General features: G+C 50.6%; 4 protein-coding genes and 1 long non-coding RNA gene across 6 annotated transcripts; 3 read left to right on the top strand and 2 right to left on the bottom strand.

Moving 5' to 3' along the window:
• The first annotated feature begins 21,450 nt into the window (after positions 1 to 21,450).
• Positions 21,451 to 27,250, top strand: CCN5 (cellular communication network factor 5). Its single transcript, XM_054845901.1, has 5 exons — positions 21,451 to 21,602; positions 23,931 to 24,147; positions 24,762 to 25,013; positions 25,214 to 25,407; positions 25,916 to 27,250. The coding sequence occupies exons 1-5, from the start codon at positions 21,543 to 21,545 to the stop codon at positions 25,937 to 25,939; spliced, it is 747 nt and encodes a 248-aa protein (XP_054701876.1). The 5' UTR covers positions 21,451 to 21,542; the 3' UTR covers positions 25,940 to 27,250.
• Positions 27,116 to 28,847, bottom strand: LOC129214373 (uncharacterized). Its single transcript, XR_008579682.1, has 3 exons — positions 28,739 to 28,847; positions 27,587 to 27,803; positions 27,116 to 27,245 (listed from the first exon to the last, which is right to left on the bottom strand). It is a non-coding gene; the product is annotated as an uncharacterized LOC129214373 (long non-coding RNA).
• A 2,376-nt stretch (positions 28,848 to 31,223) lies between these two features.
• Positions 31,224 to 33,702, top strand: LOC129214370 (P2Y purinoceptor 1-like). The gene has a single exon (XM_054845900.1). It carries the CDS (start codon positions 31,327 to 31,329, stop codon positions 32,380 to 32,382), a length of 1,056 nt encoding a protein of 351 aa, XP_054701875.1. The 5' UTR covers positions 31,224 to 31,326; the 3' UTR covers positions 32,383 to 33,702.
• Positions 33,703 to 45,689: 11,987 nt separating this feature from the next.
• Positions 45,690 to 51,675, top strand: KCNK15 (potassium two pore domain channel subfamily K member 15). Its single transcript, XM_054845449.1, has 2 exons — positions 45,690 to 46,042; positions 49,363 to 51,675. Exons 1-2 carry the CDS (start codon positions 45,760 to 45,762, stop codon positions 50,274 to 50,276), a joined length of 1,197 nt encoding a protein of 398 aa, XP_054701424.1. The 5' UTR covers positions 45,690 to 45,759; the 3' UTR covers positions 50,277 to 51,675.
• Positions 51,676 to 54,403: 2,728 nt separating this feature from the next.
• RIMS4 (regulating synaptic membrane exocytosis 4) lies at positions 54,404 to 115,371 on the bottom strand. 2 transcript variants are annotated; one of them, XM_054845891.1, is made up of 6 exons: positions 115,061 to 115,371; positions 78,315 to 78,456; positions 65,674 to 65,786; positions 64,957 to 65,058; positions 64,560 to 64,699; positions 54,404 to 62,628 (listed from the first exon to the last, which is right to left on the bottom strand). In XM_054845891.1, the coding sequence occupies exons 1-6, from the start codon at positions 115,155 to 115,157 to the stop codon at positions 62,410 to 62,412; spliced, it is 813 nt and encodes a 270-aa protein (XP_054701866.1). In that variant the 5' UTR covers positions 115,158 to 115,371; the 3' UTR covers positions 54,404 to 62,409. The 2 variants fall into 2 exon arrangements, with proteins under 2 accessions (XP_054701866.1, XP_054701867.1); XM_054845892.1 differs by lacking the exon at positions 115,061 to 115,371 and adding an exon at positions 112,616 to 112,720.
• Positions 115,372 to 129,040: the final 13,669 nt, after the last annotated feature.

The following is a 129,040-nucleotide window of genomic DNA, read 5'->3' as shown; positions in this document are numbered from 1 at the left end:
TGAGATGAGGTCTAAGCTGCCCGGAAGGCGCTGAGCAGGCAGGTGATGTTTCCAAAATCACTGCACAGCCAAGGACCACAGTTTTGTTTTGCATGACTGGAGTTCACCTGCCCAGGTGAGGCCACCCCCAGACCACAGGCCGGGTCTGTGGGGAGCCTTGGAGGTGAAAACCATTGTATCAATATAAAATACTATTACTACTTGTTCTGGCATGTAAACAGAGAAAGCACTTGAGGCTGTAGGCGTGAACACTAACCACAAATGGTTGGAAAATAACGTTTCCTCTTCTCTTTCCCCAGCTGTGTTTACACCAGAGGCATACTGTTTGTGGAAGCTGGCAGCAGGGGATTAGCTACTCCAGAGCCCTGCCCGCAGGGATGGGGAAGGCTGGGCGCTCCTCCAGCCCTGCACTGTCACAGCCACGCTGCCACCCCAGCAAGGTGACATGAAACAGCCCAGGGGAACGAACAGCACTGAAGGTGGAGGCTGCAACCTGCTGCTAGGCACTGCTTAGTAAATGCAGAACACGCCGCACACTCGTTGCTCCACAGAAAAATGTCACTGGCGTCCCTTGTCACTCGTCCCCAGCTTTGCCATGAGAGCAGTGATGGAATTTCTGCCCCAAAGCCAAGTAGGCATTGAGAAAACAGCAGTTTCTCAGCTCAAACCCCAAGGTCATTTGGGTATGTGCACTGCAGCGGTGCCCGTGGGAAAAGCACAGGGCTTGGCTGGGGAGGAAAGTTCATCAACATGTTCTCTTTTATTAAGTACCACCTTTCAGAGATGCCCTGACTGCATCCATACTGTAGAGATGAAAGCACATTAGCCACAGTTAACTGGCAAAAATATTCTTTACAAAATAGTTACTGGCAGGGGAAAGTAACTGTTAGCTGCCAAGCACGATGCCAGCACTGCTCAGGGCTTTCAGGAGCTGGTGGGACAGAGCGGCACTAAACCAGGCTCATGGGAAACTAGTGGGAATAAGCAGCAGGTATTTTATGCACTAAAACTTGTTCTTTCTGGAGCCACCAAAAGGTGACACTTTCCAGGCTCCCAAAACTTTGCAAGCACTGAATTTGGGTAAAACTGCCCTGGGTGTGCACAGAGGGTCTGGGCAAAAATAAAATGCTTGAGCGTGCAAATTAGCAACTGGGTGTGAAACTATCCCTGGGCAAAGTGAGCTCTGGCTCACGTGGACCATTTCACCTGCACATCACAGGGCTTTTTAGCAGCCACCTGAAAAACATTTATTGTGCCTGGTCAATGTCCCACAGCATCACGTTTGAGGTCTGACTTATGCTTCAAAGCATCTGTAGCATAAATGGTCCCAGTGCAAATACACGATCTTTTGTCAGCACAGCCCTGCTTGATGTGTCACCTACACTGGAAGGACAGAGGTCAGTTACAGCCTTCATTTGAGATTAAAGGAAAGCACAAGGTAAAAAATAGCACATGGGCAATTTTCTGCTGGGAGAAGAGTTGTTAGCAAAGGTCAGAAAGAGGCAAATGAAGCTGAACTGGTCCCATTGAATGGGAATGGTGCACTAAGGGGTTTTTGACGGGTTTTTTCTGCTTAGCAAATACACGTGTGCTGCACACTCAGCTCTTTCCAGGAGTGTCAACACAGAACCACATAGCACATTCATTGCGCTCAACTGTGTTGCAGAGCCTTAGAAATAAGGCTTGGGCTGATTTTAATCGACCTGACCCTGATCCACTTTATCCATCTTTACCACTGGCCTAATTGGGTGGTTGCAACGACTGCTGTACTGTTGACATTAAATGAATGTTTTCCTACAGAGAACACCACATCTTTCTGCAGCCAGAAGGCTCAAGAACAGGAGTCTGTTATTTAATGGTTGATGGTGATTTCCCACCTGGGAAGCCAAGGGGGCACAGACAGGGACCTCTGTTCCACCTAAACCTTGCCTAGGTATTTGTGTAGCCCAATGTTTCAGACCTCATTTGCTTTCCCTTCCATTTTGGTCGTACCTTTGAGTCACTTGTAAAGACAGCCCTGTGCTGGGTTCTGCTTTGAGGAACGGTGCCTTTGAAGTGGAGAAGAGACCAAGCCCCTCTCTGTCCCTTCAGTGTGACAGATGCTCCCCAGAGTCTCACTGTTAGAATAGAAAGCAAACAACAACTCAGGGGGGAAACACAGTTTTGGAGGTCCCCAGTGTGATTTTGCTCACTCAGTTCACATCTCTGCCCTGAACTGGGAGTCTCTCCTGACCCCTGCCAGCAGGAGAAGGGGCAGTCCCAGGCATGCAGGCAGGAGGGTGCACAACCAGGAGCACCAGCTCTGCTGCTTCCCCACGGCTGCTGGGGGAATCTGTGATCAGTGCACGCACAAACAGGACTGAGGGATGCAAGAGGCACCCCAGGCTGCATTGCCATGCGTGGAAGCCAGCACAAGCTAGCAGGGATGGTAAGAGGGACAGGGACACATCTCATGCTTGAGGTGGTCTGGCCAAGGCACTGCATGAGGATGCTCTGGTGCCATCCCTGGAAGAAGTGACTGCTCATCTGCACAGCCTGCCCATGGCTCCGGTCTCTGCTGTTGATTGCTTATCTTTTGTATTTTTAGGAAAATCCCAGGCAGCAAAGTAGAGGTAAAACAGATCTTGGAAGATATTCCTATGCTTATTTCCCAGGGGTTGTATTAAAACCTACTCCCTTTCTCTTGCCCCCACAGGTTAAGACCAGCTGTGTGTCAGGGCTGCTGACATCTGCAAACAACTTTCCAGAAATACTACAAAGCATGTTTATGATGGGCTTACGCTTTCAAGAAAAAAGCATTTCTGTTTGGTTTGGGGGTTTTTTTGCATGGTTTGGGTTTTTTTCCCACCAGACACCAAAGAGTGTCACACTACAGCCCATTGTAAGTGGCTAAGAGAGGAAAAAGTGTTTAGATTAATTCTACCAGTTAGGGATTATAAATGCTGTTGTCCTGTATAACCGTGACATACTGCTATACTGGTCATTTTTGCAAGAGTGGACTCCCAGCCCCAAAATCCATTGCTTCTGCAAAATTCTTGTTTTTGAGACAAAGCCCTAACTTATCTCAGCATTTCCCATTTAACTTCTGCAGCTTCCCCACAGCACAGGGAAAACCTCTGCCCCGGGGCGAGCCATCATCAGTCCCCATGCTGGAGTCACTGCTGGGAACTCAGCTGCGACCTGCTTGGTTCCTGCTGGGGATCACAGGATCTTGCGGTCAATGGGAAAGGCAAAAACACAGCTGAGGAACCACCCTGCTCCCCGAAGGGACTTCATTTCCCCTCTGCTCTCAAAGGAGCTGGAAGCGGATCCAGCACTGGCTTCTGAAAGCAGAAGTAGGTCCTGCATCACACCACGGACCCAGGCAGACCTTCCCCCAGCTCTCTGTCAGCACGGAGTGGGTGACAGACTTTTTCCTAAGCATATTCATGCAACCGAGAGCATTAGGGCAACCACAGGGTGCCACCGAGCAGCTCCTTGGAGGGCTGACGGCTACCTGGGTATGGCCGAGAGCTGCCACTGGGCAGATCTGGCTGGGGGCTCCTGCCTGGCGCTGCTCCCAGGGATACCCCCACCCTTGCACTGCCAAATGCAATGCCAGCCTGAGAACAGAAAGACCTATTAACCTCCACAGTGGAGCACCTTCCCCCCCCAAGACACACCCTAGGGTACAGATGAGGGTACCCTGTAAACAGGTTGCATTTTCCCATTTCAGGGCATTTCTGAGCAGCACAGAAACGCACACCCGGCTGATGACAACATGCTCAGCACAGGTGCCCGGGCACATCCCAGGATGCAGCCGCCGGCAGAGCCACGTGGGTCACCGCAAGCCTGCCGCGCTAATCCCCTAACCGGATTAGGAGCGTAACACGGAGGGTCAATTTGCACCGAGCAACAGGCCACGCTAATGTATTCAACCTATTCTGAACATCTCCTGGATCCGAAGGGATGCCTGAATTGAGCTACGAGGAAATTGGGCTGCTCCAGGGTCCACAGGACACAGGTACAGCACGGCTTTAAAGGTGATATAGCAGCAAGGAGGCAGAGAAACACAGTGCCACTGCTTCGGGTTGTGAAAAAGAGCAGTGGTCTGGATCTGGCAGCATTGCAGACCTGGAAATGCCTCTGAGGCCCACCCTGGAAGCTGCAGGTTGTCCAAGGACAAAGGCAGCCCCGCTCTCACCCAGCCCTTCAGATCACAGGGTGCAGATGGACCCGGTTCCCGTGGGTGAGAGGATCACACCATCCCAGCAGCGCAGGGCAGCTTCGCCTCGGCAGGAACACCACCCTTCCCTCTGCCCCACCCGCTTTGTCAACCTGTTTCACAGTGTTAAAATCAAATACGCGAGTTCAAGACCAAGGGTGATATCACCACAAATAGAAGCAGGGTTTACTTTGCCGTGCCACAGAGGTGAGGTGCAGACAGTTTGTCTCCTCCTGGGCCCTTGGGCTCTGGCTGCCCTTTGATTTCTCCTGTGGGTGAAGGGAAGGAGCTGACTCTATCCTGTGGAAAGATGTGGCCCCGTCCCTCTTGTGCCAGTGCTGTCACGAGAAGGAGCTGAGAAAAGGCTGAACCAGCCGCAGCACCTAAGACAGAAACCTCACTGGGATGTGACCTCTTCTCAGGTTAAGGCCAGCATCATTATCAGCCATGGTCCAACTGAGGAGGTGAGGACATAAGGGGATGGGTGGGTACAAGGTTTCCCTGGCCAAGCATGCTGGAAGAAACCCACCACCTTCACGACAATGGATGATGCCTTGGGGGCTGGAGGAAGGCTTTGCTGCCAGGGAATTACTGAATCTGATGCTACTTGCAAGACTGGAGCCACCTTCCCACCAGTACCTGACTGGGATGATGAGAGGTCCCCCCTCCTGCCCTGCTGCCTGGGTCAGTGCCCAGAGACCTCCACCACATGGGACAGGAGACCCTCCGGGTGCCCGCGTCCCAGGGGAGCCCCACCCAGGCACACACCAGTCTTTCCCTGCCCTGGCCCCAATTTTCACAAAGGAAACTCAGACAAGAGCAGGATGTAAGCCAGGCGTGCTCCAGCAGGTCCCAGTGGGTCCCACACCATGCTGGGGCAGGTCCCAGTGCAGCTCCGTCCAACTCCCAGCAGTAAGGAGGTGGGTTCATTGCTGGGGCACGTTCCTCTTATGTTGCTCCTTAAACAAACATATTCCCTACTGAAGGCAGTGGGTATAACAGGGCTGGGACGCAGCACTGCAGCTCTGCCACCCTGAGCAAAGCTTTTCAGGAGTGCTCAGAGGAGCCAAGGGGTGAGGCAGGGCAACGCCATCGTCACCATTTTGCAGGAAGAACCATACTGTGAGGACAGAGAGGACTAGGCCCTTCTCACTCTGCTGAGGGTGCTGCCCTCCTTGTAGACACCATGCACCAACAGAGACCACGATTCGCACCCAGATTCAGCCCAGCCTGGCACAACATGCCTCTCCAGAGGGGTTTTAGCACCATCTCAAAAGGCACAGCTCACCTGCAGATCAAAACCTCTGCAGGAGCAGCAGTGTGGCATCCAGGCTGAGGATGGAACGTGATCCCAATGTCTCATTCAGACCTACCTGACCTCTCCTGCAGAGCTGGACTAGCCCTTCTGGGCTTGGCTCAGAGCATCCTGCGCCAGCGGTGCAGCCTGTCGCGCTGGGACCTGCTAGGGAGGAGCAGAGGGAAGTGTGCTGAGCCCCATCCGGAATGGCTGCCCCACGCACCCCTTCCTGCAGCAGTTCTCTGGAGGAAACTCCACATGGAGCAGGCTGCCCTGCTCTAGCGAGGAGGTCATTGAGCAGAGCAATGCAGATCCAGCTCCCAAGGCTAAGCGTAAGCCCAGCTGTGGCCGGTTAACACATGTCTCTATTCAAATCCACTTTTTGAACGAGGACCAGGAGACACATGGGCTGACACCTCTGATTTTATCTCCACAAGGCAGGGCCCAGGGAGCCAAGGCTTGTGCAGTTTTACACGTATGCAAAGCTCTGCTGCCCCAAACCCACGGTGCTTCCCCAGCTCTTCCTCCTGTTATCCAGGGCTACGTTGGGAGCACATTTCCATCCTCACAGGCCACTCCAGCCGTGAAGGAGCTAGATCAGGTTTCACACCCAATCCCATGGCCAAGTACTGCCTAAAAGTTGCAGTCACAGCATCGGGGCAGAGTAACAAGGATCCCAAATGAAACCCCTGGTCAGGGTGGTGTACACACACCTGGCAGGGGTGACCAGCAGGAACAAGCTTCTCCAGCCCCAGAGGAGACTCTGCGTGCTCGGGGTTTAGCTGCACGTGTTGCACTGGGGGGCTGAGCCGCCCTCCAGCCCCCAGCATAAGCCAGGTAATTAGATTACAAGCGCTGGGCCAAACACTGCCACCCGGGCCACTAAAGGACAGGGGGGAACCGAGGACAGGATTTCTCAGAAGGGCTGCGATGCTGCAGGTCAGCACCACACACCCCCACCTTCACTGCAATGGGAAGAAAAAAAAAAAGAGAGAATGCTTTTGCCAAACCAGACCTTCTCAGAGATACTTTGGTTGGGATATTGAGCAGCAGAAAACAGCAGCGCAATATTGCCCCCCTCAGACTCTTTCTATGATATTTCTCATGAGCAGGATGCTGTCACAGCAGGAAAACCCAGTCTCCCCCTCCCACAGCACAGCTCAGGGTGGGCAGGGTCCACAGGGATTTGGGAGCTCACAGCCCCAGCTGAACCCAATGCCACATCTCCCCACTCCACAAGGTGCTTCTGGAGCCTGGTGTTTTGGTTTTGTTTTTTTTCCCCCCAGGGATCCACAGGATCAGCTTTGTTCTTCTTCAGGGGTTTTAACTGAGCTTTCAGTCCTTCACTACACAGTCATTTGAGGTGGGACTGGGGGAAGAGAGATGGGAGCAGGGCTGGTCAGCTGCTGCAGGGATGCAGGAGCCACTGCACAGGACAGGTCCTGCCTGCAGGGTCCCTCAGCACCAGGGGACAGAGGGCATCCCCTCCATCTGAAACCCCACCACATCAGGGATACAGCACTGGTTTATTCCACCAGTACAGGCTCTGATCAAGCCATCCTGCTCAGGCTGTAGCACAGCAGTGCCAGGGCTGAGGGGGTCCCTGATCTCAGCAGCACCTGTGGGCCAGGGCTAAGGAGTCCAGTATTGTTCCATACCTGCATCTCCACCCCAGTCCAGGCCAGACATTTGGATCTGTACCCAAACCCAGGTGTTGGGCCAGCAAGGAGAGCAGCACAGACCCAGAGGTGGCAGGCAGGTCCAACCAAGAGCTCAGATCATAAGGCAATGTCACAGTGATGAGGCAGGCCCCAGGTCAGGCCAGGAAGTCAGTCTACCCATCAGGGCTAGAAGCAGGTCCAGGAGCATCAGGCAGATCCATAGTGATGGGGCAGGGCTGACACCAAGCCAGAAAGACAGGCAGCAGATTGAGGACAGGACCAAGGGCCCCATAGCCAGGCACTGCTGTAGCCAAGGTAGAGCCCAGCACTCCCCCAGCACAGCTCAGAAAGACCCTAAGCCCCTGGGCTGATCTTAAATAGACCTCCTGAGCCCACAGGTGTGGGGTTAGGTGAGGCTGGTCAGGGCCATTACAGCCCATTAGTGTTCTCAGGGCTCTGACATTGCAGTGTCACGTTCTGCAAAGCAAAGCCGGGGGATTGCCTCCGCTCTTCTGCCACCCTCGCCCAGGGCACAGCGAGACCCCTTAAGCCTGGCAGATGGCAGGGTTTGTTCCTGGCACTGGTCCATCCCTGCTACTGCTCCACCCTGCCTGGATGTGGTTTGGGGTGATACAGGAGCTATTTTCATGTCCAGAGAGCAGTAACTTAAATTGTCCTCCCTGGTCCTGGGTTAAGGTTGCCATCCCAGGATGCCCAGATCACCCATCTTGCAGTGCCAGCTAGGGTCTGGCTGATCCCAAACTGAGGGTCACAGCACTCACGCGTGGGGTCCTGGTCCCAGGAGATGTTCACTCCTGAAGCTGGGTTTGCAGACTACCAGCACAAATACCAATGCTAGGGGCTATTGCATTGGGTGCTATGAAAAGGAGAAATAGCAGGAAGGGAGAGAGAGGCAGGTGAAGGGGAGAAGACACAGAGGGAGAAGGGGAACAGCCTGGTGCTCCCACCCATCTCCGCAGTGCTGGCTCCCAGCAGAGATGGTGCTGCCAGGGCATACAGGGGGCTGCCTGGCTGCTGCCCTGGTGAAAGGTGGCCACAAGCCCCAGGACGGACTGGGCACAGCCTCCTGCTCAAGCAAAAAATGTTTGAAGAGAAACCGATCCTCACTATGTTGAGCTGGAAATTTCTGGAGACATTTTAATTTATCTAATCCAGGGCCCTGACCCAATTAATATTCTATAGGATCTCCTGGAGCTCTTGTTTTGTTCTGTTCTTGGCTTCAAGGGCTGCAGAAGAAATTGAAAACAGATTATTGGGAAGAAAACAGCTTCAATTTTTAGACAGCTGTCTCTAGTGAAGTTGGCTTCGTTTCCAATCATTCCCCAGACGTGATGCAAGTCTGGCTATAAAAAGTTTTTCCCCAGTGGCAGCAGAAAGGCTTTGCTTAAAAGCAAAAGGTAAATATCCAGGAACGGTGCTGAGCAAGGGAAGAACAGGCTCAGCCTTGCTTTTACCTCCAGCACCCGCGGGCACGATGTTATGATAAACCCGTGCGGGACCCAGCGAAGGGGCACGGGGAGGCACGCCGGGGGGGCAGGACGGGGGTGCCGGGGGGCAGTGCGGGGGTGCCGGGGGGGGCAGGAGGGGAGCCCAGGGCAGGGATGCTGAAGGGAGATGCGGGGCCAGGCGTGCAGCCCCTCACCTGCGCCCGCGGAGCCCGAGCAGAGCGGCCACGAGAGGGAGGCAGAGCCCGTGGGCTGCCGCGGGGCTGCGGGGCCGGGGAGTGCTGCTGCGGGGCCGAGGGGGGGCTGCGGGGCCGGGGAGTGCGCTGCGGGGCCGAGGGGGGGCTGCGGGGCCGGGGAATGCTGCTGCGGGGCCGAGGGGGGGCTGCGGGGCCGGGGAGTGCGCTGCGGGGCCGAGGGGGGGCTGCGGGGCCGGGGAATGCTGCTGCGGGGCCGAGGGGGGGCTGCGGGGTCGGGGGGGGGGGTGTCTGCGGGGCCGGGGGGGGCTGCGGGACCGGGGAATGCTGCTGCGGGGCCGGGGAGTGCTGCTGCGGGGCCGAGGGGGGGCTGCTGCGGGGCCGGGGGGGGCTGCGGGGTCAGAGGGCTTCAGGGCTGCGGCACCGTCACCGCCTGCTTCACCCCCCACTTGGCGGCTCCAGCCCCCCGGAGCCGGGGCGATGCGGGGCCATGGGCCCGGGTTCTGCAGGGGAGCACATGCACCGCAGGAAGGCCAGCCGCCTGCAGTGGTCCCTGAGCGACATCGCTGCCCTCCGCCCCAGGGACCTTCGGCTGTCTGCTAGGCCTGGCTGGGGAAAAGAGGATGAGCTTCTGAATACACAAGTTACGGCTGAAGTGCTTTCGAAGGGCTATTTTCTCCTCTGGTGTCAGCCCAGATGCCAAGGCCGTGTCCCATTCCCTGTTCACACCAAAGATCGGTTGTGGATGATCTTGCAGGTCAGAAGCAGGACTGGGAGAAGGGGACATGCGTTCCTCCCTGCGGCTCAGCCCCCATCTGTAAATCAGGGCCAGTCACCCCGCTCTGCCTTACAGAGGGATCCGCAGACACAACGCATTAAGTAGGGAAGGAGCTCGCAGCGATAGCTGTCAGTCCCCACGGCCGTATGTCCATCCTCTCTGGATGGTTCTCACCCAGCCGTGGTTAATGCCACAACAGGTTGCAGAGCAGCACCAAGAGGGGTCAGGATCCTGTTCCCACTGCGGGTGTGGGGTCCAAATGGGCCCCAAAAGCACAGAGAGCCCCTGATGAAACCCCATCAGCAGGGGTGTCCTGTTAGCAGCTGGGCATGATCCGCCAGCCCAGGACATGGTCATGCTCTGCAAATCAATGGCCCCTTTGGCTACCGCTGACGCACCACTGCTGAAAGATCCGAACATTCGCTGACAGCAAAGAGACCAGGCTCTGGCGGGACCAAACACGCCTGGCAGGGAAGAGGCAGCCGAAAAGCTGCAGAAGCGGTGTGCTGGCTACCAGGGGCCAGGGCTGTGCTGGGGCCAGGAAAGCAGCTAGAGGGGGGAAGGAAACACGGGGAAGCTTCTTGTGGAGGTGTTTAAAATCATGTCATAACAGGTTCAAGGGTGAACTTTCCAGTGACACGCAGGGAATTGGCTCTGTGATACAAAAGTGACCCAGACAGTCACTCATGATAGTCCAGTGGCATTTTAAACGCCTTATTTCCAGCTAACTGAAGACTTTTGAAAGAACAACCTGAGGTCAACCCAGTAAGTTGTCACCCTATGGAAAACCACTCTTTGCAAGGATCAGTCAGCCTTTTGCGGGGGGAAGCTGCACAGAGGATGGCACCAGCAGCACAGCAGAGACGGTCCCCCAGCACTGCCAGCGTGCTCTGCCAGGCCAACACCAGCAACGCTCCCAGCCAGTGCTTGTCTGCCTCGTGGCTTTCCAAGACAGACCAAGAGCCCAGGGCTGCCCGCCCGCCCCATTCACCGACTCGAGAAAGGGACGGGGAGGGCAGAGGAATGCAAACCAGGGGCTGGAGGACTCATTCATCCTCCCCGCTCCAGGCTTCGGCGCCTTCCAGGGAGTCTTACTACAATGCAGCATTTTGTGTGCTGCAATCCATCCGTACACACACTTGCCTCTCATCCTCTGCCAGGACTTAATCTCCTGAGGCACCTAGAGCTGAGTCTGTAATAAATCAGGCAGCAGCCTCCATCCAAGACACGCACACCCCGGTTTGCTCTGCTGAAAAATGAGCGCCTAGCTTTTCATCTGAACACCTGCAGCAGGCAGGCAGCCGCGCTGACCCAAGGTGCGGTATCACCTCCTGAATGAAAGGCACATTGCTGTTCAGACACTGTTTCCCTGGCTGGTTTGCTGCGCTCCGGTGTTTTCCTCCCAGGGCAGGGAGCTGGCTCCCACATCCTGATCCCTCGAGCTCTGGGTGCCCCGGTCCAGCTCAGTGCTATCAAAGTGAGTTCGAATCCATCAGCCTCTCAATCCAGTGATGCAGGTGTTGAACGTGGCCATTGCTCTCTAACGAGTTGGTGAGAGACTGGCAGCAAAATCCTCCCGATACACTGATGGAGGCTGCAGAGAGCTCTGGGAATGGGCACATGCAGGGCACAGTGGAGGGATGTGCTGCTGCCCAGACAGGCATCTAGAGAGATATTTCCAGCAGGAGAAGTGGGCACGGGGGGGTTAGGATTTTGCCCGGGACTCCTGTGGTAGCACACCGTCAGATCCAGCCCCGGGCAAGAGCACAGCTCTGCCAGCCACAGGAGGAAGAGCAGCAGTGGTGCTTGGAGCCGACTCGCTGCACTGAGATGCTTGGGAAAGTTGGGAGAGTGACCAGAGCCAGGACGTGGGGTGCAGGAGGGTGGCCACGCTCCCAGAGACACCCAGCGAGAGTGGCCAGGTCCCCAGCAGCTGGGTCAGTGCACGGTCCCACCGCAGCACGGAGTCTGTGGTGACAGCTGCCCGAGGTGGGGAGCTCACAGGCCCAAGCTCCCTGCGCTGCACAGGGGGGCATGGCCCCACTTGGGGAAGCTGGAGCCGAGGCCAAACCCATGTGGCTTTGCTTTGCATGCTGCTGAGATCTTTTTTGTTGGGTTTATTTTCACGCAGATCCCCAGAACGCAGAGGCAGGCAGGAAAGCGAGAGCTGAAAGCAAACAGGAAAAAGGCAGGTTCCCTCCACTTCTATTTTTAACACCGCAAACAGCACTAGTGTCATTATATTTAGAAAAAAAGAAATTCAGAGCATTTCCTGCCTCCCCTTTCAATACCTTCAGCTATTTCCTTGCAGATGTTTCCAGGGGCCAGGGCTCAGAGGCAGGAGGAGAGTCTGGACTCTCACCCTGCAGACCAGCCCAGGGAGGGGAAGGTCCTGGGAAAGGAAAGCCAGCTAGAAGCAGGTGCCTGTGGCCCTTTGTGGGGACAGGGAGGACAACCAGGCTGTGGAGGATGTGGCCAGGTTGAAGGAGAAGCTATGTGCCACTGCAGAGCCTTCAAGCTGCCTCGCTGTGAGCTGTAGCACCTTTGGTGACATCCAAGGTGGCACAAGGGTGAGCGCAATGCAGGGGAAGGCACAGCAGCACTGGCACGGCACAGGTTTAGGGGAGAGAGGCTGCGGCAGCCGAGGCTGGAGGCACAGTTCTGCCCCGCTGCGGGGACCCTGGGCTGAGCAGAGCGTCCCTGGGCCAAGCTCCTGGACACGGGGGCTGGTCTGCACCGCCGGTCTCCTCTCATGCCCAGCACCACCTCTGCGATGGGGGTCACACGTGGGACTGCTGAACAGCAGCAGCAGCAGCAAAGTGAGATCTCAAAGCCAGGGTTGCACATAGCGGGTGGCTGATGTCCCCCGTAGCCACCACCTCTGCACTTGTCGCTTCTCTGCTTGTGTGTACCAGGATGGCTCGGCTTCGCCTGTGCAGCTCACAGGATCTTCCCTTTCACTTTGACAGCTCTCGGCTCGTTGCCTTGCACTGAAGGACTGCGGTTTGCTAAGTGTTTGTGTTTAATTCTCATGCAGGTGATGCAGAGCATGTTTTCTGGATGGCAGGCCAGCAGAGTGGCTTTGCCTGCACAGGCGACAGACCACATCTCAGCAGGACCGGGGGATGTAAAGAAAACTGGGGTTTGAATGCGGTCAGCTTCTGGTGGTGGAGAGTGCAGCCAGCTGCTGGGGAATTGGTTCTCCTAACCCCAACCATGCCGTGCTAGATGTGGTTTCCAGAAAAATTGTAGCACAGGGAGACCAGGATTTCTCCATATGGCCTGGGGAGCTCCCTGTCCCAGGAAGGACATGGAGATAATGTTGGAAATGCGGGACAGACAGCATGCATGGCAGCCAAAAGCATCTCAAACACCCCTCCATCCCGGGCCATTAGCGAGGGCTGAAGAGCAGCCTGGCTGCCCCACATGCACACAGATCTCCACGCTCTAAGTTGCTGCCTTGGCAGCCCTCTCCTGGGGCTCTGGCTGACTCCAAACCAGAGGGGGAAACCTGGCCGGGAGCAGCTCCAGGGACAAGCTGAACCACAGTCAGGCTGCCATCTCCAGCCCTGGGCAACTGGCTGCAGACAGTCCCATCGACCAAACACCCCCTTTCTATATTTCCCTCCCCAAAGCCCTGCAGCTGGTGAAAACCTGACCCCAAAGGGTCTTTATTTGAGGACTACAGGATGGATGCCTTGCAATTCCCAGTAAAGCCCAGCCTGTCCCACTTCCCAGCGTGGCCAAGGGCAGGAGGCAGTCCCACTGCAGCTCCACCACGAGCTGCTGGGCGGTTGTCCAGGGTGGAGGCGATGGCCATGGGTGGAAGCCTTGCTCTGGTGACCCCCGGCAGGAACTTCTGTTATTCTTTGCTTGGGGCTGCAGGGATCTGGGCTGCTGTCAAGGCACACATAGTTTTCACAACACCGCCCTGCCCGCCTCACCAAGACACCTCTGCAGATGGTCCCGGAGGTCTCCGGCCAGCTTGGCAATGCTCTGTGATGCTCAGCAGGCTCCTCTTGCCCTGGGCTGTCCGAGCTCTCAAAGGGAGCTCACCAGCAGCCTCCTTGGAGGAGCCATTCCCAGTGGTGCAGTCAGAGCTGGGGAGGTGCCGATCTTGTGCTAGAAACAGAACTCGCCCAGTTAAGCAATCAGAAATGGCAATCTGTGGTGAAGGGGACCAGCCCAGAACAAGCAGATGCTAATGCAGAACCTGACCATCACAGTGAGTCATGAGTTATGGATGGGCTTTTTTTTAAAAAAAAAATCTAAAAAGCTTCATTTAGAAAAGGGAACACTTCCAGAACAGTCTCCCTTCTCATGGCTGGGAGGGCCATGGGTGTCGGGACCCCATGCAGGCAGGGCTTGCAGGGCTGAAAGCCAACAGAGTCTCACTAAATAAGATTTGGGGAGTTTTCCTGCAACTGCTAATCAAGCGTATCGTGGGAGCAAGGGGGTGGCTGCAGTGCAGCAGCAGGTGGTGGCTGTAACTTGCAGCCTCACCCAGCCAGGTGAAGATGGAGGTGTCACCACAGAAGATGGAGACATCACCTTGTTTGATGGGCAGCGGCAGCTCGGAGCCTGCAGAGCAGCTCAAGCGTGAAGGTGAAGCACTCACCACTCCATCTCCTCCTGCCACCGCGGTGCTGAGACATGGGTAGCTCCCAGCCCAGGGGCTCTGTTCATCTTCTTTTCCTATTTCTCTTTTCCATCGTGGTGTCTGGGGACACTCTCCTGAGATTGGTGGGAGACTTTCATGGTGGGGTTTTTCAGTCCCCTTGGGGAACAGCAGGACAAAAATGAGACTGTCACAGCCCTTCTCCTTCCCCTTCCTCACCACACCACACCAGGGAATACACCCATTTGCAGGAGACCCCCATGCAGGACACCGTCCCCCAGCCTCTGCTTGCTTTCCCAGGAAGAAATGCCTGCCATCTCCAGATGGCCGCAGGCACCACCTTCCAGGGGACTCGCTGCAGGGGATCTCCCAGCCTGCGCTTCCTCCTCCAGATGTGCTTTTGTGGGTGCAGCTCCCCAAGACACAGCTATGCCCTTGAGGAGGAAGCATCTCTCGCGTGCAGATCGACACCACACTTGACACAGCTCGGGCTCAGCCAGCATGAGGTCTGAGGACACCGTCCCCTCCAGCTCTGTCCCTGTGGTCCTGCAGGTCTCCAGCCCCCCCAGTGCCCATGCTGAGCCCCTGCCCAGGCTGCGCTGGGTGCCAGCCCACCGAAACCTCCCCACACCACGGGGGCCAGCATGAGCCAGCCTGGCTGTAAAGGGCCAGTCTTGGTTCTTGCTTTGTGGTGAGAGCACAAAAGAAGCCCAGCCAAGCAGGCTGGTTGCTTTTAGACTCGGGAGGCAGCCACCCCCCTGTTCCTTCGTGGGGGATTCTCATTTAGGGGACACCGGTTTGCAATTAGCAAGTTGCCGCTCTCCCATCTCCCACGGCAGCAGGTCACCCTGCCCCGTGGGCAGCCTGACAGCCGGGCGAGAGCGTGCCCAGCCAAACACCTTTTACAAATCATTCTGCATAGTTCACATTCTCGGCCGGTTTATGAGCATTTCAGCTCCTCATATTGATCAGGGCTGGAGCCGAAGTAATTACGTTCATCAGAAATAATTTCCCCTGATTTTGAGTCATATTTGAGCTGGTGCCCACCTCCTCCGCTCGCCCCTCGACACAGGCAGCTCTCTTTGCTCACTGGTACATACTTTCCAGGCGACATCGTTGCTTTCATAACCATCTCTCTGAGACTGAGAGGTTTGTTTTTCTCAACTGGATCCCACACACACACACTAAAGGTTTCAGTCGTGTCTTTATTGACTTGGCTGGGGATGTGGACAAGAGGAGTGGTTAATGTGAAGTGCATGCTTGGGAGATGTCTCCAGATGTCTCTGGCATCAGGAGGGGGCGTAGGGTAGGGCTGAGGGCCTAGGACCCCTCTGCACATGGAGGCATCACTGGCCTCAGCCTTTCTAGTCTTGCTCAGGAGATGGAGAGCAAGCCCAGTCCTTGCTTTACTCCCTGAGGTAGAGGTAGGAAGCAGGACTCACCCCCAAAGCCTTTGGTGGGAGCCCTGTGCAATAACTGCAGGTCTCCTTGCCAACTGGTTTTAGGTGGTGACCAGTCATTTGGGTTTTTCTAAGTGCTGGGTGTGAACGAAGCACTGGTGCAAGACAGTTGTACTGGCAGCTCTTCGGTCCTCCCCAGACCAGCTCACCGTGCTGAGCCCTGCTCATGTCTAACCTGAAAGCCCCTTCCCTGCATGGGGGGAATCAGCAAGGATGCTAAGAAGTGCCTGTTGCACAAGGTCTTTGGGAAGGTCCCAGCAACGCCCAGGAATTTGCAAGGAAGCTTTGCAGAGCATCCACTGGAGATATGCCAGCCAAGGAGGGTTATCTTTGCCCCAGGTCACTGTCCCCTCTCCAGCACCGTCCTGTCCCAATGCCATCACCCTCTCTTCCCTGCACACAGTCCCATCATCCTGAATCCACCATCACCCTGAGCTGCTTCAGCTCGCAGTGCTCCTGCTGATGGTGAGCCAAGGCCAGCCCTGGGGATGTGAAGGGCTGTGACATTTGGGAACAGACACAACCCATGTCACCCAAGCCTCTCCCAGCACCACCCACTCCCCAGGCGCAGCACTAGCTGCTGCGTGGGTGCAGCGCTTGCATCCTCAAAGGTCTTCCCAGAGTCAAGGCAATAGGGCTGGAAGGAAACACAGACATCACCTAAGCTCTCCTGCTCTAAAGCAGAGCTGGCTGCAATTGAAAGGTGAGTTTGGTGAGACCTAAAAGCATCACGGGCTGTACCGTAGTGCATGCCTCCACTTGCAGCCTATTTGATGCTGCAAGGGACATGGTGCTGCTTGAGAACACATAGCACACTTGAGCAAGACAAGAACTGAAGGAAAAACGCAGTCTATTTTAGCCCAAAACCACAAGACAAACAGAGATAGTCAAAAAGAATGAGCAATTTGATCAGGAAACATGAGTTAGCCGTGCAGCTCCATGGAAAATACCAAAGGCCTGTCAGTAACCACACAAGGTTAGGATCTGGGGTTTATATCTTGTCTGAAAGACAAAACTTCTAGTGAGTTTTTTTAAAAGAAGTTTATGTTTGATGATGTTTGATCCCAAAAATAAAGTCTCAGAGGATCACAATGTTTGATACGTGATGATTTCTGACACTTTTCCAAATAATAATGGAAAGACTCATCTGGCTGAAGTTTCCAGGCTTTGTTTTACAAAAGTCTTATTCTTGGGGTTATCTGAATGTTTAACTTAGGGGGACAATTATGAATTGCTCTCGTCTGGACTGCAGGAAAAAAAAAAAAAAAATCACACAGAATTACTGCCCAGGGTTTGATATGTCTATTAAGAAAAAGCATTGTCCTTTCACAACAGCTGATACGAGGCTGGGCTGTACTAATGAGAAGCCCCTCAATCTGAATGATGAGATCTCACTATAGGTTTGGCTAAACAAGGTTGTGATAGTCCGTTTGCTCCCCGTATAATTTGGCAATGTCAGACTTTGAACCAGCACCGAGTCCCATTTATCAGTGCTTCTTTCTAATGAAACCTACTTAAAACCTCCTGGAAAATGGTGAAGGATCAAGCGTCCCCACCACCTCCCCATCCGAAAGACCCTTTCTCCTTGGGAGAGGGCAATGCCCGGCTGTTGCTCGCTCCCTCACTGGCCTCGCCGCAGCGGCTGGGAACTTGGAGGGGTCAGTTGGTCCCAGATGAAGCCGAGATTTTCTGATGTAGTTGCCTGACCATCAGAAACTGGACGGCAGCCCTGAATTCTTTTCTCACAAGTCACTTGGACAGGCCCCAGATGGTAAATACTTTCAGTCTCTCCTAGCCCGGGTCTGGGGTGGAAGCAGTGACCTCAAGGTAAAAGATTGCCTGGCCCGTCCCTCATCCCTCGGGGTGGCCGGTCCTCCCAGCCCGGCTCTGCTCTCCAGCTAAGGTGCGAGAACCAGAGGGAATAAAAATGGCCAGACAGGGATGGAAATGGCCATCACCACCTCTCTCGGCTCTTGCTGTTTGAAACTGGAGCCGGATTCATTCTGGGTAGGAAACAACTTTCCCACCCTGCCAAAAACGAAGGTATTTCAGTTTTCCAAAGCCGGGGTGTTTCCAGAAGTCTCATGAAAAACAGCCAGCAGCCACCCCAAAGTGTCCAACAGCTGAGGGAGACCTGAAGCGTCTCCTTTTCATCTCAAGGCTCTTGACTCTTCCAAGCTGGGTGTCTGTCCAGCTTTCCCACCAGTGCTGTCCACCCTCCACGGACAGCCCTGCTCCCCTGCAGCAGGGATTTGAGCCAGGAGTGCCCAGCAGCAAAGGGAACGTCCTCCCCACCAAGGTATGGAGCTGGGCTCACCCTAGACCTGTGATTTCACCGCTGATATGAAGAGGAACAGACCCAGCGAGGACCCAGGACAGCCCAGGTGCTCCCCAGCAGAGATGGATGTCCAGACCCTGGTCTGACTTCAGCCAGCTCTAGGGAGAGTGTTCAACACATGGCGTAAAGAAGGGGAGAGTCTCAAGCAAAGGAAAGGGATGGAGGGAGAATATGGTCTATATCCATGACAGATGGATGCAATTTCAGCTGAGCAGGGTGTACGAATGAGAGCTTTGCAGTGTTATTCACGATGGCACGTTAAATGGCACAGACATGAAAAAAAAAAAAACAACCCAGCTGTCTAAAATGTAAATTCACTGGGTCAGTTCCTTCATTTCTATAGAAACAGCAGAGCTTGCCAGCGGCTAACTCAAAGGAGATGTATTCAGAGCCCTGTATCAACTATTTTCTTGCACAACTGACCACAAAAAAAAAAAAAAATTACAACGCAAAAAAACCCCTGACAATAATACCATGGAAACTGTGGAGCACAACATATGGACTTAATTACTAGCTATGAAATCACACGTATGGTACAGAACACATATGGGGTACGTGCTCCAGAGGGGAAGGGTTTTAACTATTTATAAAATCAACTGCTAATGTGCTGCTCTCATGCAGCTTTGCAAATCAAAACCTGAGCAAGGGCTGTATTGCTTTGCCAGGCTCTGCCTGCAGCCCGGCCCCCCGCACAGCGACCTGGGTGGGCACGTGGGACCCGGAGAGCCAGGAGAAGGGAAGCTCAAGCCCAGGTCACCCACAGAAAAGCCTCCTTGGGAAGGCGGAGTCACGGTGGACTTTGTGGGTGCCTCTCCAGCCGGCTCCTCCTGGCATCCCCAAAACCCAGCCAGGTACCACCGGGGATTGCCGATGCCGATGCCATCTGCAGTATGGGCAGCTGGCCAGGCACGGGATGGTGGGTTTGGCCCCTGTTCGGCTGCTTGGCTCGGTGCTGCGGCTCTCTGTCGCTGCTTCCTGGTGATGTCATACCATCACAGTGATGCCACCTTACTGCAGCAACATCACAGTGACGTCAGGTGGGGGTGAGGGGAAGCAATATCCCCTCTTGTCTCAAGCTGAGGTAGAGGGTAAAGAAGGGGTCCCCAGCCCAAAAAGCCGAACCTGTACCTGGGGAGGGGGGTGGGTAACGGCCAGTGGGCTCCCCTGGGCAGCCCTGAGCCCCAGCCCCGCCTGGGGGGTGCCCCGCTGCCCCCCAAGACCTCACACTCGAGGCCGTTGGCTGTTCCCAGAGCTGCTCACTGAGGGCGATGAGAGGTTTTTATTTCCCTTACCAGCACTGTCACCTGATTTCCAACTGGGAAATGAAGTCATGCCCATTAATCAGGACTCCCTAATAAACACAAGCCTGGAATAATTAATTGAACTCCCATCCCCCTGCGGCAAGGCTGGATCGGCGCTTTGGCTGCTCTCGAGCCGTTGCTGATGGAGGCACCACAGCTGCCTCCGGGACGGCTGGCTGAGCTGCGGCATCTGAAACGTGGTGGCTGGCAGGAGGGCGTCAGCTCCGGGGAGCGGAGGAGGAAACGGCAGCACGAGACGTGCCTCGCGCGCATCAAACCTTCTGGCTTGTGAGCAGTTGTCCGTAGGGCCAGAACCCGCCTGCTAGCGAGGACGGAGCAATCCTCACCCCCCCCTGCGATGGGCAGGGGTGCCAGTGCAGATCCCTGCACCTCTGGGCACGGCTTGGGTGATGCAGGGAGCTGGGGCTCCAACACAAGAAGCGGAGACTCCAGCGCCGGAATAAGTGACAGCAGCCTTTGGAAGGCGGCCTGGTATTTGCACAAGCTGCCATGACCTCGTTAACAGACTGATTGCAGCTAACGAAGCAAAACCAAAGTGGAGAATTGGGGTGGTAACGGGAGAGCTCTGACCGTGCGCTCCTCCCCGCCGGGCTCTGCCCTCTCTGCTCCCTGCCCTGGCTTCCAGGCTGTGGCAAGTGGCAGAGCTGAGGTCAGGATTGCTGCTCAGGTGACTGGGGACCTCTTCTGAAAAGCAAAAGGAAGGGAAAAAAGGGTGGATGGAGCAATGGGGTATCACTCCTAATTACAGAATTTCAGTGCTCTGCTTATACGGCACCCAGCCCCTCCTGTGTGTTTGCTGACGTATATCACAACATATATAATCATAGAATCATCGGATACATAGCAGCAGTTCTCATCGTGCCTGTGAGATATGGAGAGTCTGTGCGCAGCCGCCAGGATCCGTCCCTTGGGCCAGGGCAGGAGCAGCGCTCCCGGCCCCAGCTCATGTCCTGCAGGCTGTGGGGTGCAGGAGAGGAGCCGGGGAGAGCTGCAGGGCACCCCAAATCCTTACATGAGCTCAGGCCTTTCCTTTGATCTCTGCACTCAGAAATTCCCCTTCTTGCATTTTGTGCTAAGATTGGGGGGGTGGGAACGTGGAGAAGGGTCTCAGTTTCCTGAAAGTCTTGAGATGTTTAGTTTTTTCTTTCCTAAGAGCCAGCCTCGCAATGCCAGACACAGCGGCCGAGAGGAAAGCTTGCGCAGGGCAGACTGAGAAGTGTAAAGCATTGGGAGGCAACTGCTGAGCACTCGCTTCTCTTCCTCAAACTTGGATTTTAAATTCTCATGATTGCTTAAGATGGTCATAATTTTTTGGGAGCTGAACTCGGGTTTACAAGGCTTGAAATCAGCAGGGCCAGACCGCAGCCTTCTCTGCATCACGTACCCATGGCAATGCAACACGATGTGCATCCGGCCCCCTGCCCCAGCAGCCCCCCTGGGCAGCCGCAGCCCCACGCAGGACGGGGATGCTGTGGCCGCACCACCACCACCACAGCACTTCCCTTTCCAGCTCTTGCTGTGCCAGAGGAACGGAGAGGGAAGCTCACCTCTACTGACTGCAAGTCACACCCTGACCCCAGCGATGGAGGGACAGGATCCTGCCCTCGACTTCAGGGCTCTGTACAGCGCGGGCAACTCCCCGCTCTCCCGCAGCCTGCCGTGCACCGCGCTCAGCACAAAATATAGGGGTGGGTCCCCCATTCCTGCTTGGTCCTGGCAGTGTCCCAGGGTGGCAGCAGGAACAGCACCACCAAACCTTTAAAAACCCAGGAGGAAGACACCGGATCTGTCGGGGCAGACCCTGATCAGCAGGAAGAAGCATGGACCTTCCCTCCCGGTCACGGCTAGCAGCAAGGAGCCGGTTCAACGCACCAGCCTGGCTCCCCAGCACCTCTGCTGTGCTCCCCGGGGGGAGAGCGTCCCATCTCCTCACTCGCTGTCTCGGTGGACAGCACGTTCTCACCTTGAGGGGAGTGGAAATGGCAGCTGGAATGTGGGCTGGAAAAAGAAAGAATGAAAAAAAAAGAAAATCTTGAGGCTTGTCCAAAACTACTCATGTTTATATTGGAGCCTGTGAGTGACATCAGAGCAGGGAGAGTATAAACACCAGCAGGACCTACTCGGGGCTTTAAAACCTGCGAACACGCCGCTGACTCCAAAGTGCCTGGGGGGTGATGTGCTGAAGTGGCGGAGGGGAGAGCAGCATGAGGCTCCAGCTGGAGAAGCAGCTCCTCTTCCTCTCCCTCCTCTGCATCCTCTCCAAGGTAAGGGAGACGGGGCCCTGGGGCGGCTTTAGCCTTACTTGGGGAAGCACCCGGTTCTCGCAAAGCGAGACAGATGCAGGGAGGAACAGGGTGTTACGAGCATGGTGGCTAACGCCGGCTGGCACGCAGGCTGTATTTATGCAGTGCCACGGGGGCAGAGCTACACTTGGGAGAAACATTCGCAGTTAAGCAGCAGGGTCTTAACATCCGTGGGCCAAAGGCGTTGGTTGTGCGAGTCCACGGAGCATGCAGGAATGACAGCAATGCGCTCTGTTTGCTCGCCCTGTCCCCGCAGCTCTCCCGGGGCTGTGGTATGCATCCCTGCGAGCGAGCAGCAGCTCGGCGGTAGCGGCTCCTGCAGACTCCTTGGTCCCTGCCCAGGCTCCCGAGGCAGGGGGCCAAGCACCAGCCTCGGCATTACTCAGCTCTCCCCCCCTCCCCGGCATGCTCATGCAAAGCCAATGCCTCCGACAGGATCTGGGTTGTAGTGATTTTCTTTTTTTTTTTTTTTTTTTTTCTCTTGGACTCTGTGTGAAAATAGCTGCCTGTGCAGACAACAGGAAAGTTGAAAAGTTTGGGGTATCATCTCAGCTCCAAGTTCTTCTAACTGCTGCTTGAATCCCAAGGCACACCTTCTGCAAGCAGAGGGGGCATCTGCAAGGGGCAGCACGGCAGCGTCATGCCTATTTGACTCCTTTCCCAGACACTTAAGATCTCTGACAGGAGCCACGCTGTCAGCTAAAGACAAGTTAATTACAAGGCGCAGGGAGGAATGGATTAATGGAGTTGGCTTGGCTAATCTTTCTAAAACATTGATCTCTAATAGCAACCTCCTTAAAGATGAAAAATGCCTTTGGCGCCCTGGGTAAGCTGTGATGGAGAAGTGCCTCCTGCCTCAGGAGTGTCTGGAGAATCACCAAGGGCCCTCGTGCCTCCAGCACAAACCTGGCCACCACAGCCAGCCCTTCGCGCCCTGCCATGAGTCTCACTCTGGTTTCTGATAGTGCTGCTCATTGACAAAACTAGAGCAAGACTCGGATTGCCTGGCCCATTTCAAATACATTTTATCTCCAGTTCCTGGCACTGACATTTCTACAGGCCCATAACAAACATCAGAACTGCTGCAAATAGGGAACAGGTAGCACACCAGTACCCACCTTCTCTGTCTAACTGGTTGTGTCAGACCTGATGCTAGCGGGAGCAGCTAAAAGAGAAAGAAAAATGGTATCTAAAATCTGCATGGTACAGCTGAACCCATTGCTCCCTTGGCAGTCTCAGCAAAGACACCAGTGTCTGGACCAGCACAGGGCAGAATTTTTTGGTTGCGTGTTTGCTGAACTGCTGCCTGCGTTGCACGTGCTGGCCGTGTGGCAAACGGAGCGACGGGGCTGCTCAGAGCTGCTGCACGGGGCTCACACACGCTGTCAGGCCAGTACTGGCAAAGAATTCACGTCCAAACTGCAGAGCCAACTCACTTGGCTTCAGGCCCTACATGCAACAGCCCTGTCAGATACGACATGACGGGCGCGCAAGCACTGCCTGCAAAAGCTGCTTGTGCCAGGGTAATTGTGCAAGCAGAATGAGCCGCAGATATAAACACCTGCCTGCCCCGGTGCACTCCTGCGGGCACAGCCCTGGCAAGCAACCAGCTGAGCAGGAAAACAACTGTGGTGCACAGCCCTGCCCGAGCGATTACTCAGTCTAGCTGGGAGGGAAAATGTAGCTCCCGGTCCTCAAAAACGTGCCTATGCAGGGCCAGGAAGGGGAGCACTGCGGTTCCCCTGGCTTCAGTTCCCCCACTGCTGATGCGACGCCCTGGTTCTTGGCATGAATGAGAGCTGTTAAGACTGTTCGGAGTGAGGGTGCTGTGCCCTCACCATGTGCATTCGGCCCCTGCAAAGCCCCATCTCCAGCCGGGCACAACCCACTGCCTTTGTGGCCGGCGTGGGGGCAGGCTGCTTCACCCTCCCTCCTGCAGGCTGCTGTGGATGCCTCTGGGGCTGCGAGCCCTGTTAAATGACCACCGCTACCTGGGACGTTCACTGTGCAGCTCCATCCTCCTCCTGCAGAGCAGTGGTATGTTTAAGTTCCCATCCTGTGGAGCGCTGAGCATCCCCGATTCTCCCTGGTTTCCATGGGTGCCCATCATGCTGTGCCTTTAGAGGACAATAGCTTTCCAGGCTGCTTCGCCTTATTCCCATGGATTTTCAGAGCCTCCCCCCACTGAAAATCTGCCCCCATGATCGAGAGAGGGTTACCTGGCTGTCCCAGTGAAATAGCAGCCAAAACCCCACCCGTATAGAATCAGCGATGGCTTTGCCTCCGCAGGTGTGTGCCCAGCTGTGCCGGAGACCATGCTACTGCCCCTGGGTGCCACCCCGCTGCCCCCGCGGGTCCCCCCTGGTCCTGGATGGCTGCGGCTGCTGTAAGATCTGCGCCCGGCGCCTGGGAGAGCCCTGCGACTTCCTCCATGTCTGCGACCGGAGCCAGGGCCTCGTCTGCGACTACAGCGCAGCACCCACGGGGACAGGAGCCACCTGCAATTGTGAGCACAGGGTTGCCCGCTCCCCCCACGGATGCCGCTGTTCCCCCAGCCCAGCACGCACCCCAGCTCCGGTCAGGGCCCCAGCCCGCTCCAGGCATCCTGCAGCACTTGCGGGGAAGCAGTTAAGGCTCCGAAAGCCAATTTCCTGAGGAAGGTGCACGCAGGTTGGCCGTGGGGCTGTGCTGCAGCTCCAGCCAGCTCTCGTGCCGGAGCCAGCTGGGGTTTCTGGGTGGTTTGATGGGGATGGACACGGGTCCCGAGGACGCTGCAGGGGATGGAGCCTGGGAATCCTGCAGAGACATTTCAGAGAAACTTCTTCTAGCCTGAAAACCCTGAAAGGTGGGGTCAGAGCTGAAGGGCAGTGGGTTTCTCACCAACGGGTGAGCTGTTGCCTTGAAAATACAGAGATGAGGAGGTAGGGAAGGGGAGGAGGTTGGGCCATGCACATGCTGCTGCAAACCCATGTCTGCCCCGCACACTTCTCAGTCACTTCTGTGACCCCCTCCAGTTCTGTCCCTTCATGCCAGCCCCCCGGTTCTCCCCAGCAGTCCCCTCTGCAATCCACCTCTCACCGTCCCTGTGTCCCTAACGGGCTCCCCGGCTGTTGCTTGCAGTTGAAGACGGCGAGGAGGGCTGCGAGGTGAACGGCCGGGTCTATCGGGACGGGGAGGTTTTCCAGCCCAGCTGCAAACTCCAGTGCCGCTGCCTGGACGGGGGCTTCACCTGTGTCCCGCTCTGCCAGGAGAACGTCCGGCTGCCCACCCCGGACTGCCCCTATCCACGGCGTGTGGAGGTCCCGGGGAAGTGCTGCCCAGAGTGGATCTGCGAGGCCCAAGACCGGCACCTCCTCCGGGATGCCAGGGCAGGTAAGACGCAGGACATGCCAGTGAAGGGATGCTCACGCAGGTCTCTGGGGATGGTCCCTTCACCCCAGACCACGAACATCAACAGGCGACACCTCGTTGCACGTTTCCCCATCATGCAGGGCTATGCCCACAGCACCCGCAGGACACGCTGCACAGTGCTGGCTCCAACCACCCTTTTCCCCTTGTCTCTTTTCATCCAGCCCCTGGGCCAGCGTCCCCGCCGCTGCCGTACCCCTGCCAGGAGTGGGGCACGGAGTGGAGCGCCTGCTCGGCCACCTGCGGTGTGGGCTTTTCTACCCGCATCTCCAACCAGAACCACTACTGCAGGCTGGAGACTCAGAGGCGGCTCTGCATGGTCAGACCCTGCCCGGCTCTGCCGGCAGCATCCCTGGCGGTAAGTGAGGGCCTTGATGAAGCAGGCACCTCTGGGCAAAAGGTTTGACTGAGAAAGGGAAATGCCAGCCAACACGAGCCATGGGACCCCCCCATTACCCGTGGGCACCCCTCCTCAGCCATGACCTGGCCGTGTCTCAGGGACAGATAAACCATCTCCTGAAACTGCGCTTGGAAAACAGCTGATAGCAGGTGCAGACATGAATTTTGGGGTGTCTGGATGTCTGAATCCAAGAGCACTGTGCATCCCACATAACCCTGAGCCCCACAGGTGGGTTTGACCTGCCCCTGTGGCTGGAGATGCATTTGCTGCCTGGGTGCACCCGAGAGGCAGAGCCCTGCCACCCCTTTGATTAGCCTGGCACAGCCCTGGTGCGGACACAGTGCAAAACCGCCTTGCTCACATGCAGCCAGGCACCCACACTGCCAAGTGCCCTGGCTCCTTAGATGTGGGGGACACACCACCCCCCTGCTCCATCTCCCTGTCACTCTCTGCTCTGCCTTTCCAGAGGGGAAGAGGAGGTCGCTTGTAGCTGTGCCCACCCCGGTCACATCCCGGAGCCAACACCTTGTCCCGGCAAAGAGTCTGGCAGAAGCCCACGGCACTGTGATTTTGGTGGAGAAGGAAGAAGCGTCCCTTGGGAAACCAGGGAAGAACTGATGGACTTTGGCTGCAAAGGAGGGTGGAAATAGAGAACAAGATCCCCATGTCACATAGCACCTGCCCCCTCTTTGCACCCCGCTGCCCCAGGCAGGGTTACTGGGCAGCATCCCTGAGTTTCTTAGGCTGAATGAATTGGGAACTGGGGAAACGGTGCCATGAGCATGAACCCATCCAAGAAACTGGGAATTGGTCCTTTCCTGGATCGTTGGGACTTCTGGAGAGGTGATGCTACTCCTCCGCCATGTCACCCACGCAGATCTGCTCTGCAGGGGCTGCAAGAGAGACCACCTCCAGCATCGGGACACGTACATCACTGGGGGGGCCCTCGCACCCCAGCCTGCCGGGACAGGAGTGGGCACTTCAGGCTGCACGCCACAAGTCACCGCCACACCAGGCTGCGCAGCTCAACCCTGCACGAGCTCTGCCATCCCACGATATCCACCCCGCAACCCAGCAGCCGCCTTCCTGGGCATGGGCAGAGATGTCCTCCTGATGGCAGCTCTAATTCACCTTCCCCGCATCTCTCCAGAATAAACACGAACCTTCCTGCTCCGCCTGGCCTCCTCCTCTCCAAAGCGCTGGCGGTTTGGCAGGGCTTCGGCGAGCGAGGAGCTCAGACGCAGGAGACACCGCTCCGCAGCACCAGACATACCGCCTGCCATCCAAGCACAAACCCCATGAGCCAAGGCCAAAAGAAAAGCGGAAAAAGAGAAAACAAATAGCAAAGATGAGTCGGGGCTGTCTCCCGACGGGCTGGAGCTGCTCCAGCTATGCAAGAGTCGGCGCAGGAGAGCTGCTCGGCAGCTCTGCCTTTATTTTCTCACAGCGATAATCCTTCTGGGTGATTGAAAAATGAAACCCAAATGCCCTCTAACGGCCTCGCACATGCGTGCAGAGGGAATGCATGTCCCACGGCAGGGCGAGACAGGCAACTAGAAAGGAGCAGCGGTTTAGATGACTTGTCCAGGGGATATCTGCACAGTTTAGGTGTGTATTCGTGGAACTGAAAATAAAGATGTGCTCATCTAGGTACAGAGCTTGTCTGGGCCTGTCTGTGCGCGGTGAGCCCGGCTCTGGTGTGCCCTCGGGAGTCCCGCTGCTCACGGCCAGCTTGGCTGTTGCAGGAAAGGTCTGACCCAGCACGGGGCAGCTTGGAGGCACCTCAGTTCAGGCTGCTTAGAATAAGAAACAAACAAACAAACAAACAAACTTGAATCAAAGCACTCAAAATATTATTACAGTATATTATATCCTGGATTAAATTTTGCCCCCTCGCTTTTATCCAGCTCCATCTGCTCTGCCGACAGGACCGACCCTGGCCATAGCGGTGCCCGGGTCTCCCCTCACTGCTGGGCTGTGATGGAGAGCAGGGCATGGCACTGGCTGTGCTACTGCAGGGTCTGCAGCCCCAGCACAGCCAGGTCATGCCTCTTCTCAGCCTCCCAAAAACCAAAGCCCAAGTTCTTCCCCTGTCATTCATCCCTCCTCCCACCAGTCTCACACCTCCTCCACTCACCCCAGACCAGGACTTCCCCGGCATCATGCCACCATCGTCACCAGCTGACTGTCCTCCCGACCCAGGCCAATGCGGAACCGGGGCAGATTCGGGGGTGCAGGAGCAGAAGGTTGAATGGCAGAGGGAGCTCCTCTCTCCTGCCTGGGGGAAAAGCCTCCCACAAGCAGCACGAAAGGCAGCAGGGCCAAGGCACCCGCTCCCCTGCTCCCTGCAAATGCTGAAAATAAAATTAAAGTCAAGGATGCTTTTCAGTCACCTCCTGAGGGGTGTAAAAGAAAAAAAAAAATCATCTCACTGCTCCTGCAGTAAAACATTGCTTACAAAGAGAATTATTTACTGTGATCATCTGGTGCCCTGCCCAAATACCAGTCATTAATTCAGTTTGATACAGGGGACGCTGGCAGGCAGCAAATCACAGAATTAACGTGGCCATTGTTGGCTTTTTTACCTCTGCGATGGCCGTGCCAAAAAAGCGGTGACATGAGGCTCATGTAGATGTTAAAACCACAATGTTCCTTGACTGACATAGATAAGACATGTTCTGTGTACTGAAAATCCTGGGTTTAAGCCAGTTCTTGTTTGAGCATGTTGGGCCATGGCCACCAAGGCTGGGTGAGCTCCTGGCAGGGAGTGCTGCCAGGGCTTTCACCCCCTCCCAAATCCTGACCATACTCCTCTGGGTGATGGGAAAAATCAAAAGGTCACTTTTTAAGCAGCAACCTGTAATTCTCATCTCAAACAGAAATGACTCAGCACACCTTTAGTATAATTTTCTTTTTTTTTCCTGCAAAATGTCATTTCTCCCTGATTCACTAAGCAGAAAACATCTAAATAATGAATTAATGAATCCAAATAAGTCAGAGTTATTTTTCCCTAAGAATACTGAGAAATCAACTCTTACAATTTGATTGCCAGTCTCACAATATTTGCTGTTCCCTCTAAAGCCCTGCTACCCTGGAAACATGTGGGTATTTGAGGATCTGGTTTATTGTAGCCTCTGACACAGTAAGTCCTGGGCTTTGCCTGCTCTTGTGGGGCAGCAGATAAACACTCTGCCATCCACAGAAGATAATGGTCACCTGTAAAGGTAAAAAAAACCCAACAAACAAAAACCAAAACCAACCCCCCCCCAAAAACCAGAAGACAACTCACCCCTGTCCTCAAGGCATGCTACCACATCTGCAGACGTAAATGGCCTGTGATTTGATAACATTCCATGCTCCCGAACCAGCGGTGAGCAACAGATCACAGCTCATTTCAGTGCAAGCACACAGAACAGCTGAAGGAGAAACTGCATGCCACTGTATGATTAAACAACATGCATCAGAATTGTTTTTCCAAGCCATTCTCATGACTGATGATTTTTGAAAGCATGGAGTTGGCTGAGATAGGGCTGGATGAGCCCCTCATTAAAGCTGAATGTTGTCACATACCTCTCTGAGCACAAGAGTGCAGTGCTCAATAAAAAAAGAGTAGATCAAGGCGTTTTGTTTGCTGTTGGAGAAGAGCCTTGAATTGGTTGCCTGAAAGCCCATGGCTCAGGTTCTGTGTCTGCTACTGCAGGAGCTATCGCAGGGCAGTGCGAGCGCACAGGGCTGGACGCGCTGGCAGCAGCATTGCTGCTGCGTGCCGGGGCCGGGAACAGAGGGACTGTCCCAATACAGGATATTCAGGCATAGCTGGGCAGTAGCACCTCTATCACGAGTGAAATCGCAGGTAAAGAGAACACCTTACGTACACACAAGGCAGGCACGAGAGAGGAGCTGTGCAGCTGCAACAGGGAGCAGGAGATGAGGAGGGCACGGGGCTGCAGCTGGGCACGGGCAGTGATCCCTGTGCCCTGCCCTGCTCCTCCCTTCCCACAGCAGGAGGCACCCAGCCCCAAGCCTTCATTCTGGGGACGGAGATGAGAGCAGCTTGTGACCCTTCCCATGATTACGGCAGTCTTCCCAGCCAGCTGCTGTCCCTGCCTCAGTTTCCCCAATGGTTGATGCTCTGGGACAAAGGAAACCATTCCCGGTTTGTTCTTCTTGTCTCACTGCACTTCCACAGCTCCATAAAGTTGCTCTGCAAGTGCCACCCCAACCCCAGGCCGCTGAAGCAGCTGAAATGCATGGAGGCAAGGGGGCAGGAGCAGGGCAGGGCGGGATGGAGGACTGCTTTCCTGAGGGGTGAACCCCCACGGACCCCCTCCTCTGCTGCTGCCACTCCAGGAGCACAGACCCACCAGAGCCTCTGCAAACCCCAGAAAAGCCATATCCTCACCTAATGCAGAGAGCCTTTACGTTTCACCTCTCGGGGCATGCCCATAGGAGCTAGATTTTATCACATAGGAAATAACACACAGCCTTTCCCATCCTTTATCTGCCCCAGCAAGCACTTTTTGGAGTCTACACACTGATACAATAAGCAGCTACCACCACCCCATGTTTTGGACTTCCCTACGCCAGCCCTGACCTGCCGTGCCTGAGCACGGTCCAGCGGGGATGTTCGGCTGCTCCGAGGAGGGCAGGGCAGTCGGGATGGCTCAGCACGACTCACCCCCTCCTTCCCTGCTGGTGGGTGAGACATCAGCCTTCCTACCCCCACATGCCCCCCCCCCAGATTGAGTTCCAGGAAAGCAGATGGCCATGGCCCTTCCTGGGCCCAGCCCTTCACCTGAAGCTGTTTTGCCAAGGTCATTTCCTTATGGCTTGCCAGGGTAAACCCTCTCCCTTCTGATTGCTAGCATGTTTACTCCTGCACCTGGAGATAAAGTTATTTCTGGCCTCGTTTCATTTACGCGGCAGCAGCTGCTCAGCAATGCAAACAGGGGCTGCCTTTCCTTGGGGGACCTCTCTGGGGTCGCTGGCTTTAGCTCTTGCCCCAACCTCACTGTATCTGGGTGTCTTCTGCGTGACAACCCCTGCAACAGGGAAGGAGGAGAGGAAGGTCACAGCCTGTCTCGCATTCCTTCCCTGCATGGGTCAAAACCGCTCAAAGGAGGAGGCGGGGGAAGAGGATTTTTGTGTTTGGGGAGGGATACAGCAGCAGGCACAAGAGCAGGTTGTTGCTGTGCGCTGTAGGGAAGGGGCAGCCATTTGGCAGGGAGCGGGGGCTCGCTGCTGCCTGCGCCGAGGGCAGGCAGGCTGGCACAGCTGCGATGCACACAACTGCGTGCAGGCTGCCAGCCCCTGGTCTGGAGGGATGGGGGGATTCTCCTCACGCCGAGTGGGACAGAGCAGAAGCAGGCTGAAAGCTTTGGCCCCCATCGTCAGACATCTCCCACCTGCTCGAGGCAGAGCCACCCTCCCGCCTCCCTGCCCCCTTCCTCCCGCTCCCTCCAGGCACGCATGGCGTCCGAAACAGCCGGGGGCCTGCGTGTCCCTGGCACCCAGCCCAAAATACCTCAAATGGGCTGGCGGCAGGCACTGAGAGTGCACCGGAAGCCGCCAGACACCGAGGCTCTCTGCTGAGGCGGCCCTTGCCGCATCCTCCCCACGCTCTGAGGAAGAGCCCTGCGCACCAAACCCCCCGGTCCGGGCGCGGCAGGAGCAGGGAGGTGAGGGCAGCCACAGCCTGTGCCGGGGAATGCGGCACTGCCGGGGCCGGCTCTGGGCACCGCGCTCCCACGGCCGCCCCGCCCCTGCCACGGGCAACCGGCACCGCTTAACGGGGCACCGGCACCTCCGAGAACTGCTGCGACCAGCACTGCCCCGGGAGCGGCTGCTCCACCGTGGACAGGGCTGCCACAGCGCCTGATGGCCGTGGAGAATCTCACCCTGTGGCGCAGCAACAGCAGCGGAGCCCTGTGCCCCGTGGACACCACCTTCGCCCAACGCTTCTTGCCCACCATCTACCTGGTGGTGATCCCCCTGGGGCTGGTGGGGAACGGGCTGGGCCTCTGGCACCTCTGCGCCGGGCACCGGCAGGGCGCCCGCCGTCCCCTCGGCCTGCTGGTGGGCAACCTGAGCGTGGCCGACCTGCTGTACGTCAGCACGCTGCCCTTCCTCATCAGCTACTACCTGCGGGGCAGAGTGTGGCTCTTCGGGCAGGGCTGGTGCCAGATCACCCGGGGCCTCTTCCACCTCAACCTCTATGCGAGCATCGGCTTCCTCACCTGCATCAGCATCCACCGCTACCTGGGCATCGTGCACCCGATGAAGACGCGGGGCAGGTGCCAGGGGGCAACATCTTCGGTGTGGCTCAGCGCGATTGTCTGGCTGTGGGTCATCACGCAGGTAGCTCCCAATTTTGCCTTCAGCAAGATGGATGACACAGGAATGCGGTGTCACGACACAACAGGGTACAAGAACCTGGGCATTTACTTGCCGTACACCATGGCCATTACCATGACTGGATTCGTTGTCCCATTCCTCATCATCATTGGATGCTACTGTCATGTGGTGGTGGTGCTCTGCAGGAACAACACCATGGACCTCAGCATGAGAAGAAGAAGCATCAGACTGGTGATTCTTGTGATGGTCGTCTTCTCCATCTGCTTTCTCCCCTACCACATCTTCAGAAACCTCAACTTGTTGTCTCGAGGCTGGCAGCTGCAAGGGTCCTGCACGCAGGCTTTAAAGAACATCTATGTTTCCTACCAGGTGACCCGGGGCCTGGCCAGCTTCAACAGTGTTCTCAACCCCCTGCTCTATGTGATGACCAGCAAAGACTGCATGGAACGTATGAGGACCATCCACCAAAGAGCCAGCCAGTCCCTGGGATCCACCTTCAAGACAAAAACCTCTCACCAGACAGATGATAAGATGGTCAGCATCATTCTTTGTGAGGAGGAGGCTTCTGATGAGCTCTGAGGTACCCAACACCCCCTCCAAAGGATGCACCACTTCGCTTTGTGCTTGGCCCCTTCTCGGGAGCAGCCCCCCACCTCTGTGCCTGTTTTGCAGAGAGATGGTGACAGCAGCATCACTGGCTCCAAACTCACACAAGGGACAGACAGGACTGCCGGCATCAGAGATCAAACTGGGACCAGGTTTTAGAGCAAAGCTACTCAACCCAACCATTTTGCCTGTAGTATGCCTGGAGATGGAAAGAGAGAAATGTTGCGTTTACTCCAGTTCTGAAGTATTTCTCAGTCCAGCCTCCAGTGGAGCTCAGAGGTGGTCAGCATCTGCCCGGCCATCATCGAGCTCCTCAGTGAGTGAGGGATGGGGGTGAACGATGCCTTGCCCCCCCACTGTCTCCTCTCACCCCCAATGGACATGGGCTTGAGACAGGATTCCCTCCTTCACCCAAGGAGAGGGTACCAATAAATAACTCCCTGCATTGCATGACAGCTGAGAGGGTGAATTTTTGCAGGGGGAAGTGCTTTGGAAATGGAAAGATTCATAAAAATATCACGTTTTAAATATATGACTAAGCTGTGCCAGTTCCTGGTTAGTTGTTCCTGGGTGACTGAGCTGCTTCAGGATCTGCGTTATCCTCTACTGCCCACCTCCTTCACAGAAGAAAAAAGTATTTTAGCATTACTCACTTCTTTTGAAGGAGCATATAGCAGACAACAAATTGGCATTTTAAAGTTTCTGGAGGCTGTTGGTTGGGTTTGGTTTTTTTGCAACCACTGCTTTCAGCAGACAAATCCCAGGAGAGGTTTGAAATCTTCAGGTGGGTGGCTGCATCTTGCATCCAGCTCTTGCATCCAGCCTTGCAAAGGGATTAGATGTGCCTAGTAAAAACTAGGCATGAAAAAAAAAGAGAGAGAGGCAATGCTAGTTTGAAGGCTTGTGAAGGCAAGATTCAATGGCGAGGGCAGTCTGTGTGTTGTTGCCGGGGGAGGCCGTGGGGATCTCTGCTTTGGGGGGAGCAGAAGCTCCCAAGTGGCGTTTTGCTTTTTGCTTTTGGTGTTCCCCACCATGAACAGCTTGAACGCTTTGGTCCTTGTGAAGGGAGCAATGTGATTTGCAACAGCGGATCTTGCAGCTCAGCTGAAGGAAGTGGCCTGTGAGTTAAAATCAACCCACGCTAGCAAAGTGCTTACCCACAGACGCAGCGCTCTTTGGACCGAAGCCCAATATTTGCCATGGTCAGCTCTGCTCCTTGCTCGGACCCACCTTTGCTGCTGCTGCATGGAGGGAGCTGTGGTTGGCTTTCAGATGGAGTTAGTATGTCTAAAGTACAAATAAACACCTAATGCTTTCAGTCGTGATTCGTCTGGCTTCTTTTAAAGCTTTACAGGAACAGAGGAGCCAGCTGGCCTGCGGGCTGGAGCGGGGGCCCGCCTGCTGCAGGGAGCAGTGACGAGTTTCCCAGGGCTCTGCAGACAGGGAGCTGCTGGGAGTGCTGCCTGCCTGTGCAGCAAGACTGCAGGCAGCCGGTGGAGAGCAGTGCTGGGCCAGGCATACACCAAGGTAGGTCCCCAAAATCTGCTAAGCACCTGGCAGGGGCACAGTAAAGCTCTGAAACTTTCAGCTCCCACCTCATCCAGAAGAAATCAAAAAATGAAGCTAAAATTTTCAAATGAGATGTTCTGCTATCTCTGCAGTAGGGACAATCTTTGGGACATTTGGAGCAGGTCTGCCTCTGCTGCTTGCACATGCTCCCCAGCTCTGGGCTTCTCCAGAGCTCTGAACTCTTCTCCTTCTTTTCTGAAAAAAATACCCATGCCTCTAAAAGCTGTCCAGCTCTTCCATCTTCCCACACGGATCCCATCCAAGATGTTCAGCTCCCCACAGAACCAGGTTTGGCTCCCCACAGCCCGCAGGAGCTGCAGCACACTGTTACTGCACCCACTCTGTGCGTGATTGATTGAAATCAAGCATCACTGCATCCCCAGGGAGGGAGAGCTGCACGGGAAGCGCCAGCAAACTCTACTCTCACCCCTTGTACCGCTGTGCCCAACTCTGTCTTCTCCAGTGCCCCCTCATGTCATTGTTAATGATGATTTAAAGATCTGTATCCCAGGAAGCCTCCCTGAGCCCCAGGGACAGTTGCAGCCATAAATCTGCTCAGTTTTCTGTGTCCTGCACCTGTCAAATCAGCAAAAGCCATTCAGGATCTGTATGTTGGGCTGATGGCCCTGAGATATGGGGTTGGTTGGTGGTGGTTTTGGTTTGGTGGTTTTTTGTTTTTTGTTTTTTTTTTTTTTTTTTGGTATCTCATGCTTTGCAGTCCCCTTGATTGTCAGACAATGCTGCTTCCCCCTGTAAATCAAAGGGATGAGCTCCTTCCCTTTAATACCTGTATGTGTAATTCAGGGGGAACTGCTGGCACACGAGCCTGTGTGGCCAGCTTTCGCAGCTGGTGATGGAGCAGCAAAGCAGCCCTCCCCCCCCAGCCCTCCCCACCAAGGGAGGCTCCTTCCCTTGCAAAGAGCAGTTGCTGCTTTCTGTGGGACACTGCAGGTGCATGGTCACCCCTGGGGACCCACTCAAAACATGTGGGCACTGCTGACCCCTCAAAACCTCCCCAGTGCTCTTTATCCCCTGGGAGCAGAGGGGTGGGATTGTCCCTGGAGCAACCAGCATGGGCAGCTCTTACTCTGTGCCGGTCCCCACTCATGGTGTGGGGAGGCGAGGACGTAGCGCGTGTTTTGGCAGTGGGTGAGGGGATGGGGGGGGTGGGGAGCTGCCGCATTCCTCCTTCCCTTTCTCCCAGTGGCTCTGCCGGCCGTTGGCAGGGCCATGCACAAGCAGTTGCTGTGGGCAGGAGGGGGTCAGTGCCCACCAGAGTCCTGAACCAGGCATCAGCCTCGGCTCCTGGCTGGCACGAGCGCAGGAAGAAGAGCTGAGCGGGCTGCGGCAGCGCCTGGGTCGGCACCCACCTGCTCAGGGGCTGGCTTTGAGCAAGGTCCTTTCCCCTCTGCTGCAGAGACCTTCCAGCACTGCCAGGTTCCTCCAACGAGCTGCGCATCCTCATGGGGTGAGATGGCTCTGCAGGGAGAAAGTCATTTCACCTTTTTTGGGCTCCTGGCTTATGATGAGCTGAATGTTGCTCTTTCTCTCCCTTGGTTATCTATTGCCGGACTTGAAAATGCCTAGAATCAGGTGAGAGGAATCCCACCTGTACCGTCTGCGTTTCCTGCAGCCACTCCGGCACGGCAAAGTGGAACAATGAGCTTGTCTGCAAATCCAGTCTGAACGCAGATTTTTATCTCCCTTACCCAGATTAGACTCAACCAACAAACCAAACATGGTGGGAATTCTCCTGCTGACATTAATGGGATTGGGATCAAGCCTGGAAATTTGGCAGCATTTCCTGCTTCATTAAATAAACCCCTGTCAGTTGAGGATTTGTTGCAAACGCCATCAAGATTTGTTACGTTAAAGAGAACTTCTGAGCTGACAGCCCCAGGAAGCCGTTCAGGCAGAATTAACAGGCACATGTACAGATGCACAGATGTACAACCACTTCCTTTCTCTAAAATGCAAAACTGTTTTTCTTGGCATGCAAAACACTCTACATGAAGAAAATATCGCTATAAGCAGCAGCTAAATGCATAGGACTCTGTTTAATTCTTTATTTAATTTCACACAGATTTCTAAAAAGAGGCTAAACATGTCATTTTTCCAGCATCTGTGTGTTTCCGGAGGCACCCAGCAAAGCGAGGGGGCGAGAGGCTCCCGTGTGCGAGCGGTGGGGAGCGGGATCGAGCAGTGTGTGCCGCAGGAGCCGCAGAGACTCCTTGGGCGCAGCAAAATGATTGCCAGGCCTGGCTTAACAGCCGCTGGCTGCGGAGGGACAAGCCGTTAGCTGGCCCGAGGAGGAGGATTTGACCCCACCGGTGAATACAGAGTTCGCAGCGTGGGATACACGGCCTCCGGCTGAAATCTGGCTCTGACCGAGCTGCCCACCTCACGTCAGGGGGTTTGGTATGGCCAGTAAAGCCCTGTTTGCTAAACAAGCGCGGGTTGGCTGCTCTCTGCTGCAAACATGGGCTTGTCTGAGATTTCCACGGCCCTGGGGAGCGGGAGCTGCTGCTTGGACAGGGGCTGGGGGTGCTGGGGACATCGCTGCGGGACTCAGAGGGTGCATGGGCTCCTCGCCGTGCAAACAGGGCATCTCCGTAATGTGAGAGCCCCCAGGCCCAGGCAGAGGTGTGAGGTCCACGTGTGAAGCCGGAGGAGAAGCGGCGTGAGCAGGAGGCTCCCGCGGGTCTCGGCTCCCCGGTACGCAGGGCACTGGGCAATGGGACTTTGTGGTGCATCTTTTACAGCGTGGTGGGAGGCTGCGGTGCGCACACAAAAAGGGATGAGTCACTCAGGTCACTAATGAAAGGTCACAGCATCCTCAGATTCAGCGAGAGGCAATTATTTCTTCAGCAAAACAATTTCATTGCTAAAGTACCTTTGGCTACAGGGACAACAGACCTGACAGGTTATCTTATTTACCAAGGATATCGATCAGACTAGGGAAGGAATAGTAGATGCAATTACTCCAGGTGACCTGGGGAAAAATGGTAAATATACCTGGGCCTGGGTGCCGTTGGTGAAGATTTTAATAAAAGAGAAAAATGTGTGTCTTTGTCTATGCTGTGCAGAGCGTTTTGGCATCTGGGAGACCAACAGCTTGTGAAGAAGAGCAAATCACATAAATAGAATAACATTTAGCATGACTGTATGAGGCCACCAGTCTAATATTATTCCTGCAGTGCATGCGGTTATAAATAGGTGATGCCGCGTAGCGTGGGACCTGGGGAGAGCGAGAGCTGAGGAATGCACCTGCAGCTCGGCGGCGGCAGCAGCACTGCGCAGCTTGCAGCCGTAACGCACATTTGTATGTGCGCTACAGAGCGACTGCGGCTGCACCCTGCAGGCAGGGATTTGTCCTGGAGGACTTGGTGAGCCAGGGCTTAATAAAGATGTGCGGTTTTTCAGACCATCCCTTTAAATATCCCGCAGCGGCAAGCCCTCCGCACCCCTTGCCATGCGTGCTGCTCGTTGCTGAAGGCTGGGGTCAGCACAGAGAGCAGGGCAGCGAGAAACCCCCGGGAGCTGCTCTGTGCACCACGACCTGCGCTGCCTCCTCAGCAACATGGCAGGAGAAGATAGTTTGAATTTCCCCCAACATCTCCTCTCTGCCCTGACCAGGAGGTGCTCAGGTCGGATCCAGCTCCCTGTAGAGCCCTTTGTGCTTGGACGCAGCCCAGCCAGCGTGAAATTCTTCTGCTTGTTTGGGCTCATGGGCACAAAGAATACCCTAAGGAGCATCAGAAAGCTCCCAGGCTTCTCAGTAGCACCACGGCTCCTCCTCAGAGAGGCTGTTTCCATGCTGTGCAGAGGACGTCCAAGGACAGGAGACACATTAACCCCATCCTAGCTGCCTTTGCTCTTCGATGCAGAGGAGCCGCTCAGCAGAGGTGGGAGAGCACCACAAACCACAGCTCCCAGCCGGTGCTGCCCAGCCCAGCCTGCAGCACCGCTGTGCCTCCGGTCCAGGCTGCCTAGGGTGGGAAGGTCCCGTGGCAATTGGAAGCTGCTGGCATGGAGGAGAGCTCAGGGGTAAGGAGGCAATGCCAAGAACCAGGCATTCTCACTGAATGAAGCGTTATTTGGTTCTGGAGGAGAAAATCCCCTTACAGAAGTGTGTGCAATGCTGGGATGGCAACACAGTGCCATGCTGAGAGCCCAGAGGAGCCGGGAAGACAGGGAGCCCTTGGGATGCAACTCATGCGGGTGCCTGGGGCTCTCCAAGACCCCAGCGGGTTTGCAATACCCAGCAGGAGATGCTGCAGCCTCCCCAGGGCTGCTGGGGGAAAGCATCTGTCTATGCGCAAAGCAGGAACAGCAGTCCCATCGCCATAGCCACTATCCCACCGCACTGAGCTGGGAGCGGGGGAAGAGCTCCGGCAGGTTTGCCCCAGGGCCAGCTGAGGAACAGAGACACCGCCAGCACAAGGTGCACAGTGAAGGAGAGGGGCCCTGTAAATATTAGGGAGAAGTCTGTGATGTAACCCACCTGTCCATAGGGATGAGCATGAGCCATCTCTCCGTGGCTGGATTTCATGGCCACAGCTGGTGGTGGAAGAACCAATCTCTGGGTGGGTCAGTACCTCTTCCTCCTCCTCGCCAGGTCTCCACTTCATAACTCCTCATGTCCAGATTTGCTGCCAGTAGCTCTGGTTAGCCCCAGCAGCACAGAAGGCAAGAGGAGGGTTTATTTTCCTTTCCAGTGCCGCATGGGTGAGGAGCAGAGGGTGGTTCACGGATGAACCCAAGTAGCAGACTCAGCCTGAGAGTCCGGGGCAGCGTCCCCTCCCAAAGGCACAGCACTGGGATGAGCCATGGACTTGTAGTCACATCGGCACCTGCAGATCTCGGGCAGGGAGACAGCTCACAGCTCTCGATCCTCTTACATAAAGGGGACCATTCAAATGCAGGTCCCAAGCCAGAAATCCAAAACTGGCCAATCTGTTGCCTGGCTGTGTGTGGAGGTGGCCTGGGGGGATAACCAGGAGAGCATCGTCTCCTGTCAGGGCTCTGCCTCAGCTCCTGCCCCAAGACACACTCAAATAAAGCACTTAAAAGTCAGCTAAATATTTTTGAACCCAAAGAAGCCTCTGGTTTATTTTCCCATTTAGCTCAGGTGGTTTGCCTGCCTCCAGAAATGCCGAGTGTTAATTTGATTCCCTATAACTGATTCATGGCAGATCTGGCGTCCTGATGCCCGGAACAGCTGTGATTCCTGTGCCGCCGTTTGCTCTGCCCCAGGGACACCGCACAGCCCCTGAGCGTGGCTGGAAAGAAAGGACCAGGGCTGGAGCAGGGCACTAGCAGCTGCACACAGAAACATCTTTGCATTTGCAATTCAGAGAGGATATATCTCATCTACCCAATTAATCCTTCCAGAGAAAAATCTGGAGAGAAGCAGCTGGAAAATCTCTGCGTACAAACAAGATTTAGTAAGATCTGCAATTTTGAGGTAGAGGAAGAAATGTGGCCCCAACACGGTGCTTTCACTGCAAGAGAAAACAAATATTTTCTTTTTGTGGTATTCATTCCCCACAGGGAACCTGCTGCGCTCTCCGGCATGGCGCAGCCAGGAGCATTTTCACAGCGCAATTCACAGCAACCTCGGCTGGGAAATCGCTTGTGGCCCCAAAGCCGGAGCCGCTTCTGGCCAGCGAAGGCTGGCGGCTGAGACCAGCCTGCGGAGCATCGCTAGCAGGGAAAGAACAATGCATCTTGGTGGAATCAAACCCTGCATCGAAATAAGTTGGTGCCTGCCCGGGAAGCACAGTCAGCATCTCAGCGCCGGTTCCCTGAGCTTCAGAGGCAGAACAGGAAAGGACGTCTTGAGTTCTACTAGTAAATGCACTTTTTCCCAGTTGAAGTGCTGCGCTCAATTTGTTTCCTATTGGGTTATTTTTAGCATTGAAACCAGCCATTTGCTGCAAACTGTCTGCCTGGGAAGCGAAGCCCCAGGGCGGCAGACAGGGCTGCCGCAGCTCCCGCGCCGCGAGGTCACCGCCCCGGCTGCCGCACGGCCAAATCTCACCCGGAGCACGGCTCAGCTCGCCGGCGGGATGGGAGCCGCCGCTGTTCCTCCCTCAAGCCCATGCACACGGACCCCCAGGCAGACACCCAGCCAGCCTGCGGCACCCTGCGGTGGGACCTGCTGCGGTCGTGGGAAGGAGGGTGCCACGGGACTCGGGGACGCGGTTAATGAACCGACCGTGCAGGCAGGCACCTTCGGCACTGAAGCCACCCGCGGGGCTGCCAGTGTGGGTTACGATGTGGCACGCAGCATGCCAGAGCCCATCGCTCGCCCAGGAACATCCCACAGGAACCCTACAGCAGTTCAGGACCTTTCCCCGCCCCGCGGTGCAGTGCCGCTGTGGCAGGGGCCGCCTTGCAGGACCGAGGCGAGGCTGTCACCGGGCCACCCTCCAAAAAAGCCTTGCATATTTGCAATTCATTCCCAGACCCTTTGCCCCCCCCCGACCTTCCTGGCAACCCCGTGGACTGGGATGCAGGAAAGTCATTTATAGCATCGCGGCGCTGCTGCAGTGGGAGCAGAGGCGTGCTCAGGATCAGGCCCTGCTCTGCTTTTGGCCGAGGGTTTGACATGGCCATGTTTCTACGGTGAGTCTGCGATCATGGCCGTGGCAGCTCATCTCCAGATTAACCTTGTCAGGGAGTGAGACCCTTCTCCAGACACGTTCCCAAAGCCTCTCTCCTTCGTCACTGGGGTCCGGCGGCTCCTCGCAGGGACCAGCCCACCCCAGCAGCAGCCGTGGCAGCACCATGGAGTCTCCCATCCCCAAGCCAAACTGGTTGCCAGCTCTGATGTAACAGGCTCTCAGCAAATATTTCTACAAATTATTAAGCAGGGGCATTATTAATTTATCTTATTATTTTATTATTAAAGCCAAGATCCTCAAACCAAATAAATGAACCAACTGAAGTGGCTGACATCAAGAAGTTGCTAAAGCAGAGCAGCACCTTTCCCGTTTGGTTGCAGTCCAGGCAGTTTATGGCAGGTACTTTGTGCCTGGCTGATGTTCAACTGACAGCTTTCCAAGCGTATAAAAAACTTATTAGGCTGAAAATAGAGTTTGTGACTATAAACTGTCAAGAGCACTGTCAGCATTTCCAGCCCAGGTCTGCTTTGTGTTCAAGCACCGGCAGATCAGGCTGCTGGGGGGAGCAGGAGTGGGGAGGATGGGGCTGTGCAGTGCCTTGCAGGACCCGTTTTGGGTAGGAAGGGTAATTGGGGAAGGCTCACTAACGAGCTGTGGGGTATTAGGAGGAGGCACGGTCGAGGTTTAGCATGGTTGGTACCAGGCAAGGTAGTTGAAGACAGCCGTACGTGGAGCTGTGTCCACCTGCCCTGGGGTTTGAAACCTGCAGACCACGTCCGTGGTGATCACGTGGAGGCAAATCTGCATTTGTAACCAGTTTATATCCAATGCTTCATTAATTCCCTCACTGAGCTTCCAGGTTACAGCACAAAGTGCCTGCAGCTGTCCGAGCTACAAAGAGTCGGGGAGGGAGGCAGCGGGGAAATGCCAGAGCTGAGAGAAAGCCGTGAGGTTCCTGAGCGTCCAACAACCCAGAGCATGGCCCGTAGGACAGAGGCAAGTCAGCTCCGGCTAGCAGGAGGATGTTTTATAGGAAAATGTATGGAGTCACAGGGCAGAAGCAAACATTGCTACGTCCAGCCCAGACCCGGTCAGGGACTCTGCATCCGCAGACGAGGGCATTGCCGTGCACGGAGAGGAGAGGATCGCTCCCTGTGCACGGTGCCGCCTGGCCTGGGACAGCTGAGCAGTGCTTGGAGTCCCACCCTCATCTGGGCAGCTGTGGGTGGCTGTTATTCATATCTCGGTATCTAATCCTTTTAGAAATGAACTAATCCATTGCTTTAAAAATATCCTGTGGCATTGTGAGGCTATAATCTCGGTATTAAATGGCATTAAAACCAGAATAGCTGATGCTTTTACTAAGGCAAAAGAAAACATCTATTTGTTCTCTAAAAATAACCGAAAGAAGCGGAGCACGCCAGGAGGGTCCCCGAGCCCCTGGAGAGTTGGAGCACATTGTGGCCAAAACCCCGGGAGGGGGCTGACGTCTGCCAGAGCCCGTCCTCGGCCCTGGCTGCCACCGGTGGGTGGGTGGGCAGCGCAGCCAGAGGTGCGACGGCAGCCGGTACCACGCATCCCGCTAACGTTGGCCCCTTTGCTCGGGGACCAGGAGCTGTCAGCCCAGGACAGCGCAGACCGAGGCAGCGTCGATGCCCGAAGCAGCTTGAGCAAAGCTGGCGGGATGCTCCCACCTCTCCCCACGTACATCGCGCTGCAGGACTGAAACAGACCCATGCTACTGGTCCATATTTGGCATCTTTCATCTGAGATGGTTAAGGAGCTTTGCTTATTTCAATCCATTAAAACTAGAAAAGCTTTTTAATAAATTCCCTGCCAGCCTGGAATTAGTAGATGTAGGCCAATTAGACACATTAATTAGGCACTGGTTTAAACACAGATGAGGTTTGACTTTGTTTACCAACCTCGGAAGGAAGCAGCTTCTCAAAGTTCACCTCCAAAGGACTGAACAAACAAGGTATGTTTGTTCCCGGTCACAAGCACCTTACAACAGAAACGCATCACTTCTATTTTATTTTCAGAGCTCTTGCTTTCTCTCTGCCTCCCCATGCAATAAAAACGAGACATTTAATCTCATAATGCAACTTCTTGCTGGAAATCAATGATAAAGTACATTATCTTGCCTGGCCTGATCCTGCGGCTCCAGCCTGACCTTTCTCAAGCGCAGCGAAGTCAGGAGAAAGACAAAGGTTGGACTGAGGGAGCTTCCCAGTGGGAAAGCGTGAAACTCCTGTGCCTTGGGAGCGACTGTCCTGCCCAACGGTGATCTGACACAGTTTGGTCTTGCTCATGCCCCCGTGCTCACTGCGTGCAGGAAAAAGCCATGCGTGAGCAGCGAGCGGCAGATTTCAGCACCGTTTTAATTACGAAGCCTATGACCCCATTCAGAACACACGGCCGTGCGCTTTACTGCCCGCACGGTCCTGGTTTCATCAGCGCCGGAGTTGTTACTGGGGGGGTTTCTTATCAGGAGATGGATCCTGCTACCCTTGTCCCTGCTGAGCAGCATTTATTCCACAGGGGCCTGTGACCTGTGTGAGGTCAAAGCAAACCCCAAAAGGAGAAACCAGTGATGTCCCCAGCCCCCGTGGGAGTGACAGCAGCCGTTTCATCATGCCCATTGCTAAAGGACACCCTCTTCCAATGCTGCTCCATCGATGGCATCCCCTTTTCCAGAAAAAGGATTTGCCTGAACCTGTGTAACTCCCAACATAGCAGGGAAAGGCTGTGCCGAGGGAAGACGCTGCAGGTGAGGATTTCTTCTGGGGTCAGGAGAAGACCTTGGAGCCAGCCAAGGCCAGCCTACCACAAGACCCAGAGAGGACAGGGCTAGCAGAAAACACACTGAAGAAGCGCTGAGAGCTGTTCGTACTGCAGGGGCAGAGATGGACGCCCTGTCCCAAATGGTTCCAGCTGCAGGGAGAGTGAGATCCTATCCACAGACCCCCTCCCTGCGTAGGTAGCACTTTGAGAAGGCCATGCTCTACCATCTCTGCCCAAGCACTGCTGGCTGTCTTCACAGACACATGTTTGGAAACAAACTGCGGAGGATTTAGGTAGTCCATGACCATCTAAGATTGATGCTGCTGCTAAAGGAGACTGTGCGAGTAGCTTGTGCCTATCTTTACCCAGTGCTGGAGAGCATCTCCCAGGGTCTTGCATCCTTGAACCTGCACTGGCATATTGGCCCAACATCTGCACAGAGCAGCTGCCTTTGGGTAATGTGCTACAGCATCAGCTTACTGCTCCAAATATTACCCGGGGACCCCAGAATTTGGCCTGCAAGGCACTGGAGGCCTCAGAACGCCTCCTAAAAGATGCGTGTCAGGTACACAGTGATGCGATCACTGTGAGATCTCCTTTCTCTGTAATGGAACCAACAGGAGCTCAGTTAGAAGCACTGTGATCCTGTCTTCAAGGTGGGATGTCATTGCTGACCAGTGGAAAAATCACCAGCAGCTGGATGGCAGCAGGTGACGCGCATCTTCTCTAGCAGGCAGCCCCCGCATTGCTCTGGGTCCAGAGGTTTGACAGCATCCCAGCCCCATTAGCTGGGCTGCAAACACCACCATGGAGAACATAAACCAGACACATTCCTGCAGTGGAGGCTTTGCCATGTGATTTAGGAGGCTACAAGCATTACGATGTCAAACAGCAATCCACCGACAGCTTGTGCTGCTGGTGATGGATGCTGGAGCCTGTATTTTTTCTTCAATAACAACTTTCACTAATGGTGCTGGCACGGAGGCTCAGCAAGGAGGAGGGAAGTGGCAAGTGTCCAGGGTGAAAAAGAGTTCACGATTACAGCGGGAAAGGGCACTGTGTTCCTCGTGCAAGCCATGGAAATGTAGAGGACAGGGCTGGAAGGGGCTCCAGGAGGACATCGAGTCATGCCCTGCTCCAGGAGAGCATCAGCTGTACCCAGAGCACTTTCAGCAGACATCCAGACATCTGCTTATCTTATTTTTAAACTCCTCCAGTGGCAGGGCTGCCACAATCTCCCCAAGCAATCTGTTCCGGTGTTCCACTGTCTTCATGGTTAAAAAGTTTTTCTTATGTCCAATTCAAACCTCCTTTGCTGCAATTAAAGCCCTAAGCATCTTGTCCTCTCCAGAGAGAGAAGTGAGATGGATGAAGAGGGACGTAAGCCTGCACGATGGCTTGTTTTCCCTGTTTGTTTTATTCCCAGTCAAAAGACGAAGAGTTTATATCCTGCAGGAGATACTATCTCCTGCAATACACAACTCAGAGAAGTATCTTTCTATTTTTAAAAGTGAAACATAAGGGTTACATAAAAGATCAGGAAACCAGTAACCAGAAACAGGGTCTTCACTTTGTGGGCTCTGCCCCCTCCCACAGCTGATTTCCCCGCGCCTCCAGGCTGACCTGGGCTGTCTGCAGTGCATCAGCACGGGGAGGCTCCGCTCGCTGCTCCCCACGCCGGCACAGGGCTGGTGGGCCCCGCGTCCCCCTGCGCCTGCAGCATCTGATGAACGTGCCAGAGAAATCAGCAGAAACACTGAACCTGGTTATTTTGTTCCTTTCTGCTCTCTTAGAACAGCACTGGACACAACAGGCCAGACCATCCGCTCTGGTGCCCGGTTGGAAAAAGCGGAGATAACGCAGATAACGCACAGCGGCGTGTTCCTCGCTGCCGTGGGCGCGAAGCGGCGCCTCCCTGCCCAGAGCCGGACGGAGCAGTGGAGGCGAGGGCTGCCCACACAGGGATGGCACCGCAGGGCTGCGGTGGTCCGCACAACCCTGCTCTCAGGCGGCGAGAAACTCCTCCAGCCCGGGAGCGCGCAGCCAGGTGCCACTTTGGGGAAAGGCACCGTTATTAATGTCACCTCGCTAGGGCTCACCTGCGGCCCGGGGCTGCCAGGCAGGGTGTGCTCGGGGCGTGCGGGGACCGGTACCCGCAGCACGCAGGACGCGGTGCCCGGTGCACCGGGACTCGCTGCGCGGAGCAGGCGGGGCGCGGGGGGGCGGTGCGCGGGCGCGCAGGGGGCGGCGCGGGGCCGGGCCGGGCGGGCGCGGGGGATGCGCGGCGGGGGCGCGGCGGGGCCCGCGGGGGGCGGCGGGCGCGGGGCCATGCGGAGCCCGGGCTGAGGCGCCGCGGCCGCCCCTCGCCATGAAGCGGCAGAACCTGCGCACGGCCGCGCTCATCCTCTGCATCTTCTCCTACCTGCTGGTGGGCGCCGCCGTCTTCGATGCGCTGGAGTCGGAGGCGGAGAGCGGCCGCAAGCGGCTGCTGGAGCAGAAGCGCGGGGAGCTGCGGAGGAAGTACCGCTTCTCCGCCGACGACTACCGGGAGCTGGAGCGGCTGGTGCTGCAGGCCGAGCCGCACCGCGCCGGGCGGCAGTGGAAGTTCGCCGGCTCCTTCTACTTCGCCATCACTGTCATCACCACCATCGGTGAGTGCTGGCATCCCGGTGTGCATCCTGCACCCCTCCGTCCCCGCGCCCCTGCACCCCATCATCCCCGCGCCCCTGCAGCCCCACACCCCTCCATCCCCACGACCTCCCTCACTTCTACCACCTCTGGGTGCCCCAGGACAGCCCGGGGCGGGGGGGACTGGGGGTGCCTGCGTGGGAGAGACAGGTCTCACCCTTGTGAGGCTGGGACATCTCTTCAGGCCACCCCCATGAGCTGACCCTGTGGGATCCCAGTGCCCTGCAGTGGGAGAGGTAATTCACGGGGGCCCCCCGCTTCAGGGGATGCCGGGGTACTGCAATGGCTGGGGCCACAGAACGTAACATGCACGTTGTCCCAGGGAGGCGGCAGCAAGCGGACCTTCTGCAGGCACCTTCGGGGCAGGCAGCTGTAGAAGTTGGTGGGGGTGCAGGAGGGCAGAGGTGGGAGCCGCGTCCGTCCTATGTGCAGTGCCGTAGCCAGCAAGCCAGGCTGAAGAGCTGGGCAAGAACTGTTGGCTCCTTTGCCAGGTCGAAACTCTGGATGTTTGGCTGGACAAGACCTGCTTCAGGGAGCCAAGACAGCCACCAGACACTGAACCTTGCTCTGCTTGCACGGGAACCTGCAGAGAGATGGGTGTCAATTAGCTTGGAGGGGAATGATTGAATTGCATTAAGCCCCCGTGTAGACACACTTACCCATACTGGAGCCCAATGCCTTGGTTTGTCCTCTTCTATTTTGCAAGAGAATGAAACTAAATTGAATGAGGATTGCCTTAATTCTAGGTGATCACCTAGCCACGTGGGAGTTTAGCATTGTTTAATTAATCCACTTTTATTAATCCATGCACCCTGAGCATCCTGTGGGGGTAGGCAGGTGTGGGATCCTGTGCTCACGTCATTGCTCATGCTGGGATTTCAACCAGCAGAAGTATTTTGGAGGCAGGAACCCTGAGGCCGAATCCTGCCCTTCCACAGCCAGCAGCCACCTCCTTGTCTGTAGGATGGGGCTCGGCCTTACCAAGGGGCTTGGGATGGGTGAAATACGTCTGGTAGCTGAGAGCATCATCCCTCGGGACAAGGGCTGGTGGGATCCACTGCACTGCCTTACCAGGGGACAAGAGGTAGCGGAGGGGCAGGTACCCCACAGGCCCTGCCCTGGGGGGCTCCGTGTCCCCCACGAGATGTGATGGGAGGTTTGTGCAGCTGGCAACATGCGTGGCCAGCAAATGGCGATGGGCTCAGGGCACAGTTAGTGTCGGGGCCCAGCAGGAGGGTAGGATGAATGGCTTCAGTGAAGATCTCCATCATCTCGTGACAGGTTATAGCTTCATTTACATGATTTTTCTGTTGACTGTGATAAACAATTGCTACGCTTATCACACGCCCTGTGCAATAAATAACTTCAGCTCAGGTGCCATATTTCCAAAACGCTGGCGCATCAGATCTCTTCATATTGGGCTGTGCTCCGAACCTCAGTTTTAACGTTAATGTAGCTCTGTTTACTCTTTCTAATTCCCTTCGTCATTTTGAAAGCATCAATCAAATGCTCTTTCAGCAGTTTCTCAGGGTACGACAACAGTTTTTCCACTTACTGCTCTTCTGGATCATTATATTTACCTCCTCATTGCTGTCATTGTATTATCTCGTAGCCTAGGACTTGATAATTGCACTTGGTTAATAACCTTGGATCTGACTGGGGTTTTTGCCTCTGCAGTCTCATGTCTGCTCTGTATTTTGTGAAATGTGGCATGCAAGCATTAAGTTTATCATTTTTGATTGCGTGGGATTATGAACATACATTAGAAACCGGTCCCTTCCTGCCTGCTTGCAGTTTGGAGCACAGCACGGTGGAGGATAACGCTGTCCTCCGCCTCCCAGCCCTGTCCCATTGCAGGAGCTCCCTGCCCAGGAGCCTGGGACAGCACGGTTGTCATCCTCTGGTTGTCCCATCACTGCATGCTACCAGCTTCCCTGAGAGTCCTGGAAATCCACTGACAGCAGAGACAGAGGTGAAGTCAAGTCACAGCTTGGAACAAGACTGAGAAATAAAATAAAAAAAAAAAAAAAAGATGTTTTTCCCCCCATGTTCTTCACACAAAAGTGCCACAAATACCTGCAAAAAGTGAAAATATAAATAGCTGCTTGCAAAAGGCCATGCAGCAGCATGGGAAAGAAGCAGGCGCTGTTCTGCAGGCACCTTCAGAAAGGAAGTTTCCAGCCCCAGTAGTTTCTTGTAGCAACTCAAAAGAAAGGCTTGGATGCCTTCGGATGCCGTTACTCCCCACGCTGCACGACTGCCTTGCACTGAGTTAGTTACTCATCCGCTTAGGTCAGAGGCCACTGATTTCTGTTAAGCTTCTATAATTAAGTGAGGTGGGTGCAGAATCACTGAAGTCCGGAAGATTGCGGTGAATACATCATTACGACTCATGGTATAATTGTGCGTGTCCTTGAGTCACAGCTCAAACTTGGAGCAAGGTGGGGAAATTAAATCTCAGAAGGCGTTCAAAGAGAACCTTGTCCTCCTTGGCTCCTTGTCCCTGGGACAAGGGCTGACAGGGCTGCGGTGGCATAAATACTTCCCTGCATTTAAAACAGCATAACCCCTCCTCCCCAACGGCCCGGCAGTGCTTTAGGTCTGAGTCTCAGTGACACCGGAGTAAATCCAAAGTTGCTCTGCAGAAGTCCTCCCGGACTTAGCTGCTCCAGTGGGGACTGACCCTATAGCACAGGAGCCCTATAGCTCCTGTCCAACAGGCCACGCAGCGAACGATCGCAAAGCCGAGAGGCAAAGGTGCACGTGACACTGGAGGGCTCAGGGGACAGGAGCGGGTGCTGGGGGAGGTGACGATGGCCCTGCAAGGGCACTTGTGGACAGGCCTGGCTGGGTGCCCGCAGGGTGACCTGGTGCTGTTGGTCTCAGCATCCTCCGTCCTCCCTCGCTGTGGGGATTCAGGTTACCCCGCAGATCCGGCGCTTGCACGGCATCCTTGCCTCTAAACTGCTCGTGAGCTGCAGAAGGCTTGCAGACCCTAGATCCAGCTCTAGGGCTCCTCTTGGCCTCCATAACCTCATAGGAGCTCAGGGGCTATCAGGAGGGTACCTTCTCTCTTTAGAGGCCAAATGAGGTTCTGCCCACGCGATACTGCAATGTGCCATCATCCCAAAGGATGTGGCATCCCATGGCCCCGTTAGCACTGCCTGCAGATCTTACCGATTCATTTTCCCCCCGTTCTCCTACTGCTCCTCTTGGTCCCGGGGCAGTCTTGCTGAAAACCCCAGTGAGGGCTTGACGCCTGCATTTCCTCTTTCCTTCGCAGGCTACGGACACGCCGCCCCAGGCACGGATGCCGGCAAAGTTTTCTGCATGTTCTACGCCATCCTGGGCATCCCCCTGACGCTGGTCATGTTCCAGAGCCTGGGGGAGCGCATGAACACCGTTGTGCGGCTACTGCTCAAGAAGATCAAGAAGTGTCTGGGCATGAGGACAACCAACGTCTCCATGGAGAACATGGTCCTAGTTGGCTTTCTGTCCTGCATGGGGACCCTGTGCATCGGCGCAGCAGCCTTCTCTTATTTCGAGGGCTGGACTTTCTTTCATGCCTATTACTACTGCTTCATAACCTTGACCACTATCGGCTTTGGAGACTTTGTGGCTCTGCAGAAGAACGAGGCTTTGCAAAAGAAGCCCCCGTACGTGGCTTTCAGCTTCATGTACATCCTGGTGGGCCTGACCGTCATCGGCGCCTTCCTCAACCTGGTGGTGCTGCGGTTCCTGACGATGAACTCGGAGGACGAGCGGCGGGATGCCGAAGAGCGCGCCTCACTGAGGAGAGCCCGGAACAACATCCACCTCAAGCCGAAAGAGGACAGCCGGAGCAGCAACGCTATTTTTCTCCCCGTGGAGGACAGGACAAGCCAGATGAACCTCATCCCGCTGATGCAGGAGGACGCAGAGAGGCAGCGGCGCCAGTCGGCCAACTCGGCGGCCGCGGTCCCCTCCTTCTGCACGTGCCTGTGCTACAGACCTCAGCTGTGCGGCAGCCCGGTGCCCTCCCACCCCAAGACCCTGAGCTGTCACACCAACCCCGTGTATTACAACTCCATTTCCTACAAAATCGACGAGGTGTCCCTGAGCACGCGGGGTCAGACCGGCTCTTCCCCGGGGAGCACTTTGTCATCCAACAGCCCTCGCTGCCGGCAACACCCCCGGCTGCGGAGGAAATCCATCTAGGAGTGTGTGCCGAGCTGTACTCGGTGCTTGAGTCTTACTATGATGATAAATTATGAACAGAGATGTCAGGTCCCTCTTACTGCTCTCATTTCTTCTGCTCCTCTCCCCTTTCAGCTGGCAGCCAGCCCCACGCAGGCTCCAGCAGGAGCCTTTACACCCCGTTGAGGAAAAATCATTCCTTTTTGCAGGCACCGAATGACATTGTTAGTTTTTCTTTGCTTTTTCCTCCAAGTAGGTTTAAGCATTTGGGTTTGGCAAGAGGCCCCCCGATATGAGATCCAGCAGGCTGTAGGTTTGCTTTCCCACCACCTCCCTGCTCCCCAAACAGGGGCGTTGCTGCCCTCCTGCCCTGCCTAACCTCGGCTGTGGCTGCTGCCGGCACACGCCTCTTGCGACACAGGCTGGATTGCGCTTGCTGAGAGCGTATCAAAAGCAAAGCCCACGTTAGTGAACCCTGCAGGGCTGGAAATCTTTAAGTTGTCCCCTGACAGTGCAGGTAAGTCGGTGCCACGCAGCAGGTTTGCAGCTGGTGGGTGGGCAGGAGGGGACGGGCTGCAGTCCTGCTGCTCAGCACGTGGGGACAGCTTCATGGTGCTGGGTCTTCCATGACCAGCCTTCCAGGTCTAAGCTCAGGCTTGTGGCTGGCTCAGTACTTTTGGAAGCTGGAGGTCCGTACATTCACCCGCTTCCCCACCAGCACACCTTACCTCGCTCCAGGCAGGTCCTCCAGGCTGAGCTGGCTGGTGGGATGCTGTGTCCCATTCACAGGGGAAGCTGAACTCCTCCAGCCCAGCCATCACCCTCCTCTGTGATGCGCCCAGGGTGGGTGAAGGGCACAGCCCCAGGGAGAGCCTCCCTGAGCCATACAGAGCCACCTGCAAAGGCTTTGGCCCTGATGAGGTCATTAGCTAAAATCACCCTTTCCTGCACCACCTTTCCTCCAGCTGGCAGCCCAGCAAGTGTGCCTGCTCCTCGCCTGCTCCCAGTCCCTGCCAGCCCGGGGGTTTGTCCTCATTGCTGCTGGGTTTATTGGAGATGGGGTGATCCCATCTCAGCGTGGTTCCCCAGGCGGGATGTGGTACCCACACTGCCCCGCCTGGGAGGCTGTTTCCAGCTGGTGCCCCCCCCAACATGACCTGTGTCCATCCTGCCTCATCTGCAAGAAAGCAGGACTGGGCTCTGACAGCCGTAGGAGCTCCATTTCACTTTCTTTTCCCCAATAAAGGGACATTTTCACTCTTAGTTCTATCTAAAATACCCTCTGAGGGGGTTTTCCTGGAGGAAAATCCCCTTTTCCTGGTGGGGAAGGTGTGCAGAGTGCCAATGTTGGGAAGGCCTCAGGGCAGGCTTTGCTGTTTCCTCTTTTTGTTCGGGGCAGTTTAATAAAAGGTGAATCCAGCTGGTGGTGGTTGGTTATTTGTCACAAGGGGGAGCAGAGGGACGTGTCCGAGTCCCAAACCCAGCCCTGCCCGGCTGCAGGGGTACGCCAGGGCTGAGTCCCCTGCCAGGGCGTGCGGGCAGTGTTTATATCCAGGGATATTATCCCTGTGGATGTTTGCTGGGATGTTTGGGCGTCGGAGGGAGGATGGGGGCGGAGTGGCTGTCCCAGAGCTGGGAAGCAGCTGGGTCTCGTTGCCCGTGGTGGGATGGGTCTGTGCTCCTCGCACAAGGATGCCCTGGGCTCCTCCACCCGCCCTGGCCAGTGACCTTCACGTTTCCAACCTTCCTGGTGCTTGGGCTTCCCCGGAGGCAGCTTTAGCCTTTGATGTCACCCCAAATCTGTGGACTTGTTATGACTGGGACTTTCTTGTCCCAGTCTCTAAACTGGCAGGGATTTGGGCTTCAGACAGGCGGTGCCCAAGCAGGCAAGTACAGGGACGGGCAGGAGCTCCGATTGCCGGGGCCGGCTGGCAGAAGAGCAGAGCTGTGTCAGCAGGGCTGGTGTGCAGTGGGGCTGCTGCGCTGCCTGGGTAGCATCTTTTGGGGGGATGCTCTCTGGCACGGCTGCCTGCTCCCTGCCAGGGTTTCCACCCTGCTGGAGGCAGAGGAAGGACTTTACAACCACTCTTGGGGTGCGACGTGACCACGGTAGATCCATCCTTCCCACCCCAGGGCAGCAGGACCCTCATGCAAGATGCTCGGCCCTTCCCTCAGCCCGACCCCTCGTCCCACGCACGGGCAGGGCAGGGAAGGGACGGGGACGGAGGCAGGAGCACAGCCCTGGGCTGCGCAGCCTGGGGCAGCAGGCAGGGAGGGAGGATGGCGCAGGCGTTGCTGGGCTGGCACGAGGGGCTGGTTTGTGAGACCTTCGCCTGGGGGTCCCCAGGGCCCTTCGGGGTGTGTGGCATCTCGCAGGCAGGAGGGCAGGGGGGTGGAGAGCCTCCCACCACCACAATGCCCTGGCTGCAGTTCCCCCAGGTGCTCAGCAGCTGCATCACTTTGCACCAGTGGCCCAAATCTGGCCCAGCTCTGAGTCGTGGTTTAAATAGAAAGGGGGAGGAGGGGGGGAGAAAGCAAGCTGTGAGCATGTGAAACAGGCTTAAAAATGGGGTTTTATTGGCTTCTCAGCTCCCCAGTAGTGTCCTTTCACACTGATCCCACCAGCTCAGCCCCCTTGTTGCCATGTCCCGTCTCCCCCCACCCTCACCAAGGTGTGCCGCGGTGCCCTTGCCATCAGAGCTGTGCAGCAGACGGAGTTCTCTCGCCCCTTCCGTGTTGAACCTGGGATGCCCTCCGAGCGGCCAGGATGGAGCCGGCACCTCTCACCCTCTGAAGCAGCTCTTCAATTCCTGCACAAGTCAGAACCCCCATGGCATTCCCCCGGTGAAACCCACCTCTTCCGGAGCTGGAAGCAGGAGAACAACCACAATCTGAAGGCTGAGCCATCCTTGCACTCTCCCTCTGGATTCAGCGCGGTGCTGCCAGCGCTCGGTGGCTCCGTGCTCGTGGCAGAGCCCGCTATGCCACGATGCAAAGGCAAAGCCCGGCACAGGCACCGCGGCTGGAGGTGTGACGTCTGCACCGCGGAGCCCGTCTCGGGCGGAGGATGGAGCTGGTGATGAGCTGATGGTGCAGAAAGCAGGGCACCTGCTCGGGTTTATTGCTGCTTTTGTGCAGCCCGAGCTGCACGGCAGTGCTGCTGGGGAGCTTAGTTGCTTAGTGACTGCCCGAGCCCCATCCTGCTTTTGGAAGCTGGTGATGGTTTGAGGGTGGGAGATGCCGTTCATCCCCAATGCCATGCAGGGCTGGGCTGCCCTGACCTCCCAGACACTTGCGCCGCTGAAGAAATCCTCCTCCTCCTCCTTCCTCCACCACTGCTCCCCCAGGGCTGTAGCTGGGGCGGGCGGGGAGCTGCCCTGCCCCTCGGTCCTGCCCTGATGACCTGCAGAGGGATCTGGAGGCATGAGAAAAACCTCTAAGACATTCTCAGTTAACTGGGACTTTATGATCCCTTGCAATTCCCATGGAAAAAGGGCTTGTGGTGGCTTCCTGGGGAACGCTGCCTGTTCTCGCTGCCTCCTTCTGTAGCAGGAGTCAAACCAGAGCCCCCAAATGCTCCCCGAGGGCTCACAGCTCGAGGCCGTGCTGGACCAGGCAGTGGCTGCACACCCAGTAACAGCCGTGGGTCTCCTTCCCCGAGGGTCCCCCGGCTCCCCCGGCACCCACACCGACTCCTGGTACTCCCAACAGCCTGGGCCAGGGGTAGTTCCTTCTGCCAGCAGCAGTTCTTTCTGCCAGCAGCATCTTCACCTCCAGGGTTTCAAAATCAACCTTGAATGGCCAGCGTTGACCATGAAGGGTCTTGGGAAGAAAACAGCAGGAGCAGGCGGCTTCTGTACTCTGTGAGCAGAGTAGAAGCTGGGAGCAAGCTCAGCTCTGCCTGGAGATGCCCACGGCCAGTTGACATCTGGAAATGGCACAGGGAAGTGCAGGTTTGGGGCTGGGGTCGATTCAGAGAGGGCCCCAGAGAGCACCAGGAAGGAGCCTGGGATGCGCCAGGCCCAGCTCCGCTCGCTCCCTTTGGGCACAGGAGAAGGGATGGGCCACCTGAAAGCTTAGCTTAACGAGAACGGTGGTGGTAACAAAGAGGGCAGAGACACTCCACAAAAAACCTCCAACACACCGTAGGAAAAAAAAAAGGTTTTATTATCACCATTATCAACGTTTTCATTAGCTTAACACTGAATTGTAAATCACTCAATCATTACATATTGTCTGAATAAAACCTACAGACAGGAAAAAAGTACAGCAGAATCCTCTCTCGACTACAGACGAGCGGCCGGCGGCACACTGGCGCTGCCAGGACGGCATCCCACCTTCCACCCAAGGCAGCCCATGCACCTCGCAAGCAACTTGCCACGGTGGCAAGCAGGCTGCCCGGCTCCATTGCCTGTGTTCCCTCCGGCTCCACGGAGATTACATCTCACTGCATGACGTTAAAAAACTCCAAAAAGTTTTGGAGAGGGTTACAGAGGCCAAAAAGAGCAGATCAGCTGCCCCCACTCCTACAGAAAGGCAAGAGGAGAGGTAGCAACCACGTAGTGCCCCTGCAAAGCTATCGGTTTTCGTGGAGCAATTAACGAAGTACAAAGGTTTAACGCCCTGAAAGCAGATTTCCCTTCCGTGGCCAGGCCCCGGGGCAGCGGGGGTACAAGGCAAAGCGCGGGACGCTGGCGCCGGGGAGGTGAGAGCGTGGATGTGCTGGGGGCGGCGGGTCCATCCCCGAGCAGAGGCCAGCTCTGCAGCACCGCCCCGGGGCTCCCTGCGGGCAGCGTGGGATGGACGGATGCTTCAGTGCAACGGGATGCTGCGGGCAGCCTCAGTCCCCTCGGGTTGGAATAAGGCCTCGTATCGCGAGGGAAGGGAGAACCCACGTAGGGAGCAGTGGGCACAGGGGAAAGCAAAGGGAACCTGGAGGAAAGCTCACTGGGAGCTCCCCTTCTCCCTGGCCAGCGCAGAGGCAGCTCCCTCCCCGTCCCTGCCTTCTCCCGGCCGCCCGGGTGGCACGCCACGCCTGCGCGGGCTGCGGAGCCCCTGCAGAAGACCCCTGGCTCCCACCCAGGACGGGAAAGCAAGGAGCCCCGTGGTCTGAATTCAGGGCTGGCACAGAACGTGGGCAGCAGGCTGGCAGCCCGGGCTGGGGGCAGGCCGTGGCAGTGCTGCCAGAGGGGGTCAGGGCAGGGCGCTGCAGCCCCAGGGAGCCCCTTCCACCGGCGCAGGGAGCAGCCCGCAGCAGGAAGGCAAGCCCAGCACGGGGAGGCTGGGGGAACGCGCCTTGGATTCACTCTCCAAACCTCGCTCTTCCTTGCTCCAGACAAAGCAAAAACCAGCTCTGGGTCAAGGAAATGGAATCACCAAAGCAGAGACCAGTGAGCAGCGCTGGGTAAGGAGCAACAGCCCCAAAGAAAAAACTGCTGCAGGATTTAAAGTTCCAGGCTGGTGTTTAGCAGAGCAGCTATCCCAATTTGAGGTGCCCAAGCAAATACAAAAAACCCCTAGCTCCTGGAAAGCTCATGGGCATGGCTTCAGCAGAAGGTGTGCCTGATTATTCCCTCGGGTCGCTTCTGCCCCCGTCGCCACTCAGCCGGCAGAGCCCACAGCTGCCCACGCGCTGCGTGCGCCCACACCGCCCTTCTGCAAAACGCCCTTTCCTTCCCACGCAAGGGGGTCTCAAGCCCACGCGAGGTGCCCAGCGTGCCGTGTAAATGCAAAGGCTGTCTACTGGCCCGGCAGAGCCGGATTTAACAATATAGCTTTGGTTGCCATTTTAGCTACTGGAAAGTCATGAAGGGAAAATCATCGTTAGGTCGTAGCCTCTGTTTGCTGGTGCTCTGGAAAGGGCTGGTGCTGGCTCCTTCTCAGTTTCAGCCGCTAAAGTGCAAAGAACCAAATGCTACAAGAAACTCTCCCCGGTTCCTCTCCTCCACCAGGATGAGAGCAGCTACCCAAGGGAAGGGAGGGCAGGGGGCGTCTAACCATGAGAAGAGCTTGGGGTTCCCCAGGAACGAGTCTGATTCTGCTGTCGTGGGCGAGCGGCTGGGGCTAGGGATGGACGTGCGGCTGCTTGGTCAGTGGGATGTTGGTCACTGAGCAGAGAGGCAGTGTGAGTTTAAGGCTCGTTAGCCACATTTTGAAAATACCTAATCACTTGCAAACTCTCCGGGGACTTCCCACGTTCACAGATGCACGCTGGAGAGCCAGGCAGACCGTGAGATGGAGGCAGGAATGCGGCTCCGGGTCTCTGCCATGCCGGGTTTGATGAGCGTCCTGCAGACTTGGCTGCTGGGTCTTGCGCGGGCAAAGGGCTCAGCCGAGGGAATGACACCGACGGCACAACCACCCAGCCCCCTCGGAGGGATTTCGCCTCCCTAAGGGAACGTGGCATTTTCCAAAGCGTTACTGTGTGCTGCGTGCCTGTACGCATTCGTACAGACACACGCATATGGACATCCACAAACATAACACGCCTTGGCAAGCGTGCACTGGGGTAAACATGAAAAGGCTTTCACTGATCATCCTCGTTTCTAAATGTTTGGCTCAAATTTGGTAGCTGCAATTTCATTTGAGATGCTCGCTCTAGGTCTCAATGTGCCCTGGGCTTCCCTACTGACGGCACTTTGCATTTACACGTCTCTTTCCTCTCAAAGCATTTCACAAAAAAAAAAAAAGTGAATTATTTCATCATTTATCAGGGCTCCCAGCATCACTGGGCCAGTGCCCTGCTGCCTGCCTGGCCAGCGGACTGGCAATCTTGAGAACAACGTGAAGATTTTTCCAATGGGAAATGCTGCGAGATATCCACAGGCAATGAACTGGGATGCGGTTTTGAAGCTGTTTTATTTTATGCATTGCATCAATGAACGAGCTGACTTAAAATCCAATATCCTGATCCTGCCACTTTGGAAAAATCTTTAGATGAGCCCAGCATTAGCTAACTACTGAAGAACGGCACAGAACAGCCTGTTCCCGTTTTACACATTAGCCCCCCGTGATCCTCTGCGAAGGTGCAATCACTCTGCCTTGGGTGGAATTTTCTAACGAAATCATGGACAAAATAACCCACAAATCCTTTAAAGAAGAGCAGCTCAATCTGCTGCTCTGAAAAAAACCCCTCCCTTTAGCTTGCCCCTGGTATCTCGAGGAAAACAGGCAGCTGGCAGGCAGAACTCATGTGGCCCCGGAGTGCAAAGGCTTTTTTGCTTTATCAGGGCGACAGTGGCAGTGGGAACCATTCTCATTGAATTACAAATACTAGATAGCCTAAGAAAAACAGGGAGATTGAAACAGTCGTGAAGTTTATATTGAAACTATTTTTACCTCTGTAGTATGAAGTCACCTACAGCTGTTTCATTCTTCACCTAAGAGAGATTTCATGTCGATGGGTGCATACACTCACAGAGAAGTCTATAGGATGAATATATCTCACAAGGCAACAGCCCAGTCTTCGCTTTTTACAATCAAAGTTAATATGGAGCTTTTCCAAAAGTGATGTCATTGAGAATGAAGACAATTATAAACTGTACCAACAATATGTACTACAGCCTGCAAGTCACAATCTGTGCACACCAAATGGAATATATTATTGCTTGTTAGCCTATTAGACTTTCTTTATAAAAAGATTTTTATACAGAGTACAGGATTATGACAAAACTAGCTAAGTAGTTCTCATCTTGAAAATACAACATCAATTCTTTCAACAAAGGCTTGAATAGTAGCTGCGAGTTAATGAACGATAACAAATATTTACTAATAATTTTATGGCCGGTTTGAACAGAATTTCTTATAGGACTCTTCTGGTGTTTATTTACATATGCCTCTTTTCTTTTGGAAAAAAGTTGATAGAATATAACAAGGAGCATAGAAATCAAAAGAATGAGTAAACTTCATACCAAGAACATTAAACATTTTTGAAAACACTAAATTATGTTATCTGTTAAAAAACATACATCATTTTGTCTTTAAAGAAAAATATTTTTCCTGTTTTAAAATATTACCAACAGCATGTAATAAACTAACTTAAAATGAGTTTCATAAAAAAGTTGTCTTGCTGTCTAAACATTACTAAACATGCTTAGGTTGAGATTCTGTTAACTGCCTCAACATCTTAAAAATAGCTCCTTTACAGGAACTTGTGATATTCGTACTCCAGAAGACCTGCAAATTTAGAACAGTACATTGATAAAGGATCCGGTAGCTAGAAACAATAATTTTTTTTTTTTTCATTCAAAGCAAATAATTCTGCAATGTCCTTTGAAACAATCCATGGCCAAGAAGTGGGGATGTACTTGGCTAAACAATAAAGTCGTCTGGCCCTTACCCTGCCCGTGGACACGAACGCCGTGCGCAGTGCAGAAGGGATGCTCCAGCCTGCCCAGGCGGCTTCTGCCACAGGATGAGGACCCGTGGACTGAATTGCAGAGTGAGGACCTTGTGTTGGCTCTGTGGCATCCCAGCTGTGTTGGGGCAAAGGGAAAGTAACGCCAGGAGACTGGGAAAATAGCACATTGTTTTGCCTGAACAAACCAGGACTAACCACGGTCACGGCTGCTTTTTGCTCAGGCCACAGAGAGGATGAAGCCGTGTCTGAGGCATGGTTTCAGTGCTCTGCCCTCCCTGCATGCAGGGGATTCCCACTGGGGAGAGATGGGTCTGCTCTCAGCATCAGGATTTCTTTGTTTTCCACGGTAACAGTAATGCAGGTAACATTTAGGGACAGGCTCTTTTTTTTTTGGCAAGCAATCCTTCCATTACTATTAAAATGTAGTATTTCATGCACAAGGAACAGGGAATCGACCCTGAGCTGGTATTTATCCTCAGTCTCATCCTTCATCATTGCGCTCAGACCAAAAATACTATGGTTTGGGTTTTTTTTTTCCAAGTCTCCTGCTCTTCCCTCCCTCTCTCCCTCCCTGACTATAACTAACAGCTAGACTCAGACACAGGAAAACACTCAGTCAGGACTTGCAAAGAGGACCAAAGTTTCCTTTTCAGCTGCTCATCACTCTGGCAAACTGCTACTTTATACAACCACACCGGTAATCCCAACTTAGTTTCTTAGACAGAAACTGGCAAGTCAAACTTTTTTGGGGAAAAAAAAAAAAAAAGGTTAGGCTTTATAAAAATAAGCTATTCCAAAAGCCTGAGACTTGCCTTGGATGGATAACTAGAAGACTTCTTTTTTAACTATAATACACCATGGTCAGTGCAGGAATCACAGGCATGAGTGAAGCAAGAATTTAGACTGTAGGGTACTGTGCAACTCTCCTGGCCTTGCTCTGCGGCCCCGTGGGCACTCTCTGAAGGGCTCCTGTGAGTCTGCTTTACACAGGAAGATCATCTGCACTTGCCAGTTTGCGTGACTTCGCTGTGCGTGGCAGCCAGGGGTTGCAACATTCGCTTACTGGGGAGAAACAGGAATTGGAAGTGAGTAGAAACAAAAGCGAGAACCACTGGACCACAATCAACCACGTAAAAAATGCAGAAGAAAACAGGATGGAGCAGACAGTTAAAACTGCCTCCAAACTTCAGAATCTGAGACGTTGAACAAAAATAACACAAGTAGAAGTGTAACTTTTTATTTACCCTGACAGTGACCTTTTAGCATGATTAAAAACATACGGAAGATAGTCCTCAGTGTTAAGTAGTCCTATTGTTAACTAAACTGATCATCACTGAGCTTGCAGAGCTTTTGGAGGGGTAGGATACAGAGACACATCGCATTTCTCAGGCATACAGGAACTGAGCTTTTCAACAGACAGTCATTAAACAAAGTTTTCTGGGGGAATATTTTTGGCATATATAGTTTCCTACTCCCCATTAAAGACCGCAAAAATGTTGCATTCATCTTATCGGACACAGGAAAACCATGATTAACTAGCTATTACTGGTAGATAACGTCCAAACTAAGTACCAATATGGAGTTTTCGGCGTAATTTAAGACAAAGCCCTGTTACTCAGCTGCCAGGTCTGGCGTGTACCTGGAGCTCCCCGCAGTCCTTTTAAAGACATAGTTATTAAAAGATCCAGTGCTACAAACCACTAAATCTACCTAATCTATTCTAGTTCATACACATATTGTACAATATTGCCTAGTACTCACTACATACCAAGAGGAAAAGATGCTGACTTGAATTACAGTAAATGTGCTTTTTTTAAAAAATAAAGAGAGCGCCACAACATAGTTTGACCAGCATGCAACAAACTTTCTTCAGCTAATATATAGAAATTGTCTAATACGATTAGAAAAAATAATTAGTGAGAGGCCAGAGACATATTTGATCAAGGAAATTAAGAGATTTATCTGAAATGTCGAGGCTTTTGCCACTGAAGACTCAAAAAACTATTCATTCTATGTCCCTTCTCCTCCTCCCCTCTCCTTTATATCTTTTTTTACAGAGATTATTGTAAGGCCTATTACTTTTGCATCTATCCTGTAATTTACCTCAAAATAATTTCAAATGCCATAGACAAGCTAGGACCAAAAGCAACTGCTTTTACCATCCACTCAACACTCATGCTTTTATTCTAACAAAGCTGAGGTCCACATGCAGAAATAAATGTTCGGTACGCCTCTACGACAGGTCAAGGATCTGCTCATTCCTAAACATGACATGGGACCTTCACTTTTAAAATCACAAAGCAAAACATCTCCAAAAGCTTATTCTGAGACAGCAGTCATCAAATCCTCATTAAGAATTACAACAAAACCTAGCCAAAACAGGTCTATCAACAGAAAATCTTTGGAGATTCTCTGTGATTTTGGATAATAAGTTTTTAATTGTCTGAAGGATCTAGCGCACTTACTCCAGCACGTGACTCTGCTGACAACAGCCGCTGGAGCTCGGCTGCTCAGAGAACGTGCTTTAATGGCGTAATCAACAAGACTCATTTACACTAAGTGTTGCGCTTTAATTAACAAAATATACATGCTGCGACCACTGTGTCTTCAGATTCCTCACCCACTACCTCTCCGTACTTTGGGGATTGCATCTCCTCTTTCAGGACACTTCACAACATTTGTGCACCACCGAGACTGCCTAAAGCACCCTTCTCTCCACAAGGCAGGTTACATGCTCTCCAGCACCTTCTCGCCAGATGACAAGCTGAGGTTTCCTTCTTCTGCACCCCCCGAAACCTCAATTTCCTCTCCCGTGGCAAAATAAAACAGTCCTGTTTCAGGTCAGTCCATAGCACAACAGGATGGGCACCATCTCCAGCAGATATCTACCAGTACAACGGAGATGGAAGAGAAGCAGGAGATAGAAGACATCGCGACTGAAGGATGCACAGCAACAAGTAAGGGAGCCAGTAAATTGCAGAACGTTGTATCTGACAATACAAAACATCTCAAGCTGCAAGTCTGATGTTCAGCTCCCACTTCTAGTGGGTTTTTTTCTGAGCAAAATTGCAGTTAATTAGCCTGCTAAACTCAAACTCTGTTCAAACTGTCTGGTCTAAGTAGGCGCTACTTATTCTCCCACCAAGTATGCTTCATCAGCAGTGTTAGACAAGTAATGCAGTAAAGACACTTGCTGGTAATTTGGCACAGTTTGAAAACACAGCAATGACAGTGTTACAGTTAACATGACTCAGTGATGTGGAACTGATTCTAAAGAAAGAGTTGCAGGTTTCTTTCTTTTTCTTCCTTTCAAGAAGATCTTATAAAAAACCTAATGCTTCCTCTGAAACTTTCTGCTCCTGCTCTTTTTAGGTCCGATACTGGCCTCTGATTTTTTCAGGTACCTTCTCATGAAAGAATCCGCATTAGAAATTTCTAAGCCGCACCGTTAAGAAAAATACCTTCCTCACTCCCCCCAAATTCTTTCGAATGCTGCAACTTTCCAGGGTTAATACTGATCTGAAACAAGGGTCCAAGAATGACAGCGAGAGAAGTGAAACAAGAGGTGTATGTCTAATTTGACAGATAGGACTCATGCCCCACAGCACCTCCTCCTCGGACGGAGAGGGCACAGCGCCCTCCCCCTCGTCTTCTGTCTAAGGTCACTGGTTTATCCTCCTCTTCCAGCTCCACAAGAACTGATTGAACATGCATTGCGCTTGAGGTCAGAGTTCCAGCAAACAAAACCTTGACAGCATGTTTAAAAAACAAAAGCAGTTCCCCCTTCCCTACTCACTAAGACCTGTCACAGCAGGGTCCCACTGTGCTCTCCAGGGAAAGCTGTGAGGACTGACGCAGGAGCGGGCCCGTAGTGGGATCTACCATCGAGGAGGTTGGGAAGAGCTTGTACCAGCCGATTGCTAAAGTTGACAAATCCAGTTCTTCCAGGAGGACTCTGGCGACTCCCATGAAGTGCTTGCGCTCCATGCGTCCGTAGTTTCCCCAGACTATCACCTTAGGAACAAGGCGGGGGAGCACAATTAATCCTCCAACTTGCACGCTTGCTGGGGAACCACAACTCTGATCAATCCTTCTTTCTACTCATCTAACTTTCTGGGGCTTTACTACAGTCCGAGAAGAGCAGAAAGGTTTACACTACCAACAGGTGATGTGAAGCTCTGGCTGCTGATTTTATTTTTTTTTTTTAAGCACAGTTTTACAAACCCTAATGTTATCAGACTTTTTTTTTTTTTTTTTACCCCCATGGAAAAAGACGTGAATGCACATGTGGATGAGACACCATTCTGCTGTCCTGCCTGCTGGGCAGGGCCAGCATGCACACAAAGTATCCCTGGAGCTGCAGCTCCAACACCTGCACGTAAAACCTGGTCCTGGCACAGTAACGGGCCTTGGACACAACAAAAGGTGGCTTGTGGGAAAGGGGCAGGAAGGGCTCCTGTGTAGAAAAATACACCAAACAAAAAAAAGGTGGGCAACAGCTTGGGTCAAGAGCCAACAGTTTGAGGAAAAGAGCACATCTTCACTTCTGCACTCGGAGCTCAGGGTAGGTGGTGACGTGGCATGGCTACTCACCTGGAGAAAGGGCAGGAGCCGAGCGCTGGCAAGCAGGACCAGTGACGCAAGGGGCACACATGGAGTGGCATGCAGGGGAAGCAGAACAGACTGCCGAGAAAGGCTTGCAGACGCAGAGGAAGGTCTAATGAAAGAGAGCTGGCAGACGAGCAGGGAAAGCTGAATCACACTTACAACACGATGGAGACCAGTGGGTGGAACAACAGATGTAGTGAGGGTCATGGGCTTAGGCATGCTGGAGGTCTGCACGTGACCAAGTGGCCCTGTGTGGCTCAAGACAAAGGTGACGACTGACTCCAGAGCGAGTCCGTGTTCTGAAGAGGAGAGGATGAGTACGATGGGTTATGATGGTGACTAGTGATCTCTGGCTAATCCTGACAGCTTCTTTCCCTAGGCTCCGAACAACCAGAACATTACAGTTTTCTGTGAAATGAGGTAGGAGAGACAATGTATGTCAATTAAAAGGCAAAAATTAACGCTCTAGGTCAGCACGAGATGGAGCAAGCTACTGCAGAAAGCTGGTTTGGTGGCACAGAGAGCCAAGCTCCTCGCTTTATTCTCTTGGAATAAGTGCCTTTCCTGGCAGCAAGGCAGCAGGTAAGGAAACCCATGGAAGGCAAGAGCAGACCAAGCCAGGTCCCACCCCATTTCAGTTAAAAGTGTGCCATCTTGTTGCAACAGGGGAAAATGCTTCTAATCAAGGTAAATGAGGAAGAGTTCACTAATGAGAAGGATCCAGCAGGGTAGCTGGCAATTCATATGCCAGCGGAGGTAAACAACAGAGACTCATGGATTAATTACATCAGTATTACCAGTGGATTTTAGCCAGGTTTTATTGGATGGAAATGATTTAGGTATGAATTAACAATGGAAATCACTCTTTGCTCTGAAAAGATAGGCAAAGGATTGAAAATATGAGTATGGCAGAAAATGTATGGCAGTAAAAGAGATAGAAAAAGGCAGGATATGTGATTGGGTGATGGCAAAGCAGAGTGCTCTGAATATGTACAAACACAGAAGATAACCTATGCTGCGAGACTGTTTAGCATCTATAGGTACTACCTATCTCCTAACTGGGCAGGGAAAAAAAAAAGAATTAAAAAGAAAAAAATCAACCTTTTCCTGGTAGGCACTCATGTTACCTGGCAGGCTGTCAAATAATAATCAGTTTGAGTATGAAAAAAAAAAGGTTTTCTTTTCCATTTGTTATATTCAGGTTGAGTGCATTTCGTTCAATGAAAACAACAACTTTTTGTCATCTATGTTAATTATCCAGATCCCTTGCCAGACTTAATATCTTCCAGCAGAAGTGGAAGAGAAACATGGGCAGACCTGAGACTTGCTCCTCTTACCTGTAATACTTTGCCCTGGGGGCTCTCAGCAAACAGTAACACCTGATTGTACAAAGGGTCTAATGATTTGCGAGCCACTTTTGTCTTCTTTTTCGCAATGCACACGCCGTTCTCTAGCAGGTAAGCTTTGATGTAAGCAGCTGTAAGAAATAAATATGGTCAAATATGAAAAAAATCTTCATGCTTACTTCAGAAAAGACAGAGTTCCGTGTCTCAGGTATTTCTAAAGAAGGCATTTACAGCAGTGAAAGGATTTGCTCAACCAGCCTTATTTTCAATACCGCATATAGATTGCTTATTCCTGCAGCAGCCAAGCAGAATTAAAATTTTTCCTATTCACAAGCATCGCAGGAGGCTGGGGGTCGGTGAATTACTTTAGGAGGTCAAAGTATACTACCTGGCAGTGTTTTCGAGCCGGGTTTTGGTGTCAGTCCTCGAGCCTGAATGATATCCACTTCTAGCTGTCCATTACGCTCTTGCAAGCCAATTTCCACATCCCCTAAACCAAAATGGCAAAACAGAAGACTTTCAAAAACAATACATCTGCGGGCTACTGAAGTGTTAAAAATAAAAACCAATCTTCATGCCTGCTACAAGCTGTAACAAACTGTAGGCCCTGCGTGCCTGATCTCCTCCTGCGTTACTCTGGAGCAGCTCTGCAGTGATTCAAGCCCACATTTTCAACAGCAACCTCTAATGTCAGCCATCTAACACGGCTTTGGTGACTCAGTGTCATACTCCTCAGGGCCCCTGGCCTCCCATCTCTCCCAGACTGGAGTACCTAGAGTTGCAGTCTGCTTTGGTGGACCATAAGAAAATCTTTACAGAGCCCAGTGGGCTTTAAAGAGCAAGAAAAAGGTGAAGATGCACAGGATGCATTTTCAGGATTTTAGCTGCGTTTTACTTAGTCTATGCCTTTCAGGTCTGATGGAGGAAAGCACAAAGCTGGTGCTCTCCTATTAATGCCGCATTCACAGCAATCAGCAAAACCTTTCAGCCAAGCTTACTTGATTTTGTGGTAGATCAGCAGATGCTGGACACGTTATTAGGTGGCTTATAGGAGCGGTCTGTTCAAGATTGAATTAAAGCCACCTAACATCTTTGCGTGCCTTACCCATCGAGGTGGTGGCCAAGGTCTGACGCCCAACAAATTGTGCAGGGCCCATGCTCCCCAGGAAGTCACTAAACTGCCCAGCAGATGCCAGATGGACTCCACTGAAATTCAAGCTGCAAAAGAAATTGATTTTGGCAAGTGGTTAATTTGCATTTTAAAGCAACCCAGTAACCAAAGAACCAGATTTAATATATCTTTGAAATGAATGACATTGACAGAAACCTTTCTCCCTTGCAAAACTCGCTGATTTCCAGGCAGTTTAGTTACATGGAATACATTTAAAATCCCTTTCCTTGTACAAAAAACCCAGTAACGGTTGCAGTCACCAGTTGGTTAATACCTGTTCAACTAATTGACTGTAAGGGAAAATCTCTGCCATCTCAGGCTCATAAGCAGCCTGCCAACTCTTCCAGGTAGCATTATAATCCAAGCAGCTTCCTGGCATAGCTTAGAGAATCTCCCTTGGTAGCTGTCCTTTCCCAATCCTCATTTCTGGGGAGGAAATAAAGCATCTAGAGCAGTAGTTAAAAGCGAGACGAGGGCTGCTGGCATCAATCCCCTTGGGACTCAATTCCCTATTTATTTCTCACGCAGGCACAGAGCAGTGCATCGACCGGAGGGCCCCGTTTCCTACTGCTCCACACCAGAAGCGCCTGTCACAGCAGCTGTGGTTCTCATACCTGCTTCCATGCCTGGGCCTGAAGCAATCATGAAGAGGACCTAAACGCTGGTGCAAGGCTAAAGGGACAACACCCTCAAACACCAGCAATGCCTCTGCCGCAGTCACTGCAGCAAAACAAAAGCCATCAGGGGGACACAGCCCCCAAATCTATTCACGAGGCACCTGAGGCTGGTCTACAGCATGGCTACAGGTGCTGGTCACTGCACTGGACACGGGTGAAGCAACACGAAAGGGTCAAACCCTGTGGTACACCGATACAAACCAAGATTTACCCAGTTGTACCCTGATTTACGCAGCTGTTTCAGAGGTTGTGGAAAATCTTGGTGTGAATGGTGAGGAGGAGGCTTGAGGCCACCATTCGACACCTACGTTTGTCCCGCAGGCATCTGCCAAACCATGACACAGCTACCCAAACACGTCAGGAGCGTTGTGCCGGGGTACCCACGCTACCGCGCCGGGTTTTGCACTGCCTCCAGGGAAGCTGCCGCATGCCAAAGTCAGGAACAATTACAAACCTCCTGCACTTTTCCAAATGTCCTTGGAGGGGGACAATTACCCACATAACGATACAGCTCCCCGCTGCCCCAAATTCGATTCTTAGAAAGGATGCTGTGAGGAGGCTGCACGTTCGGTACACGTGAAGCCAGAGAGGAACCCTGCCTGCGGGGCGGGCTGCGGACCACAGGCTCTCTCGCAGCCTGAGTCAGCCACAAAGATTCACGGATTCCCCCCTGCAAGCCAGTTACATTTAAAAGACGTTTTAAAAAAAAAAAAAAAAAAAGATTTTTTTTTAAACTTCATTCAGTCAGAAGAATGCTAATTTCAGGTTGGGATTTCAGCTCTCATTAGTTATTTGCAGACCTGGTCTCAGCCCCATGGCAATATTTATTTATTCAGATGAGGAACGATGAAGCCAGCACACACACCTCAGCATCTCGCCACGCATGGGACTGAAGGGACGTGTCACTAGCACATGTCCTTGTGACAGGTTCACAGGGTGGCTCAGCTCACTGTGACAGGGTCACCGAATTAAATGGCCAGACTTTTCCATGGAGCACTGCACCTCCCCTCTGCACTGACCCAACTCTTTGAGAAATCTGGTTATCGCTGCTACACAGGGAGCTGCTGAGCCTTCAGCATGGAAAAACCTGCCCTTGAGCTCTTTACAAATGTCACCTTTGTGAAAAGGGATGAGGGAGGAGGATGTCTGGGCATCCTGGAAGACAGGCTTGGGAGGGGCTCTGCACGGGGTGGATTTTCTCTGGTTTGGTGTTTTTTCACCCCGCATCCACTATTTGCAGCCCTCTCCGGGGAGCAGCGCCCCGAGCACGGGACCAGGGCAGAGATGCTGGATGCATGGCCAGGCTCTGAGGACAGGCTGTGCACAGACAGAGACATCCCCAGGGCTGGTAAAGCTGCAGGGACAGGGACATGTGATGGGGAAAGCAGGGGAAGGGGGAGCCCGGAGCCAGACGGGCTTTATCAGGCTCGGGATTTGCCCATACAAGGAGGGAAGAAGCGAGTCCTGCTCCACGTGAGGACCAGCAAGAATCCTCAAGCCTGCTGGCTCAGGCATTTTGAGCTGCCCATAGAGAGTCAAAAAAGGATGAAAACTAGTGCTTAGAGAACCCAAAATAGTTCAAGAAAAAGACCTGACAGAGAAAGACATAAGATTCAGCAGGAGATGAATGGACTATCAGCCAGAAGGTAAATGTTTTCTTTATTCTCCTCAACTCATGGAAGATAAATGGGCAGAGCTTGGGTCTCACTCCTACCCTGGGGAGTACGTGACCTGAACAAGCACGTAAATAACAAGCTGGCAAGACAACCCACAGCCGTGCAGGGAAATGTTCACCGCTGTGCTCAAAACAGATGCGTGGGCTCATTAACAAGACGCCAAGGCCCAGGACAGCAGAGGGGAAGCCTGGGGCTGAGCGAAGCCTAGCACTGCGAGAGCCCACAGCACACCCAGAATCGGGTCTCAGAGCCATCCCTCTCTGGGGTGAAGTCCTGATGTGTTACTGCATTGGGACACAAAGCTGGGAGAAGACCACCCACAGAATGTCCTCTCGCTGCAGGACAGCAAAGAAGAGAGACCCTTCTGGCCCCTGAATACTCAAAATAATTCACAAAACCTGCCACAGAAGACCATTTTCCCTTACCTGCTGGGAGAGAATCATGTTGAAGGCTGATGCCAAGTATTTCTCTGTGTTCAATACGTGCGTGGAGAGAAACCACCCATGCTCTCACACACCAGCTCACCCCTCCTTTGGGCAGTGCTGCTCCCAAAGGCTCTGCCCAGCAGCTGGGGTGGCTCAGGAGAAAATATAAGCACCTGCTAACAGAGCAGCCAATGCTGCAGCCTACATCAATGATATGGAACAGAATAGCAGGACAGCATGAAAAACAGTGTTAAAAAGCATAAGAACAAGAGCTGTTGGGCTAAAGGTGAACTAACAGTAGCTGGAAGTGTTTGCAGCAAAGCAAGCGTTGCTGTTAGCTGCACACAGATTCACAAGTCAGAAGGCTTGGGACAACCTCGAAACAATGAATGCTCCTCAGCGCAAATTACAGCAAGAAGACAATCACGTTGCTGCAGGGACAGCAGGGCTGTGCTGCAAGCGCAGATCCTTGCAAGCAGAGCAGTCGAGCTGCTGCTCGAATGAAGCTGCTGCTGCTTTCTAGCACTGAGGCTGATCTTGAGAGGAACGTCAAAAACCCACTTAAAAACACAGGCCAAGGTCAAGACTCCAGCAGTTTGGATAACAACCTCAGTTAATAGGTTTACTAGCACTATATGAAACTCAATATTAGATTAGACAGTTAATGTTCCCCGTTGTTGTTATATTTGATCGGGAAGGGAAGATGTAGGGAATTAATTCTTTAATAGACTATGGCACTAGCTGGTGGGACTGGCTGCTACGCTGCACAGAGGCTGACCTTTTGCAGTGCTGCTTTATTAGACATTAGAAGCAGCAGCTCTAAATCAGGCTCCTTGGCTTTGACCAATTCCTGGACATATATTTGGGTATTGCCAATAACCCTGGAATGGAAACAATTTCTGTCTGGAAAAATCATATGCCACCTCCAAGAAAGCCATTGCTTCTCCCTGGAGAGGAGAGGGAAGGGAAAAATAAAACTGCAGAAATTTAGTACGCATGTGAATTAAAAACAGCAGGAACCATTTAGCTGCATCAGCTAAATTTAGGATGCTCAAATCCAGCTCAGTGAGCTCTGTCTGTCAAGTGCTTGGAGAGAAGCTGGGATGCCAGGGTGAGGGGGCTGTGTACGGTGTGGTTCTGAGATCGGTGGGACAGACCTTCCCCATTCACTCACTTGCTTTTCCTGCAGCTGAAGCAGAGAGGAAAAGAGCTCCAGGGACCACCGTGACTTCTTTCAGGTCTTTAAACGCAGTCCTGGTGCTCCCAAGAGCCTTCCTCTGCCACTCTGCCACATGCTGCCTGCTCAGCAGACTTTTCTTGCCTGACCTCTGAAGGAACCGAGCCGTTTCTCACCTGCCTTTGATTCAGCAACCAGCTCTCCAGCTCAACCACCACACGCTGGATGTGCTTGGCAGGGAGATGTGTTCCCGAAGGGATCCACCGCAGGTGACAGCGGCGACTCCACCCTGGGCGACAGCCAGCAGATGGGTTTCACATGCACAGGAGCAACCCTGGAAAGCCCTTCCTCTCCCTCTCCCTTAGGGGGAGAAATCACTACAACCTGGTTATCACCAATTCGAGGTGTCGTGTCTTTTATTTTTTTATTGCAATCTACAAAGAAGTGCTAAAAATAGCTGGAGGAAAAAAGCGGGAGCATCTCGCAGCTGACTTGCAAATAGCAACTGTCATAACCAGCAATGCCCTGGGGACCGGGGCTGCGGCAGGACCATCTCGTGCTGACAAACAGCCGCACGCGGAGAAGATTAACAGGTGACGCTTGTCAGCCTTTTGTCTAAAGGGCACAAATCCTCCACTGAGCGAGGGCAGCGCAGCCTTTTGAACAGGAAAGAGAAATTCAATCTCTTCTCTGGCCCTCTGCTTTCACTCCTCATGATTCATGGGCTCTGCTTGGCCACAGCTGAATGAGAATGATTTTAATGAAGTTAAAGATTATGGCTTTTGCTGTGGGATTGGTTTTAAGTTGAATGGGATTCTGCTATTGTCCTGAAGGCACAGAGAGAGCGCAGGGCGGTCAGTGACACCTGCGGGGTGTCAAGGACAAACAAAGGACAGTTGCTGGAGGACCCACAGGACATGGCCCTCGGCCGTAGGTAAGGAAGCAGAGCAGGGGCAGCAGCAGGACGAGGCTGCTGGTGGGGTCTCTGAGCCCACCAATGCCAAGTAGCATTAACAGAAACCTGCACTAACATTGATTTTGTTTGCACAGGTACCAGTTCCACCCCAAGGCTCAGCACAGGCTGCAAAACCCATTCCAGACACATACAGAAAACAGCCATTTCTAAGCCCAAGCTGTCCGGGCACAGCAGCCAGCTAGCACTGACGCCTCCACGCCACGCTGAAGGCATCGCAGCGTGGACGCACCTTGGCACAGCAGGGGACAACTGCTGCTGTTGCAGTCGTCTGGACACCCGCGAGAGGGAGACAAGACCACGCAGACACCGCGGGCTCCAGCTGGCAGGGAGAGCCCCAGGCAGCTGCAAGCAATGCCCGTACGCAATCCCCATGCAGAACATGTACCTAATTACCATTCCCGACTTTATGAAAAAGGTGACTGCATAAACAATTTATTTCTTTTGTGACACGTTTATATGCAGAATAAAACTCTGTGTTCACTCAATCTGAGGAACCACGTGCGTAAACTGGGGCTGAGATTGCCTGGATGTTCTTCTTTTTAAACACAACATTCATAATCCTGATTATTTAGGAAACCCGTGCAGCAGTCTCTGAAGACTGTGCTCCTGCGTTGCACGCGGTAGGTCAGGGCATATGAAATCTGTCCTCTGTAGTGTAATTTAAGAGTGGCTTAAAGGCTCTTTGCCAGCTGCTTGCTTTTCTGCTCTTTCAAGGTAGCAGCATTTCCTGACCTACCCATTGCAAAGATCTGTGCCCTTCCTCTCCACGTGCGAAGCATCGAGCAGCTGGTTCCTTCACGGCAAGGTCGCTTTTCATCAGCTATATTCAAATGGAGAACTAGCTTTTCCAAGTTTGCTTGTAAACTGATCGAGATTGGAATGCCTAGATAGACAATGCTGATTTTGATATAAAATAGTATAAAGAAAATTCAGAGCACCTGTGCCAATCCCTCTCACATTGCATATGTGGCTCTGCTCAGCCTCTTCCGCACCCCCACCCGTCATTTGCTGCACATTAGCATGCAGAATGTGTAACAGCACAGACACATTTAGGGAAAATGTATCATTAATTTCTTTTCCTGTCCATGCAGAGTTTGTCTGACCTCTTTTCTAAATCTATTTTTAAATTGCTTCTGGGACTCTGTAGGCCAGGTATACCACCGTGCTGCAAGCATCTGCAGAATCAGCTTGTCAAAACCTTGCAAAACTCGCAGGAAATACAGTAAGGCAGCATCTGCACAGGTCACCTGTCCACACCCAGGTCCCAAGGCCAGAGCAGCTTTATTTACACCATCCGTGACAGCTGCTTGTCTAACCTGTTCTTAAAATCCCTCCCTAGAGAATTTATTCCTGTGCTTTGCTTTATTTATTCCTTCCAAATCTTTTTCCAGTCCTTTCTCTTTGCATAGCAGTCCTCAACCCCATTTGTGAGTAACCAATTCAAAGCACAGGCCAGCATACTTCCTTTCTTTTGCCCTTGATACAGTACTTTGTATTTCTGTCTTACAAGACTTCGGGACTGGTCTCGATTGTACCGACTTGTAATGGCCACACACTGGCCGCTGTATCGGTGCAGAAGAAATGCAGATCGAGGTATTCATCTCCTCCCTTCACAGGCTGGGTGGAACATCCTTTTGTTGAGGAGCTCTGCCAAGAGGAGGGGTGATCTGAGAAGATTTTGTGTGTGTGTGTCCCGCGGACCAAACCCTCATTACTGCCTGCCTATTACATCGCACATCTTGACTTTCGCAGAGCTGCGCTGCTCCACTGCTGCGGGTTCAGCCAGGTTGGGTGGTGGTGAAGCCAGACGGCTTCGGCGCAGCCACCCCCTGGCACACCCAGAGAACAGCTATTTTCAGAAGATAACATTTTGTCTTGTGCTTTTCATGGATTTATTCACACTATCCACACAACCGCCTATTTGCCATCAACTCAAGCCTTTAGAAGCGATACACTCTTAAAGAGGTGCTCCACTGTGTCTAGTACGTACATGGGATGTGTTTGGGCCCAGGGTTTACAAATTATTGTTCTGTTCTCATAAATATTCTCTAAAAGACTTTTTTTTGATCCTCTTTGTGCCCAAAGTTGCAATTAATAAGCAAGTCGGGTAAACACAGCCATGCAACTGAATGGTTTGACTTGCACAGCTGAACTAACAAATTTGCTATACTACTACATCTAATGCATAGTTATGTTCTCCAGCTTTGTCTTTAACAACCAGGGACAGCAACACATCTTCCTTCATCCAGAAGGAAGGAGGGGGAAAATCTCCTCTGAGACTGATAACATATTTGACAGTTATTTTATCTGAGCATAAAAAAAAAGCCATCAGAACTCCAATTTCAGGGAGCAGGAATGTACTGTGTAACAATCACACTCATCCATATTGCATGTTAAGGTCTTTTAAATCGCATCTTACATGCGGAAGCCAAGTAGATGTCTATCAGCTAAGGCAGGCAGGCAGAACTGGTTAATTTAACATCCACTGCCCCATCTTTAAAATATTTACAGTGCACATGAGGAATTATTAACGCAGTGTGCATCTGACTACCCTGTCAAAGTCAATGTGAATGCTGCAGGAGCCTTCACTTTGGCTGGAAAGGTTTCCTAGGAGCACCTATCCCTGCGGGACCCAAACCCAACCTAACCCCACCGACCGCAGCCCTCTCCTCTGCCAGCCAATATCTCCGTCTGCCTCTCAAACAAGCTCCGCTTCTCTCCTGGCCACTCCACTTTCTGTAACATTTTTAGCACTGTGATGTGCTGTCTTACGTGCTGTAACACACTGTACTCCGCTCGTGTATCCGATTCCTTCTGCTGTATGAATTCTGCCACCTAAACGGAGCTATAAAAACTGTGCAGTGAATTATGTACAAAAACCTCCCCCACTCCCTTCCCCACCTTACCAGGCTAGCTCCATTTTTAGCAATCGCAAGTCATCTCAGACGCACTGAATAAAAGATAGCTACCTGCCTTCAAAAAATAATTTTGCCTGTTCTCAAGAGGTTGCTAAAGGTGGGATTCACTCTATTTACTGCTGTAACTACAGCTCTCAAGGTCGCATTCTCTCCAGCCGTGCTGGTCAAGCCTAGCAGCACAAAAAGATGTTCTGTTGCTGAACAGGCTGGCTCATTTCTTGGCATATTACAGAAACAATCTCCATGCCTTTCTTGGTTTCTGTCTTGAAAGGTCTTGATTTCTTATAGCCTGAACTGTATTAACAACACATTTCATTACAATTTTTAAAAGGACTTGGATAAAAGGAGAGCCCTTTTGCTCTAAAGGAGTCTAGAAGTCCCCTGGCTTTGGATATCAAAAAAGAGGCATGCAGTGAACAGATACGACATGAATCTCCTGGATAGTGCGTTTAGGAATCAAGTGTTTTGGTACTTCTTGAATGACAATGGATAATTTTTGGTGAAAGTGAATTTTCACATGGCCATAACAGTCACAAGCCAGGCCAGTATTTTCTCCAGCTTCCTTTTAGTTACTGCTCCACAGTGAAGCAGAGAAGGGCAGGTAGCTCTCCTAGCGTAAGTCCCAGCGTTGGTTCACGTCACCAGTACAAGCCGTAGCTTGCAGGAACAGCACGAGACAGAACAAAGATGCCCGTGCCAGTGGCACGTGTGCCAGGCTGCATTCTGCCTCCAGCCCTCATCACGACGGTGGCTTCAGGTGGGACCCAGGCTGGTGCTGCCCTCCTGATGGGAAGAGAGGGATGATATGGCTAACAAGACAATGCTTCCTTGCTGCACAGGCAGACTCATCTCAGATAATACAAGAACACTCCTCTAAGTCTTTGCCAGTCATCACCTGCTCTGCTTTTCTAAGGTAAAAATCACCTTAGCTCTCCATAACTTAATCATCTCAGCAGTAGCCAACAAGAACAAAAGAAGCCGACGAGTACCACTTATGGACTACGGCAGCTAGCAGTCTTTTGTTCCAGGTCCGTTTTTGTCTTTCTGCTCCATTTTCAGAAAGGAAAGTGGTTGGCAGGAATAAGTTGTACATAAGTCCAGAATCTATTGCTTCTAAGTGTTGTACATGGTCTTGTGCAGCTGCAGCAAAACCCAGCCAAAACAAGATGTAGGTTGTGCAAGAGCCAGGATGGAGCTGGAGATCTCTGTTGAATCTCGGGGGTTTGTTTGTGAGTTATTCCTATATTCGGAATTTTATCCTTGCAGTAATCTTGGTGTCCTGAGACCACCCGGTAGGCACTTGCTACAGTGGGTAACTGTCCTCTCATGCAGATTTTTAAGTACATACATAGAAGAAAAGACCCACTGCTGTAGAGATTTGTAACCAGTACTAAGATTGGTCTGGATGAATTATGAATGGAAACATCTCTGTGTGTGTGAAAGCACAACCAACCTGTCAGCAGCAGATCTGTCCCCTGATGACAGGAGGAAGACAACAAAGTTCGAGAGCATATTGCTTCCTTAGCCTGTCTGAAGACAGACTATAGCCATAAAGATTCTCCAAACCAGGAAACAAAAAAGTGACAGCACTGCATAAGACCTATGAAGCCAGAAAAGCAAGACCCTGAGGTGCAAGATCACCCCATAATAATAGGTAAGTCCTAGAAAGTGTAAACAAGAATCCAAGAGCCAGTCTGTTGTGAAGAACAACTCAGAAGACATAGCGAACACTTGACCGACGGTGTCCCTGTCCTCCCTGCAGCACACAACCAAGCCTGGCTATGGCTCCTGGATGCACAAGGCTTGGTGCCTGCACGGGGCGGTGAGAGCACGAGCGAGTGAAACCTAGGAGCGTGAATGACTGAAACCAGTTTTGTTTAGAATAAATATCACCTTTTCCTTCTATAAGGTCTCACGTTGAGTTTTCTTATATTAATTTCCTACACTGGTGCACAACCACTGTGCAGTATAAAAGCTGGGTAATATACCTGGGGGACTTTTTCTACGGCACAAAATTAAATGGAGCAGCATGTTGACACTGTCAGCACTTACTGGCATGCGCAGAAGCTTAAATTCCAGGAGACACATCCTTTAGACCAGCTAATCTTCAGTATACTTCACCTTCAGGTAAAACCCTAAACGGAATATTTTCTTGAAGGAGGGCCTAGCATATCTGAGGAGAATTATATCCCTACATAATAAGCCTCTCCATAAAAAAAGAAAAAACCAAACCCACAACTGAATTTCATGCACTCTGGTATTCACACGAAAAGCAGCATTGCTCAAAATCATGCACTATAAAGAATTCTTCAGCTGTGATGCTTTGCACCGGCACAGAGCAGCTGTAGGTAGCTGCAGCCAGCTCGCCACAACAAACATGAAAGCAGTCAATCAGCATCCTTTTAAAAGCACGTCTGTATGACTGAGAGCAGGTATTTTAAGACCTTCTGCAGCAAAGTTTCACCAAATCTTTGATCATTTCAGTGTGCCACTTCTGGAAGTTGTCCTTTTAAGTCCTTAAATTGAAAAGGATTACAAAAACATACGGAACTTGGGAAAACAAACCTCTTGGAAGATGAGGTTTTGAATCCATTTTCTTCCCTGTGTGAACATACCGAAGAGACGCATGGGTACGAAGAACTAGGGCAACCTCGTCTTGCTGAAAACCAGGTTTTTGACAGTCGCTGGTGAAAACTGTCTCTGACCTAGATGTATCTGCATCAGTCAGAAACTCAGCATTAAAAAGAAAATTAACTTGCCACAACTAACGGAGTCATACAAATCTTCATTTTGCCTCCCTGGAAACACAGCTACAGCAAATGAGAAAGGTCAAGAGAAATCTGATTTAGGAGAATACATTTCTGTCCCTCAAAGCTGTTCCCCAAACAATTCCTTCCTTTGCTGCAGGAAAAGACAGTAGAGAAACTGCCCTCCCACCGTGTTTCAAGAGAATAGAGCCCTCTCAGCTCTTTGTACTCTCAGCCTTGTTTGCTTATCACTTGCAGCTCAGACAGACGGCTACAATTCCCACCGGCTTTCCAGAGGAGATCAATTATCCCACCTAGGAACAAAGCATCCAGGAACCACTTAATCACACTTTTCAGAGAAGTAAGAGGAGAAACAGTCCCATCCCTGGCAGAGGGGCTGGCGAGGATGTTCTGGCTGCGTTCAAGGCTGGAATACCAATGTTAGGCTTGTTCTAATAAAGACATGTGGATTGCAAGACAGGATTTTTCTTTTTTTGTTGAGCCGATAACTACATGCTGCCTGCCTGCAGGGTAAAACTGCACTTGTATGGGTGCAATATTTTGTGGCAGAAATATTCCCTCTCCAGGAAAGCACAATCAAAGCAGCCAGCGTATGCAACGATAGGACACAGACCTTTCGAAGAATTATACCCCTTCCCAGGAGGGTAAGCTATGTAAATATAAAAAGGAAAGAATTCTACTCTGCATGAAAGCAGATTTTTGCCCCACATTGCCAAGGGACTGAACTTAATCACTAATCCTCTGCATCTCGTAGCGGAGGCAGAACTCCAAGCCACAGGACTGTGCTGGTGTAGCAGGAATATTTCCCTGGAGACAGCAGCTCACATAAGAGATAAGGTACATCACAGCTTTGGAGTGACAAGATTGCTGTCGCAGCCTGTGCCTCATTACTATTTCCAACCTTCAGCACAGATCTGTGATGCCTTTCCAGGATTAGCCTACTTCTAAAGCTAAAGAAAGTCTCTCTTAATTTACAGCCTGTTACTTATTTAACACCAGAATGACATTAATTGAGAGCACCTTTGGACTATCCCAGCGTTTTAGCAGTACTGTGTACTTGGGATATTACGTAGGACTAGAGACAGCGTACAGAGCGATGCCAAGTGCGGTACTTGGCTTAAACAGAGCACGTTTTAGGTATACAAACATTCTGGCCTCATACCTAGAAGCACGGAATCTGATGGTATATATTGCCTGTTTTTATATACTGGGGGTTTTTTTGCCTCCAAAGATTCCCATGAATGGTCATCTTAATAAAATTATTATAATCTCCATATATGGCTTCAAACAATGGCAATACAAAAAACAACTGGAGACAAGTCAGCACCGAAAGTTCTGGCCTAAGGATCCCCTGCTTTGCATTCTGGTATAAAGCCTAAATGCAACCAAATGCGTTAGAACTTTTCTTGGGGTCAAAACCAGTTTCTAAAATACATTCTTTTAGGACACTAACTCAGATGAAACAAAAGAAAGTTTGTTACCAAAAGTATACACAGGCTTCTAAATGTGTATTTTGATACCAGAATGATTATTTTGCTACTTGCATCCTTTTCATCACCTTGGCACTTTTTCCCCCCCAAACCAAAAGGCTATTTTGAAATAGGGAAGATGGGACAGCTATTGCGCAATGTCAAAGACTACTGGCTTATAATTTATTACCAGTAATGAGCCTCAGCTATTCACCCTGAATTATTCTTCTAAAGGCAAAGCGGTTAAAAGTAATGGGTATCTGCTTCAGCTCAGAATAATGAGGACACTAAAAAAGTATATAAACAGCTAGAATATGTGCCAGCTATGCAGGCAGAGAGATCTGCTCTACTCTAATTGAATGGGCAGTACACCTACAGCATAGGCAAGTCAGAAAAACACATCATCTATCATGCTGGAGGAAAATTAATAGGTGTAAGAAGAACAGTGCATCCCACAAGTGATTACCCAGCTCCCTTTCAATGACTTACTTTCCCTCTGATCCATAGCTGTTCATGCTGTCCTCAATGGACTCATGGCTGGCTTGACGGACAGTCCGGCTGGGCATTTCAACAGCCAGCCCAGTTTCTGTGCTCCTTTGGATGGCTCCTTTCAGTCTCCGACCATCCCCATCTAGGGACAAAAGGGGAGAAAAGACAATCAGCTATTGTTCCCAGAGCGTTTTGCAACAGAGTCAAGGAGAAGCAGAGAAGGTCTTTCAGAAGATCAGCCTGGCATCTGGCAGCCAGGCAGTATGTTGCTGTCATGCAGCGTTTCGTTACTCAGCCCTGCTTCAGCAGCAGCTCCCAGTCATCTCTGGAACAAACCCAGTGCTCCAGCAAGCCAGGGCCCAGCAGAAACTCAAAACATACATACCACCCTACCTACTCCAACCATTTGTACCAATTAATTATGCATCGAGCGCAGGCGCACGCAGGCACACAAGCTGGCTATACGTGGAGCTACCCAGTTTGGGACCACGGCAGCAGTAACCACGGGCAGAACTGACACGTACAGCCTGACTGTGCCTCAAAACGTTTCCTATATCCCACGTTGCTGCCCAATATATCCATGTTGCCCCCAGATTGTGCGGAGCAGCAAAGAGCCACAGCTCCTGGTTAGCATCAAGGGAGTAGAGGGGAGGAAAAGCACCAGAGGTGCTGCGAAGGCAGGAGCCCTCCCAGACGGGCCACAGGGGAATAGCTGGGCACAGCCAAAACGTTCCCTGGTGGCACCTGGAAAGACACCAGCAGTGGAAAACCCCAGAGGGGACTATTCCCCTTCGCATACGCCCTGGGCCAGAGCACAAAGGGAATTAAGTAGGTTCTGGTTCCTCCTGGGTGCAGCCTTCAGAGGCTCAGCCCTCTGAAATTAACAGCTGCTATTTTCATCCTCCATCTCTAGCAGTCCGTTTCTTAGAACAAACCATGTTATGTAATGAATATGTAATGAATACCATTACTATTAATTGCTTTAGCCGGTGTTACGAAGCTCCAGATTTCATCCCACATACAGCACTCATCCTGAAACACATCTGCTACAAGTTTTCTGAACAAAGCAGAATTATCTAAATCCTTTAAAGATGCCCGCCCATTAACCTGGATTCAGGCAACAAAGCTCTGACCCAAGGTGCTCTCAGAAACCCACCGCCTTTTTGAATACCACCCCTGGAGAAGAAATTACTCAGCTACTGAGTCTAGAGAGCTCAGGATCCCCAAATATTCAAGAAAACAAGTCTTTCCCAACTACTTTGGAAATACGAGGGTATCTGTAAGAACCTGTCTAAAATATGCAGAAACTTGTTATGTGTGTAGCAAGCTGCTTGACCTAAAATACTTTTCTTTAGATCTTGGTGTGAACAGGCACTTTAAAAAAGAAGAAGAAAATCAGTAAGATACCAGAAATGCTTCCTATCCTACTTCTCAAATTATACCTATGCTGAAATGCAAAGACAAAAACTCTCCTTTAAATACAGCTATAAAGTCCCTTTTCCTCTGGTATCATGAGGTTTCCAACTGGGTAAATGTGTTGGCCCCAGGGCTCTGTACCAGCTGCTGTCCCCACATATGGTGCAGCGTGCGTATGCATGTCCCTATGGGCTAAGAGGATAGAACGTGCATGTTCTGGGTTAACATTAACTACAGTTTGTATTGTTTGTGTGCCTAGAGCAATGTATGAAGCACATTGTATAAATCAGGAAGTTACACAAACGTAAAACATATTTTTAATGTGCTTTCAAAATCCAAACCTTCAGGCAAGAATAATAATATAGGCATCAAAAGCGAAGCCTCGTGAAACAGCCTTACCTACTTCCCAACCGCTGCAGAGCAGTTCCCTTTGACACACATTGCCAAGCCTCGCACAGCTCGCTGGATGCTCCGATGGGGTTTCCAGGTTCCTTTCGGAGAGCATCCTACAGCCTTGCGGGCAGACTTGATGGCCCGTTTAATTTGTCTCGCATTCACCTCCACAAACAATCTTTTAGCCATCTACACCCATCAATGCCCATCCCTCCTTCCCGTGTGTGCTCTCAGAACGCTCGTCCTTCTGCGCCTTTTAGGTTAGTCCTTACGAGAGCATTGGTAGGCAACCGCAGTCAAAGCAGCAAATGACATAAATGTAGGAAACAAATTAAAAATGCCCCGTTGCCCAACTACGTAACATTTGCTTTAAAAAAATCTCTTATTTCCTCAATCTAATGAGACATGCCTGGAGACATTCATACATAGAAAACTACGCATCCACATCTGGCAACGAACAAGAAGCTTGGGACAGAGTGAGGCTTTAGAGCAACCCAAGGTGCTTGTTGCTTTCTATAAGCCATCTCCTGATTCCGAGCTAATGACATAAAGCAGAAGGGCCCAAAGACAAGGAAAGGCAGCACTGTGGAAGACGGGCAGTACCAGAGTACTGTACCGGAGACGATTCAGCTGGCATGGGGCAAGTTCAGCTGTAGCACCACACACATAGCTTTGTTTTGCTGGCTTTCTCTGAGTGGGTGGTTTTCCAGTATTCCTGATTGCTTTTACAGCGACGACACATGGATATTCTTATTAAATATATATATATATAGGAGAAACTCTGGAAAACAAGATGACAGGAATAGATGACAAGAATCCTTCATTCCTCCTTCCTTTTCCAGACAGAGATACACAGCGACTCCTGCATCTCACAAACCATCTCCCATTATTCCAGTGAAAGGTTTCTCCAGCCTTTTTCCCATCCAGTCTCTTTTTGCCAGAAGTTTCCCTTGAACAGATGGGGAATAACCTGTTTTGCCAAAAAGGCAAGCTCCCAAACCACTGCGGCCAGAGTCAAGACTGAAACAGGATAAGAGATCAGCATAAGCACCAGAGATGCCATCAGAAATGGGATATAGGTTCCTAAAAAAGCTACCCACATAAACCCTTTAGCCAAACTTTACCTGTAGTCAGCATGTAACATAAATACAGTGTTTTAACCCCCTCAGTTGGGAGAGAAAGGCAGATCAGAAGCAGCAAAACTGGAAAGGGTCAGCACAGAAAGGAAATAAATATTGACAAAGCTGCACTGGCTCGTCTGTGGATTGAAAACATTTCACAAGCACAAGTCACCTACTGGCAACCTTCTCTGGTCAGTGTGGAGCAACACATCGGGCTGCGCCTCCTGACTTACCTGAAATCTTGTGCTTCAACACCTTTGAAAATGAAGAAGGTAAATGATACACGTCTATGTGGGTGTTGCCTGGCAAAACCATTTGTCTTAATCTAATTGTTAGCGGTATCTGGAACAAGTAAGAGTAGTATCGACATTTTCTGCAGTGTCACCAGATTTATTCCCTGCACCTTTTGCAATTAAGCAGTAAACGACAAAGGTTAAGCAGCCGGTCAAGCCAGTAGTGCAATACACAGCTGAAGAGCAGATTCTGCTTCAGAATGACCTTGCGAACAAGAAATATTTTGCTCAAAAATCCAGGATGAAGATACATGGCATCTCGCAGAGGCCAAGAACCAGAAGGGACCAGCAGACACTTTGCCCAGTTCTCTGTGTTGACAGGCATTCAGATTTTGCTCTCTTCAGCCAAACAATTTACGTTTGGCTAAAGAATATCTTCTAAAGAGCCATCCACTCTTGATTTGAAGATAGCGAGAAACAAAGAATCTGCCACTTGCCTGTGCAGTTTCTGTTACTACCTGACATTTAGAGATGTGACAAACTGAAACCATCAGATTTTTTATGCCCTTCACCACCGCGAGGGCTGCTTTGTGTTCTTGCTGTAAAGGCTCTTCTGCAGCGTAATCAAGTCATCTCTCAATCTTTTTTGACAAGTTAGACTGAACTCTTTATGTTTCTCATGCTCTGGCATTTTTTCCTCCTGCCCTTGAATCTTTTTAATGACCTTCCCAGGTTTGAAATGCCCTTGTGAGAACATGCACAGCAGAACTGGAGACTGCATTTTAGTGCAAAAACATGCACAGAGGTAAAAAATCAGCTTGTACTCTCATCTTCACTGCTTCTGCTTGCATCTCCCAAGACCACAGTAAATTCTTGCTATAGCATCATACCTTGCCCGGACCAGCCTGTCCTGCTGGTACGACCTTGTAGAACATTATATTAAAAAATATGTAAGAAAACACGTTTTATTTGAAGAGAGAGAGCAAAAAGTCCAGACAGCTCTATACAACTCACTCATCCTCAGTACTATTTACTATCCTTCTAACGTGCATATCGCCTGTGAATTTAGTGTGGTTTAAACTCATGCTTGCTCCAAATCAAATGAAACAGCTGAACAGCACCAGGCCTTCAAAAGAGCCTCCTGCCTTTGCAGCTTTTCTTTAACAACAGCTTTTTGAAATGTGAAGTAAGTTTTTAATCTATTTATCACTATCACATTTTTTAGGGTCATGTTGTTCTAGGACAAAACCATTACATACTTATCACATTTACCCAGATACCTGCTTCTACTAAAACTCGGGAGGAAAGACATGTCTGACAAGACCCATTTTCCCTAAATCCTTCTTGACTGGTATTAATTATATTCCATCATTTTTTTCTTTATTAATTGGATCGCATTACCATGTTTCCCCTAATTGTGTATCAGACCAACTAACCAAAAGTTCCCTCCAGACAAGCCAGGAACAGATGAAGAGGAGTAAGGTGACCACGCAGGTGCCCTGCACAGCACAGAGCATCCTTTGGAGAGTTCCCTTCCTTAAGTATATTTTCAGCTGTCAACCGCATCAAGAGGCAGCTCTTCTCAAGGATGATGCCACTCCTGTGGCAGAACTGACCACCACTAAGAATTATATTTGCCTTAAACCTTGGGGGTGGGAAAAATAAGAGCAGCATCTTCCCCTTCTCTCCCTCAAGGAAACGGTCACCATCTCTCACATCCTCTTCCATGTCACACTAACACACGACGCTTTGAAGCCCTTCCTCTCTGCTACTGACAGCTCTCTCCATGCTCAGAAGCCATCAAGCCTTGAAAAATCTATGCGAGTTCTGCAATAACATCACAATTTCATGATTATATAATTGTTACTCCTACACAGAATTACTCTACGATAGATGTTTATTGAGTTGATGTTTCTGAGGGACAGAGCGTGCCCCTTTCAGTTATCCTGACGCTACCTCCTCTCTTGTCACTTCTTTTTACCCCACCTAGGTACTTGGTACCTTCCTTCTCTTTTCCTTTTTGTTTTCAGTTTTCTCCTCCATGTTCACTCAGTTTGCTGGATGCTACCAACACAAAAAGAAACCAGCATGATGAATGTGCTATGGACCCTCCAACACTTTAGAATTAATTGGTATTGATTTAACCCTGAGATTAGGAATTGACTGAATTTCAACTTGATGAACTTTGATCCTAAATTAACCAACTGCTTCCGAGCACGGAACGTGTTGGTACCCAAAGCACATGGCCACGCAGCACCAACACAGGCCACGCAATACGCACCAAGGGTCCAGCAAAACAGCCTGGTTAGCTTTTTTCCTCCCCAAACTTCACCTTGGGGTGCAAGGAAAGAAAGGGAAATCAGTTGGACGCTTGCTTTCAGGTTGCATTTATTCCCACTGCAAAGATCTGGATAAAATAACATTTTGTGTTTTCCAGGAAAGACTAGTCCAAGCCCAAGCAGAGACCGCATTTCTATTGCTTTTCTTACCCAAGCCAAGCAGCATCCATCGATTTGCATCCATACATGCTGCAGGGTATCGACCTGGGCACACTCTGCTCTCTGGCTTCACACCTGGGTTCCTCAGCAAGTGAATTATCTGCTTTGCTCCAAAATGAGGCCCAGGTACAAACCAGCCCTTAGGAAGCATGGAGAATTGACAACCCCAGCGGGGAAGCAGAGAAAAACCCATCTGACAGAGTCGATGCACCCTTCAGAGCATGTTGCAGATCATGGAGAAGCAGAGATGAGCTGAGCTGAGGGGGGTGAACGTCTGCGACAGCAGAGTGCATCTGCAGTCAGCATCCGGGGTGCCAGGGGCGTGTGGCCGGGTGGGACAGGACCTGACTGCCTCCAGAGGAGACATGCCCCGACCTATGCAGTTTACGCCAAATCTGCCTGCTCTATCCTTGGCTCAAACGTGGTCTGGCAAGCCCTTTCTTTTCCCACAGCCACCAACTTCACTCTTAAGGTGAAAACCAAAGAGTTGAGTCTTGCTCTCTTCTCTATGAAGATCTGCCCCAGGGAAAAGATGATGCTTGTCAGTTTGGGGCTGAAAATGAAGAAGGAGAAACACCAAGCACCCATCTGGATATTATCACCTGCTGAGATTAGAAGGTCCCCAAGTCCAACAACTGGTCTTTGGCACATCTGTGGGTGAAAAGGAGCAGTGGGAGTCTCAGCTCAGCACCCTGTGAGACTGCTGAAGCGCTGACCATTTTACCTACTTCTTACTTTCAAACACTCTGGGAAAAGAGCCAATGCGTTAGCTTCTCCGCTTCAAACTTTGTCACTGCATTGTTGTTCCTAATGGGTTTAAAAATAAAAAATTGTTTTCTGTTTAGTCAGATGCTGAATCCCTACAGACATGTGTTAAGATTCGTGTGCCATGAATCAATTCTGAGATGAATAAAAGAATTCCATTGTTCGGCTTCAAAGGGAAAAAAGAAAAGTCTTCCCACAGCCTTGCATGAATCTCTAACACCTGCGACAGCCTGGCACACGCTGAGCGGAGCGGCTGTCGGGGTGGGCATCGCAGGCCCTTTTACATCGGTATCTGTGTTCGGAGCAAACCACGCTGCTCTCCTAAGGGCATGCTGCTGCTGAGTTAAAAAAATAAATAAATACTGGATTGTCATTTCAGAATGCAGTTTAATGAGATGAACTCAATCTCATCATGCCTGGCAAGCTCTGACACCCCGCCAAGTATTCCCAACATCAACATCCTAATGGAGTGTGAATTATGAGCACCTAAAGAGAGGCAGTTTGTACTGTGCTCCAGAACACGCCAGACTATCATTGCTGCCTGAATAATCCACCAGAAATGACAGAAAATGGCTGGGGATAAGTAGGGGCACTAATCAGGCTGTTTGCTTCACTCCCCCTGTCCTAGTTTCAGACACTAATAAAATCACACCCTTCCTTTCCAAATTAAGCAGAAAATCTTCTATGGGATGGAAAAAAAAAATATTTCACCATGTTAATTCTTAATCTATGCAGATTAAGTACATCCACAGGGTTGGCAAAGGTCAGTCAACTCTTCTTGTGAGAGCCAGATAATAGTAACATTAGCAACTCTTTGTATTGCTGTGACCGCTACAGACCCCAGAACACGGGACCAGGACACCCCACCTGAAAGAGCAGCCCGCGGGGACACCAGTGAGACACGTCCCCCCATCTCCCACCTGCAGCACAATCACCAGCACATCTCACTGCTCTTGGGCCACAATGGTATTTTAGCACCAAAAAAAAAAAAAAAAAAAAAGCTTTCCCTCATCCTAACGTTCAACCCTGCCTTTCCTCGCCCACACCGACAGGCAGCAGTCACACCCACGCCCAGATGCGGGCACGTCAAACCACCTCCCCCCTGAACCCATAATTTTTTCTTCTTCCTCCTCACCGTGAAAAGAGGACCAGAAACCATTCACAGGGTTATTTTTATTACGCAGGCCCCTGGCCTCGGAGGCTGCCTTCCCTCCTTTACCTGCCGAGCTTGAGATGCACACCAGAAAACTTCCTCTGGCCCGCAGACGGGCGATTCATGACTTGGCCGTGCGTGGCACGGGAGCTCTGTGAGGCTTCGTAAAGCAACAGCCCTACTTTTAAAGCCTAACAGTAGCTTAATTTAGGCAGGCTGAAGCTAACCTCCTTCCTCTTCCTTCCTATAAACGCAAAAGGGGAGCACAGATCTGCAGAGCCTGTCCTCCCCTCCCACCAGCCCAGCGAGACAGCCCTGGCAGAAGAGCATCTCGCCCTCCACACCTCTCCCACCCCACCGGCGCGGGCAGGGGAAGCACCAAACCCCACACATTGGCTTTTAGGTTTGCCTGTAGTTCCCAATATCCCCGCAACCCAGCCCAGATCCCCAACTCTTCAGCCACTTTAAAGCAGCAATTGTTTTCTCCTCCAAGCCGGTCTGAGCTGCGGTTTGATTTAAATTCGGCTCTGTCTGTATTTAAGCAGGTCTCTACCCCCAGTAAGATGCTGTCACCTTCTAGGCTGGGTAGAGCACTGGTAAAGCATTGGGTTTGCTTCCTATCTTCATGAGATCCAGTTTCATATTTTCAACTGGGGAAGTGTGATACTTTTTTTTTTTAATCTGCTCCTTTTGAGGTTAAAAAACAAATAGTTCCCATGATACTATTTTTAATTTTGACCTTTTTGATAATTCATCTATATAAAAAAAATTAAATGGCCAAAATTTTCATTTAAAAATGTCTAAAGAAAAAGTTCTGCAACTAATATGTAGCCAGGAAAATTACTCTGAGATGTTTCCCTTCACTGACAGAACACAGAAAGCTAAGGAACCAAAAGGTAAACATATATATTCCACTGTCAATGACTTTCAAACAGATTTTTTTACTACCATAAAAAATTGTTTAGCTTTTCCCCATAAAAATGTTGCAGTACCATAACACGAACAAAAACGTTCATTTCTTTCAAAGTATTTCATGGGAACTACTTTGCAGCTAGATCCAACTCTGCAGAATTCTTTCCATGTCTCTATTTTCTTTGCAGCAGCAGGATCCAAATAGCTTCATCTGATGGCTGCTCCCACATTTTTATTTTTCTAAGAAAATGGAAGACGCTGCCCCCTTCTCTTCCCCCAATCTGCCACGCTTTGCAGGCAAGAGTCTGATGAAATGAAATGTCCATATGCATACAGAAAATTAACTGCTGTAATATTTCTTCAGCAGCCTAGCAATGAAACCCGAATACCGCCCCGTCCGCGAGCCCAGGTCCGTGGGGACAGCCAAGCCCGGGACTGCTGATGCTGCGTGTCTGGGACAGACACGTCCCGGGCCTTTCTCCAGCTTCTGCTTCTTTTGTGCTTGGCCAAGGGCTGATGACTTTAAAAAAGAAAAAAATCTTACTATGATATTTATCACGCAATAAACCACACGTATAAATACGCACACACATTCTGATTGCACAGCAGTGAGGCGATCCAATCTTTCCACTTCTCAGATTTTGTGGTTTAAGGCTCACTAAGAGTTTAACTGCCCCTCTTTGGCGTTTGCCCACCTGGGGGACCCCGGGGCTCCGCGCTCTGAGTAAATGCCAAGTCAAGGGAAGTTTAGGTGACGGGCTCAGAGAACAGGTACATTTGGCACAGCCACAGGCAATTAATAACAATAACTGATTTTCTTTAAACTACTACGTTATAACATTTATTCCCTAGAAAGCTGGGGGAAATGTCAGACATAGGACCAACCACCAGAAGTGCTTTAAGACAAAAAGTTTGAAACTCTTAAAATGTTGCCAACTAAGAAGATCTGGGCATCAGGAAAACATGAAAAGGCAAAAAGTGGGTGGCCAGATTGTCTGCCAGGGCCATCCCGGGGCCTTCTTCGTGTTATCTCACGAGGACCAGACATGGAGCCCATCTATGTCCCTGTGGCTGGATGTCCTCCAGCTGACCAACTTAAGTTACGAAGGCCAGGAAAGGATTTCTTCTTAATTACAAGTGAGGTAAAGCAGAGCACTGTCCTAATTCTGCCGTCCATCTCACACTATTAGTAACTCTGAGGATGTTGCTTAAGTCCAGGATCTGAAATATGAATGAGCCTGAGCTGCAGAAAACCTCTTGATTTAGAAGATCACAAAAATGAGGCGACTTCACTAGAATAAAGCAGCTAGAAAGCATCGTTGTAGGAGACGGATGGCATGAGACGAAAGAGCTGCCCTGCCTCCGCTTCGCTAAGCCAGGAAGCTTTGCACGAGGCTGTCCTGCCCTTCCTGAGCCTGCTGGCTAACGATACCTCCTGAACGGGCCCCGCGTCCCGCGCTCGCTCCGTAACTCCTGGGAAGAAAGAAGTGGGTAAAATAACTTAAGCAGCCTGTTTGCAAGCTGTGTTTTACCATCGTAGATGAGGACTGAGGTCACAAGCCTCCTGAAGCAACCGAAGTTTCTCAGAGAAGCTAACACACTTTTCCATCCAAGGGATTTACAATACTTGGCTCTACAGGTTTGCTTTCACTCAGAACATTACTTTTAAGCTGAGATTATATATCAGACCTTTTCTCCTGGGACCACTAATTTGGGTCTTTCTACCCAGAGCCATCATAGGGTCCTTCTATCTTCCACCTCTCCACCAAATTTGGCTAAAACTGGAAAGCAGACGCTCCATTTATAGGAATGATGGAGAGAGGGGAGAGGGCGAGGACAGGGCTCTGGCTTATGTATTGAAGAAATAATTGCCTCCCTCAAATTCACAGCTAGAGCAGGTGAAGTTTAGTTTTGGTACAGACAAAATAGGGGCAAAGAGCTGACAAGGCCAGATTTATTAACAAGATTTTTTCCTTCTCTTCTGTCCCACTGATGCTCTTTTAGTACTGAGCCACTCTGTCAGGACCATGTGTGTGTGAACACAAAGAGTGAGCAACAGCCTTGGCACAGTGAATGACTCATGCAACCTTTTGTTCGTTTGTTATAAACACAATTAAAAACACAGCCATGTTTCTTTAACAGGCATGAAGCCACAGAACCCTGGAGTCATTCATAAACTAGAATCATGGTGCAGAATCGCGCTTAGAATAGCATTTGATTTGTGTTTAGCTTGGGTTGTAATTACTTCATATTTTCCTTAAGGAAATGAATGATCAAATTCACAAGGAGTTGACTTTAATTATACACACTGCTTAATAACTTGCGTCCATTTGGAAGCAATTATTTGATCCACTGTGGAAGCAGAGAGGGGGAGATGATGGTCTGGTTTCCAGAGAAGTTGAACAATTTCAGGCAGTCAGCTTCCAATTCCAGGCAATTTCACCAGATGATACAACTATCTGTGTCAGGCTTCACCAAAGGTGCTTTCATGTAATACCTGCAACAAATGCTAAGGGAAGCAAACAAGCCAGCACATTTTTCCCCTTTAATTCTACACACAGCTTTGACTCACACAGAGACATCCTTTGACAGGTCCGTGGCCGCACAGCGCCCATTCTGCCAGGGAGCTACCGCATCCTACCACAGGTGCACTAAAAGTAACCGTTTTTTTCCCAAGTGGTACAAAGAACAGTGTGAAAACCTCCCCTTGCAGCACGCCTGCGATGCCAAAGCGGCGAGCACGGAGGGTGGCTGTGTTTCCCCAAAGCCGGGGGAAGAGCCCAGCGCTTTCTGGCAGGCGGAGAGAGGCTCTGCCACAGCAACAGCCCAACTTGCTCCCCGGCTCTTCCAACCCACGAACAAGAGCTCTGCTCTTGCAAATGGATCTACTGCGCTCATACCGGTTCTCTCGTACGGATCCCTTGTCAGGATCTGGGATCACTTTAATACAGCCCAAGAGCCTGGTTCTGCCTGGCTGCAGCAAAAGGAGAGCACTGTGCCCTTCACGACCCTGATAATTTGGCTGCAGGCATCTCTGGACAGCTGGAAAAGAAGGTCAGGCTTTGATGCTCAGAAGCAGGACAGGACCAGCCATCATGTTGCAGCAGTATATAAAGTGATTCATAGTGACTAAGAAATCAAAGTGGTCAAAACCATAGAATGGTTTGGATTGGAAGGGACCTCAAAGATCACCTAGTTCCCACCCCCCTGCCATGGGCAGGGACACCCTCCACTAGACCACGTTGCCCAAAGCCCCATCCAACCTGGCCTTGAACACTGCCAGGGATGGGGCCTCCACAACCTCTCTGGGCAACCTGTTCCAGTGCCTCACCACTCTCACAGTAAAGAATTTCTTTCTAACATCTGATCTAAACCGACCCTCCTTCAGCTTGAACCCATTCCCCCTTGTCCTGTCACTCCACTCCCTGATAAACAGTCCCTCTCCATCTTTCCTGTAGGCCCCTTCAGGTACTGGTAAGCCACAATTAGATCTCCCCAGAGCCTTCTTTTCTCCAGGCTGAACAACCCCAACTCTCTCAGCCTGTCCTCACAGGAAAGGTGCTCCAGCCCTCTGATCAGCTTCGTGGGCTCCTCTGGACTCTAAACGCTGGGTTTCATCTCATAGCAAACAGCCCTGCCAATCATACATCACGGGTATCGTCAACTGGTGACAAGTCAAACCGTTAAACACAGAAAACACCATCAAATACAAAAAAGAGAGGTGATGAAATTTAAGTAGCAGCCTCCTAACAAAAAAACAAACAAAAAAACCCATTCAAGCAAAATTTTCACAGCCCAAACCCTGAAGAGATGCACGCAGACTCTCATCTGAGCAATAAACTCTCCCACAGTCGAACACGGCAGACACATAACTGCCTCCTACATCTGTCTTCTGCATGCACAAATGCAGCACTCAAATATGAAAACACACCCCAAATTATTTGAAGTCCATTGGGAAATTCAGTTCACCATTTGTCCAAGCAGAGTATTGAGCTCCCAACAGAGGAAAAAAAAGCCCTTTGGCCAGAGCTGGAAAATAGACACGTCTTCATCTCTGCTGAAAGATACTGGAGAACATGGGAAACCAACCAAAAAATCATGCCTGCCTGAAGATTACCAAGGATTAGAGAAAAAAAGCCATCAATGGAGCAGATTAGTATGTTTTAGGAAAAATACCAAGACCTAGTTCTCTCAATTACCAACCATTAGATGCAAGAAGAATGGGTCCTTGGTCAAGCAGAGACACACTACGGTGCTCAATATTGTATTAAAGGGAATTTGTGTTAATCACTCAGTGTAAGACGGTCACGCACCAGCACAGCTTCATGAGAAGCGGATGGCTGCTTGGAACATGGCTACCCCATGACAAATACGCAACAGCAAGTTCACCAAAATCCCAGGATTTGTGCCAAATATTTCTAAATACATTTTGTAGAAGGAGCAGAGATGAACAAAACACTTTAGAGCACCTTGGTGATTTCTCTCTCTACCAGGGGAGCAGAAAAGAAGAAATGTAAAAAGTACGCACCTGTGATACAGCCAATGTTGGTCTTGCACACCACACTACCAGTTCAGGAAGATCAAAGAGCAGTACGTATCTTTATTTAGGAGTAAAAAAATAGTTTTAATGTAACTAACAAAAAAATGTTTGATGGGAACCTCTTTAAAAAATGTGCAGGCAACCACCGACCAACAGGAATGAAACCAGGTCAGAAGAGGACACTGTGCATTAACCTTATGAAGCACCTGCGTCTGCATAACTTGCTTCCTTCTTATACTTGCAGTTAACTTTTACATTTCTGTTCTCATACTTAAAGACCGGGCTGGCATAAGGAGGCCTTGGGATTTCTCGGCAAGGCCAGAGAAGTTCATTTCAGATGCAGCACAACGCCCTTCCATCACCGACCGCACTCCGAGCGCTCCGTTTCACTCCGCTGTGTACAATGACTGCGCCAGTGACCTGCGCGCGTACAGCCCCCTACCCCACCTTACGGCTACGGCACGGAGTTGTGCCCTCAGGCTCCAGCCTTCACATTCGTTTCAACACGGACACAACCGCAAGGAGGTAGGACACACAATTTTGAAAGCAACCTTCAGAGAGAGACCCTCTGTCCCAACCCATTCACAGTCCCCCATCATGAATCAAAATTACAAAGCAAGCTCAGGAGTGAAATAACGTCCTTTCCTCCTCCTGCCTGCGGAGCCACGAGTTCAGGGCTCCGTTTCCTTGGCAACAAAAAAGAGCATCACAACAGCCTCCTTGCTAGCAAATGGCATATGAAAATGTGTCATTTTTTTCTCTCTGGTATCTTTTATCACTAGGGAATAAGCCTGAACTCGGAACTCACCACTCAAAGATGGAAATAGATATCCATTATTGCTATTTAAAATGTAAGTATCTTTGGAGCCTTTAAGCTTGTCCAGAGATAGGTAGCGAGTAAGGGATTTTAATTTATTAAGTTAAAAAAAACCCAACTTGCTGAAGTTCACCTTTAAAGACAAATTATAGAACTTAATGAGTTTGGGGAAAAAAAAGCAGCTCAAACTTAAGATTTGTATTTTAGATTCTGTTAATATTCACTTTTGAAAAGCATTAGAAATGAAGATTACAAATTTAATAATGTAACACATAGGAGGAATTATCCTCCTCCCCATATAAAAAGGCAATTTGCTCTTGCCTATAAATTGACTTTCTATTACTGTCATTAAATCAACATAATGTGCTAAAATTAGGGTCTGCCCCACCACAGCTCTGTGGCAACCCACAGCCAAGAACTCATCACGCCAACAATCGAGAAGACATCCTAACGAGGTGAGAGGGGCAGCAGACACTGCTCCCTGCCAAGGACAGGGTATCTCCTTGCTGCAGGACGTCGTGGAGCTGCTGGACACTAACAAGGGTTCAAAAAGCAACTGGACAAAATTAATAAGGAAAAAGAGTCAGAAGCAGAGGAAGTCCCTAAGCCATGAGTCAGCGGAGGCTGGGCCAGCATCCTGAAGAAGCATCCCAATAACTCTGGGCAGCTACCACTCGCTGGGTTATGAGGTGGGCACTCATAAAAGAGGCTGAAGTCAGGGCTGGCAGAAGTGGGGCTCTCTAGGAAGAAGCCATGCTTTCAGGTGTCACCATCTCCCACTTAGCTGTGCATTACACAGGGACAGTGGTACACCTGTACTGCTGGTGATCAGGAGGTCAGGCTGATGCCTTGTCCCAGCACCCATCTCCTTCACAGGTTTTCTCCATGGTGTTGGACTCTCTTACCATCTCCCTGACTTCCTCCAGACACCTTTGCAGACAGGAAAACCTCTTACTCCTTCCATTTTGCACAACACAGAGAAGCGAGATCACAGTCCTCAGACTGCAGTAGTCCCTCATTCACTTCCTAAGCTGCTTCCAAGTTTCCCTCCTCTATAGCTCGTGCAATAGGTTTCCTGGATGTCCCGCATGGTCTCCCTGCTCTATCTGTGCCCAGCCCACCAGGACAGGCCCTTTCCCATGCATAGATCATCCACTCCTTCCCTCTCACTCTGCATGCTCAAGTCTGACTCCACGTGTGCTTGGACCATCATGGATGATGCTGCAAGGCCCACATGAGAACTTACCTAGCAGCACCAGCATTAAAACCTACGTTCAGTGGTCTCCTCAAACAGGCAACCTCACAGAAACAGCTCCATTCAAAGAACATTAAAATTGTACCGTAAGGTCTTTACTGTCTCATGTCCCACAGCTCTTCCTCCATCTCCAAGTTACTGATGGTTTATAACATATTTCAATAATAAAAGAAACCTCTTTGGCACTTGTCAGCATTGGCACTATTCCTACCTTTCAGCAGTAACATACCTATGCAGCTGCACATTAATTCTCTTATTTGCTTTTTTTTTTTTAAACCTGTTTCACCCATACTTCACACAGCAGGCAGCTAGAAGACTTACATCTTGGTTACTTCTAAAAGAAATCTGAGCAACTAGCACCGGGGAATGAGTTTATGGCATCCACTGATGGTTCTTGCCCTTTCTTTCCTCATTAACTGTCCTGAGTTTTAAAAGAAAAGCTGGTACTTGTTCAAGATTACCAGAGAGTAACATTGGTCAGTGCACCCAGAAGGTGCTCCGTTCCTGAGCAAGCAGGCTGGCGTGCCAGCCCAGCTCAGCCCCTTCAACCACTACTGGGCGGCTTTGAAGAGATGTGCCCTTCGCTCCACGCCAGGTCGCTTCTCAGACTGCCGGATGACTCTCACTAAGTGCAGTCATCAGTATTTGCTTGAAAACTTCCCATTTACCCAAATACTCATTCGAAGAAGCTTAATGGTTGGAAACGAACACGAAGGGGACTTGCGATAACCAAAGCGAAGCCATTTGCGAGTCTGACACATGCACAGAAAGCACTTTGCTGTCTCCACCAAAGCCTGGCTTTAGTCTCCCTGCTGAAGCAATTTCTAGGTCGTAACACATACAGATGTTTGGAGGTCTGTGCTTTGTCCTTGGCCTAATTTGGAGAAAGATGTTAAGTTTTGCTTCTGCTCCAACTGCACATGTCAATCAGAGTAAACCATAAGACCACACTTGATTTTGAAGTCACTACTAAATTTTAGTCCTCTGGATCCATGAATGACTAGTACATCCCTCTGGTATCCCGTAAGCCATATTGCTGCTCAAAGCATCCTCCTGTTGTATCCATTCTCCTTAAAAATTTCACTTCACCGAGCATGACTTGGCTCTTCTGAATGTTACACAACATTTGTCTTTTTCCATGGATTTTCTGCTACAGATATGTGACTTTTCCCCTTGTATTTTCCTGTTGTATAAAACAGCTTTCCCTTTCAACAGTCCCCCCTCCTTTGCACAGCTGCTTAATGAATTCAAAGTGTGACATTTTGTTTTCCACAGTGAGGTATACGAGAAGCTGCAAACCATCACTGTGAGATGAACTAGAAAACACAGAAGGCAGCAAGCCCTTCCCACCAGTCAGCCACAGCGCTCTCAACAGCACCCACTATACATTGCAAGACTTGATGTGTACTCAACTAATCAACAGACTTCACTAAACAAATCAAAATGTCAACTTTGGGAAGTATACACAAGCTTCTATACACAATGCAGTTTCACAAGCCCCAAAGAGATTCTCTCGGTTTTGATACTTGATGTGCTATCCCTACCTGGCCGCTTGGATGCTTTGCTCACACAAGACTTCCCGGATCCACGAGGATTTAAAGCCTAGAAAGACTTTGCAGAGCACTGCACAAATTTCTCTGATGTCGCCCACACAGGAGGCTACAAATTGGCACCAGTAGTCGTCAACATTTTGTTTTGATCTTCTGGCAAACAAATCCACCCTCTGAAATGTTTGCAGGATGCAGAGATAAAAAGCCGTAATGAATAAAGACCAAAGAAGTTTGAAAGATTTATTTTTACCAAGTAATCAATACCTTCTGGCAGTCTTCCTCCAGCTCTAATAATACCAGTGAGGACAATAACCCTTGGCAGGTTTTGTACGCTGCTCTACAAACATTATCTAATTAACCATCACAATCCACTTCTGAAAAAAAGAAAGCATGATCTGAAGTTCCTCTACAGCAAGAGAGGATGAGTGTTGGGAAGGGACACTAACAGACAAAACAAGGTTAGACTGGTAGAGTTTAGGAGCACCAGTTCCTGCATGCCCAATCTACTAACCACGCCATCCTCTGGGACCAGCTACAGGGAAATGGCGTGTTGTTCACACAGTACGTGCTCGCGTTCGCAACCTGTGCTTAGCGCAACCCTTTGTTTCACTTTGCTGTGATAAAGCATTAGGACAGCTGTCCAAGCCAACTCATTAATAAATCAAATGACAATAAAGCAGTTGGAGGGAGATGAATTACTGAACTCAAAGCAGTTTAGTGCTCAGAGACAAAACTAAACTCTGTAAGCTGGGAGCTGCTGAACACGGAGCCTGATTTCCCTCAGAACAGTTTTACTCACACACTGTAGACTGCCAGTCCCAAAGAGGAAACACCATCTCATCTCTTCATTAAACCACAGCAAGCAACGGCAGCAATCTTCTCAATGAAGTACCATCCTTTTGCAAGGACTATGGATACTTTTATACAACTCCACTGGAGCCAAGAGGTGGCTCCATCCCTGAAGCACTAAGTAGCAGGCCATGCTAGGCTAGCATCAAGTGGCTGCGGAGCTGTATCACCCCATTTTTGCAGAGGTAGCGGTGTCATTGCCCGGCACCCAACCACAGCAGGGCATTTGTGGCGTTTCTCTGCTTTCCAAGCGTAGCCTTAACACCTGGTTTCAGCTCAGGAGGTTGGAGCTCCTCCTCCTGATATGGTAGATCTGTGGTCCCACCAGCTTCCTTTTACTTTATGCTGTCCAATTCCTAGAACATCCCAGATCAGCAGCGAACATTCTCAAAATGGGGAGCAAAAGCCCACCTCTAACACCGTGTAAGCTCTTCTGCAGGTAAGCCAGGACATGGGAAGATAAAACTAGTAATAATTCACAAGTCTCACTGGAGGACTCTCACTGGTCTTCTGGACATCACTTACTGATTAACCTCTGATACCCAGCAGATGATGGGCAGATGACAGTAACCCATTCACTGATCTCTTCTCCATCCAAACTCAATTTCTATGACTAGTCTTGCATAAGAGTCAGCTGAAATTTCTTAGGTATGATCCAGTCCCTGGGATCTGCTCTTCTCCTTTCACAGCTGGCTATTCCCATTAACTCCCATTGCAATACTGCACAGGCATATGTATCCAGGAGGGAACTGAACTCTTCTAAATCCTACCTGTTAAAATCAAAAGCACCCTGCACAGACTGTTATACTACAACAAAAAGATTTTCCTACTGAAAGCATTATAAATAAAACAGCAGTAGCATTAAATAAAATCTTTTCTTCCACATTTGTGCCCAACACAGAACTATACGCAAAGATCCCAATTATAAAGCAGCATAAAATATAAATCCATTTCTCACACAGTCATTTGTCCCACAGCAACAGAACATGTTTCATACTGATACATTTTATATAGATGGTTTTATCTTTGAAGATAAACAGATTCCTAATACACACCTCTAATAACCACTTCACTGACAAGATGAAAGTCACTGCAGACAGTTTATTGAGAGCTTATTATTTACTGCAGCTTCAGATCATTTGCCATTCACACTCCAGGCCTCTGACTCTGTGAAAGGTCCAGAGCTTCCCGAGGTCCACAGCCTCCAGGAGACTTTGCAGGATTCCCAGCACGCTGAGCGAGTGAGGAGGGCTCGATCCGCCTGCGGTCCCTCGTCCCCTGCGGGAAGGCGTGCGCTGGCTGCCCGCACGCAGAACGGCATCCCCAGCCTCTCATCGCTCACAGTTAAAGGCCACATTCTTAAAGATGTTTAGCCTCTTGACAACACAGATGCTGGATCGGTGGGAACTGGCTTGTGAAGCACTCTAATAACGCTCTGAGGGCTCTTTAGGTGCCTAAATACCTTTGCAAACCTGACCCCGCTCTAAGCACACAACCCAGGAGCAGTAGTTTCCCTCTCTGCAGATACAGATAACCTTTTCAACAAAGCTGCCGCTGGAAACAAGACTTGTCTCTCCTCTTTTTCCATCCTCCATAACTTCTGAACCTTTGAACTACACTGGACAGAGAGGTGAGGTTTCACAGGTAGCATATTCCCCAAAGATTCATGAAAACTAGTACCCACGGACAGAAAAGAGATTAAAATTAATGATCCCACCAAAGGAAATGCCCGTCACAGTTCAGCCTCTTATCTGCCACAAGAAGCACGAGCCAGGTGATCGGTGAGGAGAGATGCACCGGCTATGCCCAAATTGCAGCTGGCACATCCGAATGGACCGCGGGTGACGGCAGGAGCTGGCGGAGCCCCGGTGCAGGTGTCTGGGAAGGAGAGGTGTACTTAGTCCTTAGAGGGTGGGGAGGAGCGCCAATTGAAATGTAGACTTCTAAAAAATGAGTCAAAACCAGTTTAGAGTCCTAAATCTGTTCCCTTCCCACTCGCTCGTTATGCCAGTTTCTGTGATTTTACAGTCAGATTCACCTATTTGCAAGTTTTTCTTTTCTCTCCCAACACGATATGAAAGCCCCAAAGAAACTGGTGGGGAATTGCTCGCCGTGCAGGAAAACAGCATCTGAGCACACTCCTGCTAAGGAAACAAGAAACTTGTAACAATTACACACCATTACTTACTTCCAACTCTGTTGTCATAAATAAGCAGTAACAGGAAGAAAATGTTACTTTTGACAGTAATGAGATTTTGGTTTTGTTTTTAAAAAAGGGAGAAAAACAGAGAAACTGCTTCCTCCAATGCTGGCTGTGTCCTTTCCAGCAGACGCCCTCCGCAGCTCCCTACCCTCTGCAAAGCATATACACCATCAATCTAAGATTAAAGAATAATTTCACTGGGGGTCCATACTGTAATATTAACAGCAAATGTTCTTCGTGACAGCCAAACTCAGCTGCATTCAAAATTTCCCTATCCTGCAGCTCTGTTTCAACATTCCTAAGGGAAAAATTATATAAACTGCAAATCTTTGGTCAAAGCATCTCAATATTGGGATGGCACTTTCACTTCTGTTGGCTTGTATCGGTTTGAGACGAATCTTGTACTTTAAAACACATTATTATACAACTTTGTTTCCTCTAAGACACAAGAGAGCAGATCTGAGAATGGCCGTAGGTCCAGACTGAAGGCAAAACATGGCTAGGAACAACGTGAACACTGATCCTAAAAACAGCAGAGACATGCAGATAATACTACAGATACCACAGAAAAGAGAAAATTCAGAGCTGCTCAAAGTCCTCAACAGTATATTTACTAAATGTATGGAGGAGTTCAGTACCTCCTTGAAAATTAGAATTTAAGATGCAGTGATAAGAATCCAGAGATAAAATCCAGTCCCAGATCAGGCATTATATAAAAGATGTGACAAAGTCAGTATTAAGACAAAGAGTGACACCCAGCAACTCCACGTTACCGAGAACAACTCCTACTTACTCCTCTAAGCACTGTGGAAGTTGCACCTTCTTCAGATTCTTTTTGCAGACACAAACCAGTTTTGCAGCACTAAGAAAAACAGTTCCGGGACAGATATAATTTCCTTTAATACCAGGCAAAAAGCCATCAATGGCCTGTGTGACTCCAGGCAGTTTTGATACTCCCACCTGTACCAATGCTCAGAAGAGGAATAAATTCTCTCACAGCATTTCAGTGGGGTACCAGATGAATCTCAGGTCACCAAGTTAACCAGGAAAGCATCTCAGGGGATGCTCACCTTGACCTAAGCCAAGTCTAAGAAACACGTCTAAACCCAGAGTCAGCATGTGTGCCGATACAAATCTACTTCTGGAGTCTTCTGAACAAAGTATTTTCTATTACTTTGGGGCAGCCATTACAGAGTCACAATATTTAGTCAACCTTTTACTTCTACAGTCATTAATCATGCACCATTTAACTACTAGTTTGTCATTTACTCTCCTAATCCTTTTCAAATCCTTCTGCTTATTTTCACATCTTTTTTCAATCCCATTCTATGTGTCTTGCTAATTACACTCCTTCACTGTCACAGGCTGTTTCAACACAGACACGTTGCGCCAGAGGTGGTTTGATCACTTGCTGCGTTATATGCCCAATGAATCGTCTGCTATTGGGACATTTAAAATATAAACAGTGTTACTGGAAGATGATCAACTGTACTTAATTATCTGGACAGCTACTTATAACTCTAGGGGATGAAGAGTGAATGACCATTTGGTGGTGCACTTGAAAATAAGGTTTCTAACGTTGTAAAAAAGAACAATGAGAAAAGGGGAAAAAAAGCTCAGGATTTCCATCTGATCAAAATAAGGAATTTTCCTTCCTTGCTGGATAGGACCACTTTCAAAGGATTGTTATTTGTGATTTTGCTGCGTTCCGAGCCAGCCATTCCTGCCAGTCTCAGGAGACTCTCTGTCTCCAGAAGTCAGCACGCGAGGCCAGCCTAGGAGTTGCAGGTCATCCAAGTGACAGACGCCAAAAACGGGTGACAGATGAATGAGACCGAAGCAGTCATCACCTGAAAACTTAAACACAACTGAATTATTCATGGCCAAAAGGAAGAGAAGAGGCAATGTGATGAGAGAAGGGAAAGAAGGAACCAAGGGAAGTGGATGAATTGACGGCTGTGAGGAGCGATGGACTAGCTCTCAGAGGTACCCAGAGCATTAGAAATCTCAGCCCAAATGTACAGATCCACAGATTTACTCCCAGCGATGAGTCTGACTACACAACTCAACATCGAGCCAATGCCATCCTGAACACTTCCTCTCGAATCTCAGTTTTCATCTCACTTCTACAATAATGCCTTGACCTATCACGCCGGTGATGCAAACCTTAAAACTGCACGTATGTAATGCAGAGATTACTTTACTAAGAGCCTGGAAGAATAACTGACTTTTTCACCCCAGAGAACAGTTAACAGAGGCTGCTGAGAACCAGGTATATGCCACCATCATTAGCTATTAATTCAGTATCTTCAAAGACGATGGTAGGAAGCAATGAACACTTCCACCTCCTCTGCACCAATCTCCTTGGAGATGGCTAGCAGCCGCACCAAGGAAAGCGTGCAAAGCTCAAAGGGGAGCTGAACTCAATGCACTTAGCACAGCTTGGAGAGTACCGTCTAGGCACGGCTTGTCACACCACCACTTCCTGCTGGAGCCAAAACGTTCATCTGAAATAAGTGAAGGACCAAACATCTCCCAAAACAACACCAGCACTATGCAGGAATTGGTTGGACAGTTTCCACTTCCCAAGAAAAACACTGTGGACACAGTAACTCCCAAATACACTCATGTCATGAAACTCCATTAGATCAGCAGCTCCTAATTAATTTAGAGTGTGGCTCAGTCCTCAAACACCTTTTGCTATCAGTAAGACCTAGTGAAAGTGATGAAGAGGAATCATTATGCATAACACCTGCAAGAACTTGCTGTAAACACATTTGGCAGCACAGGGAGGTTCCTTTATGGCATAATCCATTTTTATATACACCTAATATTTTCAGGTTTTCAACCGATTGTCAGTGTGTTTGTAGAGGCTGTTAATGAATCTCATTGCTAAAAGCAGTTACAATTCTGTAGCTATTAATACAACGTGAGATCAGTTATGTCAGCTTCCGAGTGAATCACAGTTGCGAACTTGTAGGTGTTCGATAGCTGGTTGTCAAGTCGAAATAGAACATTGTTAAATATAATCCAAGTCTGTCCTAGTTTTGCAGCTCTTTTCCCCTTTCTGCACTGCAGCCTTAGTGGACTGAACACCTGCAGGTCCGAAGAGATAAGCACGGGAATATCAAGGCGAAAAACAGGTTGGCTATTAGACCACTTAGATCAGCAAGTTTTAAAATGTTCACTTCTGACTGCAATTTCCTCTCGAATCTGATGACTATAGGAGCTCAAGAGACCAGGTCACTAAATCTTTTACAATGTCTAAACTGTGCAAGATGTACTCATATCAAGATGTTAAGCTTTTTTTCCCCCCTCTTACAAACTGAAATAAAAGGCTGAGAATCTTTCCTGACATAGTAGTTTAGCTTTAGAGCAGGCAAAATCCCAGTTTCCAAACCATTTATTGAATCTCAGAGGCCAAATGCTGCTTGAATCTGCATTGCTGCCACTTGCAGCTGAACACTTTTGTATTGGTCAACCTGTACATAAAAGCAGATTCTTAGCAAAAAGTGACAGAAACATTGGAAATTATTAATGAAAATTTTGATCAGTGAAACATTTTCAAATTATCATGCTGTCATGCCTTCAGGATACACTCTCCCCCCAACATTTTTCACGCAGTTAATACCCTGTACAGGTGATCTTTGGAAACCCAGTCTTAGGGCTCTAGGGGAAAGGTATTTAAGGAAATAAACAGTTTTCTAGATTTCAGGAAATTAAACAAAATTGTGGCCTGAAATAAGACTTCCTGATTTTCACAGTCAATCTGTCCTACAAGCTTGCTGTCTCTCTGCAGCAGATGGCTGCAGTGAACAGACTGTGAAAACAGAGAGTCAAATTCACCAACTAAAATGGACTGTGGATAATTTGCCTGGTATTATTCCTAGAGCAGCAAGCCAAATTTTGCCTCAACCGACCATGCAATATTTCATAGAGCTCTCTAGTAGGTAAGCCAGGCAGTACTGAGACAGAAATAGAAAAATATTGAAATAGGGCCGACACGATGCCAGGTTTAGAGGCGCTTGGCTTGGGTTGGGTCTTGGGAAAAACTGAGTTTAGGACGTAGTAGCCGCCTCCTGTCCAGGAGCAGTAAGAGTGTTTCTGCAGAGACACAGAGCAGGCAGGTCACAGGAAAAGACCTACTCCTGTTACTAGGCAGAAGCTAGGAATTCAGTGGAAACAGATGAAAAACAAGTTTATAGAAAGATAACTTGGGACTTTGGCATGGCTCAAAGCAGAACCCTGGGCAAAACAGGAAAGCTGAGCATTATTGTTGTGAAACAGTCCAGAAGTGGGTCCTGAGGAACAAATACAATCGAAAGTCAAGTTCTGCTCCTTCCCCTATTCTCAGCCTGTACTTTCCCAAGTCTCCCATTTAGCCTCTCAATCTCTTCAAGTGAAATACTTTAGACCAGGTGTGAAAATCACAAGCACTGGGTTTTATCATACATGATCCATTTACGCTACAGCACCGTTGTGTGAGAAATAGAATCACAGACTCATAGAATGGTTTGGATTGGAAGGGACCTTAAAGATCACCTAGTTCCCACCCCCCTGCCATGGGCAGGGACACCCTCCACTAGACCACGTTGCCCAAAGCCCCATCCAACCTGGCCTTGAACACTTCCAGGGATGGGGCCTCCACAACCTCTCTGGGCAACCTGTTCCAGTGCCTCACCACTCTAACAGTAAAGAATTTCTTTCTAACATCTAATCTAAACCGACCCTCCTTCAGCTTAAACCCATTGCCCCTTGTCCTGTCACTACACTCCCTGATAAACAGTCCCTGACCATCTTTCCTGTAGGCCCCTTCAGGTACTGGAAGGCTGCAAGTAGGTCTCCCTGGAGCCTTCTTTTCTCCAGGCTGAACAACCCCAACTCTCTCAGCCTGTCCTCATAGGAGAGGTGCTCCAGCCCTCCAGTCAGCTTTGTGGCCTCCTCTGGACTCGCTCCAACAGCTCCATGTCTCTCCTGTACTGGGGCCCCCAGAGCTGGAGGCAGTACTGCAGGTGGGGTCTCACAAGAGCAGAGCAGAGGGGCAGGATCCCCTCCCTCGACCTGCTGGTCACACCTCTTTTGATGCAGCCCAGGACACAGTTGGCTTTCTGGGCTGCAAGTGCACACTGTCGGCTCATGTTGAGCTTCTCATCAATCAATACCCCCAAGTCCTTCTCCTCGGGGCTGCTTTCAATCCATTCCCTGCCCAGCCTGTAGTTGTGCACGGGATTGCCTTGCTGCACACCCACATACCTAGATTGCACATCCATAGCTTATGCATATTGGGTAGGCAAATCATTAGTTAAATGACCATCTCTCTACCCATGCAATTTTCAGAACCTGCGTGTACACAATAACTAAACCAAGATCTCTCTACTGCTCTTACGAAGTACCAAGCAGAAGTGAAAAACGTGCACTAGTGGAAGGGCCACGGGCTGCCATATGGAAAACATCTTTACCTTTATTATTTCTTGCCAAAGCTCCAGCTTATCAATAAAATATTGAGAACAGCTTTCTCTACGTCAAGGGAAAAGAGCCAACAAACGTGTTGCCTGCACAGTGAATAAAAAAAAAAGCCCATGATGCTAATTTTGGAAAACGTCACCTGATGGAAATACAGAAATACAGAAAGAAAAAGGAAAAAGCCACAGGGGGAATACTGAGAATCCTAACGGGATGTTGTTATTGCAGTATAAAATATCGAAACATTTATAGGGCAAAACCATTGATCAAGACACGAATGAAATCAGGAGATAGCCATGGATGAGACTCTACCCAAAGACCTCAGGCTGCCATCCAAAACCAGCCCCATGGTCAGCAGTGTCCGGAGCAGCTGATGGCTCCTGCAGAGGAAAAGGAGGAGGGAGCAGACTGATCTCGGGCTGCAGAGAGACATCAGCACTAAGCATTCTCCATGCTGAAAGGATCAGACCCGAAACGAGATCGGCGCATCTTCACGAATAGAGCGATTTCTGAGCCACCTGACAAAGAGCTGCAAGACAGGAGTGCGGACGCCTCCGATGCCAGGTACCAAACAGCTACTGCAGCGAGCTGTCTGATCACAGAGGGAAAGCTGCTTGTTCAGTGCAGCAGAAAGCGAACCCAAGTGCTTTGAAGTTGAATTATGGGAGAGTTGCCATGCTAAAAGAAGGATTACTTGCCTTATTTAAGACACCCGAAAGCCCAGAGAGAGCATCTCTTCCACCATCAGCCCCATAACTACTAGCAGGCACTGAAGAAATCCATACAACCAGGACGGATGGCCCCAGATGGAGGAAGAAAGTACGACGATGACAGCATGCACTGAAACCGCAGTACAAGAATGGGTGTCATGGGATGCTAACGTTACCATGGAAATGTCCTCGTACCACGTAACATTTTGACACTGTCTGTTTTCTGTGAAGCAGCAGCGATGTGGCAGCCTGCAAAGCCTGCATGAAACGGCTGTTAGAGTTTCGCCACGGTTATCACTGCAGCCGGCAGCCAATTCAAACTGTCTGAGTATTGGATTTTGACCAATCTGGCAGCTCCGCTCTCTAAAGTGCACGAGGAAGCTTTTAACAGAAACAGTTCCATAAATCACCCTGATTTAATATGCACTGTCTGCCAGACTGAGCACTGGCCTGCATGCCTACTTTCGGCATTGCTTGCCCCGCTTTCCAGACCAGCATTTTCAATATTCCTTCATCAACTTATTTGAATTACAGAACCCACAGGAGAGCCTGCTCCTCTGCTTGAGCTGGCTTCGTACGACCCGAGTGGCAGAGCCTCAGTCCCACACTTGCAGGGCTGCAGGATGATTTTCTGAACTGCTGAAGGCAGGTACAGCCTCAAATCTCATTCACTTTTGACAAATGCTAGAGTCCAAAACTCCTAGGCATTTTTGAAAATGCCAAACTTTGCATATTTAATAGTTAAAACAAGCACAGACTCTTGTTGTCAAAACAATGTTCATTGCAGAAAGCTTGTTTTTATCTCACGGCACATCGGGTAATGCTACCTAACCTTCTCCTGTCTTCTTACATTGAAAGAAAAATCCCAGATCTGGAGGGGATGCAACTGTGGACTATGTGATTCACAAAGGCAGATATATGGGGATCAACCTACAGAAAAAAGTGTGGTTTTTTGACAAATTTACCAAAATCACCATCCAAATGTAACACTTGGGTTGTGACAGCAATTCCTGCTGGTTTTGGGAGGAGAGGGGGGAAGCAGAACACTGTCAAGCCTTGACAGTCAGTCTGGACCACTATCCACCTTCATCACAAGTTTAATTAAAATTACTATAAAGGCAAAAGGGCTCTGCAGAACTGCTGCAGAGCAACTGCTCTAATCCCACCGGCCTCCGGTGAGATTTCATGGCAGCTAACGGGGCTTCAGCCAGAGGGATGGCAGCACGAACTGAACCTAAGAGATCAAGACAGCTTCTGGGGCTGACTTGTCGTGATACCGCCATCCAGAAATGAACCGACTACAACAGCTGGAAGTCTAACAGATGCTAGAAAGAGTCTTCTTTTATTTTCCTAACAATCTGATTAAAACCCAAATATGGATATAAAGCAGCAACCTTAAAATCTTGAATCAAATTTTCCTAACTTTCCACTAGTGCTGTGATTGTCATGCATCAAATACAAGAAAGGAAAGGTAAATAGTAAAAATAAAAGAAAAAAAAAACCATCCACCCACACAATCCTTTCAGGATGCTGAGAAGTGCTAAACAGGGAGCTGGATTTCCAACAAAAAAATATCTTAATCTTCTTAGACATCTTGGCTGCAATACAATTAACATGTTTTCCATCCACGTGGCAGGATACATTCCCTGCTAACTGTAAATATGCATACTGCTGGTGGGCAGCTGGCAAAAGTCCCTCACCACTGGGAAACTGTCACCACTGGGAAACTGTCACCACTGGGAAACTGTCACCACTGGGAAACTGTCACCACTGGGAAACGTCAGCCTCATCCATCCTGCCCACGAAGCCGAGCGAGTCGGTGACAAGGTGGGTCATTCTGCAGGTCTGACCCCACCAACAGCTGAGCTGTTGCACCCAAGAGGATGGTCAGCTCCAGAGAGGGACACAATCACGCGTGCCACGGGGAAGGAGGCTATAACCTCTTAAATATTATCTCTCACCACTGCAATAGCAAAGTACCGTTAACCGCAATTCCCTCTATTCTAGCTATTAACCGTGAATGACACCTCAACAGTCCCTCGAATGCAGAACTGCAAGACAAGGCAATGAGAAGATGCCTGAAAAACCAGGCCACTGCAGATGCACTGAAAGCAAAGGTTTTTCAAGGATGCTGCGCTTCACCCATGGATCCACAGAGCTCTCCTCCAGCTGCCAAAATCATCCACAAAACAGCGCGGTATTCCTGAAGCCCAGAGGACAAAGCACCTTATCACACCCCGCCTCCCAGTCCCACAAACATCACAGCAGCACGGGTCTTGCTAAACAATAGATACAGAGTTCAGAGCAATACCAATGGGATAAAATAGCTCACCCCTCCAAATCAATACAACGAAATTCAATAAAGGCACATGTAAAAAGTAGTAACTGCAGAACATTGAAAAAACTAAATGCATAAATGCCAGAAAGGGACTGAGTAGCCAGGCAGCAGTCCTGCAGAGAATGATCTGGAAAGTGGTACGGCTCATACCCTGAACGTGAGTCAGGAGTGGGAACTCTTGCAAAGCACTGTGTATGCAATATTCCTATAAATACACAAAGTTTGGGAAACAGTTATTCCTCCCCGCTAGGAGCCAGCCAGAGCACTGTCCGCACTACTCCTTCTGCAAGATCCCAAGTCCAGCAATGAGACCAACACATCGCTTGCAAAACTGCTCTATGCAAAATATTCAATCAGACTTTGATCCGAAAAGCAAAAGGCTGCAAAAGGAGGGAGAAGGATGTCAGGCAGTGATGGTCATGAGTATGGTCGTCGTCTCCTGGTTCAGAATTATCGGCACTGGGAAGAACAGCTTTGCAATGCAAAGAGCTGCTCTGAAGACAGCAGTGATCGATTGCTTCTCATGTTGCTGGGAGCAAGACAATAGTAATCTGCTTAATTTAAGCTAAATTTTAGGGTAAACTGTCCTAATCAGAAATTTCAACAGGAAGAGGTTGGTTAGTTGGGGAACGGACACAAGTGACTCCTCAGGACCCCTTCTACCTCTACACTTCTAAGAACAAGGACACGCAGACATTAGCATGAGTTCTTAGTCATAAAACAGTTTTGAGAAAAATGTGACATTTACTTCTGTACACGCTGTACTCTCCCAATTGTTGAGCACTCAAACATTTTAGACTGGCTTCTGCAAGGCCGTACAAGTTCTTTGTGTATCGGACAAAGGGGATATAACACTCCGACGGCACGAAGCTGAAACATTATCTGCCACAGTGATTTAACCGTGGCTGGATTTGGGTAAAAGATAGGGCTGCTGAGCTTTGCTGTATTCCTATGTGAAGCTGGGCTGTATCAGGGCTTCCCAGCCTTTCCACGCATGCTGTTTTCCAAAAGCAAAGCCAAAGATAGAACTTAAATGCAGATCCCAAGGCAAGCATAGTCTGACAGCAAAATCAGAGCACGCCTAATTTGTGCATGTCATCAGCAGTGATTTAAGCAATGGCACCTACTGAGGTATCATTTGTGTTGCAGGATCCCTATCAGGAGACAGTTCCCATACAGTACAGCATGGTTTTCACACCCTCTCCCAGAAGATAAAGCCAAACCTCAATGGAACATCATATGGATAGATGGATATTCAAATTGCATTGAACAGTTCTGCAGAAGGCCAGAAATCCTTATTCAAATACGCTAACGGTGCTTCATGACAGATGTCTGTGGGGAAGAGAAGATGGCAGGGCTGAGAAGCCTGTGTGAGCCCAGGTCTCACTGCCCCACTAAAACACCTTAGCAACTTGCAAATCATTTCCTAAATTAAAACGTTCACATTTCTAATCTAACCAAAGGCACTCAAATATGAGCAGATAGTGCTTCAGAAAATAATTGCACAGATAAATTATTCCTCAAAACAACTACTCCAATCAAACTTAATTCTCCCCTACACAAAGCAGATACATACATTCTGTCAAACAGAAATGTTGAGGCAAAGTAGTTACAGCATTTCACAACTTGTCCTGATGTAGGAATCCAACAGAGTAAAGATAATTTTTTTAGCCTGAAGAACAGAGTGCTTTTGAATTAATAAATGTTGCATTAAAATTAACTTCACATGAAATAGAAGCAGTAAGGAAACACTTTCTCTGAGATAGAAAGCTTTCCAGGGACAGACTTTTCTATTTGGAAGCAAATTGACAGCAAAATAAGAGAGAGATCCTTCCCCTGTGGCTGGCAGGGGTCACGCATAACCAGCCCTCTACAACTCCTGCACACGTAGCTGGAACGTAACATAATCCTCCGAACACCTATAACGTACGTCAGGCCAGCCGCAGTCACCTTCGAGGGAAGGAGACAACGTTGTGCTTCCCCGGGAAGCGTGTGCTGCAACAAGCAGCGCTGAGGGGACAGCACAGTGTCACCATCAGGAGGCTCATGACCTCATCTGTGTCCCCTCTCCTGTGTAAATCCACACCCGGATGACCACCAAGGAAACATCCACGCAGCATGTTGTGGCACAGCGCTCGAGATGCCAGGGCTAGCCGCTGCCAATCTTCTCCCCCATCCTACGTCACCTAAAACAATTCCTCAGCCTGCAGCCAGCACCAGGCACAGGTGGATGCTCCAGGCTGGGACGTGCTGGACAACTCTGCCAGGGTGCCCGGTGGGATACGGGAGCAGGTGGCAGCTGGTGCCCCAGGAAGGCTGCCCGCCACGCTGAGTGTGACCGATACGACGTCACCCTTCCCCTGCTCTCTCCCATCTGTCTAACCGTACCCATCTGTTGGGTTTTGCCAGACTGTAAGCTCCTTGGGACAGAGACTGACATTTTGCTTTCTACAGGCACAGCGTGAACTTGGCTGAGGACTACAGCTCTCACGTGCGGCCGCCACACCAAGAGCAACACAAATGAGGTTTCAAATCTCTTGTTCCTAGTGCTGACTCATTCGCAGGGCTCCTGCTCTCCTCTGGTCTCATACGGCCACAAGAGAAGACAAAACCTGTCCTCCGTAATTGCAGTCTACTGATTACATACGCAGGCAAGAGACCCAGAGAGCAGAGAGCTGCCTCTAGTGCGCAGGAGATCTAAAGAACAGCACGGCTCGTTCAGCTCCGCACCAGCTAGGCGCATCTGCGGTGTAAGAGTCAGTCGTTGCATTTATGGTCTGGATTAACTCATGATCGGGCGTGAGATCACCAACCTCTGCAGGTATTATCCGCAGCATCTTCTCCTAGGCTGCTGGTCCGTTTCATACGCTTTCCTCTGACAAAAGACTGATTTGACAGCAGCCCTTCTGAAATTGTTCTCGATTTTAATCCATTTATAAAACAAACACCTACTTACCTACAGCTAGAATGTGCCCAGCGGGGAGAGCGGCATTTCTTACAATCACCAGGATAGCGTATGGCCAAGGATACACCCCTCGCTGTGCAAGAAGGAGGAAAAGCCATGGCTTTTGCTGCCTCCTGCACCAGCCGAGAGCCGGCTAGGTGCGCAGCAGGGATTAGGCCACAGGCAAACTCTCTGTGTATTTGTGTATTCCAAGACTGACAGATCTGTCCTGCAACATCCCTGGGGTAATGCATTGCCAGATGAGCCCTATGTTTGTGTCTTTGCAGGGTTACAGGGATGAACTGTCATTTCACTTGTAAAAGATTAAGAAGAAAAACAGTTAATATTCCAGACGTCCAGATAATTTCCCTTGTCTCTATATGTTTGCCATGTGAATACGGTTCCCTACCTAACAAACAACAAAACTGGTTAGAGGCTTACAAAACTTCAAAGGTAACTTTGGATGAAACAAAACCAGACTAAACACCACAAGGACTTAACACGCTTGATACATATGCATTTAAAAAATACACAACTGTTAAAAGTTAAAAGACTTGAATCATCATTTTCTTTAAAAATTGTATGTACCCCAATACAATACAGTGCTTCAATTGAGAAATATCCATGGCAACGTGAAAACACACATAGGGGCTCTCTCTATTTAATAACTTTGCGATGCTTTAATATTTAAAATCATAGAGAAGTTCAATGTTTAAAATTTTAGAGAAGTTCAATAGATAAAACCCAGACAGAAGAGTATTTAAACTACACTACATGTCCACAGCACGTTCTTCCACCCCAACGTTTTAAATGTTTTTATCAATCCATTAAATTAATATTGCACATAGCTTCTCTTCAAAGCAATTGATCGTAACACAGTGCATCTGCCAGTACTTGATAGCGTGTGAAAGCAGCAGCCTAGGCTGAATTTTATCTCTAACTCAACTCTTTTCTGAACGAGCAGCTGACACAAGGAAGGCTTACCGTCAGTATCTAGGAGACATTTTGACTTTGGAAACCATTTTCTTTCTGCCAGACACTTGGTTCCAGCTGGCTGAGGCACAATTTGATCATGCCGTCTCGTAGCCAGGGCAGAGGTCTGCTGAGCTGGACAGTCCCTGCGCTGGGGCCCTGACCCACGGGACCCTTACAGGTCCCTCGCAGCTATTCTGTACCTTCCCCTGCTTCCCGATCGAAGCCTCTCTGCCCTCCACGCCTTCCTGGGTACAAGATCCCTGCAGGGAACACAAGTTTCCCCTTGTGCAGATGCTCAAGTTGTATCTGGACTTCAGGGCAGCTACATTTGCAATATGACCACGGCTATAGTCTCCTGAACATCCAAATCCGCGTCCCCGCCAGGGCACGTCTCAGATGCCTTCTGCCAGTGCAAGTGGGTATACGATGACAGGGAAAGGAGCTGGTGCATTACTGCGTCTCATCCACTTAAGCCACAGCAGAGCTGGAGCACACACACCCGGGCCCGAGCGGCGCTCCTGGATCCTGCGTTTTGGGCACAGTGGCTTAAGGAAACCCCATCCCCTTCAGTGATTTTAGGCATTTCCCTCCTTTGTTTCTTTAAGTGTAGCCCTTGTCCTCTGTAGTACACATGGTCCTTGTATGGAAGCTCTCACATCTTCAGAGTCGAGGGCTGCTTCTGGCTTCCCGACTCCCAGCAGGTCCATCACCCTCACACTGGCCGTACCTGCTGCTAAAACCACCTCCTCTCTCCTGCCCAAAGCTTGCTGAATTTTGCATGTGCAGCTCCAAGTCAGTCGCTGTTGCTCTCTACCAAAACTTCACTTTCTGTTCTGCTTTAGCCAGTTTTCCAAACTTCATGCTGGTTCTCCTCCATGCCAGCAAGCACACCTCTATTAACCTTCGGACGTGCCTCAGGCCGGACTGGACAGGGCTGTGCTAAGGTTGCTGTCAAAGGTGGGTTTCATACACCCCCCATTCCACAATCCAGCAGTTTTAATTGTGAACCGCACCCAGGACTCGCAAGCTGCCTACAAAGCAGGTCCTCGTAGTCATCATGAATCCTCAACACACTATTTTTAACCCCCACGCACTTGCCACCTGGCAGTTTGGTCCCCTCTGGCATGTTGCCACACGAATACCAGCATACCAAACGGCTGACTCCAGCCAAGACCAAACGTACGGCAGATCCTCAGGACAGCTAAGATTTGTGTTCAAGCTGTTAGAAATAAGCAACGATTTAAGGCTCGCATTTTCTAGAAGTACATACGCAAAGAGCACAGGAATTATTTTTACCTCTTTTTAGCCTACTACTCAATAACTGAAAAATTATCAGAGCTCAGGACAGATGTTTGCCTAAGTTAAACCAACAATTATGATGATAATAACTGCAGTTTCAAAATCCTTAACTTCACTGACATTGCTGGGGACCTCAATGGAGCAAAGACAGAGGCTCTTAGCCAGCAGGAAGGACAGTAATATTACCATGCCGAGATCAAAAGAGTTATTAACCCAGAGTCCTTACAGTATTGAGTGCAGACAGTCATTTCTGTTATTTCAAAGCCCCACCGCAGCTTACTGGTGAACAGAGCTCAGTGTTTGCTCAGAGTATCCTCTTTGTATACGCAGCCGAGGAATGAAAAGGGTATTACAACATAGGAGTAAGTCCACATTCACATCTTTGGAGAGGCAGGCACGTGGCCTTATTTGCCACAGGACACATCTGAAACTCACTCTCACGCCCTGGAAGCATTAAAAAGAGATCCAGCTTCTTGCTCCAAGTCCTATCACTATCCTGCCTACACCAGCCTCCTGCTCCTGCGCACTAAGATACAAACCGGCATCACCTGCACCCGCTTCACTGCCGAGAACTCATCCGGACATCCCCGGTGGTATGGTGGGCAGAAGAGCTGTGGAAGATCAGAAGAGTCTTCTGACCTCATATCCAGAAGGTGGACAGTAAAGAAGAACAAAAAGGTCAAGGCAGAAAAGGAAATACTCTATAAATATTCTATAAGCCATTTTTCAAGATGAAAAGCCGGAAATACTGGAAGCCACCACAGGTATCATTAGCATTGGTCAAATGTGGCTGTGTTTCCACATCACCATGGCTCTCAGCACAGGCACTCCTGCAAATTCCTTTTACGCTCCTTTTATCTGACCCACCTGTAGTAACTTAAACACCTCAAGGACTTTTCTTGTTTGTAGATTTGAGCTCTCATTATGCTGTTTTCCCTTTTCAGAGGAAAATGTGAAGTCTCCTTTAAGCTTGGACATTTACCAGCTTCTCTCCTTTTTCTGTAGGATGACTATTCTCTTAAAGACGTGGTTCTCCACTTCAGACAAAATGGATGATGTGTCTGTTTGAAATAGGATTGTTTACTTTGTCAATGCTCGTGGGATCAATTTTTTTTTTTTTTTTTGCTATCTCCTATGGAGAACATCTTGCCAAGTGCAGCATTCATCTCCCTGAATGAGCTACCAAGATCTATTTTTTTTTGACAGAAATCATGCCGCGACCAAAACTGGTCAGAATTTCAGGAGCGTGCATGGGTATGAATAATACAGGATCTTGTCTGGCACAATTTCAGCATTTATTTTGTCATTTCTCTTTCAGGGCATTTATTTTCTTGAGAAAGTTATACGCTTGTAGTTTTAATGCAAAAAATACAAAGCAGCACACATTCTTTCTTGCTGCTTGGTCATGTATGTCTGAATACACACTCACAGGCACAAAATACAGGAGCAATACTGCAGTGTCCCCACTGGACTGACTGTTACCCCCAGCAGCTTTACTAACGAGACTAACTCAGGCAAGCGAGATCCACTAATAAGCTGCTGGAGAATAAGGTCTTAATTGTAGATTTATTTAATTCAGAGGCAAGTACTTGTGTTGTATTAAGAGCAGCCTATTAACATTCACGCGTGAGCATTCAGTAAGTGTGAATAAATACAATTCAGCGCAAAACCATTTTTCTAAGTGCTGGAAGAGGAAACATTCACTTAAACTGTCACCCTGCTCAGAGCAAGAGGGGTTGGACACCAGGGAACGAAACGCTGTTCAAGGCACCGTGTCAGGTTCTCGTACTCGAGCATGTCTCGCTATCAATCATTTCTGAAGCAACAGCGCCGAGACTTCCCAAAGCTCCCGTTATTGCCAGGTACGCTCCCCAGCATTCGAACCAAATATGAAATGCAAATAAATCATCAGCAAAAATTTCAGAACAAAATTTTAAAAAAATACAGCTGTTGGAGGATACAATCTTCTGCCTGACACCCCTGCACAACACTGATGACAATCCTCGGTTAATCACACAGATGATGAATTTATTCTTACGTCAATCCCTTTAAAAACAACATTACAGGTGTAGCAGCTAGCGGGCTGATTTGCCCATGTATTCCTGCTGGCATCTGCACATCTTGGGATGAGCCGCTAGACAAAGAAGCACGCCGGCATTTTGAGGGATGCAACCATGACAGCCAGCGTTAAAAATACGCCTTAGTTACCAACTTTCATTATTTGCCACTCAGAAGATTCATTTACAGGTTCAGCCTCTGGCACAGTTTGCACTGTGAAAAACATCCCTTATTTATAAGCGAGCCGCCGGGAACGGACAAAGTGCTTATACACGGCTCTCCATCCACCCCCTCGTACGTCCTCCCTACCCACCCTGCTGCTGTGCCGCCCTCTACTCCCAGCACCTTCTCCAGCGCCCACTGTCCTTCCCTTCCCATTCAACCGGATTGCTTTCCTACTTTTCCTTACCAGTAGCCCTCTTTTTGAAGGTTGGTCTTATTTGACGACCGCTGCCAACCCTTTGAGGCCAGAAGGGTCTTTATGAAGCAGGCAAAAATCACTGCATCCACTCTCAAAGGTTTTTGTACGTATTTTGTGATCTACTTTGCCCTCATTTAAACAGGATCCCTTTTATCCCCCTCTCCGAAAGCAGCACGGTGTATTATGCTAACAAGCCCTCAGAACAATTAGCCTGGGAGTTCACGGTGTGTAAATCAGCGGCAGACCAGACACATCATCCGGTGGAATGGACGCCTTCTCCCCGAGTGCTGCCCTTCACCACTTCGCACAGCTCGGCACAAGAGGACTGGGCACATAAGCCGCTCCATTTGCAAACACCCCGGGTTTGCTATCGATTCGAAGAGGGAGCGCGTTTCATCGGCGTGAAAAAATTCTCCCGTTTCATCTCCGCAGGCGCACGCTTCCCTGCACAACCCCCCCAGGCCGGGCACCCGTGGCACACAAACCCCGCCGGGCAGCGGAGGGGGACCCCTCACACCCCAAACCCACGGCGGGGTCAGGGTTAGCACCGACACACCGCAAACCCACCCTCTCCTGCCCACCACCGCCCCCCCTGCTCCCACGGCACCCGTGGGCGGACAGACACACACACAACCCCACTGGAAACCGGCCCCACACCCTGCCCCCGGCCCCACCGAGCCCCCCGTGTGTCCCCTCCCGCTTTGGGGCGCTCTCCTCACCCCACGCACAGGCACACCCCTACCGCCACGCGCCCCCAGCCCCACTCGCGACCGAGACCCACCGGCCTGGCTGCTGCCCCCCACCCCACCCCACCCCACCCCACCCCCTCGTACCCGCATCCTCCTCGTCGAAGCTGTTCATGCAGGGGAAGTAGATGGCCAGGGCCTCGAAGGAGGCAGAGAGGCTGAGGCGGCTCTGCGACCGCTCCATGAAGAGCCCGGGTCCGGGGGCGCCGCCGGGGGCCTCGCCCGCCGCCGCCGGCGGCTTGGCCAGCTTCGCCGCCCCATTCTTCACTCGGAGCACGGCCCGCGGCGTCTTGGCTGCGGCGGGGGCCGCGGTGAGGCGGCGGGGCGAGGCGAGGCGGGAGCGCGGAGCGCAGCGGCGCGGTGCGGAGCGGAGCCACCTGCTGCCGCCCGGCGCTCTGGGCGCCGCCCCGCCTCACGCCCGGCAGCGCCGCCGCCAATCGCGGCCCGGAGGGGAGGGACGGGACGGGCCGCGGCGGGAGAGGACGGAGGGGCGGCTGGGGGCTCCTCGCCGTCTGCCTGGCGGGGGCTGCGGGACAGGCCTGCGCCCGCCCTGCACCGGGCCCGGCGGACTCCTCGCTGGCCCCAGCCCTGTGCGTGTCCCCAAAATTAATGTCGAGTCTTTCAGGAGGTTTCTTCCAAAAAGGGGGAGGGGGGAATAAACGACGCTGGTGTAATTTAAGGGGCAGCCCGGCCTCCCAGCCCCACAAGCAGCCATCTCGGGGGGCAGCTGCGGGGTAAGGGGGGTCCCCAGCCCCCCGCAGGACCTGCAGGCCGGCAGCAATGGGGAGAGCCACCCCTCCGGCTTCCAAAGGGGTGTTTCAGCCATTGCCCGTATCAGAAGGCCCTCTGTGTCCCCAGAGAGGGTTGTTCCCAACCAGGCCACAACAGCATTTAATTCCATGCATTAAATTTTCTCCCCTTTCCTCCACCCCCATCCCAAGGGCCATTGTCATCACCACCCTCCAATACAAGTCTTCTCTCCCTAGGCACCAAAAAAACCCCAAAAGCCACTGCTTGGAAGCATATGAGCTTCCAGGCAGAAAGCATATAAACCGAGAGATTTTCCTTAGTGGTCGAGGGTTAAATTAAATGGGAAGGGTGCTGCCTGTTCTGGCTCAGCATTTAAACCAGCTCTGCAGCACACATGGGATAGGTGCTGGTGGGAACTTGGGGTGCTACATGAATTTTAGGTCCTTCCCAAAGGCTAGCCTCTTGGATTTCTCTTCTGGCAAGCCTTATGGAGAATTACTGGCTCAGAAGTACCAGCTGTCCGCAGGTGCTGAACACCACTTGCTCTGAAGCAGCACAGACACCATGGATCACCCTTCAGTGCAACAAAACCTGGGGTGGGAATGAGACGGAGCATGTTTTCTGACAGCGACTTGGTCTCCCCAGCGAGGATGCTGTCCCTCAGGGCACAAAGGGAGATGTTCCTTGGTCTGTCCACCCATCACAGTAACCAGGTGCCACCCCACTGAACGCGTGAGGCAACAGGCCAGTCTGTGCTATTCCAAAGATGCAGATTAGAGCCCAACATCTCCACAAGGAGAGATGCATGGCTTGAACTGATAGAAGCAGAGTGCTGCAGAACAACAGCCTGAAGTGAAAGAGTGTTTTCCTTTCAAGTGCTGGAGCCCAGCTGCAGACAACCAGAAGACAACTGGGCATCCTGGGGTCAGTCATTGCCAGCACCCAGCTCAACCCCACTTGAGCTCCAAGGTTGTCATAGAGCTAGAGACCTCATACTTACAAATACTGCTTTTGTTTTTATTTCCATGCACAGTAAGCAACACAAGAATTATAGCCCATAATATTACCTGTACTCTTCTCTCAAAGAATTAATAAATCAATCCATTAAGAGTCTTGCATCTCCTGAAAATCCTACCAGAGCTGTAGTGTATTTGTGGCTGCCAACATCAGGAAGCAGCAGAGCAGGGTTGCTCCCGGGGAAGGGGAGCCAGGAGCAGCCCCAGCACAGGAACAACCCCACTGACCAGGTACAGTCCCACACCACGGGAGACAGAGCAGGGTGGTGATGGCAACAGGTCCTATCAACACACCAGCTCCAAGATCAACCAAGGAAACCCAAACACCAGTTCAGGGACAAGGCTGAGACAGGCTCACCCACAACACAGCCCAGGCAAGAACTGAAAGCTCCTGGGGTTGGAGGTTAAATGGAGCTCCTGGCAGAAGGGGTGGACGTGAGCTCCAGAGGAAGCTCGTCAGGGCAATTAAGGCCTATTAGTGCACTCCCAGCCCTGACATCCAGGGTCTTCATTACTGGTGATGCGTCCAGAACAGCAGAGGTCATTTGAATATCAGATGCTAAGCTGAGTTAGCAGGGCTTCCCAATAGCAAATATGATTTTTAATTCAAAAACTAATCAAAATTTGCTTTGGAGTTAAATTCCTTCATCAAAACTAGGCTGGGCAGACAGTAAAGCAGAAGGAACAGAATGAACTTATTACAGACAATGATGACTCCGGGTCTGAGTTTTGAAAGGCAGGGACATCAGTCAGGAATGTATTACCATATGTTTAAGAAGAAATTTCAATAGCACCAATCAAGGCATTAGCAGCAGCTATAGGGACAAATCCAAGTGCATTAAAGCTGTTAAGACAGCTCCTGTCTACTAGTCCTGGCTGCACATTCGATCACGGGGGAAGAGGCATCTGTGAATCAAAATCTGCTTCCAGGTTCCCAGGCACAGGAGCTGCCTAGAAGTGCTGAGAGCTACTTTCTATTTGTTTAAAGCATGCGAGGAAAAAAATTTAAATGGGGAATAGAAATATGATCTCAAATTTACGCTGCAGTCATCTAAATGTCTCTTGTTTCACTACATCTTGAAAGCATAGTGCTGGCAGAGGGACCTGTGCCTAATGGACAGCACAGGCCCGTGGTTTGGATAGCTAATCTCTATCCCCAACGCTCTTCTCTGTCCTTTGCTTTCTTCACCGGTGCACTGGGACTGAAGACCCTTCTGCTTTGAGATCTACCTATGAGGTGCTGAGGAAGAGCATCACCATCACCCACATCACTGCTGTGCACCTTTCTCCATGCTCCATCTGCCTGCTGGCTTCCTCTCCCTCTGCAGCTGCAGTTCGAACCCCTTGTGCCTGCACAGCCTCTCAGCGCCGCTCGGTCACATCTTCTCAGTGCTCCTTCTGTGCATTTTGTTCCAAGCTCTCTCACACCTCCCTCTTTACCTGTGGGACCTGCTGTGCTCGAGTCCTCTCCTGCACCCTTCTGCAGCAGAGGGGCTTGGGCTGAGTGCTCTCAGCATCACCCCTCCGCTTTGGTGTCATCTGCCTCTCATTTGCCTGCTACAGCATTTTGCTCCTTAGGGCAGGGACTTGCCTATTTCATGTATTGCAGGGCTCTTTGATTACTGGTTGGGCCAAAGCATCCTAAACCAAAACCATCTGCCTCAAAGTGAGACAAAATGCATTGACAGCTGGAAATCAGATGGACAGTTAAAGGTGTAATGCTCTCCAGATGCCTGGAGGAAACAGTTTGTTTTGGCTGCCTGTTTAAGGGAAATAAGGATTTGCAGTGAAGCTGGAAACTGTTAGTCCATAAGTGTTCTTCTTCACTGATCATCATGGACAGAAAGATCCTTGGGAGAAACTCAGAGAAGTGAGCATAAGCAAGGAGGAAGATTCCTGTGATGTTGTAAATAAGCTGAGAGTGCAACTGAGAACAAATAAACTCAAAGATTTACTACTTCTAGAATAGCATGTCTGTGGCTGCCCTGGTGGAAGTGGTTAATTGATTGTTTCCCCAGTGAAGCAGGCTCTGACTGATTGACCCATGGAAAGCTCTGATAGATTTTTCCTGCTGGCTTTTTCTCTTCCCACTAGTCACGTAGCTTATATTTTTGCCTTGAGTCTTAGGTGTCTGGGTCAGCCGAGGAAGTTACTTTTTATATACTGGGATGAGAGGATATGCTGCCCTCTCCCTCTTATACTCTCCTGTGGTCTGCGTATGCCTGTTTGGAGACAAACCCAAAGTCCCTGGTTTGTGTATGTTGCTCCCTCTACCCTGTCTGCCCACTGCTTGCTCAAAAAAGAGCCCCCATGCTGGGAGCTCAAATGTAGTGGAGAAACAAACCCTGCTAGTGAGAACACATCACGTGCATAAATCTACTCAGTGCATCCCTACGGGTAAGGACAGTTGAGGTCCTCCCTGTCTCATACTACCCCTTCCTTCCCCAGGGCGAAGCTGGTGCTGGAGCCAGGCAGTTCACAGTTGGCAGTACGTGATGTTCTCCAGCTCCCAAAAGCAAATGCAAACCTGATCATCCCTGCTCTCAAGGGCTCTAATTGATTCCCTTACTTGATTCAAGTTCCTCTTGGTCTTTCTGGGCAGCCTGGAGGGCAGGAGGTGAAATGTGCTGAGCACGGATACACATAACCAGTGAATAAACGCCGCAGAATGGCCTGGCACTGCCAGCTCCGGTCTCGTGGCATTGCATCGACAAGGGATGATGCTGAGACATACAGACTCCTGTGCCCGACTACACCAAGTACCACAGTTTCACTGGGCTTGGTTGTTTGGACGCTTGTATAACAATACACATTTCAACTTGTTATTTCTTGTTATTTGCGTTGAGGGAATATTGCAGACTGATGCCCTGAAGAACCAGGCACGGTATAAACACAGAGTGAAAGCTTTTCTTTTTCCCTAGTGATCACTATCTAAGTAGTCAAGACAGAGAACAGAAGACGGTATAATTTTTCTTATACGAGTTCAGAGTATGAAGCATGGGAGTTTTACTTGGCTTGCCCAAGACCACATAAGGAAAGTCTCTGTTGGAGCTAGCAATTCAATGCAGATTTCCTGCCTTAATCTCAAGACTACCTTCTGCTTTTCACTAATACAGGCATTCATATATTCTACCCTTAGCAAAGTGATGGTGTAAGCCAGACAGGCTTTTACAGCATCCTTTGCTGGTTGGGATCCAGGCAAGCCGGGAGCACTCTGGCTTGTTGCTAGCCCAACCACACGCATGCCCTGCTGTGGCACAGCAAGTGCTGCCCCATGGAGCTGGCCAGAACGCTACGCTGTGTGCTTTGCTGATGACTAAAATGTGGACCCAGACCGATGAAGTGCAGGGTGCGGTAATTCGCAGACACATGTTGTCTGTTGCAATATTCAGCCACAAGCAAAAGGGAAGAGAAAACACCTGCATGGAGAAAATGCTGTTAAGAGCAGGTACTTGCTTATCCACTTCCCTGATTTATCATAAATACACCACCTCCCCAGGAGCTTTGCTATTCCCCAGCTCTCCAGGCTAGGAAATGCTAGGCACAGCAAGGAAAGAGAGAGATGGGAAGAAGAGGATGGAAAGCAAAAGCAAGAAGGCAGCCAAAAACGCTGAACTGGAGGAGGCAGAAGAGGAGAAGGAAAGGACTGGGGAGTTTAACCAGTCAAAAGATGTTTTGCAGCCACAGGCAAGTTCATGAGAGCTGGAGAAATGGATTTGGGGCACATCTTATGGCCAGGAGCAAAAATGAGACACTAAGTGGGAGGTCATGTACATGAACAGCCCATTGAGCTCCTCTAAAAAGCTTCATCAGAGAAAAGCCCGCCTGGAAACTTGATCAATAGTTGTAAGCATCTGTGTATTAAAGCAGCGGGTTGACTGGCCACAAATGATAGAGGGCTGCAGCTTAGGCAGGTGGGTGTCTGTCCTACGTGGCTGTGAAAATGAAGAGGCTGCTTTTGAAACCCTGAACCACGGTGTCTTTATTCTGCAAAGCATCCTGTAGAGCAGACATTTTGTGGAAAATATCCCAAGGGTTTGGGAAAGGGGATTTAGCAGATTGTGCCTGAATGAAAGCATGGAATCGTGCAGACAAGCCACTTCCTTCAGTCCTTTCATTCATACCCGCTGATGGCGTTGGCATTGTCACAAGCGGAGGCGATGCTGGGAATGACAGGTGGAATTTAGTGCATTTAAATTTTAATCAGCAATTATTGTAAAACACAATAACGCTTCAACTGGTGGGTAATTTAGCTCCAATTCCAAAAATATAGACTCATCCACTCTAGCTGTAAATTTCCAACCTCTTTCCTCCAAGCACACTAGCATATAGAAATGTGTGAATGACAACCAAGCGAAGTAATGCTGGCTGGAGAATTAAGATGGCTCAGAACTATCCAGCCAAATTACATAGCAATAGTATGGCACCCATCCCAGGTCACGCTTAGAAAGATTCAGGCTTACTTCTCTCACTGACATTAAAAGGACTGTGTCTCCACCTGATTGCCCCGTGCACACACACAGGCATATGTTTGTGTGTCTGAAAGGAGAATAAATGTTTAAATACCGCCGTAACGTCAATATTCAGCGCCGAAACCGGGAAGTTCTGCTACCTGTGTGACTAGACTGTTTCTTGGAAGGAATACAGAAAATAGACGTCTCAGCTTTCCGATATTAGCTTCTGAGTTTGAAAATGTGAACCTGGCTTTTTGGCTAAGGATGTATTCGTGAGCTGCCCCCACGTGCTGGAGTTCGGCAGCCCTCAGTGCAGAACAGCACCCAGCCACCCCGGGAAGCATCCCGTAGCGGGGACCACCCTGGGCAGCCCCAAGGCACCAAGCCAGCTTTACGGGGCTTGGGTAGCTCACTCCAGAGTCAGGAGGCCAAGAAACCCAGCAAATAAGGGTATGGGAGCTCTGCGCAGCAGCAACCGGTGTGCTGCTGGTGCTCGAGCTAGCTGGGAGCTGATTTTGTTCGGGCAGCTCTACACCACACTGCCGTCTGCGGCATAAACCCTCCCTTAGAGCAGATATCTCTCAGCAGCTCGGTGAATGGTAATTTAATTTAGATTTAATGTTAGGATTTGGGTCCTTTCGTTGCCAGAACGTATCATCATGTGGACAAAATGTTCCTCACTGCATCATGCTTTATCTTGGTATTTCTGCTCCCTCTGCAGGAGTGGCACGTTGGTGTCATCGATGCTGCCAAAGAATCATTTAGGTTGGAAAGGTCAAGATGATCGAGTCCAACTGTAAACCTAACACTGCCAAGTTGTGGTGGGTTGACCCTGGCTGGAGGCCAGGTGCCCACCAGAGCCGCTCTCTCACTCCCCTCATTCACTAAACGGGAGAAAAGGCATAACGAAATGCTTGCAGGTCGAGATAAGGACAGGGAGAGATCACTCACTAATTGTTGTCACGAGCAAAACAGACCAAACTTAGAGAGGGAATTCATCTAATTTATTACTAGGCAAAACAGAGTAGAGGAATGAGAAAACAAAATCAAGTCTTAAAACGCTTCCCCCCACCCCTCCCATCTTCCCGGGCTCAACTTCACTCCCGGCTTCAACCTTCCCCCCCTCAGCAGCACAGGGGGACGGGGAATGGGGGTTACGGTCAGTTCATCTCACGGTGTTTCTGCCACTTCTTCATCCTCAGGGGGAGGACTCCTCTCATCGTTCCCCTGCTCCAGCATGGAGTCCCTCTCACGGGGTGCAGACCTTCAGGAGCAAACTGCTCCAGCGTGGGGTCCCCCACGAGGTCACAAGTCCTGCCAGCAAACCTGCCCTGGCGTGGGCTCCCCTCTTCACGGGTCCACCGGTCCGGCCCGGACTTGCTCCAGTGTGGGCTTCCCACGGGCCGCAGCCTCCTTCAGGTGCCTCCACCTGCTCCGGCGTGGGGTCCTCCACGGGCTGCAGGTGGAATCTCTACACCCCCTCATCCTTCCTCCATGGGCTGCAGGGGGACAGCCTGCTTCACCATGGCCTTCACCACGGGCTGCAGGGGGATCTCTGCTCCGGCGCCTGGAGCTCCTCCTCCCCCTCCATCTGCACTGACCTTGGTGTCTGCAGAGTTTCTTACATCTTCTCACTCCTCTCTCCGGCTGCAAAAGCTCTCTCCCTCTAAGTGTTTTTTTCTTCTTCTTAAATATGTTATCACAGAGGCACTGATGGGCTTGGCCTTGGCCAGCGGCGGGCCCGTCTTAGAGCCGGCTGGCATTGGCTCTGTCAGACACAGGGGGAGCTTCTAGCAGCTTCTCACAGAAGCCACCCCTGTAGCCCCCCCGCTACCAAAACCCTGCCACGCAAACCCAACACACAAGTCCACCATAACCATGTCCCTAAGCATCTACACGTCTGTTAAATACCTCCAGGGACGGTGACTCAACTGCTTCCCTGGGCAGCCTGTTCGCTTTCAGACTCCCATCCGCTTGCGTACATGCTCTCAGCCTGGGAGGCAACAGGTTGGTGAAATCTCTTTTTTAAATGAGTCTGCTGAGTCTGTAATAAGAAGAGGACAGAAATAATCCTCTCTGTGTCTTCCTACAGATGGGCTTTAGTACGTGTAAAAGTTGTAGCAAATGGATTTGCTCTGGGCTTGGAGAGACATCGACAGATTTATAGAATGAGAGGTGATGCAAAATAGCAGCTACAGCAAAACTGCATCTTGGAGGGAGAAATCACTGCAAACACTTGAGGATACTTTAGATGTGTTGCCGTCTTGCGCCTGTCCTGAGCCTGGTCTCAGTCACATCCTGCAGTGCAGGGCAGCTGGACAGGACCCTAGAAGCCAATGGGGAAAGGGAAAAGTGCTTTTTCTTCACCTCAAATGCCAGCAACAGTTCGGTAAAATGCATTTCTATTTTTATGGTACTGCCGCAAAGGCTGCTTTTACCCTTTTTTCTCATTTTGCCTTGCCTTTTCCCTCCCTCCTTCCTCCCTCCAGGCTGCGATAACGGTGTTCCAGAAGGACAGGAAGGTTCACTTGTCTGCGGTTACCAAAGGGGCTAAATCTGTTACACGTTATGCACATTTTTTACGATGCAGCATTTTTTGCTGAACTCGAGAGGAATAACGTTACATAAGAAGCCCCTAACAGATTGTTTAGAGGACTACACAAGACAAATAATTTGAAGCTGTGACTCAAACTGTGTAACTACAAACTGAAGGCAAGACCAGTTATGATCAACACAGTGATAACTCAAGTTTGATCAGAATACCCTAAAACATTGCATGAACTTGAAAATAAACAGATATCCCAATAACCTGCTGTAGTCTTCACCAGCAAGCTCACATCTAGCTTCACAACTCTCTTCTCTCTTCTGGCATAACCCGTCCTAAAACCAAAAATAATGTGCTCTACCTTTCGAGATGCCTTATCTATATATGCCATCAACAGACGGCTCTATCACGTGTTGTAACCCCTCTCTTAATTCTCTACATATACAAAACTATAGGAGGAAATGTAAGGGATTTTGTACTGGGAAGAATGTGTAGCTTGTGAAAGTTTAAAATTAAAGAAGCATATGATAAAATTCACTACAAGCGTATCTTGGAAATATATTTTTACATTGATTGCTTTAGCATTCTCAGAGCTATTATATTTCTTATCATCTGTCTATAAAGATATATTGGTTCTGGTAGCACCAGTAAAACTCCAGATAATGTTTTCATGTTTTTACTGAGACTATATTTCACACCAAGTACTTGAATATATCACTCCATTTCTTGTCTCACCAGTCTTATTTTTATTCCCCTCTTCACATTTAATTTCAACTTTTTTTCTAACATTTGCAAATTCATCAAATCATTCACCTTTGTCAATCTTTTTGAGGGCATCGTTGTCAACATCACTAATGCAATTCAGACTGGGTTTCACGCTTTTTGCCAAGGAGAATCCTTCAAGTTCATCCAAATTGCTTCCAATCTTCAAAATATTAAGCCCACTCCTTCAAATACTCAGTGAAAATACTGTAAAAAGTTTACCATATTTTTTTTTACTTTTGCTGCCAAAAAAGACTCCCTCACTTTCAAGTTCAACTATTAAAGTGTTTATCATTATTGCCTGAAAACCTGCCCTTTTTTACTTCAATTCTTAGCGTTACAGGCTTGATGTTCCCCATTTCACAAAAGTACTGCATTCAATTTCCTTGACTTTAGTGAAAAACATCTTCGGTTTGCTTTTGACAAAATGGAGTTGCAGCAGTGATTCAGGACTGCTGAAAAACTGCTTTAATAAAATAGGACACTTGTCATACGAAAGAAAATATGGTTTGAATGCATCTTAGGGGTCAATAAATCTGCTGCTGGCTGGCTGTAGAGATAACTACCTTGTCTTACAAGGTCCAAGAATTGCTTTTAGTTTATTTCAATAAAATTGTGGGGGATGTAGAAATATGGGAAGGAGGCATTCACCACTGTTTGCATCGGTGTGGATTGTCCCAGCTCATCTTTGGATCCCCTGTGGACTGGGTGGACAGGACAGTCCCCATCCTGGAGACCGAGGTTTAGGGGTTTGGGTTGTTTTTTTTTTTAGTTTTGTAAACACTGTGTTTGTTTCTCCCCCTCCTGCCTGTCGAGAATTCACATCACTAAAGGAGGCAGGAATTTTGTTTATCCAGCAGCGTCTGCCCAAGGCCCTCAGTGTACTGCTGACATGCTCCTCAGCATTTGTACCAGCTCGCTGTGGGGATCCAGTGGCTCGAATCCGCTTGCATTTCTTTCATGAACAAATTGCCTAAATAAACTTGTATGTGTCGTGATCGCATGGGTCAGCTCTGACAGATGTACCCCATGCCACTGAACCCCAGGAAGCCTCCTGTTTCCCAGGGTTGGTGCATTGGCTGCGCTCTGGTTCCCATGCAACATCCCTGCACCACTGACTGCTCCGGCTTTAGCTTGAGCACAGACAGGCTCCAGCAGATCATTTATTGGAGCAGTTGCTTATTTTTGCTTTTCAAGGCAAAATACACTCAGTGCTGGAGCCCTGGACAGATTCTGGAGGAGGTGCTCCCCCCACTCACGCTTCGTCAGTCCCCAGCTGATGGCTCTGCAGGCATCTGCCCAGCTTCCCTGCGCCAGGGCCTCTACTCCCCAACAAGGCCACTTTCCATAACACCCGCGAGAGTTAGAGTGGCCTTATACATCCACATGTTTGAAGGAAATGTGAAATACTGACGTATGAGGAGATGAGATGTTTGGAAAGTTGAAGGCCAGGCTTGAGCACAGAGCTGCAGCGCTCAGCCTTGTTGTGCCCACCGTGCTGGGATGGGGTCCTGGCATGGGCAGTGCGGGAGCACTCCTGTCCCCACGTACGTGCCGTGGGTGTTATGTGCGTTGATGCGATGGAAGGACCTGCCCGGTTCTTCCTCGTGCAGGAGACAGAGGCGGGGGTTGTCTGAACACCTCTAAGGCATCTGCTCTTGTCACATCACGAGTCCTCTTTGTCCCTCTTCGGTGCACAGCTTCATTCTGGAGATTGGTCCTTGATGAAAGGAGGAGCATCTCCTCACAGACAGCAGAGTTTCCCTCATTTTGCCATTTTTTCCTAGGTTTTAGCTAGCCCTGGTCACCTCCCTGCTCTTCCGCTGTCCCCCGGGTGCAGACACAGGGAGCCAGAGGCCAGCAGTGCTGTACCAGCGCTGGACCGGGTGGCATGCCCGGAGTGGCACTGCCCCCTTGGCTGACAATCAGAGCAAAATCTGGAAACTGGATCCGTCTTCAAAAGACTTTGATTTTTTAATTTGCTTTCTGCTTGATTTAGCTATTTTCTGAAACAATCTCAGCAGTGAAAAGCCTTTTCAGAATAGAACAGGAAGGTTTTCTTTCTCCTGAAAATGCTGAAACAAGATGTTTTGATGCTGCCAGATCTTTTTGTTTGTTTGTTTCATTTCAAAACAAAATTCCAGTAAAATGCAGTCAATTTTGTGAAGTACTTTGATTTTGATGGGTCCGTGTATGCTGGCTTAAATATTTTTCCGGCTATCTCCATTTGGGAGAAGCGGCCCGGGGGGTGGGGGGGAGGCAGACCAGATGTCACACAGTGCGTTGCAGAACTGGAGATCTGGCACCCGTCTGACAAACAGCCTTCGGAAGTGTGGGAACACGGTGTGGGTGCATCCGGGGCTCGGGAAGGGACACGCGAAGGAAGAAGGAGAGTCGTGGAAACCTGTCTGATGGCGGGCCCGTGGAAACCACTGATGGCCTGGCTCTGGGACCGGCCTCTGGTACGGACTTTCCACGTGACTTTAAGCAAATATCTGTGGCCCAGCGACCTGTAAGAAAGGGAATAACAGATTGACCCCTTGGATCGCCACATCTGCTGAGAGTTTAGGCTATTTAGGGCTGCAGCACCCTTTTGCATTGTTATTTTGAACAGCAGCTTGAACAACGCAGCCCTCAGCTAGGTTGCGGGCTCTTTGCTCTGTGCAAAGCAAGCAAGAACAGTAATTGCCTGGACCTGTGAGTTTTTGTTAAGACAGGCAGTGGCAGAAGAATTTAAATGCAGATCCCAGCATCCTGCAGACACAAAAAGAAATCCAGGCTTTGCAAAGTCAAAGAGAAGCAGTTTTGTCCTCCTGGGAGCTACAAAATAGGTTGGGATGCCGAAAATAACCTGCTACTAGTTATAGATGCTCCAGCCCTTTTACCGAGACATGAAAACTTGAGCTGGGTTTAATACAAGACACTTGTTTAGTGTCACTGTGACCTTCTGCAGTTTTCCCACCCCGGTTCTAATCAAACTACAGATGAATCCGTCTTGTCACTTCCTTTCCTTATTCTGGCTCTTCTGCTGAGCTTGGCTTACGCTGCAAAGCTTCCTCAGTGAGATTCAACTCGTTTTTGAAATGGCTCCGTTTCCTCCGTGAATTAATTTGTGTGAAAACCTGGTTCCCAAGTGGTGGGTCCATGTCCTCAGGGAACGGAGAGGAATTGAGGCTCCAGTTCTCAGAAACAGCTAAATGAAATTGGAGCCTCTCACAGGGGGTTTCGGGGCTTGGGGTCACTGCTCCTATTGATTTAGGGTAGGGGACCCAGCTGGCTTAGGACATTTAATAGCTTCACACTCTGCATCCACAGAGCAGCAAGCCACGCCGAATTTCACAAAGAAAACATTTGGCCTTCTTAAGAGAGTTACGGCCCACGGATTTTTCTAAGGGAAATGATCTAAACTGCAAACCAAGCCGGCAAATTCCTCCTCTAGAGACCATTCTGCTGGAGATGGGGAAAACAGAGGAAATGATCTGAGCAGAGCCACAGAGGTGGCCTCATCCTGGGGGCATTCAGGTGCCTGTAGTGCTGGGCTCGGGGTGCTGGCGTGAAGCGGGGAGCACCCACGCAGGGTCTCACAGCCGATTCCAAGCCCAGCTCTTCCTGCCCGGTGCCCAGCCCCGCCAGCAGCAGCCGAGCGTGCCGAAAGCCTGGCTCAGTCCCACCAGAGCTTGAGGTGGAGCAGCCGTGTGTCCCTCCACCCTGGGACATCCCTCTGGCCCTCAGCGGGAGGGTGATGCCTCCGCAGCCCCGTCCCCGAGCACGCACGGACCTTCCTGCGCAAGCACAGGGAGCAGCCCCCTGCTCTCTCCGTGGAAGTGGAGGAGACGAGAGGCGGGAGGTGAAGGGAGGGAGGGGGTGACATGTGGAGGTTGGTCCTGCTCCTCCCCACCTTTCTAATTCCAGCTAGTACGTATTTCTCGTGCTCCTTTCTAGTCTCAGGGGTGCTACACCCCGCTCTGTGTTTTGGGGAAGCTGGACGGAGGCAGAGTGTCAGCTGGGGACGGGATGGCTTGGAGGAAGGATGAACAGCCGGATATCCAGGGCTGGGGATAACCGCATCTCCTGCTCCCTCTGCCCTTGACGGCACTGGTTGCTCCTGCAGTGCCCAAGCGGAGATGGGAGGAGAGGCAGCAAAGGGGGTCACTGGAACAGAGAGAGATAAACAAAGGATAATCTTTCAGGCAACAACTCATCATTTAAAGCCAAAGCAGAGGAACAATTTCCCAGCTAGCACAGCATTAAACAGATGGACTAAACCACTTCAGCAGCAAGCAGGTGTCTCAGGGCTCAGAAAACCCATCGGGCCACAGCCACAGGGCAATTTTCCCAGATGGCTCAGGTGTTTCCAAGCCTGGACAGCCAAATCCCTCGCTGTAGCCACGGCTTTTATTTATTTATATATTTGCACAAAGGGCCAGTGATGTCTCTGGAGGATGCCTGCAGTGGTACAGCCCCTGCCCGAGGAACAGATGCTCTCCTGGCGAATCATTTCCATTTCCAAGATCTCACATCAGAGAGCAAACACGAGCCA

The sequence above is a fragment of the Grus americana genome, chromosome 17 (genome assembly GCF_028858705.1).
Source record: "Grus americana isolate bGruAme1 chromosome 17, bGruAme1.mat, whole genome shotgun sequence".
NCBI classification, from domain to species: Eukaryota; Metazoa; Chordata; class Aves; order Gruiformes; family Gruidae; genus Grus; species Grus americana.
This window is presented reverse-complemented; position numbering and strand designations above follow the sequence as displayed.

Coding starts and splice junctions, on each gene's coding strand:
- CCN5 (XM_054845901.1), top strand. CDS start 21,543: ATGAGGCTCCAGCTGGAGAAGCAGCTCCTCTTCCTCTCCCTCCTCTGC. Junction 24,148..24,761: donor GACAGGAGCCACCTGCAATT/GTGAGCACAGGG, acceptor TGTTGCTTGCAG/TTGAAGACGGCGAGGAGGGC. Junction 25,014..25,213: donor CCTCCGGGATGCCAGGGCAG/GTAAGACGCAGG, acceptor CTTTTCATCCAG/CCCCTGGGCCAGCGTCCCCG.
- LOC129214370 (XM_054845900.1), top strand. CDS start 31,327: ATGGCCGTGGAGAATCTCACCCTGTGGCGCAGCAACAGCAGCGGAGCC.
- KCNK15 (XM_054845449.1), top strand. CDS start 45,760: ATGAAGCGGCAGAACCTGCGCACGGCCGCGCTCATCCTCTGCATCTTC. Junction 46,043..49,362: donor CACTGTCATCACCACCATCG/GTGAGTGCTGGC, acceptor TTTCCTTCGCAG/GCTACGGACACGCCGCCCCA.
- RIMS4 (XM_054845891.1), bottom strand. CDS start 115,157: ATGGAGCGGTCGCAGAGCCGCCTCAGCCTCTCTGCCTCCTTCGAGGCC. Junction 78,457..115,060: donor CTTCGACGAGGAGGATGCGG/GTACGAGGGGGT, acceptor TTTTGTCCCTAG/ATGGGGATGGTCGGAGACTG. Junction 62,629..64,559: donor CCCAGGGCAAAGTATTACAG/GTAAGAGGAGCA, acceptor CTTGTTCCTAAG/GTGATAGTCTGGGGAAACTA.